Source organism: Struthio camelus, chromosome 1, assembly GCF_040807025.1.
Source record: "Struthio camelus isolate bStrCam1 chromosome 1, bStrCam1.hap1, whole genome shotgun sequence".
NCBI lineage: Eukaryota > Metazoa > Chordata > Aves > Struthioniformes > Struthionidae > Struthio > Struthio camelus.
Window position 1 is genome coordinate 58,567,897 of NC_090942.1, and position 136,116 is coordinate 58,704,012.

The 136,116-nt window shown below is 52.5% G+C and overlaps 10 protein-coding genes across 17 annotated transcripts; 3 read left to right on the top strand and 7 right to left on the bottom strand.

Moving 5' to 3' along the window:
- Positions 1-1,580: 1,580 nt before the first annotated feature.
- Positions 1,581-5,838, bottom strand: POLR2F (RNA polymerase II, I and III subunit F). Of its 3 annotated transcripts, none has more exons than XR_011141015.1 (6): positions 5,744-5,838; positions 5,519-5,588; positions 5,171-5,301; positions 3,476-3,547; positions 2,823-2,996; positions 1,581-1,765 (listed from the first exon to the last, which is right to left on the bottom strand). XR_011141015.1 is itself a non-coding variant. In XM_068942398.1 (6 exons), the coding sequence occupies exons 1-5, from the start codon at positions 5,761-5,763 to the stop codon at positions 2,842-2,844; spliced, it is 336 nt and encodes a 111-aa protein (XP_068798499.1). In that variant the 5' UTR covers positions 5,764-5,838; the 3' UTR covers positions 1,581-1,765; positions 2,823-2,841. The 3 variants fall into 3 exon arrangements, 2 of the variants coding, with proteins under 2 accessions (XP_068798499.1, XP_068798495.1); XM_068942398.1 differs by having other exon boundaries at positions 2,823-2,884; XM_068942394.1 differs by lacking the exon at positions 2,823-2,996.
- On the top strand, positions 5,819-10,490 carry C1H22orf23 (chromosome 1 C22orf23 homolog). Its single transcript, XM_068942385.1, has 7 exons — positions 5,819-6,069; positions 6,307-6,427; positions 6,831-6,893; positions 7,428-7,616; positions 8,089-8,223; positions 9,435-9,535; positions 9,848-10,490. The coding sequence occupies exons 2-7, from the start codon at positions 6,316-6,318 to the stop codon at positions 9,950-9,952; spliced, it is 705 nt and encodes a 234-aa protein (XP_068798486.1). The 5' UTR covers positions 5,819-6,069; positions 6,307-6,315; the 3' UTR covers positions 9,953-10,490.
- Positions 10,491-10,748: 258 nt separating this feature from the next.
- On the bottom strand, positions 10,749-33,585 carry MICALL1 (MICAL like 1). Of its 4 annotated transcripts, XM_068942375.1 has the most exons (17): positions 33,346-33,384; positions 26,500-26,548; positions 26,275-26,369; positions 24,476-24,617; positions 23,019-23,122; positions 22,104-22,240; positions 19,109-19,689; positions 18,506-18,569; positions 16,992-17,377; positions 16,164-16,642; positions 15,341-15,475; positions 14,835-14,961; positions 14,383-14,473; positions 13,904-13,977; positions 13,429-13,543; positions 13,055-13,101; positions 12,536-12,750 (listed from the first exon to the last, which is right to left on the bottom strand). In XM_068942375.1, exons 3-17 carry the CDS (start codon positions 26,296-26,298, stop codon positions 12,629-12,631), a joined length of 2,628 nt encoding a protein of 875 aa, XP_068798476.1. In that variant the 5' UTR covers positions 26,299-26,369; positions 26,500-26,548; positions 33,346-33,384; the 3' UTR covers positions 12,536-12,628. The 4 variants fall into 4 exon arrangements, with proteins under 4 accessions (XP_068798472.1, XP_068798476.1, XP_068798482.1 ...); XM_068942371.1 differs by lacking the exon at positions 26,275-26,369 and having other exon boundaries at positions 10,749-12,750; positions 33,346-33,585; XM_068942381.1 differs by lacking the exon at positions 26,275-26,369 and having other exon boundaries at positions 23,019-23,118; positions 33,346-33,540.
- A 4,566-nt stretch (positions 33,586-38,151) lies between these two features.
- EIF3L (eukaryotic translation initiation factor 3 subunit L) lies at positions 38,152-48,709 on the bottom strand. The gene is made up of 13 exons (XM_068942409.1): positions 48,302-48,709; positions 48,111-48,159; positions 47,704-47,914; positions 47,058-47,137; positions 46,709-46,770; positions 45,226-45,295; positions 44,484-44,557; positions 43,324-43,495; positions 42,912-43,066; positions 41,907-42,077; positions 40,421-40,918; positions 39,249-39,329; positions 38,152-38,405 (listed from the first exon to the last, which is right to left on the bottom strand). The coding sequence occupies exons 1-13, from the start codon at positions 48,332-48,334 to the stop codon at positions 38,367-38,369; spliced, it is 1,695 nt and encodes a 564-aa protein (XP_068798510.1). The 5' UTR covers positions 48,335-48,709; the 3' UTR covers positions 38,152-38,366.
- Positions 48,710-48,852: 143 nt separating this feature from the next.
- Positions 48,853-58,267, top strand: ANKRD54 (ankyrin repeat domain 54). The gene is made up of 8 exons (XM_068942429.1): positions 48,853-49,069; positions 49,495-49,542; positions 52,065-52,163; positions 52,695-52,766; positions 53,154-53,201; positions 53,326-53,450; positions 54,335-54,442; positions 56,498-58,267. Exons 1-8 carry the CDS (start codon positions 48,853-48,855, stop codon positions 56,570-56,572), a joined length of 792 nt encoding a protein of 263 aa, XP_068798530.1. The 3' UTR covers positions 56,573-58,267.
- Positions 58,268-73,503: 15,236 nt separating this feature from the next.
- Positions 73,504-79,747, bottom strand: GALR3 (galanin receptor 3). 2 transcript variants are annotated; one of them, XM_068942449.1, is made up of 4 exons: positions 79,518-79,747; positions 77,175-77,546; positions 75,610-76,537; positions 73,504-74,937 (listed from the first exon to the last, which is right to left on the bottom strand). In XM_068942449.1, exons 2-3 carry the CDS (start codon positions 77,522-77,524, stop codon positions 75,631-75,633), a joined length of 1,257 nt encoding a protein of 418 aa, XP_068798550.1. In that variant the 5' UTR covers positions 77,525-77,546; positions 79,518-79,747; the 3' UTR covers positions 73,504-74,937; positions 75,610-75,630. The 2 variants fall into 2 exon arrangements, with proteins under 2 accessions (XP_068798550.1, XP_009663620.2); XM_009665325.2 differs by lacking the exons at positions 73,504-74,937; positions 79,518-79,747 and having other exon boundaries at positions 75,309-76,537; positions 77,175-78,199.
- On the top strand, positions 79,742-82,532 carry LOC138067194 (noggin-like). Of its 2 annotated transcripts, none has more exons than XM_068942465.1 (2): positions 79,742-80,096; positions 80,702-82,532. In XM_068942465.1, the coding sequence occupies exon 2, from the start codon at positions 81,327-81,329 to the stop codon at positions 82,368-82,370; it is 1,044 nt and encodes a 347-aa protein (XP_068798566.1). In that variant the 5' UTR covers positions 79,742-80,096; positions 80,702-81,326; the 3' UTR covers positions 82,371-82,532. The 2 variants fall into 2 exon arrangements, with proteins under 2 accessions (XP_068798566.1, XP_068798577.1); XM_068942476.1 differs by having other exon boundaries at positions 80,056-80,096; positions 80,451-82,532.
- A 3,875-nt stretch (positions 82,533-86,407) lies between these two features.
- GCAT (glycine C-acetyltransferase) lies at positions 86,408-93,358 on the bottom strand. Its single transcript, XM_068942488.1, has 9 exons — positions 93,148-93,358; positions 92,872-93,002; positions 91,804-91,905; positions 90,692-90,838; positions 90,221-90,375; positions 88,315-88,397; positions 87,765-87,936; positions 87,174-87,295; positions 86,408-86,761 (listed from the first exon to the last, which is right to left on the bottom strand). Exons 1-9 carry the CDS (start codon positions 93,350-93,352, stop codon positions 86,610-86,612), a joined length of 1,269 nt encoding a protein of 422 aa, XP_068798589.1. The 5' UTR covers positions 93,353-93,358; the 3' UTR covers positions 86,408-86,609.
- A 3,961-nt stretch (positions 93,359-97,319) lies between these two features.
- On the bottom strand, positions 97,320-98,358 carry H1-0 (H1.0 linker histone). Its single transcript, XM_009665322.2, has one exon. It carries the CDS (start codon positions 98,079-98,081, stop codon positions 97,506-97,508), a length of 576 nt encoding a protein of 191 aa, XP_009663617.2. The 5' UTR covers positions 98,082-98,358; the 3' UTR covers positions 97,320-97,505.
- Positions 98,359-108,196: 9,838 nt separating this feature from the next.
- TRIOBP (TRIO and F-actin binding protein) lies at positions 108,197-135,328 on the bottom strand. Its single transcript, XM_009665207.2, has 23 exons — positions 135,132-135,328; positions 134,113-134,263; positions 132,619-132,752; positions 132,078-132,201; positions 131,449-131,650; positions 130,588-130,981; positions 129,416-129,548; positions 129,260-129,292; positions 127,975-129,018; positions 127,533-127,628; positions 120,848-120,904; positions 120,377-120,445; positions 119,719-119,808; positions 118,673-118,782; positions 117,288-117,846; positions 116,463-116,573; positions 113,944-114,091; positions 112,958-113,069; positions 112,245-112,404; positions 111,754-111,867; positions 111,279-111,365; positions 109,835-109,998; positions 108,197-109,015 (listed from the first exon to the last, which is right to left on the bottom strand). Exons 1-22 carry the CDS (start codon positions 135,143-135,145, stop codon positions 109,837-109,839), a joined length of 4,104 nt encoding a protein of 1,367 aa, XP_009663502.2. The 5' UTR covers positions 135,146-135,328; the 3' UTR covers positions 108,197-109,015; positions 109,835-109,836.
- Positions 135,329-136,116: the final 788 nt, after the last annotated feature.

Here is a 136,116-nt window from a genome sequence, read left to right on the forward strand (position 1 = left end):
CACAGTGCAGCAAATTAACCTTTTCTTGGTAAGGATGGCCTGGGCCAGGAAGCGCTCAAGGTCCTCAGAGCTGACCCCCTTCCCACACCTGCAAACAGCTCCACATTCCCTTTGACCTGTCATTTTGTCCAGGGACCCCTTCAGCTCTTGCAATCTTGCCTCCAAAACCAGCCCCTCCTGCGCACTTCATATTCCTGCACCTACCAACAGAGATGAACCAGTGCTTTTACAGGGAGCACTAAGAATGGCATACATGGCTGGTTATATCAGGTGAGTTCCCAGCAGGTGGATATAAATTCTCTTTGGGATGTGGATAATCATCAGGAGGGACTGAACACATGCACAGCATGGAGAACACAGGCTATCTAAACAAGCACAAGTTTTAACATGACCTAGTTGGAAAGATTCTTCCTGGACCAAAATAAAGAGACAGCAGCAGGAACCATAGGTGTGCTCTCCCTTTTTTTCCACTAGAAAAAAAGAAAACACAAATTACAAGGGCACTTATAAAAAGGTAATTGGTTCTAGAGACATACTCAATGCGCTCTGCCTAAGAGCTCAGGTCTTCCTCCTGCAGGGCAAGAATCTTGGAGTGCATAAAAGATTAAGAAATTAAAACCAGGTAGTGGCTGGCTAGAGGCTCCTGTAGATTTTAACACATACACCCAACTTTTCTCAATTGCAGCAAAAGTGTGTGTGTGTGGGGGGGGTGTCTAATTTATCCCCCTGCACATCAAAAATTGAGAGCGTAGATGCCTTAAGGGGACAAATCGCTCAACGTTTATTAAGCAGCAGATTAAGGAAAGAAAGTCTAGGGTTTAACTATTGTGCCATTATAAGATCCACTGGAGTACATGCAGCTGAGATGGTTTGAGAGCACTCACACACCGAGGACCATCAGTGCAACTGCATGCCAGAGAATGGCTACACATGGAGCAAGTGCAGCAACCAAACCTACAGCTGCCGAGCTGGTGGGGACTGCAACCGGCGACCACGTTTCCGGCTGGGGCAGTGCCACTGAAAGGGGATCCCCACCACTGATAAGCAGCAGGAGCAGGAAAACAATAGGTGACTTGATGAAAACTGCTCTAAGATACTCCTGAGAAGCCCCATAGCCAGCTCTGGCCAGAGAGGAAATTGGGGGTTTCCACAGCAACCTGCTCAGGCACAAAGGCCCAACTGTCTACAGGGAAGCAACAGAGGTGTCTCAGCACTCCAGCTCCTACCCATTTTAAGAAGGGATAGGGGTGGAGAGCTGGAGTCTCTGAAGCCAAAGTACCTGCAAGATCATTTTTGTACAACAGTAGTTTAATCGGCTACTGGTCCTATAAGTGGGGAGGGGCGGTGGTAGAAGAGGAAGTAGTTCCTGTAATCTTCAGTCTAGCTGAAAGGTATGGACTTCTCAGATGAAAAATTGCAAGAAAGGCCTGGCACTCTGCTCCCTAAGCTTATTAATATAGCCCATGTAGACTGACACAGAAGGAAAAATAGTAAACAAGCTGGTAGAGAGAAGTAAGAATTCTTGGGCGTGTAGGATTGAGATGAGAAAGAAGGGAAAAAAAAACACATTCAGCTCAAAATAGGGAAGTTTACAATTTATTTACACAAATATAAACAAAAATAGAAACATCTGCTGTGGAAGGAAGAACCAAAAGCAATGGCTTTCCAGGCTGATCAGTCTGTGATAATTAACTCATCCACCCCCCAGTCTTCATAGCTCCCGTCTGGCAGATATCGGCGGATGATTATGGGGATCTTGCGTGCTCTGAAGGGAGGACAGAGAAGTGAATGGAAATGCCAAAGCCACTGTACCATTTCCACAGGCAATAGCAATTGAGGTAGTCTCCTACAGGCTTCAGGAAGCTCATCAGATTTAACTGGAAAAACGTGTAGCACCAGTGTTTTGTATTATAAAGCAGGGGAAACCCCAACAACCCTCTCTTGTAGGTGCAAAGCACTGAGCACCCTTAAGGCCCAAAATAATCAAAGACCTGCAGAAGGCCAGCACTCTGCTGCTAATACAGAAATTGAGCCCGGTGATCTGAACCCACTATGAGCCAACACCAAACATTTAATGAGGGTACAGAGGAAAAAAAAAAAAAAAGAAGGGACTCCAGGTATAAATCTGCTATTTGCTTGATGAAAAACCCAGCAAAAACTATTTTCCCCACAAGCCACTACAGAAGCAGCAGAACTTTGAGAACATGCATGAAAAAAATGACATTTACAGTGTTTTACACTCTAGGCATCCAAAGTATCAATTACATTAAGAAGGATACATGAAATAGGTACTATTCAGCCACCAAAACGAGCTACAACTCAGGTGGAACACAACATCTGCTAATGGCATTTCTAATTAAAAACAAGAAAACACTGAACACGATTTCACTTACTGGAGGCAGATTTAAGTCAGCAGAATGTAATTAGGCAGTTTGGAATCTAACCAGGGCATCAGGTTTACAACCATATCAGTCTTGAAAAGTAATACAGCATCTTTAATGATCACAAACATTCAGGGCAATTGTTTCTCCCTTATGCCAAGTATTACGATTGAATTTTGGTACAGAACAGGATGCCCCCGTATTTCCTGCCATGCCCTGACTGCTTCCCAAAGCTCGCACTCAGACAGCTCAGACTGAGCTTGGAGATCTGACAGGAAACAGGACCTAAGGTGGTTTTGGCAAAGGGAGCTGTAATAAGGACGTAAAGTCTGCAAGAGCAACTGCAAGGCACTGAGAAATTGTGGGAGCAGAGGGACAATTCAATTCAAGAAAAGGGACTTAATCAGCAGAGGAGTCCAGCTGCTCTGCTTGAAAAAATACCTGCACATGATCTAGTAGGTCACTGACCATCTTGGTGAACTGTGGACCAGCAGGGAGCTTTGCTGTGGAAAGGTGGGCCTGTAAGTAGTCATCCAGAAGCTGCCTCTCAGAAAGGCTATGACTGTATTTCATCTCTATGCAACACATTCTGGTAACCAGATAAGATTCCCTAACCTGGAGGCAGGAAGCAGAGATGAGTCTTTTGCAATCACAGTAAGCCAAGCATGGAAGGGTGCAGGAGAAAAACATTCTTAACATGGCCTCCACATCACAAACCTGACCTTTATTTTATTTCTGCCAGCACTCGAACATAGGTTTGTTAGGAAGGCTGCTTTGCATCAGCTCCTTTCAGGGAATTAAACTGATTCCAGAAAGATGGAGACGTGGGTTCTCAAGGGAATAAAAACCACTTGGACTTCCAAGTAAAAGAAGTCAAAGTACTGCTAATAATCAGTACTTTGCAAGAGCTCCTAGCATGGGACACAGCAATACCCAAGCTACCTGCAGCTGGGGAGCGGTCCCAACAGGGGAGAGGGGACAGCGACTGTAATACTCACTGTTACAGAGTGAGTGCACAACCTGCATAGGATAAGCCGCTACATGCTAGGATGAGTAGGACTGCTTGACACCCACTGTCAAAATCTGAGACTTACTTGAGTTCTTTCATGGCAATCAGCAAGGGGTCTGTCTCTCCTTCCAACTCCACCATCACAGGGGCACACATCCTGAGTGGAAATAACAACAATCAAATAGAGAATACGCAGAGATGGAAGAGGGATAACTAAGCACGTTATCTATTATGTCTTTCACCCAAAGTTCAGCAAAGTAGGAGGGAGGAACAGCACCTTGGCAAATCCAAGGTTTGCACTTTTATCCACTTTGGGAAGAAATGTCCCCCACTCCAATCTTGTGGTGGCAGGACTGCTTTCACTAGATGCAAGTGGCTATGGACTGAGCTTTTACTTGAATGTTCTTCTTGACCCGTCCCTCAACTGCAGCTGGGGCTTCACAGCTGGTCAAAACCACATCCTCCTGGAGTCCCCCTGGACTGTACATAAATGTGAGGAAGGAAAGAGCAGTTCTAAAATTAATCCAATAAGGAGAGTGGAAACACTATAAAATGGGCATGCCATCTACAGTTCCACCACATTTCTTACTTCCTGACCTGATCTTATTTTCCAGGCTTTACCTGGGGTAAAGTAAGAGGCTGGTTTTATGACACACTATCTCCAGGAAAAAAATAAAGCACTTCGCAGGAAGTTTAACAGCACAGCCAACATGGCTGACTATTATCTGTCCCATTAAGCAACAGCAGCAAAGGAAGCTCACGTTATGTGTGGATAAGGCCACTGGGGGCTGCTGCTGGCCTAGATTCGGTGTTGAAGGCAGAGTAAGTAGCGAAGCCCAATCAGGCACTAGAGCATATGGATTAAAGGTCTGGCACAGACCCATCTCATCTCTCCCATTTTTCTGGCCTTCTACCAGTTGAAGGAATGTGCACAAAACAGCCTCACAGAGTGTTGACTGTGCAAAGAACAGCCTGGCAAAGTGATGACTAAGGAAAGATCTGATCACCACCTACGAGCTTCTAAGTGATATGAAGGAGAAGCATTATTTTGAGAGAGTGCACATAACTAGGATAAGACTCAGAGATGCCTTTTCAGACAAACTTTACCACAGCCTAACAACCTCTTTCCTTGCGGGGCAGTCTTCTGACATGCGTTATTCAAATAGATCCAGAAAGGTAAATGGAAGATGTCGAGAGCAGCCAGCTTCAACAGCACTTAAAATAAGATTTAAGTACAATTACAAATGAGGTCCCATTGATCCAAACGCTGTAGAAACATATAGCTGCAATACAACTGCAGTCTAAAAAGAAGTTGAGATCATTACTCTTAATCCCTACAGCCCTATGAGATCAACTGAAGACATTCTGGAACTTTACTCCCTCAAATCTTGGCTTTTGCTAGCAGATTCCGAGCTTTCCAGCACAGACTGGCTCATCTTATGAAAGGCAGAAATCAGGATCAGCCTATCACATCCCTGTTCTTTTACCTATCACATCGGAAGGTGCACTACAACTGCTGAACACCTCCCTTTCTAGACACAAGTACCATAACCTTAGCTAGGAAAAGATACAGAGATTTCACATGGGACTAAGCACTCAAAGGCTTTGTTTTTCAGTGTCGGCACAGATGGTGGTCCACTAGCTCAGAGATCACATGAGGAACTTCAACAGCTCCAGGATACTTCCAGGAAAGAGAAAAGCAACTTAAATACAGATGGGAGACCCTAGAAGCCCGCAGGCCAGCCACGGTAACAGCTGGGACACAGAGCAAAACACTTACGCTATCTGGAGGGCACGAGTGCCCAGGACTCGGGCTCGCTCATACTTGGTCATGTAGGGGGTGGTAATCCGCTTCTGGTTTGCCTGCTGACGCTCTCCAGACGGGAGGATTTCTACATTCTCCTGCCCTTCCTGGGAAAAACAGACCAGCACAGCAGCGTTACTGCATCCAAAGAGCAGCACAGCCAGGCTTTGGGAAAACACATGACGCCTTTAGGGCCTGAAAGACAGGCTAACCAAGGGTTTTCCACAGAGCACTGCCAGAAGACCTGCGAAGAAGCCCAGCAGCTCCAAGCTGGCTGCGCGGCCGGCAGCCCCGGGGAGCGGCTGCCGCCGCGCCTGCACTCACCTCCTCGGCGTTTTCCAGGTCCTCCAGCCCCTCGTCCTCCTCCACATCGTCGAAGTCGTCGCCATCAAAGCTGCGGGTGGACACGGACGTCGCACAGCGCCCTGGGCCGCCATCGCCTCCTCCTCTCTCTTCCCCCCCCCCCCGACGGGGCCCCCTGTGCCGCCCGGCCCGGCCCCCGCAGCCCCGCTCCGCCCCCAGACCCAGCGCCACCGGCCCCGCGCTCACTTATCCTCGTTGTCAGACATGCCGCCTCCTCCGCCTCCTGCCAGGAAGTAGCAGCCACTTCCGGCGGCCCGCCGTGACGTTACCGGAAGTGAACCGGCGGCCCCGTTGCCGTGGCGACGAACCGCCGCGCTCCCCCCCCCCGCCCTGCCCGTCCCCTCCTTCCCGCCCGCGCGTCGCCATGGAGACGGGAAGAGGGTTTTTTGTGGGTGTGGTTGTTGCTATTGTTTTTTGTTTTTTTGTTTTTAATTGGCTCGCTGGGCTTCTTCCCCTTGTGGCGTTAGAGTGCCGCGCTGTGACGTCAGGCTGGGTCGCGCCTCGGAGGGAAGGTGAGAGGGCCCGGCGGGGTACGGATGCCTCGCGGGCAGCGCCTGTGACGTCACCTGTCACCACGCAGTCCCTGGAAGGGCAGCGCCTGTGACGTCACTTGTCACCATGCTCCCTGGGACGCTGCCGGAGTCCCCGGGGGTGCAGAGGCTGCGCGACGGGACCCCGAACGGCCGGGCCCGGCGGCGAGGCGATGCCGTTGGGGACGTTCGGTGGCCTTGTCTCGCTGCTGTTCTCAGGGCTTCACGATGGCGTCCCGGGAGAGGAGGAGGTCAGCGCCAGCTGCGGCCAAAGGAGCTCACTTCTGGCACCCTCCTGGGACAGCTCAATACAGCCGGGAGACCCAGGAGCTGCTGAAAGGTAACGGCGGCGGGGGGGGGGGGCCTGAAGGAAGTGAAGAACCAGAGCGTTTGGATCCGGTTATTACTGCTTCTATATAGCAACTGTGTGGTCAGTTTAAAAAAGAAAGTCTTTCCTGAAATAAAACACTCCCCCTAATTCATCCCCTCGAGGGAGAGCTGAGAGAGAAACATACAGAGCAAGATGCTAGACCTGGCAGTGAACGTATCTATATATGAGCGTCCTGGTGTGATGTTTCTGAAATTGCAAAATAATTTGATCTTCCCCGCTTTGGATTTTGATTTGTAAGTAGAGATTTTCCCCAGGGCTGATTTACCAAGCCGTTTCACCTGTCCTAGCTGCCAAAGGTGAAGAGTGGAGCCTTCTCAGGCTGTAGTCTTCACAGATGCGCCATGTTTTTCAGCAATGATGGAGGAGTCCAAGCTTACAAGTTTCCAGAGGCGGCACCTGATGGACTGTGTGAAACGTGAGTAACATCCATCTTGCTCTCCACCCTGTGCTGCTGAGTTTGTGTTGCTCACCATGAGACGAAGAACGTTGGCCTGCAGACTAGGTGGATGGGCAAGAAACAAATGAATGGGCAGTACTTGGGAGGAAGTCATGTTCTTGTCAGCATCAGGTCCAGCCTAACTCTCCTGATCTCTGTTTTCATATGTTGTAGTGGAAACTGTTCTCATAGAGAAAACCGTCCAACCTTGGCCTGCCTCTTCCTTTCATTGTTGTACTTTTGCCTTTAAAATAGCAGTAGAGCTGCTGCTGACATTGTGCTGGGCGAGGTGTCCCCAAGGGTCAGTCCAGCGAAGAAAACGTAATGGTGGGACTTGAACCAGTCTCGCTCATGTCCGAATGAACCAATAACTGGGTAAGACATCTGTGGTACTTGGGATCTTTGCTCACTGTACTCCGGTGGATCACTAGGCAGACCTTCTGCTGGTCCAAGGCCATCAAGCCATAGGCTCCTCTGTGTCCGACTTACCAGTATTTTTCCTTTGACCTCCAGGAGGAGATACCCTGCCCCTCCAGTGCAACCCCACATCCAGCAAAGAGCCACAGCCTGCAGAGTCTGCCTTCTCTCCCCCAAAGCTTTGTCTGCCAGGCAGGCTTCCAGCTAAACCACATCTTCGACCTGCCAAGATCTGCCAGGCAGGAGATGCCTATACCAGAGAGAAATTCAAACCACAGGCAAGGCGTAAGTCAGCAAATGTCACTAATAAATAAATCCTGCTGCCCAGTCCCTTACATCCATGCGCTGTTTGCCATCTCAGTAACCTTAGGGGGGTTTCTTAGTTGCTCTTCATCCTCACGCTTTCTGTCTTCAAAGATGCATAAAAAGAGAGCTCTGAGGGAACATCTGTAAACGCTCGTTGCCAACGCCTGCTTGGTTAGGAAGATGATAGGTAATAGGAACTCATGTGATCCTTGCCTAAGAAGGGAATACTATATATATTTTCCAGTTTATAAATGTGAATCAGACCTTTGATGTCAGTTTGGTTGCCTCTTCACTGCAAGTACATCTGTGTAGGGCTGCGCAGTTCAGTCTGGAGATGGGCTGTCATTAACATAATGCTTCCTCTGCCATCATTTGGAGAGAAGCAATGCGGCCAGGCTCCTTCCCTGAGGAGACAGGCTGCTAATAGTTTTCTTTTCTTTGCAATTCACAGGAGATTTGGAAAGGGAGAAGCAAAGACTCCAAAATATCTTGGCGACAGGGAAGGATGTGGTGGAGCACAAAGTGAAGCCGACGCTGGTTCAGGCGAAGGAAGAGGAGACACCTGAGCTTGACCGCTTTGAAGAACGTATGTAAAGGATGCTAGAGTGAGGCACATGGGGAGGCCTGGGAACTCAGCTCCCTCTAAGAGCTGGAGTGGCAGGCCATGTAGCCAGCAATCTGAAGCCCACTGCGGAAGGAGGCACAAAGCCCAGTTTCCAAGAGAAAGGACTTTTTGCTGTGACACTGATCCAGCTTTCCTAGCAGAATTTATACTGCAAAGGTTTGCTGACAGAGTCACGCTCTCTGGATTGCCCATACAAAATCAACTCTGTTGGCACAGGACTACCTTAGCGGTTTGCAAGGGTAACCTCGGCAGAAAGCCCAGCTGCTGTGGATCCTTCTTCCAGCCGGTCTAACTCCATGTAGACTAGGACTTTTGCCAGCCTCAGTGTGGCTTGGGCTGCATTTTCTTTTGCTCCCAAATCAGTGCAGTTACACTAGCAAAGCTTAAATGTAGAGAAGAATTTTAGGTAGTGATGTACTTTGGCCTACAGAGTCTTCTGGGATGGCAAAACCCTGCCTTCTATAACTCTGTGTGCCTGAAACTGCAATGCATGCATGCACCCCAGCTAGCTCTTCCTTAACCAGGGCAGAAGAAAGAATGACAACACGCAGATAATGTGTTTGCAAGGGGTGGTTTGGTCCCTGATGCACGGAAACCAGCGTGGTTGGCTCCACGCGTGCTTTGGATCCTATAAAACTTGTCTCAAACTCACTGTTGTCCTTGACACATCTAAAGTACTCGTGTACTGTGCCGTGTCAGGTGTTGTTTCAGGAACTGGCTGCGGGTCTGTGCTGCAAAAAAGCAGCTGAAGTGCTTCTGTGCATGAGCTGGTCCTGCAACCAAATATGGTTGTGTGTGGTTACTTGGTGCTGCATGTGGACTAGTGAACCTCAACAGATTTAAGACGATTTCTATCTCCATCCACAGACTGGATAAAATGCCTGCAAGCAACAGTGTTGCCTGCACATAAAAAACTAGAAAGTTACTGTTCTGGCAAGGTAGAGAAAGGGGCTGGGGGCGTGGGGGAAGTACTCCTGTTACGTAAAAAACTGCTGAGATGTTTTGGTGACATGGTGAAGATAATTGTTAGAGTAGATATCATCCTTCCCCTGGTGGGACCTCCGTTCCAGTGGAGCTAGGAAGTTGGGGGTTCAGAGCTAAACAGAAAAGTGCTTGCTTGCCTTTTGGCTGCATTCTGTTTGCACGTTATTTTCTCTTCTCCTTGGGCTTAGTGGTGAATGAAGTTCAGGAGAGGAAGGAGTTCCTGGCAGATATGGAAGCTTTAGGACAGGGCAAGAAGTATCGAGGGATTGTCCTCACTGAAATCTCACAGGTACGTGAGGGCCCTGGGGGCATTGGTGCTACAGCATGTAGAGGGAATCCGTGGTGTTAGAAATCTGAGCCCTCTGATAACCAAGCGTGGTGCATGGGAAAGACTGGGAAGAGGCAGAGAAATGAGCGTTCTTTTTCATGGCACGGGGCAGGTGTGAATTTAGGGGACTGGGGGAGAGGGGTTTTCAGCTTTTCTTTCCATGTCTGCATGTAACTTAGTCTAGGGAAGAAGAACCTTTGTTCTTGGCTTTGGCAAAAAAAAGTAGGAGCTCCTGGCATGCTCACCACTCAGGCCTTTCTTTGCGCTTTGCAGAAACTGCGGGAGATGGAGATCATTGACAAGAAGAGAAGCAAGGAAATGAGAGAGATCGCAACAAAAGACTTTCCCATTGGGAACAAATCTGATGGCCATGACTAGGCCCAGAAAAAACACCGGAACAATTTAGTCCCAGGTCTTCTTCCCTTATCATCTGAGTCTTAAGGACTGGTCTGTGTCTGTCCGTCTCTCAAGGATCCCCTTGAAGAGGGGGCAGTAGCACCTGCTGCCTAAAGCCAGAAGGCAGGAATAATTTATGCACAGCCAGTAACAGAAGAAAGCTGTTGCAAAATCCTACGCACGCATCAGATCCCTTCTGCAAGGGGCAGTCTTGCTCAACAATATTAAGGAGAAGAAAACATAGAGGAAAAGCCTTTAAAAATATGACAAAGCAGAGCCTCCTTTTCGCTATGCAGTGCTGCAGAGCACAACAATTCACAGAGAAAAACGTCACTCCTTTTTTCCATACAACCCAAAGCCCGGCAGTTTCTATTGACGGTGAGACGCTAACACGAGTGTCACTGTCCACATCTATGACCTACTTCTGTCTGCATCGCTCTGGGAACGGCTATGCTGGCAGGTGGCAGGGAGGAAGATGCAGTGTGGCCTCATGCAAACATGAACTTCTAATATTACTGTAGTTCTGAGTGAGTGTGTGCATCAGCAGCAGTTAAAATAGGCAGGCACTCAGGAACACAGCTGTGCTGAGGAGGGAGAAGGGATTTCAACTCAGGGCTTTCTGCTCTTGCTGTGAGCAGGCTCGCTGTGTTTTTTTTTTTTTTTTTAGTTCTATCTGCTTTTTAGTAATACTCTTTAGTCAACCACTCCCCAAAGCCAGGCAGCACACCCTGTCCCTGGGACAGCGTGTGTGCAGAAAGGAATAAAACCTAAGCCATGATCGGTTTTTAACTCCAAGGTTTTATTTCTGCTCAGGTAAAGGGAAATCACAGAGTTAGTACAGTGTAATTTACAAATCAAAGGTCTGACCAGGAGCGGGGCCAAGGGGTGTCAGACTGCACGATCCCAATGCCCTTTGGCAACAGTGACATGACAGCAGGCTCTAAAGCAAATTTGCTTCTCGGAGAAGAGTTGTGCTTTGGGATCTCTCCTTCCCTACCACTGCTCCTGATCAGCCAGCTGGGGTATGGCAAGAGTGAGATGGTGTCACCAGCGTGGGACTGAGCTTTCCAGCTCCCACCTGTGGGGGGCTACGCTGGGACTGAGGTGAGGCTCAGGTCCCTCAGGTTTTGGGAAATGGGGATCCCCTTCTAGAATGCTACACCAGCCATGTTGCAAGGCACTGCTCTAAGGGAGAGTGTTTTGGATAAAGCCTGTTGGAATTTTTAGAACGCACTGCAGCAGTTTGCTCAGGGCTGGTATGTCTAATTTGCTAATAATGAGAAGGCATGAAAACAGCTGACCAGGCAAACAGCCATGAAACTCAGTGTCTAATTCAGACTGATCGAACAACTCAATAAATAGCTCCTCGCCTTGGAGGAGAAGGCAGGAAACAAAAAAAAAAAAAAAAAAGAGGAGGAGGGAAGAAGGGATGGCTGGAAGAATACCATTCCACCATTCCCTCCTCCAACATATACACACACACACACACACACACACACACACACACACACACACACAAACACGACAAATAAAATAAGGGTTTAAAAAGTTTTGGGTGGGTTTGAATTCATCTAGTAAAGGAGGTGTAGAAAATAACCAGCCAAACCCTTTTTGCACACTTTTAAAGTATATACAGACAAAGCTGGGGAACGGTCAGTGGTGACCTGCGCCCCTCTCCCCAGCTGCTCAAGGGTGGCACTGGTGAGCAGGGGCACAAGCTGCCCCTTGCCGGCACTGAGTAAATCTTGCGCTTTTCTGCCCTTGTCTGGAAAAGGAATGTTCCTCCCTCCCCATAAAGGCAGCAGAGTCAGTCTGTTTAGCAGCAGCGGCGGGGGGGTAAGATGTCCTGAGTAGGGCATATAGGCTGCATCCTAGCAGAAATACATTATCCTCTTGGGTCCTCTCAGCCTTGTAATGGAGCCTGCCCAGCCCTGGTGCTCGAGGGAGAAAAGTCTTCGGTGGGAGGGGAAATCTCAAAAAATAAATCTCAAAATAAATCTCAAAATAAATAGGGCACCATTTTTTTTTTTTTTTGGCTATGCCTCTAGGACCTTGTGCTGCAGGAGTGTTTTGTTAACATTTTAGTTCAGGCCAGTAAAACCCAAAGAATCCTGCTTTTAAGGCCAGAGTTTTCTCCTAAAGTTAAAATTGGGACAGGAAAGGGACAAGAGTGGGAGGGCAGGGAGGGACAGTCAGGCCCTGTTCCCTCCTGGTGGGGGTCAGAGGCACATGGAACTGTCACAGTTAGAGCAGGAGAAAGGGACTGGGGCAGTTAGTGCAAGTTTTCCCACAAACACCAAACTCCTCGGCTTACTTCTCAATAACAGAAACACACAACAGGGTAACATTTCCGAAAAGCTAATCCATCTTCTCCCCACCTCGTTAGCAAGGCTTCACAGAGGGGAAGGAGCACCGTCACTCTCCTCCGCTGGACCCCTCCACAGCCTCAGAAAGGGGAGCACTGTGGTCAGACTCTCCTGAGGGCTGGCGGCTCCCTGGGGAGGCATCAGCTCTGGTGCCTGGGGAGAGGCACAGCTTCTGGAAAGATGTGAGGAGAGTGGAGGGACACCAGTCCTTCCTGGCAGGCCTCCCAGCCAGCTGCAGGGAGCACAGGGCAGTTGGACAGCACATCCCTCCCGCTGCTGGCATTCCCCTGCTCTAGCTTTTCTCCTTGGGAGACTTGCTCTTGGAGTCATGCTTGTTGCCCAGCAGCTTAAGCACCTTCATGGGCTTGAATTTGCCTTTCTTCTTGCTCTCAGCCTCGGTCTCCTTGTGAAATTCTGGGGTTGCAAAATGGGGTTGTTAGTATGTGATGCTGATGGTTGTACACACACATACACGTGACAACAGGGGCAGAGGTGAAAGCAATGGTTCAAAGCCCTCCACTACATGCACACTTCTTTCTGTGACAACAGGATTGCACAGCACGGCTGTGCCCCAAACCTTAATGGCCCTACAGGAAAGGCTCCAGAGGCTGCACAGAACAATCTCTCCTTCCCCACACAATCTGATAAACGGTTAATGCTGCCCCTTGCTGCGGTCTGCAGCAAAATCATAACTAGAACCTTCCTGATCATTTCTTACCTTTCTTTTTAATCATGGCTTCTAGCATTTTATCCTCCTCCTCTTCCCTGAAAGAAACAGTGGGAAATAGGTCAGCAATTCTGCCCTGAAAACAGCTGCTGTATTGTTTAAGGCTAGAGAACCTCCTACTTATAAGCCACAGAGGGGTGGATCCACCACTGTCTCGCGAGCCTTTGCTACCGCGATCAATCCCACATGCTGTAAGTGCTGCCCTGTCTTTCCCACACAAGCCATTCAAAGAGACAAGGTCTGGGAAGCCTGGGAAAGACCTGTCAGCAACAGGGACATCTTGGGATATCCCCAGAGGCAGCAGGCGGCACAGGGTCAGAAAGGCCATCCCCTTCCCCTCTCCCCCAGCTCATCTCGCTCCTCACCTCTGCCGGTCCTCATCCAGGCAGTTCACGATGGCGTTCCTCTGCTCGATGATGGTCACCAGCTCCTGCATCAGCACCTTCTCTCTCACTCGGTCTTCATCGGTCCAGTCCTTCTCTACCCACCGGAGCCCCCAAAGAAGGGCAGGCGATTAAATGACTGAAGGAGCTCTGAATCTGGCACTGGCGCTTGAGCCAGTCACCTGCAAGAGCGATCCCCTTCTACTCTATCACGCTGCAGGGCCAGCTGGGCTATGGGTGCTGCGGAGGGGCATCCCAGCGCCCACCATGGTGCAAAGGGAACACCTCTCTGCCCAAGGCTGGGGCAGGTGATGAGATGGGGCAGTGTCTCCAAAGCCAGCTGAATGCACTGGCCTCCCTAAAGATCTGGCTCTCTTCTCCAGAGTCCTGCCACGATGGAGGGGAGATGAACGTCCAGGGAAAAATGGGGATAACTACACCTAGAATGGCACTTTACCTGGCTTGTTCAGGAGGCAACGCAGTTCGTACTCCACGTCTGACTGCCGCTGCTCCAGGTTCTGCTGCTTGAAGCTGCAAGGAAGGGGGACGCTGCTGGGAAACCATTGCAAGGCTCCAGAGGGGCAGAACATCATCCCGCAATACAGGGTGGGCTTGCAAAGAACCACCGAGATGCTGGTCTTATCCTGTAGAGCACAAGGACCAAGCACCCAGGGAGCCTAGCCCCACCACGTACCAATCCCACCTTCAAAGCCTTCCTGGAGGAGATGCTGCAGGGACTCTGGCCATCGGTGACTTGCAGCATGTCAGTTTTGTTTGGACACAGTGCAAAGCCTGCCTGCTTGCCTTCTTCCTCCCACTTCTCCAGGAAAGGAGGCCATGTCAGACCATCCATTGGAAGCATGACTTTGGGAAGGCTGAGACAGGGCTCCTAGCAGCAGGGTCAGCACCTCCCCCCTCACACACACCCACACTCACATGTAGATGAGCTCCGATTCGTGGCGCACCAGCATGTGCTTCTCATGGATGAGTTTGAACCAGTCCACCAGCAGGCTGTCCTCAGGGCTGTCTGCCAAGCAAAGGGAAAATTCAGAGCCGTTCCCAGCCCCGTATGATCCTGACGTCACGCAGCAGGCTAGGCTCTGCTGAGCCAGGGCAGCCGCCTAGAATCAACCCAGCCTCAGCTGGCTTCTGAGCCCAAAGAGACCTTCCCTCCTCCCCATCCTCCTTCTCACTTCCTCTTGTTTTAGGGACATCTCCATGTCAAGGGTATAGCTGTGAACTTTCCTGGAGCCCAGTGCAGCCACTTGTGGTCCCTCATCTTCAGCATCAACAGGGAGGAAGTCACTGCTGCTATCTACCCTGCTGGAGACAGGACAGCCCGAGGGTCCGTCCTGCCCCACAGCCAAAGGACAGCACAGTCCACATACCATTCTCGGCACTGCGAAGTTTCTCCTCCAAGGCCACGCCGCGGTGCTCCAGCTGGTCCAGCTGGTGCTCAATGGCATCCATCTCCCCATAGATATCTTCCTCGGGGATGTACTGATCTGTTTGCACCTGCCGAGCCACATAGCGGAGACCTCCTGTCACCACCAACCTCCAGTTTCTAGGGGTAACCCTAAGGCTGGTGGTCTATACTGAGCAGGGGACAAAGGACACTCCACCTAAGAGCTGACTGCAATCCCCACCCTACCCTGAAATAAAGGGAGACCAGGGTGCTGCCATCAATGTAATCTAGCCTTGACATCACCCTCCCCACCTATAGTCTCATGCTGTGGTCCCTACCTGCTGACACACCAGTAGGGCACCTATACATCTGCCCCTCAAGGCTGGCTGCATGCCAAGAGCGCATCTTAGGACTTAGCAACCACAGCTGCAGCTCTGGGGGATGGTACAGAGCTGGCTTTTGCCCCCCTGCTCCCGAGGGCCTTTTTACCTTGCGCTTGATCAGTGGGAAACCATGACCTGGTGCAGGAGGACGAGCTGGCTTGGAGCCCTTGGGAGGTTTCTTTGCCGAGGGAGAGGTGGCAGGCGATGGCTTCCGGTTGAAGGGGTTCTCTTTGCAGGAAGACTGGAGCAAGGGGACAAAGGGAGATATATGAGGCTCCAGGAAAGCAAAGGGATACAGTATCCCAAGAACTAGGACTGGGCAGACGGCCTCTAGGAGGAACACAGCATTGACCTCCACCAGCATCCTAGCCATGGGCCTGTGAGCTGCTGTCCTCCCAGTTTATTCACTGGACAGCAACAAAGGCAGCAGACCACAGCTGTCAGAGGGATGCACCTTCCCCAGGAAGTTCCTCTCTAAAGCAGGCATGGCTTTCCATCATCATCGTGCACCCCCAAGAAAAGATTTACAGCCCTGGCCACTGAAGCTTATCCCAAGTCACTAAAGATGCTTGTCCTTGTGCTTGCTATTGCTCCCTCTCTTTCCTAGCTGCATTAACCTCTCTGGCCTCAGTAATGTTAGCCGACAGCAAGTTCCCTGCCTCTCTCTAATCAGCGTGCTGAGTTGTTTTCCTTCATGGGTCCCTTCCTATTTGCTCCAATCCCACAGCATCCTGCCTCTTTAGTACATGGTGCAGGCAGGGTATGAGCCTGGCCACCATTTAACTAGCATACGCCTGTGCCTTTCTTTCAGGGGGTCACATATCAAACCAATGCAGAGCAAGCCCGGCCTTGTGCTCCCCACTGCGACCAAGTGATGGAGGGAGGTGAAAATGACCCGGATATGGATGGGAGGAAAGTCACCATCTCACCTTCAGCTGTGGCTTGGGTGAGGACGGTGGCTGAGGACTCGTGGCACCCCCATCTGAAGCCAACAGGATGGGCGTAGGGCTAGCCCCAGCAGGAGGTTTGGGAGGCAACCGGCTGGGGCTGGTCTTTAAATTGCCAGCAGAGACACTCCTGTTTGCGTGTGGGGCACTGGGCTGTGCCTCCCCGCTGAAGCTGGTCAGCTCGCTGGAGGAGGAGAAGGAGGAGGTGGTGGAGAGGCTGCCTGGAGCAGCAGGGCTTTCGCTGGAGGAGACACTGGCCAGCGGGGTGTCAGTGCTAGAGGTCTTGGCAGCTGTCGGCGTATGGACAGTGGGCTCGGAGGAGCTTTTGGGCACCGAGGCCTCATCAGCGTCACCCAGCACCTTGGCTGAACTCTCAGAGTTGATGCTCTCGAGGCTGAGGGCTGGAGATGGGGTGGAGGATGATGGCTCGGAGTGTGACAGCCCGGAGATGGGGTGGTGGGCTGCAAAGCAAACGGAGAGCTCAGGGAAGAAGGGGGCAGCTGGGAGAGAAGGAGAGGTATGTGTTGGGGGTGGGGAGGTGAGCACAAAGGAAACCAGCATCTGGCTTTTTCTTCAGAGAGGGTAGAAGGGGCCCTCCAGAGCAAAGGTCTTGCCTAAAAAACCCTCTGTGCTCCAGGGCGGGAGAGAGGACGTGTTTAGCACAAGGCCCAACACAACTGTCGCTGTTTAAATGCCTGGCCCGCCAGTGTGAGGCAGAGGCTTCTGGGAAGCAGGAGCTCAAAGGGGCTGCACCAGGGTTGAGGAGGTGGGGGCAAGCTCACCTAGTGAGGGTGAGGGGGAGAAGCTCACCTAGTGGGGAAGCACTGGGGGCTCGTGGAGCTGGCCGCTTCTTTGCCTTTGGGCTGCTGGTGGGGGTGATGCCATACCAGGGGTGGAGGGGCCTGGCAGCAGTCTCACTCTGTTCCTGCTCAGGAGCGCTCTTTTGGGTGGCAGCGTTCTCCTCTTCCTCGTCATCCTCCTCCTCAAAGGGATTGTACGGTTTGGACTCTGCAGCATCAGACCTGCTTTCCTCGCTCTTGGCTTTCCCCACCTCTTCTCCATCCTCCTCCTCTGAAGTCCTGCTTGGAGTCTCATGGCTGCTGCCAGGGGGAGGAGGGGGAGCTGGCTTCTTCTTGGGCTCCGCTTGCACTAGAGCCATCCATGGCGGGTCCTTGGCTCTCGCAGCAGCTCCAGTGCTGGGAGAACAACAGAGAGAGTGAGTGTCAGGGAGCAGAGAGAGGCAGGGAGGTCAAGACATGGGAGAAGCACATAGCCCTCAGAGGAAAGGATGGAGGTAGCAGGATATCTCCCGTATAGGAGCAGGTTTCTCATTTGAGGCTGGCCCTGGTCTTTTCCAGACACAAAGTGGCTTGTTCTCTGTGGCGGGCTGAGGACAAATCTAAGGGTTTGAGGGAAAGGCAGCCCATGTGACTTAGGCACTGAGCAGAGCACTTTGGTTTCTAAATATTAGTCTCCATCTGCTAAGCAGCAGTAAAGGCTGAGCTTTATGGGCACAGCTGTTCTCCCCTCCCCAACACAGCCTTCCCCAGCAGCAAGGTGACACCATTCGCAGCTCTGCTCTCCAGGCTGTGAATGGAGTGGGAGCCAAGATTAGATATCTGCCCTCTGCTGTCACATTCACTTCCTACGCTTCAAGGGGCCATTTATCACCTTTTTGTCCACATCTCCCAGGGACAGATCCCACTTTGCTAACTCCTGCGGCTGGAAGCACTGTCACTCCTTTGGGGGCACAACCCATGGCAAGCAACCCTGTCCCACGGCACAGTGGATCACCGCTCATCAGGAAAGCTGTGGTTACTCGCTGTGTACACCCACTCCTTGGTCATTGCATATGCAAGGTGCAGCGTGTTTGTGCAATCTCTGTCCCAAGAAGAGGCAAGAATGAGACCAACACCAATCCCTGCAGTTCCTGAGTAACAGCCAGGTAGGTGTAAAGGATCCTAATTGCAGCCAATACCCACAAAGTCCTTGCACTGGATGTTTCCCTTGACAAACCCTCCACAAGGCAGTTGAGTGTCCCCTTCTCAGCAGCCACTGACAGGGCCATTGCAGAAGGCACTTGGCAGTCTGTATGCACCCCAGAAACACATTTCCAAAAGCCCCCAAGCTCTTTACAAACCCTAAGGGACAAAGACCCTCAGACACATGGACAAACACAAGTCAGGGAAAAGATCTGATCATGGCCTACGTCCTCCCAAGAGGCAGGGGCTGATGGAGGTGGGAGAGGAGTCCACAGCTGAGCTGTCCCCACAGCCCTACCTCACTATGGAGTTTCCAAGTGACCTGCAAACAGAAGGACGTACCGATCAGAGGAGCAGGGTCTCCCTCGGGGTTTTGGGATGGGGGGACTGAGTTCAGGTACCCTACCTAGAAAGACACAGGGTCAGACTGTCACAACACTGAAAGGACATTAGGAAAGAGGTTAAATCAATGCAAGGTGCCTCTTACATATCTCCTTGCAGAAAGTGCTGGCTGTTCTCACTCCCTGAAAATCTGGTGGCATTTCTTCCATGGTCAGGGCAATCAGTCTCCTCCAACCCCCCTCCCCCCCCCTTGTCTTTTTCTCCCCACTCCACCCTTGGGACTGCACCTGGAAAACCGACATGCCCCTCTGCCCCCACTCCTGCAAACTGCTCGAGCGCTGCCACCTTCCCTCCACACTGGCAGCACCCTTTGGAAAGCTCCACAGAAATACAGGGGAGCAGGCAGGCATGAAACCTTATGCTGCTCCGTCCACTCCAAGGATGGCTGGCAGATGAGGGCTCAGTGACTGAGCCTGAGATTTAATTGGAGGCAGAAGGGCGTCAGGCTGCAGAAAAGGAAAGAAACTCATCCAACCTGCAGCTGATGGCCTCCGCCACTGTGGAAGCGGGCAATGCCCCTGTGCTGCCACCATGCTCTCTCACCGTTCACCATGCCAGGCCCACACTCGCTGGCCTCAGTCTGGATGGTAGATCTGGGCCGTGGGACAGGGTGAGAGGTCGGAGGGGAGAGGATCGATGCATCCGTGGCCCTCCTTGGGGCAGGGGTTGGCCGAGTGTCTTTGAGCCGTCCATCCAACGAGCTGGCTTTGTCCTGGCTGGGCACCAAGGGCTTGCTGGGAAGAGGAGGTCTCGGAGGAATTTGGGAGATGGGTGTCCCGCTTCCTGTGTGTGCAGGAGGCATCGGTGTCTCTGCTTTGCTGGGTGTGCTGCCCTTCTCCGCTGGGCCTGCCACCCCCTCTGCAGGCACTTGGGTCTCTGCCGTGTTCTCTGCGGAGTCACTGTTGTCCTTCCCCTCCTCCACTCCTACGGGGAGTGCATCCTCACCCACGCTGCCAGCCCCGGATTCAGTTCTTAGCTCTGGCGACTGCCGGTCTGGGCTGGGCCTTCCATCTGCCTTCCCACTCACTGCCAGTTTACCACGATGCTGCGTGCACACAAAAGTTCCTGCCTCCGGCCCGGGCTTGTACGACCCTGGGAGCAGCGTGCTGGAGCACTCCTTACACCTGCCAACGAGAAGTCAGAGCCCCGTGAGATGGGGGATGCCATCCTGCCTTAAGGGAAAATGACAGGGCTATGGAGAAATGCTTGGACTGGCATTTGGGCAATCCCTCTGGGGTGATGATGGTTAATTCCCACCTCTGCTACTAAATCTTAGCATAATCTTGGGAAAAAGTCAATCAGGAAAGGAGAGGAACAGAAAAACATCACTATGCCACTGTATGAGCCCATGGTGAGCTCATACACTCAAATACTGTGTGCGTGTGGGTCCCTCCCTCAGCTCAGAAAAGATATAGTAGACACGGAAGGGCAACAGTTATTGTCAGGGGTACGGAGTGGTTTCTGGACTGAGTAGAATGGGATTTGGCTGGCTGGAAAAGACACAGCCGGTGGAGGATACGAGAGCGCGCTACAAAATCACAGGCAGTCCTGAGAGCAGGGGGAGGGACTGACCGTTCACAGACAAGAACTAGGGAGTGCCAACCGAAATCAGGAAGCAGTTGTTTCAGAACTAGCACAGGGAGGTATTCCCCCTGCCAAGCACAGCAAGGCTACTGGGCTACTTGCTATGACCTTGTGGCCAAGGGTCCAGAAGGGTTCAAAGGACTTGCAGATGTATTTGGGGGAAAAAAAGCCCACCGAGGACTAAATAAAATTATACCATTTCTGACTCAGGAAATACCTCAGTTGGAGGCTTGAAGAGCAGTCAGGAGAAGTATTATACATACCTAGCTTGTTCTTATGCTCACCCTCACAGGTATTGATCACTGGCTCCTACCAAAGACAGGGCTTTAGGCTAGAAAGGCCCAGGAATGGTCCAGTATGGCCCTTGCACTCACTGTGCTTTGCCTATTGAAATGGGGTTAATAACTTTCCCTGTCCTTCATCCTCTGCCACATCTTTTGGATTATCCACTGTTTCCCCACCAAACCTTTGACTCTTCCCTAATGCAGCCTTCCAGATGCCACTGTAACACACAGCACTAGCAACCAAGTTAGCCCTTTTCCGCCTGGGAAGGGGAAAAGATAATGTACGTGCAGCAGAGCCAAGGGCAAGGGGCCAGTCAAGCACTCCCATGAAAACCAAGCTTGTTTCTTCTTGTCTGAATACCTGGCGCTCATAGCAGCTGGCTGCCCTACAGTGCAGTCAGATAATTTGGGTGAGGAATTCTGCTCTGAGTGTCCAGTTGACTGGTATTTTCTTTGAAATGTAGAGCAGTAATGTGACGACACAGTGCGGGTGAGGAGGGGTATGATGAAACAAAGAGGTAACAAGTCTGGACAAGGGGAAAGAGAGGTTTGTTTTGGTTTTATCTCAGTCAACCCACAGAACATGCTGCCACAGGACATTCCCAAGCAAACAATCCCCATGAATCAGCAGAAGAAAGACAAAGAAAGTACAAGGAGACAAAACATTCAGGATAAAATCACAGGGATCCAGCTGCTCAGTCTGAAGGGCCACGAGCTGTGCCATGAAACACACCATACTTCTCCTATTCCTGGCTCACGAGCGTTGCTACACCCACATCCCAAAGCTCCTGTTTTTGCCCCAGATGCAGATGGGAAGTGCGACAGGCTCCAGCTCCGCACCCATTTTTGATGCTGTGTTTCTATGACGCACCCCAGGTCAGCTTAGGCAGGAACTTTTTATACAGTTATGTGAAGCTTCCCATGTCTTTCCAGTGGCTCAGCATTTCTGCCCTCAGATGCCAGATGCCCACGTGTAGGCTCTTGCCCCATGGCCCACGGAAGAGATCTCACCCCTTCATCACCGGAGCAAGGAAAGCAAAGTGAAATGACTTTGTTAAGTGCTGCAGGTAAGAACCTGTGCCCAGGCAGTAACCACAGAGAAGAAGACATCTAATCTCTCGTTTCTCGGTTTGGTAACAGCTTGCAGCTCTCCATGTGCTTCCCTGAGAGCTCAGCATCACTCCAGGGAGTGCTGGAGCCTGTATATCCAGTTGAGGCCATGGCGCGTGGGAGGAAGGGGCTCTGTAGGTCTGAGGTCCTGGCTTGGACCTCATGGGAAGAGAAGGGTGCTTGGCAGGAAGGTAGAAGAGCAAAGAGGCAGAACATCCTGGTTATGAGGGTGGGAGAAGCACAAGGGGCTGGGAACCCAGCTCATTGAAGCGGGAAATAGAGCACAGGAGACAGGGAGCGTGGGAGAGGCAAGAAGCACATGGCTGGGCACGAGGGGCTAGTCAGACCCATGGGACAGGGTGCTGGGAGGATGCAGGCAGACAAACACACCCTCTTCAGTCTCATTTTGAGGACTGTCATTGAACCCCCCTCCCTTGATGCTCTGCATTGTCCAAGGCCAGGGACACACAAAGATGGGATCTGGCTGGCTGCGGGCCATGCCAATTTGCCTGGCAGTGCTGAGGAGAGCAGCCATCCCTCCAGGCCTGGCTGCAACATACCTGAAGCACTGGCGGTGGTAGAGCTTGCCCTCTGCCAGGTAGCGCTGGACCAGATGGACGTGCTGCTGGCAGGCCGTGCAGGTACTGCTGAGTGTGGTGCACTGAGACCACTCTGCTGGGTCCGAGGTGGCATCATCCTGAGACACAATGCAAGGGGAGCTCAGCACGAGGGCTGCGATCTGCTCCCCAGCTGCCTGCCACAGGGAGCCGTGGGCTCCTCAGGAGCAGCTGCTCTCCTGTGCAAGACCTGTCTCTGAGCACCTGTGGCACAGCTCAGGAACTGACCTTGGGGTCTAACAATGCCCAGTGCAGCTGCCCCCGAGTCCAGGCACAGGCAGGCTGCCTCTTCTCAAATTACAAGGGGGTCACTTTGATACCCTGCCTACCCCTTGAGAAGGTACCTTGCTCCTACCTAGAGGCAGGACTGAAGGGACACAGAAGGACTACACTAAACCCCAGGCAGCAGGGACCTGAGGGGGAACCCTCTCTCTCTTCTGAAGACAGACCACCCCAGATATCTGCAAAACCCTGAAATAAAGGGCTGAAGAGGAAAAAGGCATCTCTTCTGCTCATCTAATCCCACCGCCTGCATTCCTGCTCCCTCTTTCACCCATAGGGTTATCCTCCCTTAGGAATAGGTTGTTTGTGCCCTCTCTGTGCTCAAAGAACTTTCCAGTACCAATCCCCTCACTCTCTTGCCTGCCATGGACAAATTTCAATCCACAGACCCCTGGAAAGAAACTGCTCTCTCAGCTGGGTCCCCCAAGCCACTGATACTGTAAACACCCCTCCCACCTTAAAACACAGGGCCAGCCTCCTGCACGGAGCAATCCCACTGTGTCCCTCTCATCTCCTTACCCACAGCACGGAGAGGGTTGCTGCCTCAGGCTGCCTCTGAATCAAGAAATTAGTTACCTGGGGTGCTGGGGGACTCTCGACCGCAGCCACAGGCTTCTTGTGGGACAGCAGGGGAGGAGACGCGGCAGCAGCTGGGCACTTCATAGGCGGAGGGACTCTGGCTGGAGACAGAACGCAAGGAGGATCAGGCACCGACAAGAACGGTGACTCATGCAACCCATGTGGGGGAAGGGGAGGAAAAAAAAATCATCCAGCCTTGTGACACAGGACGGAACTTGCCGCTCCTGACACTTCAGTGCCTATTTTAGGGGGAAGAGACAAACACAATCTAATAACGGGTTGGCCACGAGGCTGACAGAGAGCCTGGCTCTGCTGTAGAACCCTGCTGAGGCCCAGGGACACCAGTCTGTCACTGTGATTTGATTTACTCCTCGAATGCCACTTGGCTTCCCCATAAACAACTCCCTAAAGAAACGCTTAAAGCCCAGAGTGCCCTGGCTGGCTGCTAATGTATCTGTCATTGATGCTCACTGGGCCCCAGGGCCCCTGTGGGCTGACAGCAGGTCTGAGATGCATCTCTTGCCCCTGTCAGGATTGGCACTCACACACACCAGTCCCCAAAGAGAGTCTTCAGCTGGGAGGCGAGCCTCCTTGGAGAAGTGCTTGTGTTTAAGTAAGTGGAAGAGGTTTATCTGATGCTGTGGTTGATGTGGTATATATAACTGGAGAGCAGAGCAGAGGAGAGATGTCCTGAAAGAACTGTCTTGGACTAGCACTCAGCTCAGGTTGCAGTTGCAAAGAGAGATGAGCTGATTGAAGACACCCCACCCTGGTTCCCCTCCCCTTGTCCTTCAGCCTTTTGAACTCACCAATGCGATAAAAACTACCGATAAAAACTACCTGCGGGAGGGGAGTCGCCTACCTAGCTTTCTCCCACTTTAGTGAGTTAAAGCAGATCACAAAGGGGTCTGATATGTTCCAGAGGTGACCCAACCCAAGCGGCAGGAATGCAGAATGGAGGGAGGAGAAATTCCTCTTTCAGCAGCACTAGCTGTTCAATCATTCCTCTTGTGAAACCTCATCTTACCCCATTGGCCATCTAGGCCCTCCCCACCAGCATCAGTGAGATCCAGGAGACAGCTGCTACCCACTGCTCTCCCCTCCCCCCAGACACAGGCAACTCCAGGGAGCACGGGCGCTCTCTCCGTTCAGGAACCGCAGGGCCACGAGCCTTTGGGCACTTGCCCTCCAAGCTGCTGGTAAACGCTGCTGAACTCCAAAACCTCAACACAGGGCTCCTTCCCAGATGCCAGCCCCTCCTCCCACAAAGCCTGATGTCTGAGCGCAGGGTACAGAAAAGGAAGCTTCTGGGTGGAAAAAGGAAACTCTGACAAATTCACTGCCCTGGGGATGGAGGGAATACGAAAGACTTCTATCGGCACATGGAGCTGTTGGCTTTCCCTTACAGACAAATGGGAGCAAGCTGGAAGCCAAAGGGGTGGAAGGACACTCACCTTGGCTGGGGTTGTTGAAATGGTTGTAATACTGAGACACATAAGTCATGATGCTGAGGCAGTCAGGGACTTTCATGGAGACCATGTCATTGGGATCTAGGAGGGCTGGGATGCCCAGCTCCCGCTCTGCCAGTTCAAAGGCCTGCAGGAACAACAGAGAGAAGCAGTAAGGATAGAAAACTGATGCCCTCTGAAAAATCACATAGAAATCAAGCCGTAAGGGCCCTAGGGAAGATTAAGAAGTGAACCTAGGGCTTCCCTGAGAGAGAGAGCCTCCCAGACATGCTGCCTGACTGGGAAGGAGGCATTAAAGCAAGAGAGCAAATTACTACATCTGCCCTTTCCTCAAAGTCATTTCAGCTGCCTGTGACCTGCATCTCCCACCTGTGTGATCTTGGCATTCAGTATGACAAGGGGGAGGGTCACTCTCAGCAGGTCTCACCACTGAAAAGGCAGCCTCTTTTCAACCTGTGAATGGGGGACAACACCAGCGCCCTCAAGCAACAACCTGGCAGAGCCTCGGCTGGCACTGTGAAGGGGCCAGGGCCGGCAGGTACTTCCAGGTGTTGGTATTCGACGTGCTCCAGCGGCATGGCCAAAACACAGCTTTGCTAAGCAGTGGCCTACCCCAAATGCTGAGCCCACAGGAACCCAGATCCTGATCGACCTTTCAGAGTCTGGGGTGCCAGCTCCTCCTCTCCTGCCGTTAACCAAGGGGATTCCAAGCATCTCTGCCAATAGCCAGCAGCTTGCCACACACAAGCCACTTTATGCTTCTTGTCGCAAGGCTACTGTCATTTCTGCTTGCTGAGACACAGGAGGGCAACACAAGTCCTGCAATTACATACACAACTACTTGGGAGGAAGGAGTTTGGGAAGGAAATAGCAGTTTAAGTGCTTCCTGTGTAACAGTGTATGTGGATAATTGGCAACACAAAAACACTGGCAACCATGTGGCTGTGCGGAGGGCAGCGTACCCAACCACCGTGATCTCTGAGGGAGGGGGACAGTGAGACTGTGGCAGGGACTGAGGAGAAAGTGAGGTAGGAGGGGACAGGAGTGGTATAAATGGCAGGATATCAGATGCAGGTCACTTTGGCAGTAGCTGAAGATCAAAGGTATGTGGCCTTCAGGGCACAGGACACTGTGCAGGGTGTGGGATGTAAAAAAAAGTGAATTTGGGGGATATGCAGTAATTGGGAGTGTAAAATGCCCACTGTGGACACCCAGCTGTGCCCAGCCTGGCTTTGAGTAGGTCCCCTGGACAAGCCTTGCTGGTCACAAGACTGCAAATGGCAAGGAGCAATCAATGACGCCAGCATAGGCAAGAAAAGATTGCGTGGCTCTCAAACAGGAAAATGCTAATGGTTGAAAGGGGCCAACTGGTCTAGGAAAGGACCCAGATGGAAAGCCCTAAACCTGAAAACCCAAACGACCTAGCTGAAGTTCCCCTGGGAAGTGGGCCTGCTGAAGATGACCTAAGTCTCTCCGCTGAGTGCCAGACAGAGGATGGGGCAATTAGGTCTTTCTTGCAGCAAAGACAGATGCAACTGCTGCTTTTTCCCTTTCCTAGCCCCTGGTGTTGGGCATCTTCCCAGTCTCTGTTGCCTGCTTCTGCTGTTGGCTCCAACTGCCCCAAGCAGCAGGGGAACATCGCAGACCAGCTGAGGGTCAGTACCACCTTCCTTTCTGCTTGGGCCTGGAGTCACATTAGCTTCCTGCTTCCACTGCCTGGCAAGTCTGGAACAGCTGAGGTCAAGAAGATGTTACACCATTTTAATCTTCCTTTGAGATGTCACCTTGGCAACTACCAGGATAACCATCTTATCTTCTCTTCAGTGCAGGCTGGAAGCTGATGTTTCAGATTCCTTCATGTTTCCAGGGAAGTTCCTGCCTGTTATTTATGAACACAGATTTTTTTCTCACTCCCTCCTCACTGTCAGGTCCTCCCACACCACATGACCTCCATCATTTCATTTCTGATGTCCCTTTTTCCTTCTCTGCATGGCAGAACAGGAACTTACCAAGCGGTTGTTCTCATAGACGTCATCCTTGGAGAGCGAATCAAAGTCTCTGGAAAGAGAAAGCACAGAGAGGCGACATAAGATGGGAAGGAAGAGTGCCCCAGTGCCAACACACACAGGGGTCTCAGGACAGCCAACCTTCCTGGGGCATGGCAACAACTCGATATGTAAGATCTTAGATAAGCAAAACCTTGGTAAAATAGATTCCACATTGCAAAGGGGCAAAGAAACCAAAGGGACATAATAATTAAAAAAAAAAAAGGGAGAAAGTCAGGCCCAAACAGGTGGTGGCCAGGAGATTAAAACATCATTCTCACCTCTCATAACCTACTTGCATTGCCCTCATGGTTAAAGGCTGCAAAAGTACCAGGGCCACACTGTGATTAGCACTACAAATTGCTGCACTAAAAGGCTTACAAATATCGCTAACATCACCCCAGACTTGGCCCTCTAAGGCCACTGGCACCATAAAGGGAGGAGGAAGGGGAACCAGAACCCCCATCTTGAGTGAAAAAGCTGACTGCACTAAATCTCTCCCTCCCGCAGGTGTCCTTGGACCTCTCCCCACTACCTCAAGGGATTTGATGTCATCCCCACGATGCAGGGGAAACCCAGGAACCTACTCCCCTACTCCCTGCTCTTTCCCCCTGCGTGATGGAGATCCTCCCTGCATGATCCCATCCATGAGCAAACTGGACCAATCCCTCTCACTTCAAAAATGTCCGGCCTGCGCTACCGCAAATGGCTATGCAGAAGAAGAGACCTTAAACTGCACTTCTGTCCTCACTTCCCTACCCCACAACACTCTCATTACCATCCTCTGCCACAAACTTTACAGTTAGATGGCTTGTTGAAAGCAAGCCACTCAGCTGTGGGGCACAGAGAGGAACCCGGACGCTTTTCAACCCTGACACGGTCTGGCATTTCAGCTGCCCCCTTAGATTCCTTCAGGGAATCGCTTCAGCCTAGCCATCAGCCCAGATCAACTATTTGCCTTTGTCAGAGGAGGCTGATTGTAGCAGGAGGCAGAGGGCTAAAATGCTCTGCAGGTTTTCAGTAATAGGGGGAAAAGTAGCCTGTTGCATGTGTGTGTTGGTATAATGTGTGAAGGCAGCACTGCATTGCACCAATTATAGCCCCTTCCTGTCAAGGATGTCAGCTTTGTTATGAAAAAAAAAAGTCATGCAGCAGCTTGGTGTGCCTGTGAGCTAGACTCACAGGTGAAGAGACAGCCCAGAGAGGTTCAGGGTCAAATGAAATGAATCCAGAGACAGGTATCAAAGCTTGAGAGGCTGACCCTTGAAAGAAACTGGGATCAAATTTGCCAAGTTAATATCACATCAAAGGGCTGAATGATGTGGTCTGTGTCTTCTTCCTTGTTTAGGAAAACTGGAGTTTCCCTCTGATTCATGAGGACATGGCTGAAGGGTCTGTGACCCCCCCCCCCCCCCCCAAGCCTCAATTTCAAGGGCTGTGATCTTCTCAGCTGTATCTACATCACACCCGCTTGACTGATACCTCCCACTGCTGTTAGCCCCATACTGGACTCCATAGGGATGCCTGGCACTGTCTTCTTTAGGGATTAGGCAATTCAGATTAGAGGGGACAGGTAGATACCTCGAAGACTGCAGTAACAGTTACGCACCCCCGTGCATGCAGGATTTGCAAGAGACGGCGAATCCTCAGTTACATTTCTGCTGAGAGCCACCCAAGGGCTCTGGGTCCCACCCTTCCTCCACCTCCGTTTGGATTTTATTGCATTTTCCTGCAACACCTACCAGACCTGTTCAGGCGCTGTGGCTCTGGGACTCTCTCTGCAATGCCAGGAGCTCCCCCAGCCTCCCTGGGGGCCTGCAGAGCAGAGCACTGGTGCTGCACCGCAAGGCAACTGGCCCCTTCTCAGAGTCATTCGTGCGACTTTCCCAAAGCTGCAGAGGAAGTCCGTGACTGAGCTCAAAAAGATTTTCCCAGCTGCCACTGACACCATAAAATTATACTTCCTCTCTTCAAAAGCAAGAGGTTGCTGGTGCTGTTTCCTCCGAGATAATGAAACAGAAAAGCCAGTTGCTGCTGCAAAAGCAAATGTAGCAGATATGCCAAAGACGGGCTAGACATGTAGCTTTATGTTAAGCACTACCACCTTTCCGAAAGCACATGCAAATATGAGCTCAGAACTAAGCCTACTTGAAATACTGCAACTTTTCCTTCTCTATATACTGGTGAGAAAAGGTTTCAGCTGCAGTCTTCACTTTGATGTAAACATTAGTGTCATTTTTGTATTTATAACTAGTTTCCACTGGGAGATGGTTTTTCCCCTATGCCTTTATTTTTTTTTTTGGCTTGGAGAACTCTCTTAACCTTGTTGTATTTATTTATTTATTTTTTTCTTTTAAAGAAAATAGCAGCTTGGGAACAAAGGAGAAGTGATGACAGTAATGTTATATATCAACTGCCCTCTAAAAAGTAATGACCTTCATTTTGAATGCTCTCGCTTTCAGGATATGGGAGTGGTTCAGATTTGTCTGAAGCTTGAAGACTTCTTGGTGGCCTAGGCTGGGATGGTATTTTTTGACAGACAAAAACCTATGTCCATTCCACTCTGTCCCAGCAAACCAGAGCCATTTTAGTGAACCAACTCAAATCTGCCTGCAAAAGTGGATGGCAGCTGCAGGGACAAGAATCTCAAGCTGTAACAGGAGGGCTCCTAAGCAGTGAGGGAATACAAGGATATTCTTTCCACTAAAGCAAGGTAGAAGACTCTCAGCTTTTATCCTAGCTATTAAATTCCATCGTTACAAGGCCTCTGGGGGGTCACAGTTCATTCAGTTCCTCTCTGCTGCCTTTTCCAGCTCTCTCCCTCTATGAATCAAACAGGGACCAGGCTTGATCTCCATCACCTCTGACACGAGCGCTCCCATTTGCTGCTCTGTTGAGCCACATCCCTACGGCTCTGGGCATGTTCCCCATGATGGTGAGTACCGAGGGGCAAGAAGTGCAGCCTCTCAGGCATGCAGAGAAAGTCGCCAGAAACATAACCCTTTCCTCTCCATACGCTGCCTCCTGTGCAAAAACGTCACGTGTGGCTGCATGTCACTTTATTTCCTTGCCCTGATCTCAGCAGCCTTTCATCCGATCCTGCTCAAGCTCATCTCCTGTCTTGACAAAACACCAGTTCAAAGGATCAGACTTAAGAATAGGAGAGACTCTGGATATCCCAGTTGAACAACTGTCTTGAGTCAGCAAACCCCAGCGCGGTAGCATATCCTGGAGTAATATTCCACGCAAATAGCATCCCAAGTGCTCAGCTAATTAGATACATACAGAGCCACTGAGCACTCTAGGGTTTAGGGCAGCTGCCAGCGAGCACAGAAGACTCAGGGGAGGGGGAAGGGTGTTCTGCACAGCTAAAACCAGAGCAAATTCCTAGATTCCTCAAATATAAATCATGAGCTCTTTAATGGCAACACCGCATAATGAGGCCTTCAGCTTTCCAGACCTTGTCAGGGAAATGCAGGCAGTACATGGGAGGGAATAAACCAGATTTGTGATCCTGCCTGTAACTGAACCCATGACTCCTGGGACACAAAACACCATTTCTAGTGCTTGGCCCTTGTCTCCTATTTTCTTCAAGTCTCCGACTCTCTCAGCACTCAAAAGGCATGTGCCATGCTGTCGTCTTCTCCTCGTTCCTGAATGCCAAGTACCTCCCCTAAGCTCTGGAAGGCTGCGTGGCTTAGGACGCTAGAAGATGCATTTTGCTTCACTAAGCTGCAACAAATGCCTCATAAACATTAATTTCATACTTGAGATTTCTAAAGCATTAAACAAACAAACTCATTAAGTCCCACAGTCTACTGCCAAGCTTAAGACACTTCCAGCTTAACTGACAAGGGAAAAGAAGAGATCTCACCGAGTCAGGGAGTAAATCCAGGTTTCCTGAGTTGTGCTCAAGGCAGCAAGTTTGCCAGAGAAGTGCCTTTATTGCTCTCATTCTACAGATAGATAGAGGGAGGCAGTGAGATCAAGTGAGGCACGTACAGTTGTGGAGCTAGAGTCATTATGGCCCAAATCCAGACTTTCAGTCTCATAGTCAAACATACAGGCCCCCAAAGCATGTACCCTGTCCTTCATGGCCAGTTCAAGATACCTTCAGCTGCATTCAGGAGATGCTGAGCACTTTCAGCTTTAGTTGCTTCTTTCAAAAAAAATCAATAATCCCAGTATTTTCAAGAGCCCTGTACAAGTTGCTCTGAAGCTCTCCAAAACAGCATCCTTCTGATGCCATCTGCCTCATTCTAAGGGGATTGTGTTCAAAATAGGAGTTACACCAAAACTACTCTCATCCTCACTTCTGGATGTTCACGTGGCCTCTCCTTCCTCTCACGACACCCTCTTCCTTGCTGTTTCACATACTAGCAGACACATCCAGAGAGTGGCTGCACAGCAGGCGGGGCACCCAGGCAGGTTCGGACAACCAGGATGGGCGCAAACAACCACCACAGCAGCAAAAGAAAGCCCTGTGATGCTGGGTGCCAGAGAAGCACTATCACATAGGCACACAAGGGAGCTCCGGTCCAGCTCAGCTCTTGCATGTGACAGAATGGAAAGCGAGCAAGGAAATGGGGAAGCAGCTGAATACAGATGAACTTCAGACCCTTGGGCTCAAGCCGCTGGGAGCAGTGTGGTTGACTCACAAGGGCTAGAAGAACCCATCACAAAAGAAGATCATGCAAGGTCACAAATGTATTTGCAGATCCCTGCCAAGTCCCATTACCGAGCTGACTGAAAGCACTTTAGAAGAGAAGGAGGGCCACTAGTTTTCCTCTGCCTTCAGGAGATTTACTGCCTCTGATCCGATCTTCCCACTTCCAAATCAGGACAGGCTGAAGAAGCTGGAATCAGATGAAATGATGCTACTCCTGACCATCCTCTGAAAATCCTTCCACAACATGCCATGTCCTTGTAAGGCCCTGGGTTTTGCCTTTACAATACAGCGCACGCAGAGTAACTGTGAAGCATTTAGTTAGGACATCTGCCAAGAATAGATTTAAGCCCACTGACAACTTAATAACAGCAGCTGCTGCTTAATGGGATGGTAAATATGGTTAATAGGAAACCGTCAGGTGGTTTTAGTGGAGCTTATTGGAAGTTTTTGCTGATCCTTCTTGTTTGATCCTTTGTTCTTTTTCAGTTGTCAGTTGCTGTGGCACTTGCAAAAAGTCAGAAACATAGGAGGTACTGGTGTTCCTGTCCTTTAACTTGCCTCTTCCTCTCAAGCAGCCTAGGCTGCGGCACACAGCAGGCTCGAGGCTGCCAGCGTTTTCAGAGGCTCTGTCCTACCTAGTCAGAACAAACTACACCGCATAGCAGTTGCCATGACACAAGACCACTCAGCTACCTCAGGACCCAGAAGGAAGCAAACGTGTTGGATGCCTTGGCTCTCAGTGGTTCCTAAATACCACACCGAGGATTTAGTGGTGACCGCCTGAAACACGTTAGATGGCAGGCTGATTTCCAGCCCACTTGTGCAGCTTCTGCCTTTAAGAATAAGGTTCTGCTTTGCCCTCTCATGGGCACCACAGCTGCACAGCAGCAGCAAGGGTAACCCTCATCTGGCTACAGATTGCCCATCTTTTTTACCTGTGATAAAAGGCCACCCAGGGGCCTTCTCAGAAAAGAGGATTTGGTCAATCCAGGCAACCTGGGACGATGGCAGGAAGAAGAACCAGTCAAGGAGCAGAACGTGACAGGGAACGCGATGCCGTTTACGGGATTTGAAGGCCTTGCTAACAGGTGAGGAGCATGTGTGCAGGCGGGGGGGGGGGGGGAACGGGAAGCGTGTGGCGAAGCCTAGCTGGATTGCTAGAGCTACCAAGGCTTAGAGCGGAGAGGAGGTGGATTTCCAGCAGTGTCAGGGCACGCAGGGTTACAGTGGCAGGTTGGAGCAGATTCCTTCCATCTGCTTAACCAGTTTCTCCAGGATGGCGGTATGCCTCCTAGCAATCCTAAACTCACCGGCCTCATTAAACTCCCATTCCTTCACGTCTAAGAGCCACCCTGCAAAAGGAAGGCAGACCGAGGAAACCGAACTCTAAGTCACTTCTTGGCAGAGGCCGGCAGGACTTTATATCCGTTCTGGTATTCCCTATTTCTCACTGGCGCTGCAGCATTCACAGAAAACAGCCCAGAAGCAACTGCAAGCAGCAGCCTGGTTCCTGGACCAGCAGCACCTTACGGCTTGGCCGGCAGAGACCACGCAGGTGGACTCTCACCAGCAGGGCTGACCTGGGGAAAGGTCCTCGGGAGCTTGGGAGCACCTCCCTCGCACCAGAAGCGTCGGCAGCACCCTCCGTCCCTCCTCTCTCAGGGGCGCCGCTGCCAGCGGCGTTCGCAGCCGCGCGGTACCACCTCTACCTGGGGACACGGCCTAGGACAAGGCTTCCCCAGGGGCTTCCCACCCTCCCCCTGCCTTCAACCTCACGGCGCCCCCACGTTCACGCCGGCCTCGGCCCTTCTCGGGGCTCCGATCGGAAAGTCACTGACTGAAACGTCGCCTCCTTCTTCCCGGCACGGAGCGACTTCGTCAAGGAGGGGCGGGGGGCAAAGGCAGCACGGCTGCCTGCGGGGAGCCCCACGGCCGACGCGCCCGCTCCTCCCTCCCTCCCGACGCCGGCGCTGCGCCCCCTCCCCGAGCCCCGCAGGGACATCGCGGCCCGGCCGCGGGCGGAGGCGCCTCCTGCCCCGCCGCCGCCGCCACCTCCGTGGCCCGCGGCGCCCCGCCCGGCGCGGCGGCCGAGGCGAGGCCGGTGCGTCGCGGCCTGCCCCGCCGCCGCCGCCGATACTCACAGCAGGTCGGGCCGGTGCCGGTGGAGGATGGCGCAGAAGGCCAGGCCGTCGCGGAAGGAGGAGCTGAGGTCGCGGATCTCCACGCCGCGGTAGCCCTCGCATTGCCGGCGGCACCAGGCTTGCAGGGCGCCCCGCGGACCCGACATGGAGGCGGCCGCCTCGCCAGCCGCCGCCGCCGCCCGCCGTTGCGCGCCTGCGGGCGGGACGGGCACGGCCGGGGCCGGGGCCAGGGGGGACGGCGGCAGCGGCGGCGGCGCCGGGGCGGTGGCAGCGGCAGCGGCGGGGCGGGCGGCCCCGCCTGCGGGGCGGGGAGCGGCCGGCGCTGCGGCGCCCCGGGCGGGGAGGAAGGAGCTGCGGCGGCGGCGGCGGGCCGGGCTCTCGGCTGGTTTCTTTGCCCCCTTCTCGAGCAGGTCTCAGAGGTGCGCTCTGAGAGATCCTGCGGCAGGATTAACTGCTCCTTGTCCAAGTTTGGGGCTTCCAGTGGTTTCCTGAGGGGACGGTTTGGTAACCTCCCACATCTCGCTCTTGGTAAACGCTTCCCGCTGTTCTCATCTGGCTTCGATACAGCTCTCATCCCTGTGGGATCTGAACGTCCTCCAGCAGGCCGCTAGGGAACATGACTAACATCTGGCACGCACGCGTCCCTCTTTCCTTTTTCCTCTCCCCAAAGCAGAGCGCTTTGCAGTGGAGCCTCACCATTGTTTGTCCGCTCTGTTTGCAGGAGTGGCGAAGGGCATCCTGTCCCCGGAGGGGATGAGAAGTCTGTGGCGCGGGGGTCCTGCGGGGTCGCGTGTGCTGGAACCAACCGCTCTTTGGTGTTTGGCAGCCTGGACGACATCCAGATCCCCAAGTTAGGTACTGGGATTTGTTTTAGAAATGCACCACAGAGAGTCAGGCACTGAGGGCAGGACCCAGCAGGCCCAATATACCATGCAAAGAGCTACGTAGTAGGAAACACGGGAGAGAAGGGGGCAGATCTGAGCGTCTCCACCTCCAACCAGGTGTGTAAGCCAGGGATATTTTGGAGAACAACGTAGGGAATCATTAAAGACCTGAGCAGGGCTCACGTTGCTGGATGCATCCCACAGTGCCGTCTCACCTATCTGCTGACGCTCAAAAGTATTTGACCAGAAAGCCTTCTCTTCCTGAAGCTCAATGGGATTCAAACTTGCCTTTCTCAGAAAAAGGTCAATCCCCTGCCTCGACCATATTTGAGGAGAGAAACTCATTTTCTCTCGTGCTGTAGGTGTGACACCACATTCAAGAGCAACAGATGCAATGGATGCAGCAGGTAGGATCCCACTGATGGGAGCCACAGCATCAATCCCTGCTCCTAAGATTATCTTTCATCCAATATAAGTACAAGAAAGCTCCTGGGAGCAGGACCAGACATGAGGACTTTCCAATTCCAGGTGAGTTCTGCAGCAGGCTGGAGAGATGAGCTTTTCCTCCTTCTCCAGCGCAGAGAAGGTTGAATTCTGAGACTACAGGGGCCTACTTTGAGGAAGTGGGGGACTGCCCTCAGTGAGGGCTGCTTCCTACCTGGTGGCCAGGGTACTGTGGTGTGAAAAAGCAGGTTTGCGCTCCCTCAGGCTTGGAGACAGCATTAAGATGCCAAACTATGGTTTAAAAGAAAATTGAAAACTATTGCTTTTTTGCTGCCCAGTCCTTGAAGGAGGGTGAGATCTAGGAGGGAATAATACAAGCAGGAACTGAAAACATTGTTCAGACTGAACTCAAGTTTAACTTCAACTAAAAAGGAAAGCGCAACCTAATTTCTGGATCCTGTTCAGGCTTAGATGTAGACTGCTCTAGACAGAAGTAGTTCTCAGCATTCCTAGAGGCATAAGCTGTGGCAGCAGAGGAGGTTAAAACATTAGACAGTGAAGTACGCATGGGACATAGGTGGCTCCAGGGGTAGGCAGCAGGCCAGCGAGGGCTTTGAAGATCAGGACATTTGGAACTACAGGCTGTACCTCACAGGAAGCCCTGGAAGAAGTGGAGGAAGAATGTGATATGATCTCAGGAACCCATGACATTGAGAAGATGGATTGTCACAAGAGCTGGCTTGAATGTTTAGTATGATGATTTTTACAAGAAAAAAAGTATACTACTAAAAATTACGCTATTTTGCTAAAGGTTTTTTCATTTCCACTTCGTGGAAATTCCTTTGCCTAAGGCACAGCAAACATTGAGCTTACTGCTGCAGATCCCAAATCAACAGGTATCCTCCTTTTCTCAACACTTTTTTTTGGGCTGTATATTTCCTTCTCCAACCAAATCTTATGCTTAGCACTCTCCCTTCTCTATTCCATCCTTGTTCGGTTTCTTCCTATTGCTCCCTGGCGCCAGAGTTGTAACAAGTGAAAAATATATTCCTCTTTGGGGTGTATACCACATCTGAATGGCTTGTGCAGCCTCCCCACCCAAGGGCCCAAAGTTGTGAAGTAAATCGCTAGAAAAGATACTACATAGAAAGGGAAGGAAGCATTGTGGAATCAGTCATGCTGTTGTAATGACAGTGCTGGCTGCTCAGCATCCCCAAACCTGCCCGACAGTCTTCCTGATGTGTCCTACGGGAGAACAGAATCAGGATTTTTCTTAACTGTCTTTTCCAGGGTCTATAATCACACCCACAGAAACTCTCCCTTCGCCACTACAGGTCAGGGACGCGAAGCCACAAAACGTGTACTGTGGTTCCTTCTGTTAAAGCTATTTTGACCAGAACTGCCTGAGGGAACTTCCCTGGTGAAGCACGTCTTTGTCCAAACCCTGCGCCAGCAGGCAAGGCCGGAGGTGCGACAAAGCCACCCCTCCTCCCTGCAGAATGCCGTTCGGGCAGCGGGGCGCTGCTGATGCTGCTGAACACCCTGCATTCCTCCAGCTTCAACCAGTGCCAGGCACCGAGTCTAGCTAAGCCCATCTTTCCGCCCCGTGAGAGAGCTGCGGCTCCTCCTGGCTTCGTTCCACAAGTGCCAGTCCCAGTCAGTTAACCTTCAGTGGGCCCTAACACGGCGCGGAGCCAGTCAGACCAGCTGCACTGGTAGCGGATGGTCCGTGTACCTCCTCAGGAAGCCACTCTGACAGACACAAACAGAAGCAGCATATTCACATATTTGGAATAGCATATAACTATTAGAGGGTTTAAGGTGCTACATATATGCACTGAAAGTCTATAATCCTAGCATGCCAATGACATTAAAAACAGACTAAATCCCTGTAACACATTGTGATTCATTTGCTATGCTATGAACTAGACTCTGATCACAGAGATACTGCCCTGCCGGTAGTTTTTCTGATGTATATCACATCTATCTTAGCCCATGTTCTGTGAAAGATTTAGGCTTTGGGTAATAAGAAAGCAATTGAAGGAGAGGTGCTGTTGACAACTATAATATGTGCTGCTGTTGATCCACATACTCAGACACAAAAAGGACCAAATTCTCAAAGGTAGGTCACACAGCTTCCATAGGTTACTGCAATGCAGTGGCATTTCACCCTTGAATTTCTTTAATGCTTTGGCCCCAAATCTCTACTGCTGCCTCAACCCCTTCAAAATTGGAAGTAGAGAGTTCTCTAGCATGCATAACAGTAACAGCAGCAGGCAGAAGGCCAACAGGAGTTGCCCATTTAATTTCACTGTGCCATCTGTACCCTGCCCGCTTGAGTTAATGGGACTTTGCGATGGGAAATGCAGTTTACTTTGGAACAGTATCTAGGACACTAGTAACTTGACCCTCATTCAAACAAGGCATATAATCTAACAAAGGCTAATTATTCCTGACTTCTAAACAGAATCACATACGAAGCAAAGCTGGACTGCCAAGACCCCTCTCTCAGTGGAAAGGAATGAAGGGGGGGGGGTACCAAGAGGCAGATGGTGTATGTGAAGCATGCTTTGTGTAGCTTTCCTATTACACACACAGGTTTCTCTTGCACCTGTTGCTTCCACTCAAACACTAAACTATTTAGACATTCTGCAAAAAGAGAGGGGAGAGAGGGTGTGGAGAGTAGATGAGATGTGGTTCATTCTTTACATTCTTCTCTCTCCCCCAATATCTACAAGTCCTTGATTCCCCTTTATAGGGCTAGTTTTCAGCTGCTTTTTCACTTCTAAGGCACTGCAAATCTTGCCTGGAAGAATCCAAGGTGGCTGGAAAGTTGGGAAAATTAGCATCTCAAGGCCCAAGCCATTTAAAGGGTTTTAACAAAGTAAAACACCCTCAGGAGACGTTTCTGGAGAAACTGTAAGCTCCATTAAGTAAAGGCATCACAAATGCTAAAATAAACCACAGCCTCCAGCAAGGAGGCCTGATCAGATGACCAAGCTTAATATGCATTGAATGTTTAAAAAAAGTCTTTCCCTTTCCTTTAAAAAAGGATCAATCCCCTTTGGAGCATTTCTCTCCAATAGCAGCAAAAAAAAAAAAAAAAAAAAAAAAAAGTGGTGATAGTAGTGGTAGGGGAGACAAAAATTCAACCTTCTAAGGTGGCAACTACAACTCAGGTTTAATTCAGGGTGGGGCAGTAGCTAAAAGAAAGCACGTTAATAACGTTGGCTTGCATCTCTCTCCAGATCCTGTGGAAATGTGGTGGAACTGCTCATATTCTGCCTGCTAATCAGTCCTGCAGTTTTCCCTGTTCATTGTGTGCAGGGCCTTACAGAACATGGAAACAGATCTGTTCCCCTGTTACCTGCAACAATATAGGTCAAAGAGAGCATAAACCAACAGCAGTTAGCTGCCCATGTCTCCAGATGCAATTATATTCTTCCACAAAGGAAAAAAAAAATGAATACATCAGATATTGAACGCTCACCAGGAAAACTTTACTCATTTATTAGATGTCTTGTCCTTTGTAGAATGGATTGAGCCAAATGAGTCTGCTTAGTTAAGTATAAAAACCTTCAGAGCCATAGGAGATTCCAGAAGCGCTGGAATCCTGAGCTCCCCTCCCTCACAGCAAAGGGAAGTGTCTCTCCTGCCACTTCTCTGCTCAGCCTGATCACTGCATCCGTAGTTTTAGGGTCTCTGGCCCATCTTCTTCAAGGTTCGATTCAGCTGTAATTAAATAAAGCAGCAGTCAGAAAAATACACAACAATTAACATACAGTACTGTTCCCCCCAAAGGCTTATTCCAATGCTTCTGCTTCTTCCTCTCTAACTCATTTACAAAAGGGCTCTCATGAAGGTGCAGACAGTGTGCAAGGTAGGAGGGGGACTAGTAAAACTCCCTCCTCCTCCGCAGGACAGCAGAGGAAGATCTGGGGAGAGGGAACCAACATTTCGCACAGGAAGAATAACAGGGTAGCCTTTAGCTAGGTACTGCTCACATCCCCACGCCTCAGGTTTTTTGCTGCAGAAGCTTCAGGCCTGCAGCAGCCTCTGCTGGGAGAGTAGAGCAGTGACAGCGTGTCGCTTCCTGGCTGAGCACCCTGAAACGGCCACTTTCTACAGCCTTAGTTATTAGGGTAGTAATGTGATTTCGATCACATTACTGATAGGAACACCACCCTTGTCTAGGGACAATGGAGCCACAGACCACAGCAGAAGGGTGTGGGAAGAGAACCTGACGCAGGACAACAGCCAGGGGGTGGTTAAAAGTTGCCTCCCTTTTCACCCACCAAGGGGCGGAGTCTTGCTCCCATTATCAGCACCCTCAGACAGTAAAACCCTTCTCCTTTTCCACCGTGGCTCTGCTGGATGAATGTCTCTCATGCAAGAACTTAGCATTCCTCAAAGGCCACCAGCTGCTACTTAGACCTCCCACCTTTGGTCAGTGCCCACACGAGGCACTGCACAGCTGACTGTCTTGCACCACCACTCCTTCTCCAGGCCCTGCAGAGCCCATAGCTTCCCCCACGTCTCCTACAGAGCTACACAGTTCTCCTGCCCAGGCCTCACCTCCTCAAACTTGTGGATCTGGCGGATGAAGAAGTCCCCATAGCGTCGAGCAACCTTTGTGTCTGCAATGTGGATCATGTCCTGTGGAGGGGACAGCATAAAGTCAGGAAGCAGACAGGGCTAGCAGGGAGACAGCAACCCCTGCCAAGCAGGAACAACCAAAGGGGCTTAACTCCAGCCCTGATTCAGCATCAAATACATGCCTGACCTGTGCTAGTCCCAGAGGAACCTCATTCAGTTCCCTTTGGATTGCCTTCCCTTTACCCTTGCCTGGGATGGGTCCCAAATTCACACTATATTCACCTCCCGTGTTCTTAGTCTCTCCACCTACGTTCAGCCCCCTTTGCAGCAGTCTGACAGTCCCTAGGCCAACCTCCATCAGCCTTGATTCACACTCTGCTTCCCTCTACTAACAGGTAAGAGCAGTGCTATCTACTAGGAGAGCTAGGCTGCAGTGCAAGTCAGTCAGTCGCAAGTCAGTTTTGTTCAGGAGAACAGGGAAGTCAAACCATGAATGAGGCCTTGCTGGAAGAGGTCTGCTCTATGGACCATGAGCCTGGAATAATTGCATCTCCTTGTCTAGCAGATAGCAAGGAACCTAATGGCTGCTGATATCCTCTTTGAAGAGCGAAAAACAACATTTTAAGTGATTTTCCTGCAGCCTTCTATACTGTCCCAAGCTCTAAGAGCAGACTGGTGACTGGACTGTATTTTGAGTTTACGTTCCTAGAAGAGCAGACAGGGCTAAATGCTGCTCCAGTGAAAAATGGAGCCGCAACATGGCCAGCTGAGATACCTCCTTTGTCAAACAAAGGAGAGATGTGGCGGAGACCTACAAGGCTGACAATCCCACCTGACACACTGTCAGCAAAACCTGTCACCCAACTATTATCTCCTGAGAGCAGTGAAAGACAAATGGCTCCCTCAGCCTTGGGGAAGATATATAGGACCACCTTCTTCCTGGGTGCAATGACTGTCATAGCTGCCTGCGCCACTGTCCATCCACTGATGCTCATATTAAACAGGGCTATAGCTTCATCATCACGAGCAGCCAAACCCTTCACGTGGCAAAGAAAGAAGGGATGTTTCCCATGGACTGCACCCAAACCTGGTGTTGCCACTTCCAGAGCTTCCTGGGTGGAGGCAGAGGCTGGTAAGGGGCAGATACTAACCTTGTCAATATAGAAGTCTACCTCAGAGGCAGACTGAAACTCCCCATCCAGGGCAGAGATGCCACTGGTCCACACCAGGTTCTTCATCTTGTGCTTGAAAACAAGCAGCTGGATGCGAAACTCCTGCTCCGTGAGATCCAAGAAGCCAGCCAGCTTGGCCACAGGCATGGTGGTGTAGAGTTTGAGGAAGCTGCGGATGGTGGAGAGCTGGGCCTGCTGCTGAACCTCATCAGCAAAGACCTTGAGCTGCTGCAGGAAGGGCTCCTTGTGGTAGTTGGGGTGCACGTTGTCATAGTTGGGCACCACAGGAGAGAGGAACTTGGGGCAAGCATAACTAAAGAGCTCTTCATAGACTTGTGCATCACCCTTCTGCATGCGCAGCATCTTATCCCCGTATTTCTCTCGCAGCTGCAGATGGATGCTTTCATCTATGCGCATGGGGTACATGGTGAGAGCGATGGCCAGGAGGGCATGCATCTGCTCGTTCTGCTTGTTAATCTGAGACAAAGAGGAGAACCTGTTAACTAGTCAATGTGCTCAAGCTTTATGGTGCAGGAAAGAGCTGGGAGCCGCATTTTTCAGAGACAGACCCTTTACCCAGAGCACTGACAGTCCCGATGCTCAAGGGAGACAACGTAAAGAAACAGCACTGGCCAAAGCAGATTAACTAGTATCAAGGCTATCGTCAGTGAAAAAGGCGGTGAGAGAAGAGGGAAGGACAGTGGAATGAATGAATCCAGAGCCATATAGAATCTGGAAGGGCAGAAGCAGGTTAGACTGCTTCAGTGCAAGAAACGGCAGAGGATTAGATGTAGGGAAGGCAGACAATTTAACAGCCACGTCCTAAACAGACTCGGCAAGGAACAGTTATCAGGGAGGCCACTGAGAAGACTAAGAGAATTTGAGTGCGGGATGAAACAGACAGCGGAATGGCTAAAACGGACATATGAAATTTTTGAAGTGTCATGGAATTAGGAACTGCAGGATTTGGCTATGCAAGGAGTTAGAAATGAATTATAAGGATGAAAAGGAGACAGCAGCAGCAGAGGGCAAACGGACATCAGAGACAGCTTAGGTAGAAAGAGAGGAGCTCTGTTTTAGTCACGCCGAGTTTAAGCAGTCTGTGAAGCATCTGACAATGGAATTAGGCTGAAATGCAGGACTGGACTTGGACCGAGTCTGAAGAAACGTTGACCAGATCACTGGCAGCTGATATTCATTAACAGAGTTGCCCCGAGTGAAAGCCCAGATGGAGCAGGAGCAAATGAGCATGTGTGTAACAACCAAAGGAACTAGTAAAACAGCCAGGAAAAGATATTGCCACCCATGGCAAAGGAGGTCATAGGACCCCAAGTCACCATCAGCAGCACAGTCCAGGAAGATAAGGGTGGACTATTAGATGTAGGTTATTAGGTCACAGAGGAGAGACAGGAAAGAAGGCAGCAGCCTTTCTTTCTGGGAGGCCTAAGCCTTTTCTAGCTCTTACCATCTCATACTTGTAGGTCGTCCTCTGAAACATGCTCTTGGTCCTCTGGATGTAAAGGAGGATGTTGGCAAAGACACGGATAGCATCCTGGTAACGCCGCATCATAAGGTATGCAAAACCCACGTAGTAGTAGGTGGTCACCTGGCACTCAGGCACCCGAGAGTACATGCTCTGAGAAGGACGGACGTTAACAACGCTATGTTAGAGGGGAGATGATCACTTTTGACCTGAACAACTCGTTACCCAGAAGCCAGCTGCCTCTGCATCCATTCCAGTCCCACATACAGAAAGGAGAGGATCACTGCAGAATATCTCACCTCCCACCCTTCCCTGCAACAGCTTCCTTACTGTGTAGTCAATCATCCCAATTCCTATGTTTTCCAGTTCTAGCTTCCTGCAAGCACGGGACTTCTGCACTGTGCCTAATATTGCTTTGCTCAGTCTTGCTCCCCTTTCCCTCTATTTCAGTTCGTGCCCTGTGCCAGACACCGCATAGGTAGATCTGTGCCAACCCGTGTTGCAGCTGGACTTTTGATAGCCACTATTAGCACAAGTCACCCAACTCTAGGGAGAACACTTTTAAAATGAGAGTGGACATAGTGAGAACAAAAGGGTCAAGAATAAAGCAAGGAGCCATTAACTAAGATGGGAACAATGTATCCAGCTGGTAGGGGGTTATCACTTACGGTTCAAATAATATCCCCCATAAGAAAGCTGCCTCCTGCAAACAAACCTCCTATAAGGTTAGCCATATGTGCTAGAAGAGCAACAGGCACTGCAACAAGCCATCATGTGGCTTGATTTTAAGCGTCAAAGCTCCAGCTGTGCTCAACATGCATGAGACTGGAACTAAACACTTCTTCCAGCTCCTCCTACAAACAAGTGCCTTACACCTACAACAACTAAAAACAGCTCATCAGTTGGAAGACTCAATCTTTCAGAAGCATATTTGAACAAAGGCACGAGAGAAACTGCAACGGAAGGTTTTATGACATGTCGTACTACCTTCTTGTTAAGCTCGATGTTCTCCAGAACCTTGATAGCTTGGTAGTAATCCCCCAGCAGAGAGTGCAGACGCAGCAGGCCAACCAGACTGAAATAACCCAACATCTTGTAGAGGGAGTGGCGACCATATTCTCCAGCCACACTTTCGGGATCACCTAGAAATAAAGAACCATGATGCTCTCCTCCGAAGGAACAAGCTCCCCTCCCAATACCACTGTGCTCACAGGCAAAGGGAGCAAGACCTCAAGGGTAATCACCAACATATCTCAAATAATAAAGCCAAGATAACCCTCTTCCCAACAACACATCCTCTAAGGGTTTGATCCAGCTCCCAGAGAAAGTCAGAGCTCAGTCAAATCAAAGCAAAGCAGAACGGACACCAGTCTGGCCTGGTATCACCCAGCTAGCTCACCTCCACTAGTATAGACCTCTAGCTGTCGGTTGATATTGGATTTGTCCACCAGAGAGTGCAGCACATTAAGGACACTGTGGACGTTCCAGATCTTGGGGTTGGAACGAAGGAAATCAATTTCTTCTTCAGACTTCTTAGCTGTCTTGCAGCGGTACTGGCTGAAGGACTGAAACTACGAGAAAAAGAAAAGGAGACATTTGCCGATGAGAAGCTAGCATGGAAACGTTCATCTAAGTGCACCAGGCTCATAAGTTGATCACGCAAATGCAGTACAACAAACTGCAGGTCACATCAAGGAGAGTTTTATTTGAGATCACCTGGCAATCAAGAAGGCAAATAGACCAGCACTAAAGTGGCTAGGGAAAAATTAATAAAGTGCAGAGACAACCTGAGGGAAAAGGCCAAGGAACAGAACCAAGATGTGAAAGATCTCTAGACAAGTAGGACACGCAACTAGGCATAAATTTGCTGTCTGAAGAGGCAGCAAAGACAGTCATCAAGTAAACATGATGCATCTGTATACGCACAGATCTCTTTCTACATAAGCTTGAGAAGACAGCGCTTGAGATACTGTGAGGAATTCCAGGCGCCTCTGCGATAAAAGTTATACAGAAGAACAGTAACATTTAAGATCTGAATTACTGCACTTGGAACAGTAAGTGGAAAAATGTTTCCTAACATCAAGATCTCAGACCGCAGATTATTTCAAAACAGGGCAGTAATCTCTCAGTGTAAGCATAAAGGCCCTAGCGACTAAGAAATATAAAGCTAGAGTAAAACCGTAGAACACAATACAACTAGTGTGAACCAGTATCTTAATAAGGTCTTTTTGATTATAGCAGATTTCAGTCAGGCTGCTTTGCAAAAATCATGCAGAAATGAAGGTGAGTTTAAAAAAAAATCCACTATACAAAAACTGAAATAAAAACGTCAATAGCGGCCCAGGGCTCCTCAAACAGCTCCCAGTAACTTAAAAAACTGCAAATCTACAACGACTTCAGCTACTTGGTGACCCACTAATAACAGTGCCCATCAAAAGTTTATCCACCTGCAATGATATCTTAGCTACAAGGATCACAGAGAGGGGGGAAAATGGAAAATTTAATAGCACTATCAGAGGCAAGACCACCCCAAAATGGCCTAGTCATACAGTCATATACCTGGTATATGAATTCATCAATGATATCCCAGAGCCACTGGTTGGGCAGTTCCAGAGGAGCTGGGCCGTCAGCATCTGTAGAAGATACATAAATAATAGATGAGAGGCCTAACACCCTGAGCAAGAATAACAGTGGCAGGCATCAGATGGATGAAGCCTCTGGCAGGGAGGTGATATGTAGCTCTGGCTACCTCAGCTGCCTTCATTTTTAAAGCATATGAGCGTAGGGGGAAAATCTCTGGAGTGGGACTACTCGGCAGCAGTGACTCTCAGAAGCTGCACACAGATTCTAAAGGGTTATCTTCACTCATTCATTCTCTGTGAGAAGAGCGGCAGGAAGCCAACAACATTTAAATCTGTCTCAAGGGGAGTCAGCAACGGTAAATAGCTGTGAAATACTGCAGCAGGTTTTTCCTGACTTACAGCCTCATTTTGTTTTTTAAAGATAAGTAAATCGTTTCCTTTTGCCAACCTTCATCAAGACAGGATGTTAAATAAGTTTATTTTTTAAAAGTATGCCAGAAAGTACTGGAAGTATTTGGATTTTTTTGTGATTTTAGAAGCACAGACGTTAAGTGGCCTTTCTTCAACAATCTCAAACATACAGAAAGCTCACAGACTTCTTCCGCCTGTACAATCTATAAATGAACATGTTCCAGTTGTTCTTTTTCAACCCCCCCCTCCATCCTATACACTCTTCCTCTCCAAAATTCACAAACTAGAAATGAATTGCAGCGACTCACTGAGGATGTAGTTGAAGAGATTGCAATAGTTGTAATAGGACTCAAATCTCTGCTCCAGAGTGGGCCCCCCCTGCAATGAGAAGTCAGTACAATCTGTCTAGTTTCAAACATAGCAGAAATGAATTCATGAGCAACAGCATATGAAGGACAGACAACAGTCACATCAGCAGAGGTTCTCCTCCAGTAACGTTAGGGCCAATACCTTGATATTCAACCAGGCCCACAAGCACCACCCAGAAAACCTGAGATTATATCGCTCTTGTCTCCAGTATAAAAGACCCGACTTCCCATGTGCAGGCAGCTCCTCCTAATACAACCAAGTATTCAAGCCTCCTATGAATGGGGATGCCTTGGCTTTTCTTGTCCTCCTTGCTGCTGTCCAGAATCAAGAACTTCATATTACCTTCCACAGTTTTCTGGAAGGTAACTCCTTCTCCCATCATGAGAGGCCTTAACAAATCTTGACAATTCTGCATCTAGACAATAGTTCTAAACACTGTGAAAGACAAATAAACTTGTTAAGGAATCGCTCTTTCCTGAGTCATCTTCCTTTTTTCACCTGGAAACACCCAAGGGCAGTCTGAGAACCACTAACAGCGCAGCTCCAGAATCCAGTCTCTCCTATAAAAGCCTCGCTTACGCTCAGGTTAATACAGCAGCCTTTAATTTAAAGTCCCCGCTTCTTCACCCTCTGGTCCACACCAAAACTGCAGTTATTACTCATCAAACCCATACATCACACACCTGTTCAGCTTCTTTCCTCAAACAACCATGAATTACTTTGATTTTCCCCTTGACTTCAAAATAGCTTAACAAAAATATTTTTTAAATTTGTTTTTTTTTTTTTAAAAAACATTAAATACCATTATTCTTCCTGTTTCTTTTAGGGTGCTCACGCTTCCTTCTCCAAAAGGCACACTGAACTCATGTGTTTTTTTACTCACAAATAACGTAACTACCTCTTGTGGCACCTCCTCTCACCCACCTGCTACTTTGGAGAACAAATAAAGAGCCACAAACCAACATACAAAATCTGATCTACAGGTCTTGCAACTACAGCTCTATTAAGAGGACAATCCACTTACCTTCCAATGCTTGTTTCTTCCCTGTCTCACTAACCACAACATTTGGTGTTAGCAACATAAAACTTTCATATAGTAGCCGCCTCAAAACACACACCAGCTTTTCTTATTCATGCAAGCTGCCATGGAAGACTTTACATGCTTTACAGCCAAGCTTGAGCAGACACATAACAAGCCTCAGAAAGACAGTTCTCTTGCTTTTCAATAATCAATGAATCCTTACTAAATTAACAAAAAGCTTCTCTACAAACAACTTGACAATATAGCTCATTAGCACATCCAATCTTGTTTTGCAAAAGCTATGGAACCACTGATGCTGCAGTAGCAGCAAGGTTTGGCAAGTTTTATGATGAAGAGAAGGCAGCATATAACCAAGAGGTAGACACAAGACAAACACTCACGCTGACTTTGGCGTAGATGTGTCTATAATACAGCTCCTTGTATAGGATCAGGAAAACAGCATCTGAAAAATATGACAGAAGTGGATGTTAGCAAAGGATAAGGCCTAGGCAACTGGATATCTCAAATACGCTAGTGGTATTCTTGTTGCCACAATAAGAAAAGGAGGCATGAAAGGACACTCCTTTCAGTTCTGACTTCTTGCCAGGCATCTTTTTAAGAAGTTGCCACAGTAACAAAGATGCCCGGCTCAGGAAGCAGCAACATTGTACGCTTGCTCTCTCATTTATCAAATGCATTTATGTTTCTCCTTCCTTCAAAAAGTACAAAGAAAGGAAAAGAAATATTTACCGTTTCCAACCTGTGGGGCAATGGCCTCTGCCTCTGGCCACGGGGTATTCTTAAAAAACCTTTCGGTCAGCTTTGTCCAGCTGCAAGACAGACACATGTGGTATTAGAAATCATTTCTCAGTGTCAGTGAGATGGAGATCACAACATGGAGGACTTGATGAAAGTAAAAGAACACCATCCCCTTTTAGTAAGGCCAGCGTTGAAGCAAAGAACGAGAACGACAAACTAAGCAGCTAAAGCCTTTAGTTTATCCCTGAAGCACAGAACTGTTACATACGTTACTCCCACGTACCCTTTATGGTAAGGTAACACAGACACAAGCAGGAGGGGCAGTAGGTGTAGAAAACAGATATAACAATGCCACTCCAAGGCTTCCTGAAAACTGGCTAATTAGTGCTACTGGGGTCACTTTCTGCAGCCTGCCCCTTAGGAAGAGGACTGATATTCTCTTTTAGACAGGTCACTACTCACCTAGATTTACGTTAGAGTAATGGCCTAGAAGCACCTACTCTTTCTCAGGATCAAATCAAAGCTCAGGCTGTATTTTGGTTGGGTCAAAACAACTTGTCAGCACTCCCTTGAAGAGCAAATTAACTCTTGTCACAATTTAAAGAGTAACCCTCCTGTGCGAAGGATGGCTTCGCACCTGTTCTCATAGATATCCTGGATCTCATACACCTTCTGGTCAATGACGTCGCTGGAAACGCGGCTGGCCTGGAGCTCGTACACCTTCTGGTCGATGAGATCCGACACAGTTTTGTGAAAATACTGAATGAAGTTCTTGATCACTTCGGGGATCACCTGGTAGGTCTGCTGCTCGTACTGGCGCTCGTAGGCCAAGTCCTGCTTCGGATCTCCTGAAGGGAGAAAAGAGCAGTGAGGTGGCAGCTGCCCGGCCCGGCCCAGCCCCTCGCCGCCGCCGGGCCCGCGGCCTCCCCTCGCAGCCAGGAGGCGCAGCCGGGGCCTGGGCGCGCTACGGAGCGCCAGCGGGCCCGGTGCCCCGCGGGGAAGCGCGGGCCGAGGCCCCACGCAGGCCACCGGGCCGGTCCTCACCCGTGTGCATGTCATAGTCGTTGGAGTAGGCGTAGGGATCGTAGGCGGCCTGTGGACAGACAGAGAGGGCAGCGAGTGAGCGCAGGGAGCCCGGTCGGTCGGTCGGTCGGCCGGCCCCCTCCTCCTCCTCCTCCTCCTCCTCCTCCCCCCGCCGCCGCCGCCGCCGCCGCCGGGCCGCGCCGGCCACCCACCTCGGTGTCGTAGTCCTCCCCGGGGTAGGCCATGGCGCGCAGCCGGCGGCGGTGCAGCACGGAAAGGACTCCGGGCAGCAACGCGGGCCCGGCCGGAAGTGATGGAGCGGGGCAATGGCTGACAAGCGGAAAGGGCGGGGGCGACTATGGCGGAAGGAGGGGGCGGAACGGCAGCGCCGAGCGCTGGGCGCTCCCGGGACTGGCTCCCGGCCGCCCGCCTCGGCCCCGCCCCCGCCTAGCGGCCGCACCGCTACGTCCTTCCATTGGCTGAAACAGCCGCCTAGCTGCGCGCGGTCTAAGGCCGGCCCCTTCTCTCTGATTGGAAGGAGTGCCTGCCCGTCAGCCCTTCCGCTGAACGGCCTACGCCTCCCTCCCCCCCACCTTCCTTCAACGCACCCCCTTCTCCCTTCCCATTGCCTGCGCCCTCCGGAGGGCAGCGCCTCCGATTGGCTGAGCGGCGCCGCCTGCGTGCCCCGCCCCGTTACTCTAGCGACGAGCCCCGCCCCCCGTTGGTCGCGGCCTAGCCTGGCCCGTCCTGGTCCGCGCGGGGGATGGAGGGCGGCGGCGGCGGCGGAGGCGCGGCGGAGGCCGGCGCGGGGCCGGCGGCGGGGGCCGGGCCGGCGCTGGGGGCGGCGCCCGGCGCCCCTCTCGGTTACTTGCACGTCCTGTGGCAGCGGGAGGAGCCCGCGGGCAAGATCCCGGCGCGCCGCCTGCGCAGGGCCGCCCGCCTCCACCGCAGGCTGGGGCCGACCGGCAAGGAGAGCCACGGTGGGTGAGCGGGGGCGGCGGGCAGCCCCCGCGCCCCGGTGGGCCCTCCCCCCCTTCCGCCCGGTCCCCGGGAAGGCCCCGCGCTAGGGACGGAGGGGCAGGGAGTCACCCTGGGTGAGGCCGTGCTGTCCCGCAGGCCTCGGCGGGGGTAACGAGAGCCGGTTGGCTCGGTTAGGGCCGGTAACCGGAGCCTCGGAGGCAGGGAGCCTGTGCGAAGCCGGTAAAGCTTCGGGTTGCCTGTGTGTGGCCTGTGGCAGGAGGTGGGCTCTGCATGCTGAGGGGCTTGGGAAGGCACCCCTGTAGCAAGGGGTCCTGTCAGGAGCGAGAAGCTCACGGCCAGCCTCAGGAGAAAACGGGGATGTTTCAGTAAGGAAGCGCTCCTTTTCCCTCTGCATTTCCCAGTAATTGCTTTCTTTTCTCCCTAGCTCTGAAAAGGCTGCGCGAAGCTGCCAATGGCAATGACTCGGACACAGGTGAGACTTCGGCCAATCGTACTCCACCTTTTGTGCTGGAAGAGGAATTTTGTCAAAGGTCTCTATTTTAGGAGAGGAGGAGAGAGGCACAGGTAGTTTTTAGAAATGGTACTTTGGATGCTGCAAATCTAGAAACAGCGTTTTTGGAGTCTTGTTTCATTCTCTGAGCAGAGTGAAGCTGATTGTAACATTCACTTTTTTGCTGTGTCTGGTTCATAGTGTTAGTTGTCTGATTGCCCTAAATTAGCACTCCACTTTAATTCTAGCTCTTTTGGTATATAACTTCTACCCTACTGTAAGCAGCAAAAAAGTATTATTTTTGGAAGAAGGGAAAGTTACGGTTTTACAAGCCATACCCAGTATGTTGAGATAGTGTGGCCCAGCAGATCATAACAAGAATCAGCACTAGCCTCTTTGTTTGCCTCTCACACTGGCTTCAGACAAGGCCTCTGTGAGACTTTTACATTATAGATCGTTAGATAGTTGGATTATGATACAAAGCATTCAGTGGCAGTATAATCTTATAGTGTCGGCCTCTTATGTTGTTCCTCCTGGGCTGTGCTGTTCCCTTAGTTATGCTGGCCTAACTGTTCCTGCTGTGAAACCAATCGGAAAATGATTTGACTTGTAGAAACTCCTATTATATCAGGACATTTGGGTTGTCTGGCATGCTTCACCCTCCAGCTCACCTTCCCTCTCTGTTTCTGCTGGGGTATTGAGGGGACAAAAACAGGCAAGAGGAGTGAGAACGCACAGAGCCAGCCATGCTGTCAAACACTTTGTTTTGTGAACTGACAGATCAGTCAGCTTTGAGCTCTGGTCGGTACAGGAAGTACATGATGACATGGCATCAGTCACTGAGTCAAGAGGAAGACTGAGAGAAATTTTTTGTTTCTATCATCTTAGATAGATCTGTGATATACAGATTCCCCTGCTAATAATCCAGCTGTGTTTTGTCTACTCAACAACTTGAAGAATTGTTTGATAATGAATTTATTATTCGTTGACAAGTAAAACTCTTTGTTCTTTTGTGTAGTGACACCAAATCTTCACTACTAAGTTGGTGAGGGTGGGAGAGGTCATGTCGTTTCCTGCTGATTTCAGGGAAAGACTGAGTAAAGCGTTCCCCATTAATGGTTCCCTCTGGTGGGACTGTCAGTCTCTATCCCTGTCTTCTGTCTAGGGTATCAAACTTCCCCTTTAAGCCACTTCCATCTTTTCAGATGTTACTTTCACTTCCATACGACATTTAAAGATGATCCTTGCTGTAGGCATAGAGGAAGAAATTCAAATGTGACCGTGATTCCAGCTCTGGAAACTAAGGAGAATGGTAACTTTCAGTTGTCTGAGCTATCTAGTATCTCTCTCTAACACTGGCCAGCTCTGACTGCTACTGGATATGCTATAAAGATCTCAAAATATAGCAAATCCGTCAGTATTTTTGACAGCTACAGGAAGAACTTTACTTTGCACACTGATTGCCATATCAGGATAATCTCAAAACATCAGGAACAATAGCCCTTACAGTTGCCCTTGCACATGTTGGTGTAGATGCTACTCTTAGTTATATGAAAGTCCCTGAGCTTTTCAGACCTTACTAGTCTCTTTGCCTCTGTAATATCCAATGCTAGAGAGCCACACTGGTTCCTCTGCCTTTGCACAAGCAGGTTTTTCCTTCTTATCTGAGAAAGAGAGGCAGCTCTGATTACAAGCATGGCTCATGGTGGCATTGAAGAAGCAGCTGGGTGGAAGATCGGGGGAACAAATGAGCGACAGTGATGCTAGAGGTTCTAGACAGGGCTAGTCGGGCTGTTCACTGGCTCACTTGAATAGCTCGTTCCCCTGGAAATGTTTGCACTGCTATTTGCAGGTCAGTATACTCACCTGCCTGCCTCCCACTCAGTAGTCACCATTATGGAAAAAAAAAACCCTTGGGGTTTCAGATGAAACCAGGAAGTGGCATATTCAAAACAGACAAGAGGAGGTGGTTTTTCTCACAGGATGGAGTTACACTGTACCTCCTCACCAGAGGTACGCATCGATGTAAAAAGTTTACACAGAAAAATACAAGGAGAAAAGCTGTTGAGGGCTGTTAAGTACAGAATTTTAATTCTGTCTTGGGAAGTGCCTGAGATGCAGATGACTAAAGGCTGTGAGAGATAGCCCCACATGCATGCACTCTTCTTATCCTCTTCTGTAGACGTTTGCTACTGATTGTTCTTGGAGCCTGAATGCTTGGTTAGATAGATCTTCAGCCTTAGCCGTTACAGCTGTTGGCTTGTGTTTTATTGTAGTGTGTGCAAGCTGATGAGAGCTGTAACAGGGTCCCACTGATGGTGGAGAGTAGTACGTTGTCCAGGCTGGTTTTGCTCAGGCAGGATGCCTGCAGGAGCTGGCTCAAGTTGAGTTGCTTGACAGCTGGCAGAGTATGTATATATGTGCAGATGAGCGGTAGCATCACCCCTTTCTAATTAGGTGCTCCTTCAACTTACATGCTTTCCTCTTTTCTTTGGTGCTGTCAGTGCAGCAACTCTTGGAGGATGGAACTGACCCCTGTGCTGCGGACGACAAAGGCCGGACGGCCCTGCACTTTGCCTCCTGCAATGGCAATGATCACATTGGTGAGTGGGGAGGGTGTGATCTGTGATACGACTTCTCCATGGCAGAGATTTCAGACAAAATGCTTTATTTTGATTCAGCATGTGACAGTGCTATATTCCTTGTCTTCTGTGATAAAGCTCCCAGCTGTGATGAGTCCCAGCTCTGGGACTCATCAAGTCCTGCTGCTGAGGTGGGAACAGCCTCAGCTTCCAGCTCTAGGGCTGTACTGGTGTAGAAGGAAGGATGTCCTCAGTACCAGTTCCTCCACTCAGGGAGCCCAGTGGCAATGGTACTTCCTAGATATGTCCTATTTTCTTCTGTATTTTCTGCCCAAACCTCTGTTCCTTGTCTGTGGGAGGAAGCTGTTAAGTTGAATAGAAGCATCCCTGGTGCAGCCTGCTGGCTGCTATGTGGACCTGTGGCACAGTTGTGCGCTGCCAAACAAGGCTTCTTACACCACTGAGGTGTGGGTATCAGGGACTGCAGCCTGTGGGCCCTGACCTGTTGGGCAAAGGGAAGGAACTGTCATGGCTCTGTGTCATTGTTTCCAGTGCAATTGCTTCTGGACCATGGGGCTGACCCAAATCAGAGAGATGGACTGGGAAACACTCCCTTACATTTGGGTAAGTGCCATGCAGGTGAGCTTTGCATGCACAAAGGCGAACACTGCCCTGCTGTTTCCTTCCTCTGCATCGTCCTTTCCTTCCATCGTCCACCCCCAGCTTTAAAGACTTAGGCGAGGCTCTTTGGATTTAATTAGCTTTACTCCTCGTGAAGGGTTAAGGGTCAGAGTTAGGGAAAATCCGTTTCCCTCCCTCTGCCAGCCCCAAGGAACAATAAACCTGTTCCAGAGAGAGTACCCAGGCTTGAGCCCACAGGGTTACCCTTAGCAGTTGAGCTGTTCCTCTTTCCCATGACAAAGAGCCCTTTGCGACTTCACATTGGAGCAGAAACTCCTTTGTTTTGGGCTAGCACCGCTCTGAGTTGTGTCTTGTGTTTTCCCTCCCCAGCTGCCTGCACGAACCATGTTCCTGTCATCACCACGCTGCTGCGCGGAGGTAACACTTCCTCTTTAACGATTATGGCCTGTCCCTTCCCGGCCCTGCCCCTGTTGGTATTCCCCAGGGACGCTAAGTCTTTTAGACAGACTTCTCTTTCTTTGCCTTGCTCATGCATTTTCAGGGGCCAGAGTTGATGCCTTGGATCGAGCTGGCAGAACCCCGCTGCACCTGGCTAAATCAAAGCTTAACATCCTGCAGGAAGGACTCTCCCACAGCCTGGAGGCTGTACGTCTTGAAGTGAAACAGGTAAAAGAAACACTCATGTTCTGCTAAGGTGGTGCAGCTGCTGGCAAACTCCTGCACCCTTTAGGTCAATTAGTGTTTAGCAGCTGTTTTAAATACCTGTCCCTAGGCTTTTAGCTGCCTTGGGGAAAGCTTGACTTTTTCCTTCTGTTTTCAGAGACCCTCTCTTTTTCCAACCACTACTTTGAATTTTTGCAGGACCTCTCTTGGCCACGGTAGGCCAAGGATGCATTGAATGTCTTTCTTCTCAGGCTGTTACGGACCACTGTTTCTTCAACCACCGTGTAAGACAGACTGCTTGTGACAGGAGAGGGACGGCAGCATGAAGTTGTAGTTATGTGTTCCAGTGGGGACACATGCTTCCTGGGGCATTCCCGGCTGCCCAATCCCAGGGCAGGCTGCCCTGTTCTTTCTAGTATGGGAGCAGGCTGTGGTGCTGCATCACAAATGCACAAGGTGTGGGCCTCACTCTAGGAGCCATCTGTCTGATTTCCATCCTTAGAGCAGAAGCAGATCCGGATGGAGCAGGAAATCCCTGCTACTGACAGTGAGAGAAGCTAGCTGGCCATGAAGAAAAGCCTGGTGCTTTCAAGGCAATCCTAAAACTTGTGCTTCACCAGCTAGGCTTGTCTCTCTTACCCGTTCTTGAACCAGACACAGGATCATGACCAGTCTGTTTGCGGCTGATCAGCTCTTCTGGTGACTCACTGGCTCTGCTGCCGCCAGTGGTGCTGGCCACTTGCTTTGCACACGTTCTTCTCTTGGGGTCATGTACTCAGCCACACCACCAGGCTGTGTTTGGCAGTAGTTTGGCTGCTGCTTTCGTAGAAACATCGCGCCCTGGTACAGCTGTCTGATGTTTGCCCTTTAATGCCTGTTTGTTCCAGATTATCCAGATGTTGAGGGAATACCTGGAGCGTCTGGGGAGGCATGAGCAAAAGGAACAGCTGGATGACCTCTGCTCCAAGTTACAGATGACCAGCACAAAGGAGCAGGTAGGCAGCACTGAGTTACTATGACTCCCCTACTTGTGTTGTGGCTTTTGTATTCAGGAGAATTCAACTGCTTGAGCAAGGTGACATTGAAGACAAACTTATGGATGTGTTCTTGCTCACATGGGCTAAAGCAGCCAAGTTATGTGATGACTTGTGGTACTCCTTTGGGCTGGAATTCAGAATGTGGAGAGCATCACTGTGGGTAGTATGCTCAGCGGAGAAGCTGGAGATCAAAGGGGAGGAGGCTCAGGCATTTCAAGGCCAGGAAGCAGCACAGCCCCAGGATTGCAGGGCCATTGGAATCTGGCCTGGTTTTTGCTACGCAAGGTTGGCCCTCAATAACAGGCTGAGAGGAAGCAGCCTTGATACCAGTGTTAAGTTCTGCGTAATGCAGCAGCATGTTTCTATTTTAAGGTCTGACTAGGTTGTGTAAGGTGGAGGTCAAGCACTGACATTCTGAGGAAGGGGGGGAAGCTTCCCTTGCCTTCAGATCAGGACCTGCTTGAGCAGGAGGACAGGAGCCCTCCTACGTGATTGTAGAATGAAGGGATCTTCACAGAATCGCAGAATGGTTGAGATTGGAAGGGACCTCTGGAGCTCATCTAGTCCAACCCCCCTGCTCAAGGATGGTCGCCTAGAGCACGTTGCCCAGGATTATGTGCAGACAGCTTTTGAATATCTCCAGGGAAGGAGACTCCACAACCTCTCTGGGCAACCTGTTCCAGTGCTCAGTCACCCTCCCAGGAAAGAAGTCTTTCCGGATGTTCAGGCGGCACTTCCTGTGTTTTGCTTTGTGCCCATTGCCTCTCGTCCTGTCGTTGGGCACCATTAAGAAGAGTCTGGCCCCATCCTCTTGACAGCCTCCCTTCAGATACTTGTACACATTGATCAGATCCCCCCTGAGCCTTCTCTTCTCCAGGCTACACAGCCCCAGCTCTCTCAACCTTTCTTCAGAGGAGAGATGCTCCAGCCCCCTCATCATCTTTGTAGCCCTTTGCTGGACTCTCTCTAGCAGTGCCATGTCTCTCTTGCACTGGGGAGCCCAAAACTGGACACAGTGCTCCAGATGAGGCCTCACCAGGACTGAGTAGAGGGGGAGGATCACCTCCCTCGACCTGCTGGCAATGCTCTTCCCAATGCAGCCCAGGCCTTCTTGGCCACAAGGGCACGTTGCTGGCTCATGGTCAACTTGTTGTCCACCAGGACTCCCAGGTCCTTCTCGGCAGAGCTGCTTTCCAGCAGGTCAACCCCTAACTTATACTGGTGCATGGGGTTATTCCTCCCAAGGTACAGGACTTTGCACTTGCCTTTATTGAACTTCAGGAGGTTCCTCTCCGCCCATCTCTCCAGCCTGTCGAGATCCTTCTGAATAGCAGCCCAGCCCTCTGGTGTATCAGCCACTCCTCCCAGTTTTGTATCCTCAGAAAACTTGCTGAGGAGGCACTCTGTCCCTTCATCCAAGTCATTGACCCCTGGGGGACACCACTAGCTACAGGCCTCCAACTAGACTCCGCACCACTGACCACAACCCTCTGAACTCTGCCATCTAGCCAGTTCTCAATCCACCTCACCGTCCACTCATCCAACCCACACTTCCTCAGCTTGCCTATGAGGATGTGATGGGAGACAGTGTCAAAAGCGTTGCTGAAGTCCAGGTAGACAACATCCACTGCTCTCCCCTCATCTATCCAGCCAGTTGTCCTATCATAGAAGGCAATCAGGTTGGTCAAGCATGATTTCCCTTTGGTGAATCCATGCTGACTACTCCTGATCCCCTTCTTGTCCTCCAAATGCTTAGAGATGGCCTCCAGGATGAGCTGTTGCATCACCTTTCCAGGGACTGAGGTGAGGCTGACTGGCTCTGTAGTTCCTGGGTCCTCCTTCTTGCCCTTTTTGAAGACTGGGGTGATTGGGGTGATCTTGTCCTAGCGTAAGCTCATTGTGAGCACTGTCAGTAATCCTGCTGGCTCTGCTATATGGGGGTTGAGGCTCTGGTGGTGGACAGCTGCACAACTACTTTCCCCTGCCTAATGGCCAACTTCGTTTTTCTGGCAGGTGGATGAGGTTACAGACCTCCTGGCCAGCTTCACGTCGCTCAGCCTGCAGATGCAGAAGATGGAGAAGAGGTAACAGGCTTCCAAACCATCATCTTGATCCAAAAGGAGAAGCCTTAGAGAGAAAAAGAGGAAGCTGAAGCTTGCTTCCTAGATTGCTGAATGAACATTGCAGCCACTGGCCATTCCTGCCAGATCCACTCTCTGGGTGGTGTGCAGACTCTCCATGCAGGTGCTGCCACAGCTGCCTCATGGGCTGGCAGTGGGCTTTGGACAATAGAGTGCTGCAGCTGAGACTTTTGGAAAAAAAGAGCTGCTCCTCTTTTTATCAGATGGCGCTGGGTAGGATGCCCCTTCTCCTAAGCTCTTCGGCTCAATGTAGGTGGTGGCTGGAGCCATGTGTGGTCACCCATCCTGACTAGTGCCCTCAGCAGCTGGCCAGGATTACAGATCTGCTTGGAATAGGCTTCTTTTGCCATCGTCGTAAGTACTAAGTTGCACAGGGTGGGGAGTGGAAGCCTTGGACAATAGAAGGTTTGTGCTATGGGAATAACACACTCGTAATGCTGCGCTCTAGCAGCTGAGCAAACATACTGCCTTTAGAAACAAGGGCAGAGGCTTAATCCTAACCTTCCCCAGAGCCTACGGTCAGAGGGGAGACAATTTGTCTGGTTACGAATGGAGTACAAAGCTTTTAATCACTAGACTAACAGCTTCCACTGATCCCACTTTTTAAATCACTGCTGCAAGTTAGTGCTTAAATGCTGCAGTGAAATACTTGTGCGAAGTACCCCGGTAGACAGTTAGCAGATAATAGCTGCCCTGATGCAAGGATGTGGTTTTTGGGGTGGTTTAATCCTAGTGCGGATTTAGGCAGACGTCTACATCTGGCAAGGAACCCCACCATAACTGACTTTTCTGTTTCCCATTACTGGTGGTTTCAGGTCAGAGGTCCAGTGGGAACAGAAGATGTTGTGTACTCAGCCATATTAGTGGGCTGAGATGGAGGAGAATGTATGGCCTTTTATGCCTTAGCAGCACCAAACCCAGAGCTGACACCTGTGCAGTGTTTCTTGCTTGTCAGGAGATGTGCTGTACCAGGCTCTGAAGTTCAGCTTGGGGAACGAGCTCTGACCTCTGCTGGAAGCCTGAAGTGATGCCGCTGTGAAGGATGAGAGAATTGCCTTTGCTACTCTCTTGCTTCTGCTCCTCTGAGATCAGTAACGAAGACGTAGGCAGCTTAGTTTTGGAGCAGGGATCTCGTAGGCAGGGCATAACCGACAGCAGGATGACGAGAATATGCCTAGTAGCAATCTGAGTTCCCATCTGTGTACCACACTCAAATGACTTGGTGTGCTGATAGTGATACCCATCCCACAGTCTGGGAATTGCAGGTTTGGAGTGCCCATTCTTAGGATTCAGCTTAAGCTTTCAAGAGCCACGGTTCAGAGCATTCTTCAGAGACCATCAGGTCGGTTAGCCTCATGTTGTCTAGAGACTGATCCTTGTCCAGGAAAAGACTTAACTTGGCCTCCAAGCTCAAAGCTGAGATATCAGAAACATGCAAGGCTTTAAATGGGCTGGTTCTCGGGGTGTTGGGAGGCCATGGTTGGGACTAACAGTATTGTGGTTTGGCTGGAGCTGTCGCTGTGAATACTGATATTTCATTATGATATGCTGGATGGGAAGAATACTGAGCAGGTGGGAGACAATCTGACCTTTTTGTATTTCGACCTTCAATAAAATCCTATCAGCTTTTTTGAACTCCTTAGCTCATTTCAGAGCAGCTCATTCTTCCTCCTTTACGTACGTTCCAGGCCCCAGGTGCAGCACCAGACTTGGTAGCTGCTACTCTCAAACCTGGTACTGAAATTAGAAGTGACAATATCAAGCTGTTTGAATTCAAACAGCAATCTGTTTGCAAGTTGAGGTACTTAGCTGCTGACTCACCTTCTGACCTTGACTTCCACAGCCAAGAAATCCAAACTTGAACTCTAGTTAGTTGCTGTGAAACCGTAAAAATAGAGGGAAGAGAATCTCAGCAGGGTTACTTCAAGCTGGCAGAAGACATGTTTTGCAAAGAGGAGAGCACAGCCTTCCCAGTCTGTGCTCCAGCATAAGTGCGGAGCTGGTAGGGAGAAGGCAGCTAATTCTTGTACCTTGCCCATTGCCAAATAAAATTGTTATGCTTTGAAGAGGCAGCAGGGGAATGAGGTGCTGGAGAAGGACATCCCCTGGGCAGGAGAGAGACTTTGCAGGGTGGTCTCTATCTGAGTAGGTGAACTCTGTGTCCAGCCTTTACTTATCTTGCTTCTTTCCATCTTCACAGCCTAGCATTGGTGTCCATCTACACCCAGCTGTCACTGCTTCTGCACTCAACGGCTTTGTTGCTGAGGAGACCATTAAGGTACCTAAAGAGGAGGCTGCTGAGCTTCTCTTTATAGCTGCAGTTACCTTTGTTGCAGATGTTGTCTGCAAACTCGATGCAGCTTGGAGGCTTTCCTCAAAATCAGGACTACGCTTTAACTGGGTTCAGAGCTAAGATTTTAGTCTGAGCGCGCATGAAGTTGCCCACAGCTCTCAGGCTCCTAGTTTGTCTGTTGGAGTTTTTTGTAACTGCTACTGTGTGCATGCTGGGAGTGGAAAGGTAAGGGTGCTGCAGCCAGCTGCAAGCACCTGCTTTGCCTCTTTTGCACCGCTGCTGCCTCCACGGGTGTCGGAGACAACGGGAGACAAGCACATCCTATGATGATCACAAGCCTCAGTTTATTTGCGCACTCTTATGACTTATATAACAGAGTTAATTAGCTCATACATATTGCAACAGCCAGGCTCCTTATAGGTTTGATACAATTTAGTGCTTATCTTGCAAAACAGTTACCCTCGTGTTAACGTACATGAGCCCTTCTTAACCGCAGTCAGTTATTTACAGCTTCGTTTGTGTTGATTTAGTATTTGACCCTCGTTTCACATCCGCTTCTTCAAGCACTTCCTCAGACACGAATTTCGCGTGCTTCTTATTGCCCTCTGGCATGTAGCCATCTTGCAGTGAGACTTCCCACATTTCCCCCTTCTTCTCTTAGTAGGACATAGTTAATCTGCATTTTATTCAGCAATCGAATAAGCATTTTTTGGAGGCAAGCGAATACACAAGGTAATATCGACAGGAGTAGCAGCAGCATAAGTCCTATGTTTATGCCATACATGATTATGGTTTTAAACCACGGACCAATGCCAAAGGATGATAGCCAAATATCGAGTGGGTTAGTGGAGACTTTAATGTCTTTGGTATGATCCTTAAGCCATTGCAGTTGTTTGTGAATTGATTCTGAATTGGAGGAAAGATTAAAGCAGCACATACTTTCGAAATCCTTACAATTATGCCCGTGGGCTAATAGCAAAAAATCAATGGCAGCCCTATTCTGAAGGATCTGATGTCGCAGATTTTCCATATCCTGTGTTAGTTCACTAAGTATTTGAGTCGTTACATTGGATTGTTTTACCATCCAGCAAGCAAGCTTACTTATAGTTTGAAGCGCGTGAGCGGCACCCGCTCCGGGAACAATAGACGCAAAAAGATTAGCTGTGGGTTCCCAGAGTTCTACTTGATCGCTACAATCAGGTGTGAGGGTTGCTATAGCTCGCTTATCGCGGCGTGTCTTATTTAAAAGGAATTGTGACATTACAGTAACATTTGGTATAAAAAGAGTCAATTTTCCCAGATAACATGGACCACCGTGAGCATACCTAGGTATTCCTTGCCAGGCTCGATCACCGCAAATCAAATAGGTATTGCTAGGCAATGCCTTCGCGCTGTCATTAACCCAAATCTTTATGTCGTTTCTTCCCCAACCATAGGTCCTATAAGCACCACACATATACGTTTTGTTCCAGAAGGGGTAACTCCTGGGTGTAAGCCAAAATGTGGGATCATTTACGTTTTGTCTGTAATCACCTAGCTCAACACATCCTGACTCATTTGCTGAGCTATTTAGCATTCTGCTACCTAAAAGCCTGATTTCTTGAGGATCCCAAGGTAATGTTTTGTTTAATGCAGCTAATAATTTGGCTGTACATTTACTGTTATCAGACTGTCCTCCACAAGTGGCGGTGGACAATTTCGTGAAGTCGGATGCATTATATCCGGGTAACCCGACTAAGCATGTCTGGAAGGGATCAGTGGCGGAGGCCAAGGCCAGGCAGAAGGAAGTGGTATGTGTCTTAGTGGCCCACGTTACCCATAAATTCGGGGGGGAGTTAAGGTATAGAGCAAAGCTGATAGCGTGCAGCAGTAATATACAATAGCACTGGAACCACATTGGTACTATTCGATTAACCAGCGCCTCTCGTCTCCGGAGTGTCAGCCGGGCTATTCGCAGGAGTGGGGTGGTTAAACGCAGGTTTTGTCCACTTCGCGGGTACCCAAAGTGGTCCTGTAGGAGCAGAAACACAAAGATAACCCCTCCCCCAAAATAAGACTTTTGCTGGTGTTTGCCACATTCCTGTCTTAGGATCCTTATACCGTACCCATATGGTACTAGTATCTTGACATTCCGATGAAGCGTTAGTATGAACAACTACGGGTGGATACTTTGCATCTCCAAAAACACACAAATGGTTAATTACGAATAAGGTTTTCAACAATCTTGAATGCGGATCCGCAATTTCCGCATGGTGTGCCAAATGCTGTTTTAGGGTATTATGTGCCCGTTCCACTATAGCTTGTCCTGTAGGGGAGTGAGGAATTCCCGTAACATGTCTCACTCCCCACATTTTCAAAAATTTACCCATCCTGTGACTAGTATAAGCGGGACCATTGTCCGTCTTTAATTGCTTCGGTACTCCCATGACAGCAAAACAACTAAGCAAATGTCTTTCGACGTGTAATACTTTCTCCCCAACTTGTGCTGTTGCCCAAATGAGTTTACTATATGTATCAATAGCTACATGCACATATTTTAAACGTCCAAAAGAAGAGACATAAGTAACATCCATCTGCCAAAGGTCGTTTGAGACAAACCCTCTGGGATTAACTCCCACTCCTAATGCACAACCTCCATTATGATTACTACAGATTGGGCAAGCTCGAACAATACTACATGCCTCCACCATGGAGATCCCAAATTCCACGTGCAGACCTTTAGCGTTTTGATGGAAGACCGAATGGGCCTCTCTGGCTAACACAGTTTTTGCAATGGGAACAGCAGGGAGAACAGAGACTAGCCTATCCGCCCTATAGTTACCCACTCCAAGCCCAATATCCCATTTATGACTTCGTATATGGATTATGGAATAGGAATTTTCTCTGAGCTTCACTGCCTTTCTGAGTTGGATAAAAAGCTCATGTAACCACTTATTTTGGACTTCTTTGATGAATGCATCCTCGATTCGCTCAACAATGCCGGTTACATAGAGTGAGTCAGTTACAATATTTAGAGGTCCTGTCAAGTTCATCATGGCCCAAATGACAGCAGTCAATTCCATGGTTTGTAGAGTATCCTCCTGTCCTGCGTATAACAATTCCTGTTTCCATGAGCCGTTGTCTTGCCATGTAATGGCAGCCCGTCACGATTTACGCCCTGCATCAGTATATGCTGTTACCGCGTCCTTTATAGGGTTCTTTTCTCTCTTCGGGCATGTCATCCAGTTCCATTGTCCGATCCATCGTAATAATGGAGACTTAAAACTATTAGTTTCAATCACAGAACCGGCACCAAGCAGCGCCTCTTGCAAATGTTCACTATTCTGTAAATACCATTGTAAAGAGTCCTTCTTTTGCATGGGTAAACATATCGTGGAAGGCTCACAGCCTTGAACTTGTAAAATTCTTTCTCGTCCTCGTTTTATCAAATCCGCCAAAATTTCCACTTGTTGTACCAAGGTTTTAGCCTGCTGTAAGGCGGGGGATACCCATTCAAGAATACCCAATTCCCCGGTTTTCTTTAATTGCATGAGAGCTCCAATCAGGTATCGGTGTCCTAACCACACAGCAAGATTGATCGGAACAGTAGCATCGAGTCGATGTACATGTCCTGTAACAGCGCGTTCCACAATCTGCTGTATAAGATCTTTCTGGTAAGGGGTAATTCTAAGCTTTGACGTAGGGTTCGTGCCCTTCAATAACGGGCGAAGTCCTTCTAACAGTTCATTTGGTATACCCACTATAGGCCGTAGCCACTGCAAGTCCCCTAAAAATCTTTGTGCATCATTAAGAGTCCGTAGTCGCGATTGTAACTGCAATTTCTGAGGGGATACAGTTTTATCAGTAAGTACCCAGCCTAGATACTTCCATGGTGACGACTGTTGAACCTTATCTGAGGAAATTACCAGATTAGAACATTGCAACACCTGTTGGACATGTCCAATCTGCCTGTCAGAAAAGGGGGTAGCTTGGGCAAAGAATATGTCATCCATGTAATGATAAATTACAACATGTCTCCATTGTTCCCGTAGGGGCTGCAATGCCGCAGCTACATACAGCTGACATAACGTAGGGCTGTTACGCATGCCCTGTGGCAACACTGTCCATTCAAACCGTTGATCCGGACCCTCTCTGTTAAGGGAGGGCAAAGTGAACGCAAATCGCTTCCGATCCTGAGGGTGCAGGTCGATGGTAAAGAAACAGTCCTTCAAATCAATGATTAGTAGGGACCGATGCTTAGGAATCATGGCTGGATTAGGCAGCCCTGGTTGTAAGGCACTCATCGGTTCCATCTGATTATTAATCTTTCTCAGATCATGTAACAATCGATATTTACCCGATTTCTTCTTTATAACAAATATTGGAGAGTTTTATGGACTAGTGGACAAACGTAAATGACTTTGTTGAAATTGCTCCTTGACCAATTGATGAGCATGAAACAGACTTTCCCGTTTTAGTGGCCATTGCTTAACCCATACCTGTGTGTTGGTAGTCCAGGTAATGGGAATTGGGAAAGTCCAAGCAATGGCTAAAAGGCTAAAGGGTGCTCATTCGTAAGTACAATCCCCAGCTGCGAAAGTATATCTCTGCTGATTAGGCACTGCACCGTTGGTGGTAGTTGTACCACAGAAAACACAGCAGAAACTTGACGACCCTCCAGTTTTACTTTCAACGTAGGTGTTCTTTGAGCAAATGTCATACCCCCAACTCCAGTAACCGTAGTACCTGATGGAAACAGGGGCCATCCTTAGGGCCACTGTGATGGAGTAATTATACTAGAATCTGCCCCAGTATCCAAAAGGGCCATAAGGGTCACTTGTTGATCGTCGTAGCCAAGTTCAACCTTATGTCTAGGTCGATCATTTAATGTCAAGGTTAAAAGAGTCAGTCCCCCTGAAGAGTTGAATCCTTCTTCCTCGATCCTTGTCGGTTAACGAAGGTATTTTCTTTGTAAGTTGTTCTAATGGGATCAATTGAGTGATATGTTGTCCATTGGTTATCCGTATGGGAGGAAAAGGGGTATATAACATTATCATTATTTCTCCGGTGTAGTTAGTGTCAATAATGCCAGGTAAAACAAAGAGTCCCAGCATTGATGCCGATGACCTGCCGAGCAATAATGCCCCCACAGACTTGTTTTGAATCACAACAGGACCATACACTCCAGTGGGAATTCGATGTGGCTGAGTGGTCAGGAGACTAATGTCTACAGCGGATGCCAGGTCAAGTCCGAGACTCCCTCTTGTTGCTGGTCTGAGGCGGGAGACGCTACCTGCTGTGCAGCAGCTACTTGTGTCTGCGCGCGGCTGCTCCGATTCGCGCTCCCAACGGAGTTTCCCGAACGGCGATGACAGGCTCCCGTGTTATGATTATTCGAACGACACTTGACACACCACACACTGGAGGCAGTACACTCTTTGCGAACGTGGCCCAAAAGGCCACACTGAAAGCACCTTGCTCGGCCAGTCCCCGGGGACGTCTTCTGTCGAGTAACGACCGACACTTGGAGAGGTGCAAGAGCTGCTAACACTTGAGTCTGAGATGCCTTAGCCTGTTCTTGTAACTCAACTCCCAATTGTTTTATAGTCTCTACTACTAAAGCTTGAGGTCCAGTGGGCACCTGAGCTATCCTTTCTAATGTTTCCTCTATTGTTCAATTGGCACCAAGAGTACTTAAAATATTATGAGTAGTATTATTACTATTTTGTAGGGCACACTGTTTTAATAAGGCTTCTCGCATATATTCAGGAACCCCAGCTCTCTCTATAGCTGCAGTAGCTTTGTCTATGAATGCTTCAAACGTTTCGTTCTTACCTTGTCTTATACCCATATAAACTGGAATGCCCCCCGGTTCTTTCACTCGATCAATAGTTTTCCTTACTAGTTGCATTGCTTCTTTCAATTTATCTGGACCTATCATTGCTTGTGTTTTAGTGCGTAAAAACGGTCCAAGTCCCATAAGTTCCTCTACGGTCACTCCATGCAACGGATCCCCAGGCTGTCTCTGAATTGCAATTGATTCATGCGCTAAACTCTGCCAATGGGCATTAAACAACAATTGCTGATGCTGGGTAAATATCAATCGAATTATCTTTCGGCAGTCAGCAGGTAATAGAATTTGTGTACTCCAGATATAACCTAACATTTGTTTCGTTGGCTCGCTATGAACTCCAAATTGACTGACCGTGGCACGCAATTGAGACAATAATTTCCAATCCAAGGCTAAAATTGTTGCTTGCACACCGCCTCCCGGAATTGCTGGAATGTGACAGGACAGGCTAGCTGTTCAGCCATTTGCAATACCTCTCCATCCCCCCGCTCCAGCCCTTCCCGAGCTAGCGCAGCCCAAGCTTCTCTACGTTTCTTTGCCATAGCCTCAGCCAGGTTCGCTTCCGCCTCTGGAGTTGGTTCCGACAGAAACGGATTAGTAGGGCTGCTTGATGTATCTTTGGGAGCAGACTCGTTCTCGGGGGCTGAGGGTACAGAAGGAGGAGGTTTAAATCCATCAGTAAAGGGTGGAGGCCATGGAGGCAAGTATACGGTAGACACACTTGGGGGTAAGGGGGCACCTTGCGGCCAGTCAATCCCATACGTCTTATTCGTTTCACGAGCGGCAGATGCCTGTTTAGCCGCCCTCTGTTCTGCCTGATATCGTAGTAACTCATTATGTACAGCCCTCCATGGTTTTCCAAATTTCTTGGCTAACTTATCCCCATCAATTACAGCCTCCCATAACCTATCACCTAATTTACGCCATTCAGATAATTCGTGAACAGTATGCGGGTTCTGAAAACAGCCCTGGGAGTGCCCATAAGCTAACAACCCAGGAAGATCCTTTTGTAAATCGATCTCCCTAATTTGTCTCTTTTGTAAGAGACATGTAAATAAATCATATGCTGCTTGCCTCTCCATACCTGTATATCATCAGAGCGCTCTGTTGCAGCTCTCCAAGGCTTTGGCAGCACGTTTCAGCTGGGTACGCCTATGCGAACGCCCGGGGCTCGACACAGTTTTCTTCGCTGTGTTTTAGCCGTCCTCGCTGCAAAGGACCTGACCACTCGTTGCTCCGTCGTGGATCACGTCGGGGTCACCATTTGTCGGAGACAACGGGAGACAAGCACATCCTATGATGATCACAAGCCTCAGTTTATTTGCGCACTCTTATGACTTATATAACAGAGTTAATTAGCTCATACATATTGCAACAGCCAAGCTCCTTATAGGTTTGATACAATTTATAGTGCTTATCTTGCAAAACAGTTACCCTCGTGTTAACATACATGAGCCCTTCTTAACCGCAGTCAGTTATTTACAGCTTCGTTTGTGTTGATTTAGTATTTGACCCTCGTTTCACATCCGCTTCTTCAAGCACTTCCTCAGACACAAATTTCGCGTGCTTCTTATTGCCCTCTGGCATGTAGCCATCTTGCAGTGAGACTTCCCACACACAGGTGGTGAGCCAGAGCTGGGAGTCGCTTGAAGACTGGCACAAGGAACTGAGGCAAGCAAAGAGCAGGGCCGTAGGAAGCTTTGCTGCTTTAGTCATAGCACAAGATAAGACAGAGAATATGGGATCCGATTTTCACTAGGGGAAAAAATGCATCATGTAGGAAACACTGTAGTCAGTTCTGCTATTCTGCTGTCAGGGTTGGAGCACTGTGCCATGGAGAGCAACGCCACTTGTTGGACACTGTCCTGAGAAAAGGGGTCTCTGTCAGCTGGTCATGCTTGGACCACCCTGCCATGCTCAGCAGCTCTGTCCCAAAAAGGGTTGGGTGCTAGGAAAGGAAAGGTTACAAAGAGAGAAGGAGAACATGGCTTCACACTGTGCTGGAAGCTGTTCACTGGCACCATCTGGTGCAGCACATCTAAATGCACTCAGTTTTCCCCACCTCCTCCAGAGCAGGACTCTGCAGTGAGGCACTGAATCTCCTGTCACTGAACGCAACAGCAACCTCACTGGCCCTGCAGCCCCAGCATAAGGGACTTGGGCTGTAAGATACCACAACCTAAACCAGCCAGGTTGAGGACCTGGCTCACCAAGCAAGCAAAGGCTCAAAACCTGCTTGCGTTTCACTGAGGATGCACAGCAGAAGCAACAACCCTGTACAAAGCCTCACAATAAGGTTACGTAGGTGCTACTAAGCAAAAAGCCTTTCTCTGAAGCAGCTGCTCACCCATACAAGTGAATCCAAAATGTAAGCAGCAGTATGCATGAACATCAAGAATCTATTGCCTTTCCCTCTTCAGCAGTTAAAATAATTAAACTCCAGGGTATCAAGCCAACGACCTTTTGAGACAGCACAACTCCATTAGTTCTTCCCCCTTTGCCTTTCCAGCAAACTGCACATCTCTCACTGTAATTATACTCTGTGCTGCTACATAAGCCTCATGATGCATCTCCAGCAACCCTCCCACCCTTTTATCTATCATCTACTTCATCTGCTCATTCAGTGAGCAAGTCAGATTTCATCTCCTTCCTCATGGAAAGGTACTGGCAGAAAAAAATGCCTGCCTTCTGCACTGCACTCAGCCAGAGCGGGAGAGCAGCCCTGGGCTGCTCAGAGCCCACTGGGTGACTAGATGGAAGAGCTGGGAGATTTGATCAGGAAGCCGATAGAGGAGATATGGCAGATAGAGTTTGACTGAGTTTTTGTGAAAGCTTTGTGAAGGGAAGAGAGAGGTTTTAGCACAGGGTCATTAGAAGAATTAAAATAATCAGTTGGCAACCTGCTACATCCAGTCATGCATTAGGAACCAGAAGACAGAAAGCTTTAACCAAAAGCATTTAACCAGTTTTCTCTATAGCTAATTGTGCTGCATGCTCAAATCATCCCTGTCGCATCATTACTGCTCTGCCTGTGAGCTGGCAAGGTTGTCGTGACATAAGTGACGTGTTTGCAGTACAGACTTGGCTGTCTGCAGAGTGTCTGTACAAAATCCTGTTTCCATGAGCGCAAGAGAAAACCAGGCAACGCTGAAGCCTGTTGCTCCGGCAGGCTCTGTGCCTGGGAATCGGTGCCTCAGTCGTCCTTGTAACGACTTCCCTGGCTTTCTGCCTCCCATCCCTGCGTATCTGCAGACAGGGAATCCCCTCACCAGTGCTGCCAGATTTGTACTTAGGATTTCCTGAACAAAATGCAAGTGGAAGAAGTCTGATGCGCCAGGGAAGCAGGTGCATGCGCGTGATGATCTAACATATAGGTCTGACACCTCCCGGCGGCATCAGGCTCACTGTGCATATGCAGGGGAGATGCCTGTGTTTCCTATATGTCCAGCACCAGAGTGGGACTTAGCACAACTGCCCTGGCTGGGGTGGCCAACATCTGGGCTCCTCAGATGCTCGCAGCCTTCAAAGCATGCTGAGCAAAGTTTCCAAATGGCAACGAGACAACAGAGAAGAGAGCTGAAGCCCTGAGGGGTCTCCTGGCACAGCATGAGTATCTTACTCCCCTAAGGCTAAACTCAAAGCATTAAGCAAATTAAAACTGCTCATATCCCAGGCATTTCTCTCCTTTTGGAAGAAAGCATGTGGGGGCCCAGGGGACCCTGCGCCCGACCTTGGAGAGACAAGGCTGGGAAATGCAGGGGTCTAACTCCCCTTCTCAGCAGCCTTTGCCCATCCACCTGGACTCTGACACGGGAAGGGTGCTGACCGCTGCTGCTGCTTTACCCTAGGGACTATTTAACCACCCTTTCCCTGCTTTCACGGCAAAGGTGGTGAGGAAGAAATAGGCACCCGTGGGCAGAGGAACGTGGCAGAAGGTGCCAGAGCAGAGGCTGTGAGTGGCGGGGGCTGCATCGCCGCCAGCGTCTTCCTCTGAGATGGCACAAAACTTTGCTCACAGCAAGCAGGAAAGTCAGAAGACCTTGGCCTGGATGGAGGGGGAAAGATTTAATTTAGCCTGGTTAAAGCTTTAATTTAACCTGGCTCGGGTGCTGGAACACTGGTAGAGTTTGGAGATGGGGGAACGCATCCTGCGTGGAGCAGGAGGCCAAGAGAGGGTAGGAGACAGCGCCAGGAGGTCCAAGCTGCCTGTGGGCAGGGAGGGAGAGGGAGCATCTTGAGACCTCTAGATTTTCGGGTGCCTTTGGGGTATGCCTCAGTGGTGGAGATGTTGGGATGCTCCTAGCCCAGCCAGCACCTGGAGCCACAGTCCCAGTGCAGGGCAGAGGTGGCCCCAGCCAGGGAGGGAGGGAGTCTGCTGAGCGTAGCCCTGCTAAAGCAGCCCTGCCCGCCACGACATGACCACCACATCTTCCTTTGCTACAAGTCCCATCATTGCTACCATTACGTGGCCGAAGGCATCCATACGTGATCCTAAAACAGCCAGAAACCACGTACCTCCCAGCCCCGGAGCAATGCTGCGCTCAGCCACTTGCCAGGTGTGGCAAACTGGCCTCTGCAGGGTTAAAGCAAAGCTCATCAGCCTGAGTGAGGACAAGTATAGGCAAGTAATCATTGAATAAAGCAAAACGTTGGGAGCAGAGACTTCAGCATGCTAATCAGTCTGGAGAGGGGTCTGCGTTTACAGGAACCGTTGGAAAGCAGCAATCGAGCTCATTCAGCTTTAATTAAAAAGTCAGATCCATATCAAGGACGTGACACCTTTTCTTTGCTTCTACCTTTGAGCTATTAAACCAGTTGGAGCTTGTATGCTGTTACTGGACATACAGGAATTCCCGCCTGGCTCCGGCTGGCTCTGAGGCCACCTGCACCGTGCCCCCTCCCCCCCCCCAGCCCCAAGCCAGGCGCATCGTCTGCCCTTCCTGCTGATGTGCTCCGCAAATTAGGGATTTTTAGTACTAGGCAGAGGCAAAGGATGGGAGCTGGGGCTTGCAGACACCTGCCCTGCTAAATCCACCTTCCACCACAGCTTTTCAACCTGCCCTTCCACCCTGGTTCAGGCTTAGCCCGGACATGCAGCAGTCAGTCTTGACCTGATCGTCGACATGGCTCCCCTCTGCCCCCCAAGCCCAGCGTGCCGGGGCTGGATGTTCAGCCGGGGAGGAACAGGATCAAGGCTGAGACACAGCCCTGCCTCGCGCGGGCAAGAACGGGCAGTGTCAGGCTGTGCCACATCACCGCTCGGGCCTCGATTCCCTTCTCCTTCTGAGGGTTTGAGCTCTGATGCGGGGCTTCACCCAGAGAAACTGCCGCATTACCTTGAGGATGCTCGCGGCTGCTTGGGCTGGCCCCCAAACACAGAGTCACATGCAAAGGGTGACTGCAGCGAGCTGCGGGCTTAGCGATCCTGGAGAAGGTGGGCAGAGCCCACTGGAGGTGTTTCCAGAGGGAATCGGCTTCAGAGGAGCTGCAGGGACCCACGGAGGGAGGAGCTACTGTGGCAAGGGAGCCAGAGAAATCAGAAACGGATAGGAGGCAAAGGAGGCGCAAGGCGCGGAGAGCAACATCAAACACTCAAGTGGAAAAAAACCCAACAATGCCCAGCGCAACAAATCGACTGGCCTCAGTGCGGGGAAAGAGGTGTCCTTGCTGCTGAGCTCTAGTGGGCTCTGCAACAGCTTCAGCGGGGGTTAGAAATGCCACGTTGCCTGGGAATTTTGAAAGCAGGCGGGACAAAGCAGTAAGGGAAGATTTATGCAAGCAGAGGCAGGGGATGGGAAGAGAAGAGAAATGGCAGGGGGGGGCTTGTGGCCCTACGGCATTGCCCAGGGCAGCTAGCACGCATGGGAGCTTTGCAAGCCCCGTAGCTCCTCTTGCTATCTGATTTCCCTCATCCCAGCCACCCAGTGTCCATAACCTCATCTTCAGCTTGATGGGGGAGTCTCTGGGCTGAGATAGCTGTAGCAGGTCATTAATTCTTCCCTTCCAGGAGGGATCTGCAGATGGTTGCAATTGCTAAGGACCAGCCAGCAAACTGTCTGCTTCACTGTTGGGGAAGCCAGAAGCTTCCAGGAGTGGGAAGACGCCTCGGGGAGTTCTCTTCTCTCAGCAAGGCCAGGGCTGGGCACATAAAGCAGCAACTACTAGCTTCCCTGCAGCCTAAAAGTGTCGAAGGACAAGGATGGGGTGTTTCCAACAGGGTCAGGCAGGATAGGAGCGTCATAGCCCTGCTGCTAGGGAGCTGGAACGGAGTGCAGCCAGGAGCCACAGAGACAGCTTCAGTCCTCTCCCTCCCAGAGATGCCAAAAATCTTAATTTTTTGACCACAGCTGCTGGCTGCCTCTCTGAGGTCCCACTGTGCACCGGGGGAAGCAGGGGCACCGGTGGTTTCCTGAGCCTGTACAGGGCTCAGGACACCACCGACGAGGGCTGTGCTGCATCCGAGGATTCTGCATTTGCTACAGGCTCACAGTGGCAATCAGCTCCTGACAATCAGCAGCAGGCTGGCATCAAATTACTTATGTCTGCCACAGCATCCGGTCCTTCTCTCTCTACTTGGAAAGTCAGCCTGTAGGCCTTTGCAGGGAAGAGTAGCTCCATGCACACACCAGCTGTGGGCAGCTGTGGAGGGGAGGGGGAAGCCTACCGATCTGAAAGGAGAGGTGATGGGCAAGCATGTTCACTCTGAAACCTACTGCTGCCACAAAGAGCTGTAACCATTTCGCAGCTGAGCTCTTCAGCATGGCTGTCTGGAGTGTCCCACAATGTCACTGCTGTCACTAAACACTTTCTGCCAAGCTTCCTCTTTTTCACCTGATATTAGGGCATTATTGGTGCAGAAGTCTGCATCATGTTAAAAGCTGCACATTCAAGACCTGCACAGCACTATTTAAATGGCATAGATAATTAAGGAAAAGAAGGGCCACTGCGATCATATGAAATTTAAAGTAAATGTTGACTGGGGACAGTGTCAGTTTACCACTTTGCAGCTGAAGCATGCTACAGTATCCTGGACTGGCTGCAGGATTTTGGAGGAGGCTGCAGAGGAGCTTTCAGGGGCTTGAGCTCAGCGCAACAGGTTTGAACAAGGGAGCTCATCTTTTATGGGAGCTCTGCCAACACAAAGCCATCTTGGTGAGGATAAACTGTGGGCCTAACAATTTCTGCCACTCCTGGAGTAAAGCAAAGCCCCTGAGAATGTCTCCAGGAAGTGTGATGCTAAGGGAGGTTTCTTCCTCATCTCTCACCACAGAGGTCCTTCCACGGCAGGTCCCCTTCCCTTCCTCAGGGCTTGCAAGGCCAGGCAAAAGCAGTCCCTTTTCTCCTTTGTCGTCACTTAGGTCACCTGGCTGTATCTTTCCTGAGACTTCTTCCCAGGCTTGTCCCACAGCATCACTAAAAGCCGGGTGAGCCATGAGGGGACAGCATGTGGGCCTTACCCTGCTCCTGGAGTGACTGCTGGTACAGAAGTCGCCAGAGTGTTTATGACCCTGCCCTGGGTGCCCTATTCCCATCTCCCTAGAAGCAGAGGGCAGATTTGGGGGTGCTGGAGAGGCAGAAGGAAGTTGCCATCACGGTACGTGCAGCACATGGACTCTTCACCGTGGGAAAGCAAAGTGCCCCTGCTTGGTCCCCTTCCCCACTCCACTCATGTCACGACTACATCTGGCCTGAAACATGCAACGCGTCTGCCTCCCTCTGCAAGTTCTGCCAGCAGTATCTTGTTTCAGGTGCGGAGGAGTGAAATGAGGAGGGAAGATTACTTTTATTTTCCCACGGCACTTGTCTCCTGACTCTCCTGCAAGTGTTTGCAATAAGGGCCTCCTCTCTGCCTCCTGGTTGCCCACCTGGCCTGGACAGAAGGGAACAGCCCTTCCCCTCTATCCTCACTTCGTTGCCAGTATGGTAGTTCCCTTTTCCCTAGGAACATTTTATTTTCTGTTGGCTGCAGCATTCTTCTCTTTCTGCCCCATGCCTGTGGGTTCCTCAGCAGCCTACCCCTGTGCAGAAGGAGTTGGTTTTCAGCCCAGATGGAGCCACATCGTCAGCTGTGTGCTCGGGGCTCTGGTCTGCCAGGTACCATGGAAATGAAGTTATTGCAGCGATGCAAGTGCCACCAGCTCCCTTCCTCGGTGTGCCTTTGTGACACAGCCTGGAGGCAGGGAGTTGTCTGGAGGAGAGGATGCTTGCTGCACAGCTTGTTGCCTTCAATCCTACACTGATCAAAGGCCCTGCTTGAAGGATGTTTTTCTGGGCTTCTCTGGCAAGCTGGTGATGCAGAGAAATGCTGTCAAAAGCCGCCGTGGGGCTGAGGCCCCATGAGGCTGAATGATGCTCACCCCAGTTCTGGAGCAGCGTGATACTTCTGGGCACGTGTGTGGGGGAGAAGGCTCCTACCAAAACGTGGGTGCTTCTCCAGCACACTGCTTCCCACCTCACCCATGCCTTCTTTTCTACCCTCTGCTTCTTCCCCCTCACTTTATCCTGCCTTCTTTTCACTACTGTTTTCTGCTGTTTTCTGTTCTAGGGAATATCTCCTGCCTTCTAATCTCCTTTTTGCCCAGCCCATACATTTATTATTTATATTGCTCCCCTCCCATTTGTTCTCTCACCATCCCTCCTTTTTCCTCTCTCTATTTCTATGTCTCTCTCCATCTCTTATGACTATATATTGAACACGAGTGGTGCTTCAGTATCCTTCTTCAAACCCTCAGCTTTGCTCTTCCGTACACTTCTGCACTGTCTGCAAAGTCAAATAAAACAAATGATACCCTGCTTGTGACTTGGGAGCATCAGAGTGGTCAGACAGCTCATGCAGTCTCCATCGCCTACAGCTCAAATAGGAGAGCTGCACGCCAGGCAGAGAGTGCAGCCAGGATACAGTAAATGCAACAGGCAGAGGAAAGTATAGGTGTTTATTCAGGTCAAGCAGGGGAGAAATTCCAGCACTTCCTGATGAATGTGATCTCTTGTTCCCCCTGTCCCTGCAGCTCTTCCCGTCCTTCCCACAGTCATGCCAGAGAGACGCTCGGCCCCGGTGTGAGGGTGTTGTTCAACTGCTGTCACAACCAAATGCTCCTCCTCAGCTTCTCAGGGCGTAGTGGGAGAGAAGGTGACAGTGGCCAAAGCAAGGGGAAGTTTTGCCATGGCCGAAGGGGCCTCATGTGAGGAAGCACTCCCTCCCAGGTGGACACGGGTCTCATGGTAACCCCACAAAAGTGGCCAACTGGGAGATGTCCCAAGCCTCTGAGCGGTATTGGCTTCACGCTCTCCTGGAAACCCTCTCCCCCAGGTAAAAAGGGCCACTGAAGAGATAAGATGAAATTACATGTACATGGGTGTGATGGGGCTATTTCTTCTCCATGGGTATGAATCAAGACTATCTCACACCTTCCCCCTTGTCTCATTGCAACTGTCACCTGGCTCCCTAGCTCATTTAGCAGCTTGGTTTTGTTGGGTACTTTCTCTTGCTTGGTGACAGCCATCAATTCAATCACAATTGTCGTTACATAGAAGAAAAAATCTGGCCAAGCCAGTAAGCCGAAGATGCGGGGCTAATACCGTCAGATAACATCACAGGTCCTTCAACAACAAGGCCTTCAGCCTTCAACAGATGCCACTCCAGCGATGACAAGAGAAACTCTGCCATGGCTGGCTGTAGGGAAGGGAAATATCTGCTGACCCTGGAGCTCTTTGAGAGATCTGAAAACCAGGTAGCAACGAGTCAGATGTGGTTCAGAGAAGGGCTGGCTAGAGAGAGGATTGCTAGGCACAGAAGGAAAGGATGACGCTCCACATATAGTTTACAAAGATCAAAACGGGAGGCAGCTATCCTTCAGAAATTTGAAATAAGTAAATAGAAAGTAAGCAGAGTGATGAATCAGATAACATGGCAGAAGGAGGAGTTATGGGGTTTGTTTAGAATCAAGGATGACTATCAGGAAATAACTCTGAATGACAAGAGGCACCAGGAAATGGGACCGTGTCCTGCAGGATGTGCTTGAAGAGTTAAAGCCAGATGGAACAGAGCTCTAGGAAGTGTCTCCTGCTCGGGCAAGGTGGAAGGAAGAGACTGGACTGATGATCCTTTCCACCTTGAACATCAGAGCATCCACAGGTGCTGGGGGAGGGCACGTAGAGGTGTCAGCACACGAGCCTTTCCATTCTTCATCTGTTGTGACATAAATCATTTGAATATGACTAGTGACTGCAGCAGAATCAGTACAATCAAGCTACTGATACAAACGGCTGACTTTCTTGCACGTGGGGTTGTACTGCAGACAAGGCCCTCTCTGATCTGGATGCAGGGGCTAGGGGAGGGGGGAAGGTAAATTAGACCTGCCCCTGGATCATGGGAAAAGAAAGGCACAGGGGCCAGGCATTTCACTGCTTGGGGCGAGGCACAGCACCCCAACCCTGGTAGGGAGAGAGGCTGCCAGCTACTGTATTCACACAGAGGTCCATATACACTCTTCCCACCCTCCCTACCCATGCTCTGAAGTGCCTTCTATAGCTTGGATTTCCTACCAGGATGTTTTCATTTTGGTTGCTTCCCTCCCGGAGTTTCAAGGTGCTACACAAAATTAGCAAGTTAGGAAGCTGGGAAGCGGAAGCCTTAAAACATATTGGCAAGAATCCCACCTAGGTCACTTGGTAGCACATTAGTGTGTTCTTCTGTTCTGCATTTGTATGGGTGGATTGTGCTAATCCCAGATGAATGGTGCGGGCAAGGGAGTGTGGACAACATGTTAACCATTGCCGTAGGAGCTTTTGGGGGCTTTGCTGTGTCGATTCCCTACTGCCTCACATTTCTCTGTCCATTTGGAAATGGAGCAGTACTTACATGCCGGTTTCTTCACTTTGCTCATCTATAGTGAACAGTCACGAACTCTGGAGTTCTCCTTGGAGGGATCACAGCAAGGGGGTGGCCAGCTGTTGCCAAGCTTTCCTCCTCCAGCAATCCCTTCTGAACAGAGATCATAGCATCTTGCAGCTGGTCAGTCCACGCTCTGGTGTGACTGGCACCTTCAGGGTCCCTCTTCAGCGGGCTGGGGCAGGACCTGGTATTCTCCTCTGCAGCTTGGGTCACCTCAGTGTTGCCTCTGTAGAAACCTCTGGTGCTGTTGTTGAAACCTTTGCCCACGTTGACCACATGGACTTTATTTCCAACTTTCTTCTTCTTCTTTTTCCTGTTCTTGTTCTGGAAGAAGAGGCAGGTGAAGACCTGCTTGAAACGCTTACGGAAATGCTTGGAGATGAGGGCGTAGACGATGGGGTTGAGACAGGAATTGGCATATGACAGGCAGTGGGAAGCCAGGCGACAGGCATAAGTGGCTCGGTTGAAGGGGAAGTGGCCAAACCAGAAGCAGAGGATGACCAAGTGGTGGGGCAGCCAGCAGAGGCAGAACAGGATGGCCACTGCCACAATCATCTTGGTGACCTTACGCTTAGCCTTCCGGGCCTCTGAGATCCTCTCAAGGGGGTCTACAGAGGTCCACAGGAACTTGATGGTCCTGGCATATGCCAGGCTCACCACAGTCACAGGCAGGAGGTACCCAAAGATAAACGTGAGAATGTCCAAAATCTTTCGGCGCTGGTCCTCCCAGATGGGGACGCAGATGGGCATCCCATGGTAATGGACAATCTGGTAGTAACTGAGGTAAGGCCCTGCAAAGAGCAGCGACAGTGACCAGATCACTATAATGGCCGCTCCCGCGTTTCGGGAGGTGCGGAGATCCCGGGACTTCAGTGGATAGCAAATAGCCAGGTACCTGGTGGGAAGGAGAAGGAGAGACCAAACAAAATGGGTGAGTAAGTTACCTTTCTGTCTTCCTGCCCCATGGAGCTGCCTTCTGCTCACCCCTTACCATACAGCCGCCCACCTCTACCCTTCTCCACTGCTTAGGAGGGAAGATTATGTTGATTTCAGATAGCGATGAGGGTCACCCCGACACCAGGGGCAGGATCTCCCTCACCCTCTCTGCTGTTCTAGCTTGGGCAGCACAAGCAGCGTGCCTCCTGAATCAGGAAAGGGGACAGGAGCAGGACCCGGACAGTGGCTTGTTTCTCCTCTGGCACACTGCTGCCCTGAGCCTTTGGTGCTCTCAGCTCTACTCAGCAGACACCAAGCCCCAGTATGTGCCTGCACCCCTCCTATCAAAGTGAGGCAGGGAAAGGGCTGAGTAACCAGACCGTGAGCTTGACTAGGTGCTGAGAGAGGGCATGGGGAGATGGGGAGTAAAAGACGAAGGCTGGCTCCACAGGCCCTGCTTCTGGGGACAGACACCCTGCCTGCTTCTTATAGGACACTGGATGGGGTAAGGACTGGCCTATCTCTTACCCCTTAGTCAGGGGGTGACAAACACGTTGTCCTCAAGCTGAGGGCTTCATAGGTGAGGGGACACTTGCCTGTCAACAGAGACCGCAGCCAGGGTGAAGCTGCTGGCGTACATGGTGAGGTAGATAAGGAAATGCACAGCCTTGCAGGCAAAGGGCCCAAAGAGCCACCCATCCAGAGTGTAAATGGTGGCCTGGAAGGGGACACAGCAGATGATGAAGCACAGGTCGGCCATGGCCAGGTTAAGGATGAAGAGGTTGGTGGTGTTGTACTTCACTTGGCCATTACGCAGCAGCACAGCCAGAACCAGCCCATTCCCCACGGTGCCCAGAAGAAAGATGAGGGAGAAGATCACGGGCACAACAATCCCTGCGGCTCGCAGCTCCAGGCTGTCAGAGGAGGCGTTCCAGCCCTCCGGCATCTCCCCATCAGACAGTGCCAGCCTACGCAGGGAGAAAGAGAGAAATAGCACCTCTCCCAGGTCCAGGCTGTGCATTGCTGTGGATGCACAGATGCCATGCAGTGCTGCCCACAGTCCACACTTGGCCCAGCATTAATCTGTCCTCCAGAGCTCTGATGCTAACCCCAGGGCCTGATCCCTGGGTGCCTGTGTATCCTGTGCCTTCTGACAGCAGTTGGAGGCTCTGCCTGCTCCCCCCTTGGGATGTGGTGTTGGGAATATACGCAGAGAGGGAACACGATCCAAGATCCATAGAGATTCACACAAAACCCAATTTGGTCATGGCAAACCCACAGATGGAGGGAGCCAGGAAGTGACCGACTCAGAGAGGTTTGGGAGATTAAGAGGATTGCAGAGGGGTGGCATTGAGCAGGTCTCAAACCCTGCTCCACCAAGAGCAAGTGGCAGAGTGAGGCCTTTGATGCCCACATTTCTCCCCAAGACATCATCCTCCAACGAGCTGATTAAATGATGATATCCTCGTGACATCACTGGCAAGAATGCTCTTGGGATCAGTCAGCCCACATTTGCGTAGCTTGAGTGAGTTGAGACAAAACACCTTTTTCCTGCCTGGAATCATGTCCACACCATGGCATATCCTCTGCTCCCAGCCTCTGAAGGACCCTCTGCCACACCACCTGACCTTCTCTACCCTCCTCGTAAAATCCCAAAGCTGCTAAACCTCTTGGGATTTCTCATTTTGGCAAGTTTTAATCCCAGCTTGTGTTCAACAGGACTCAGCGGGGGCTGCAAAGACATAGGAAAGGTGGCTCCTGTGGGCTGCAAGCAGTCCTGGTCCCCTAACCCTCCACCGTATCAGCCGCTGGGGTTGTGCCGCCTCTGGCAGCAGGACATGATGCCTACCACACAGGACAGCACAACTGAACAACAGCACCTTGGCACACTCCTGCCCCAGGGGGACTCTATGCCTCTTTCAGCTGGGACCACATCCGCCTGGCTACCCCTTACTCTGTTTGCATAGTAATATTCAATGCATTAGATGCGACTAAGAAAAGCTCTTCCTGATGCTGAGAAGAGGCAGCGGGCTGGGATGGTGGAGGCTAAACCAGTGTGTGAGCAGCTGGGAGAAGCGATTCACGCTTTATACTTGTATCACCTTTATCCTGTTTTCAATTCTGAGTTCAAAGGGCCCCAAGAAATGCAGACAGTTGGCAATGGAGCATGGTCTGAAGGTTTGGGGGATCACTGACCCAGTAGATATGGCACGGGGAAGGGGAATCAGCTGCTGGGTCCTATCCTGCCCTTGGGACCTGGCCTGACTTGTTCACACTGCTGCTGTTTGGTCTCTCCTCTGCCCTTTGCGCAGCTTTGTGCTGCCAAGCGTCTCTCCCTGTGCTATAGGTGAGGATGGGGGGTGGGGGGAGATCCCAAAGGAATATGAAGCACAATGACAATCATTGCAAAGGAGCATTAGTTTCTCCTAAAGCTCCAGGAAAGGGGTATTGTGATCTGCTGCAAAACTTCCTCCAATGCTGAGTAATGTGGCTCTCAGGCAGGGAGCGCAAACACCCTCTCTCCTAACAAGCCTTTGCCTTACTGTTCTATCATTAGAACAAATTGTCCTTCACTGAGCAGCAATGAAGAGGGTAAGACACCGTTATCTAGCAACTGTTGAGATGCAATTAACTCTTTTTTGGATAGTGCAAGCTCTTTCACCCCACGCTTCCCCATCTCTCAGTTCACACCGCTTCTCCTTCCCAGCAGCCTTTCTGTATCGTACCAAAAGGCTGTCCCTGTCTCTCTGGCTCTGCAGTCTCTTCTGTCCCACTAATAACTATCTCCTCCATCCTGGCCCCATGGGGTCTTCCCACTCTGGCAGAGGCCAGTGCGCTCACACACCTTGCACGTAAGCTACAGTGCATCTCTGGGCATTGGCTTCCTCCCTGCTAATGGAGCCCAAGGCTGCCCCTCCACTTGGGAAGTTGGCACTCACCTTTGGGAAGAAGGGCCTGCCGCTTCGCAACTCTCAGGAGAGATCTTCAGCCCAGGCAGCGGCAGCAAGGAGGAGGCAGCCCTGCTGCCCCGCAGGATGCAGGCCACGGAGAGTTGGCCTGGGAAGTGCCGTTGCCCCTGCCCGTGCTCTGCTACCCAGCTCCGTTTTCCTGGTGTCTCTCTGCTAGCCGCCAGCTCCGCTCTCTTTGCTTCTCGCTCCCACACTCTGCTCTCTCTTTCTTGAGCTCCTCTCTCTCTCTCTCCCTCTGTCTCCCCCTTTTCCCTCCCTCTGCTCTTGCTGCTGATCCATTGATCTCTCTTTTTTTTTTTCCCCTCTCCCTGAGGTTGGATTTGGAGTTAACTCCTCTCTGCCCAGCCTTCCTGTGGGTTCAGCTGCTTCCCCTTTCCAGCGAGGCAGGGACTCTGGAGAAAAATTGTGCTGTTCTTCCATGGGAGAAGAAGGATGGAGATGGGCAGAGATTCCTACAGACCCTGGCAAGCCCTGCAGAGGCTCTTTTTCCTCTGGGTCTTCAGGAAGTGTTTCCAAACACCTCCAGGAAATATGTACATCCCATCACAGGTATCCTGATCCCTTCCTGCCCCGTCCTTGGGATATGGATCTGAACGCTCTGGAGAATGAGAAATTAATTATTATCATTAGCTGTTACGAATTAATTGTTAGTAGAACAGCAATAAGTGCCTTAGCACAAATTAGATTCTTCCTCAGTCTCTCCCATAATGGCGGACCCCCATGAAGAAGGGGGAAGCGGGCTTTTGATTTCTGCTGTGATGTGGGGAAGGAACTGTACAGAGAGGGCTTTTTCAGGGGCTGTACTCTGTTAGCACTGCCTGGTATGGCACATGCTCCGGATGACGTGAGGAGAGGCAACCCTGACCTATGCAGCCCTCTTTTCTCTTTCCATCCGCTTTGCAGCTGCATTCACCTCTGTGATGGGACATGTGCCCTGCAGGCCTTCAATTGCACAGGCTGGGGCCAAGTGTAGCTCATCGTTGAGGGGGAACATGTGAATTCGGAAGAGATGTAAGTCAGGAGTAGCTTAGTGGTCTTTTCCTGGAAAGACCCAAAAGCCACCAGAGACGGAGGAGGGGATTGAGGAGATGTGAGGCAAAAAGATCATGATCTCTGAGGTGACCTGGGCCTCTGACAATATCTCCCCTCCCCAGAAGGCCTGCATTGCCACCTGAGTCCAACTGCAGTTCACCCTTCCACAGAGCAAGGGGAAAGAAACAGCCAGCGTGGCCAGCATCAGAGAGCGGGGATGCGTACATCTCAGCGGATCCCACATCTCCATGGGAACAGGCCTGTTTGCTGGCAAGTGGCCTTGTCAGGCCACCGAGCAAGTGGGGAGCGTCTGCTGCCTCTTCACTCCGCTCTGGGGTTTGTTGGGAAGGGCCTGGACATCTCTTCGAATCACAGTGGCTCGCCAGCCCACTCTGGAAGGCAAAACGGACAGGCTGGATGCGAGGGAGGAGGACATGCCAGTCCCTTCCTCTCCACTTCAGCCCCTTCTCCCTGGGGCAGGGCTGGTGGAGGTAGCTTCTCTGGTACAGTTTTGCACGGAGGTGCTCTGCCGTCCCCGAGGTCCTCGACCCCATGGCGTTTTCCCCATGGGGGCTGCCAGCTCGTGCACCACCCTGGTGGAAGATCTCCCTGCCCTGTATCCCCAGCACCCTCTAACATGGCACCTCTCCTCCCCCAAGCCCTGTGGACCGAGCTTGCATCCTCCCTACGACCCCCAGGGGGATTTTTCCTCAATCTCCCCCGGCAGCGGCACCCCTCGACTTTGCAATGCCCATGACCCCCCTCTGGGCAGCACAGCTTCCTCCCCCCTCTCCTTCTTCTGCGTCCCAGAGGGGTATCTCCGAGTGGCTGGTTGTGTCTCCGTGGGCGGCCGCGGTATCAGGCGCTGTAACTAGGGAAAAGGGGAAGGCTTTCTCCCCGCCGGAGGGCTGCGGTGATAACCCGGCGGGAAGGGACGGGACGGCGTGCCCAGCCGGCAGCCCGCCACAGTGCCAGGGGCGGCTGGCGGGAGCCGTGCTCGTCATGGAGGGCCTCCGCTGCCTCCTCCTCCTCCTCGCCTGCCTGCTACCGCTGCTGCCGGGTGCCCCGGACCCCGCGAGTTGCCTCATCGCGCCAGAGGACCTGCCGCCCTTCGACCGGGACCTGCCCCCACCGCTGCTGCCCGGCACCGCCGACCCCACCGTCCGCCTGCTGCGGGCCCGGCTCTCGGCCCCCGTGCGACCCTACAGCCTGTCCCTCTCCCCGGACGACTACCACTACTCCCCCAAGCCCAAGCACCTGCGGCCCGGGCGGCTCCGCAAGCTCCTGGGCTCGTCCTACGACCCCTTCTGGATGTCGCCGGAGGACCCGCGGGGCCGCAACACCAGCGCCGAGGACCTGGAGGCCCTCAGCCAGGACCTGGCCGAGGGCGCCGGCCGCTACCGGCGCAAGCTGTGGCGGGAGGCCGAAGGCTTGGAGTTGCCCGCCCTGCTGCCCCCGGGTCAGGGGCTGCCCGACAACCTGAGCGGCACCGTGGCTCGGCGCCTCCGTCAGTGGCTGGTGGAGCGGGCCGCGTGCCGCCTGACCTCCACCTGGGTGGACCTGGGGCCCGTCTTCTGGCCCCGCTGGGTGCGCCACACGGCCTGCGACACCGGCCCCGCCTGCTGCTCCTGGCCCCCTGGCATGGCCTGCCGCCCGGCCCAGCTCACCCACATCAAGCTCTTGGCTTGGCACTGCTGGGCCGGCCGATCGCCGGCTCCAGGCCCCCAGCAGTGCGCCTGGCGGCAGATCCCCTACCCCGTCGTGGCCGCCTGCAAGTGCTCCTGCCGGTAATGGGCACCTGGGATGGCAGGGCCCGGGATGGGGGGACGGGCGGACGGACAGACATGCAGCCGGCACCCCCATGGGGAGAGCGGGGCATCCCGCAACGCAGCGCCATCTCCGGGCCTGCTGCCGGCAGCACGGGGGAAAGCGGCGACCGGCGCAAGAAGCAGGGGGACAGCGGGCCCTGGCGGGGGGGGCCAAAGCGGGAAGCGGAGGGAAGGGGTTGCTTGGGGCAGCGAGCGGGTCCCTGCCCGGATGCCTGTTCCTGCAGCAAAGCCGCCCGGAGATGCCTGGAGATGGGAATGGCCGGGTGGTTTCGGCCCCGCAGGGCCCGGGCGCCATGGAAACGCTGGAGGGCAGCGGGCCGCAGGGCTCGCCGAGCTCCTTCACGTGGAGAAATAAAAGTGCCAGCAAAAGAAAGTGGGGCGCGCCGGTAGCCGTTGCTGTTTCACAAGGCCCCCCTCAGCTGGGGTGACGGCAGCTCTGGGGGCTGGCTGCCTCCTTCGGCATGGAGGAGGGGGCCGTGCTGCGCCGTCTGCTGGCCCCACGTTGGGGGGTCCCTGCCAACATCGTGGGGACACAGCTGTGTAAAAGCAGAGCTGGGTCCCGGAGCCGTGCTGCTCTCTTACCCCCTCACCTGCGAGCGCAGGGAGTTGTTTACGCCGGGAGTCCTTGTGCGTGCCCGGCATTCCCAGGCGTTTATCTCCGGCGAAGGACTTGGGACGGGGTCGGCCAGGCTTCGCAGCACAGCCCAAACAAGCTCAGTCAAAGCAGCCTGCGGCGGGCTCCGCTTTGCTGCCGGCCAGATCCTGCTTCTCTGGCTCACCAGGAAAACGTGCTCATGTGTGCACGCACAGCTCAGCGCTTCTCCAAGCAAAGAGGATGAAGGAAATTTTGGAGCCATAGGCACAATTGTAGCTTTGAGTCCCATTAATGCAATCAGCCCCACTGGGCTTGGCCCGAGCCAGGGCGTGAGCCTGCTGCTAGCCGCAGCGTGCTTGTCTGTCCGTGCACGGCAGCGGGCAAGGAGCAAGGGCGGAGGGACACAAGCGACCTGGGCATGGTGAGACCAGAGGCCACGTTGCAGCAAAGCGATGGGGAAGAGGCAGAGAGAGGTGGGTCGCATCTCAAGATGGAAATGGTACGGCGTGGAGAGGGGCCAGCGCGTGTTAGCACAAATGGGGACCAACTTCAGGACTGAGACGCAGTGGCAGAGCGAGGGTTATTTGGTAGTAAGACAGAGAAGGGAAACGGAGGAGGAAGGAACGCAGGACTGGAAGTGTACGTGTGTGCATGTGGAAATGGGATGGGACAGGACAATCTTTTTCCTCAGCGTACAATGGCAGAAACATGGGGAACTGCAAAGCACACCACTGCATCGCATACAGCTTGGCAGCTCAGCACTGGGATGGATCGATAAAGAGGCGTACAGGGTCTGGGATGGGTCAGACCAGCCGCAGGTGGGAACTGCAATCAGAAAAGGTGGCGTTTGCATCTTGGTTCCCCGGAGGAGCAAAAGTCCTTTGATTTCTGGGCTAAAAGCTGTAAAGAGTTGCAGAGATGATATATGTCAGGAAACCTTGAAAAAACAGGAAACTCAAGAGTTTGGCTGGGAATGAAATATTACCACACCTCCTACAGTCAATAGGCACGGCATTATTCATTTCCAGCATGTGATCATCTGACCCCCCTGCCTTCCCAGAGCGCTGTGGCTCTTGGTGCTGTGGAAACTGCAATTTGCTGCAGAGCTTGGCCTTGAAGCAGCCAGAAGAAGCAGCTGGAGTGCAAGGGGTCAGCTGCCAAGAGGTTTGGGAGAGACAGAGGGGAGAGATCAGGGCATTTGGAGATGAGAGGAGGAAGAAAAGAAGGCAGAGCGCACGTGCGCATTGAAGAGTAAATGTGTGTTGTAGCAGAGGGAGGCTGGTACTTCTCCTGCTAAGGAAAGGCTCACAGCTGGGCAGCCAGACATCTGTAAGGCTGCTCTCACATTGCGGGGGTGGGTCTTGAAAGTGGGAGCACGGTTAAACTGCTCAGGCCATACTGCCCCAAGCAGAGCAGAGAGAAGGCATTGGCAGGGCTGGGTGCATCAGCTCAGGGGAGAGAAGGATGCCAAGGCCTGAGAACAAAAGGACTGAAGAAGGAGAGAGCATGGTCGAGGTATGCAGTGGAGGTGGGCAAGGAGAGGAGAACAGAGGGGTACAAAGGCATCAGGCTAGAAACAGCAGTGCTTTGGGTTAGGGACTCACACCCCTTATTCCACAGACCCTCAGGCTAAAGCTTTGCCTCTTCCAGGTTGCAAACGGAGGCCTGAGTGCAACTCCCCGCCCCTTCCTGCAGAGATCAAACTGTCCTGCAGTGGCTGCAAGTGAGCGCAGCCACCCCTGCCTTCCGTCTGCATGTGGCACAAACCTTTTCCTCCAAGGCCACCACTGGGGCTGCCCCATCAAGCTCAGGGGCGTTGCTGGGCACATTCTCAGAGAGCAGTTAACAGGGCAAATATTCTCTTGAGCTTTTAGCATCATCACATTTTAAACCAGGAGCTCATTATCCCACTTTCCCATGACCACGTAGCCTAACCTGATAGAGTCTGTCCTGCAGATGGACTCTGGTCTCCATGCCAGGCATGGGCTGGCCCTAAGAGCAGCAACAGGAATCAGCGGTCAGGAGAGTGTAACGGGGAAGCAAAGCCTGGAGGCATGACCCCAGCCATCACAGCCCCCAGCTGCTACTGCCCCGCCATAGGCACAAACTGGGTAGACACCACATCTGCACAGTCATAGTTCCTTTTTGCAAGGGACTGTTCACCATATACATGCCCCATTACCAAAATACTGCCCTTTGACAATGGGGGAGAGTCTGTGCAGCGCTCCCAGGGCCTGGAGTCACACAAAAGGAGCGAGTAAGTCTGTCAGTAGCCTGAGCTCAGGTCCCTGCAGAGAGAAGGAAGAAACAGGCACATAGTTAAACTATCAGCTGCTCTAACATGAGCCTGCATCAGCCTCATGGAAAATGCATTTCTCACCTGCCTCAACCCTTCCTGTGCTTTACTTTACTGTAAACCACTGCAACCCTGGATTAATTTCCCTGGATTAATTGACAGTGTACTCTTTGCTGTCAATCTCTGGCTGCCTACAGCAGGTAGCGTTTTAGGAGCAGGTCTTTGCTGATGTGATACAATACTTCGGCACCCAAACATTAGACACTTGTCCCAAGGATGACATCTTGGCTGGAGTCTGTCCTGAGCTGCAGGTAGGTGGTAATCAGTTCAGCATGGGGTTAGACAGACAGTGAGGCGCGCGGTTTCTCATTTAAAGCAAAGAAAATGCAAACAAAACAATCTGGGAGATGCTGGGACCCACTTGTGCTTGCTTGAGTGTTAAATCACTACCCCAGGGCAGCTTGGAAGAACAAATTCAGAGATCTCAGACTGCTGTGTGTTCTCTGCTGTGCTAAAATTGCAGTCAATGGAGCAAAATTACAGCTTTCTGTCACCTGCTCTACTCCGGCCCTCAGCCCCAGACAGGTATAGGCTCTCCTGCCAATGCAGCTGGCTGCGCTGCTGGCCTGCTAGGCATGCAGCGAGGGCAGCAACAGGCAAAGCCTTAGAGCTGGCACTGGAGAGCAAGCGAGCGTCACACTCAGCACCGGAGACTGGGAAAAGGAGAAAGGAGCGCTGAAGCTTTAGCCAGCCCGTGCACTCTTTCCCAAACCAGTTGCCAGTGGCATGCATGGCCTGAGGGAGAGAGTGCAGGGCTGATACACAGCTCAGGAAATCTTCCTACCTTGGTGGGGAATTACAATGAGCAGATCTGCTGGGCTTATGCTGCTAGACCTACAGGAGAGCATGGAGGAACCAAGTGACCTCAGTCATATCAGCAAGTCTAACTTTGCATCAGCAGAAGAGCCCGGGTGCTGTAGTGTTTCACTACCCATACTGAGGCTAAAGACACAACCAACTGATGCCAAGTGTCTCGACCGCAGCAAGAGGAGGATGGAGATGGGCTCCAGCTCCTGGATAGGAAAGCAAGAGCTGAGCAAACATCAGCTGCACTGCAGGGAACCTTTAATGACACAAGAACCGTTGCAAATGCCACCGCCAGCACACTACACCAGCCAGAGCCACCACAGACTACAATCCCTTGGGGACCGCTGCTTTCAGCAATGTGCTGCTCAAACATTTTCCCCCAGCACAGGCACTTGTCTTGGTCCTGGGCAGAAAGGTCACCGGAGGAGGTGTTAGCTGGCTCCTCAAGGCAGCGCTCCATGTTTCCGTCCCACCTCAGTGAAGGCTTCCACGCACCGGTCAATGTCTTCGTCACTGTGCACAGCAGAGATCTGGACCCGGATGCGGGCCTTTCCCTTGGGGACCACGGGGTAGCTGAAGCCAATGACATAAATGCCTGCAGAGGAGAAATGCATGGAGAGCTGGAGCTATGCGTGAGGGAAGGAGGCTGATGTGGTAGTGGGTGACAGAAAGCTCCCTCTCTTCCCTCCCCCCCCCCAAAAAGCTTCCCCCTCAGTAAACATTACCAGGCCTGTGAGTGTTTAAAGCGAATGGCTTATGCTCCCAAGCAGAAACGATGGTTAGGGCCAGTGATGAGGACAGAGTTCAGCATGGCAGGGCAAAAGGACTAATGTAAACCCCCCCCCCCCCCCCAAAAAGGGAGAGAACGTGAAGCATGGAATGGACAGATTTCCACCCAGAAGGGTCAGCCAAAACATCCTCTGGGGGAGGAATGGTGGTGGTGACACTGCTAGACATCCCTTCAATCAAAGCATGTGTCTGCATCCAGAGCTCCCTCCCCAGTTTACCTCTACTCAGCATGTCGTCAGCCATCACTGCAGCCAGCCGAGCATCCCCGAGCATGACAGGACAAATGGGGTGGTCTTGCCCTGAGATGGTGAAGCCAGCTGCAGTCATCTTGCTTCTGAACCTGGAGAGGAGAACGAGAGGAAGAAGAAAACGTCATCATCTCTGTCCTTGGGGACCCTTCCCTTGTTCCACTGCAGGAGCTCTGGCCACCGAGGCCACTGACAACTGGACCCTGCACTGTGCATTTTATGTGCAGGATAGGGATCTTCTTCTTTTTTCGTGTGACCTTCTGCCATTTCCTGCTCAGCTCTATGTGGCTGCAGCTGCTTGAGGGGCAGACCTGTCTGAGCTAATAGAGCATCCAAATGTGATACACCTGTCTGCACATCTGTCTGGCATGTACATGCACATTCTGCAGTTTCCCCCGAGACTCCCAGCCATGAATTGCAAACTGCCTCCACGGCCATCAGCAGAGGGTGAATAAACATACGGGGACAGAGCATTTCTAAGGAATCTCTTCCCCATGCTCCCACCCCAGCTGGGCAAGAGGACTGAAAAGCAGGAACCAAGCAGAGATGCGGCCCCCTCACCGTTGGGTCTTGGCAGCCATAGACTGTGCAATGGCATTGCTCTCCATGAGCAGGTCCAGGGCCTTGGATGCACAGCCCACCACGGCAGGGGGCAGGCTGTTGGAGAAGAGGTATGGGCGGGAGCGCTGGCGGAGCAAATCGATGAGGGGTTTGGGGCCAGTCGTGTACCCGCCTGGGAACGGAGGAAAGAGAAATGGAGAAGGCATACCCAGAGTGAGCTACTAAGAGTGGGGCCCCTCCATAAAGCCACCCCATTACATTACAGCAGGAAGCCTGGAATTTCAGTACATATCAGGCCTATAACATCACAGCTGATGCCTTTTAGCAAGGATTTCCACCTTGACCTCAAGGGTAACTTCATGGGAAAGATGACAGGAGAAGGAGCACATGACCCTGTGGCAGAGTCCCAGACTGAGCCTCATATGCCACCCATAGAAAAAGGAGAACATGCATTTCTTGTCCTTTTCATTAGACAGAGGAAGGAAACATCAATGGGATGTTGTGGAGCTCTTTAGGGCATGGAGGACCTTGGACTGGGAAATGACTTCACCTGCAGCTCCTCCAAGTGCTTTCCCCAGGGTGGAATTGATGATGGTGACTTTGTCCATCACCCCCAGGAGCTCATCAGTACCACTGTAGAAAGAGAGGAACATCCCATTATTGGCCAGGCCTTCATGCACCAGGGAGGCTGCTCCACCCCTGATACCACACGGGAAACAAAGCAGCACCAGCTCTCTGGTGTTCCCCCTTCTGATAAAGGAGGAACACTCCCCCTCCTAGTGCTAGTTCAACCCAAGTGTTGGGCCTCCCAGCTCCTGCAGAAAGGTTAAGCTGGGATGCCCCAAGGTAAGAGCATGGGTTCTTCACCTCTTCCAGATGTGGGGGTGCTCAAATTTCCTACACAGATGTTTAATAGCCCAAACCAGAAGGCTAGCCATTGATGCAGGTCTTCAACACACCTTCAAAATAACAATTCTAGGCCCATATACAATAAGAAAAAACAGTTCCTTGCCCAGAGTAGTCACTGTCCTTTGAGGTGGGCTGTGCACATTACTGATGTGCTGCTACCCTAAACGAACACAGGCCTAAAACACTCATGCTAAGGCCTACACTAGTGGAACCAGCAGGACGTGGCAAACTACAACCAAAAAAAGCAGGATGGAGCATGGCTGCCCAGCCTTCCTGCTGGTCCTCTTGAAACACAGTATTGTAGAAAATGGTATCGGGACCGTGAGGATGGAGGGACAGTGAAACTAATTTAATTCTGGAAGCACTAAATAACCATTCTCTCTTTCTCAAGCAAGTGTGCATTTACACATCTCAATGCAGCCAGGTCTCAAACAACTGCTTTTGCAGCTGGTGGGACTACAGAGTCCACTGCGACAAGGACAAGGCCTACCTCACCACACAGGACAGCTACCATCCTCCAAGGAAGGAAGATTACAGAATAGACAGATCAGCCCAAGCCGTCTTCCCTATGAAGGCCTGAATTTAAGGAAGCTCAATACAAATACAGCCTCTGGAAGCTCTAAAAGCTCAGCGCAACCATCTCTTCTGTTAGTGATGAAGGGCCACCAGGAGTGGAATCCCTTCTCTCCTTGTACCATCATTTTGACCCAGCCTGAGGGATTTGCCATGGCTTTGGTGAGGAAACGAGGCAAGTTTTCTTGCTTCGGTTCCCCCTTCTCACAGGTTTCACAGCTTGATCTGGACTTGCTTGCTTTCTACATGCAAACTTTCTAGTGAGGACAGAGCTGGAAGAGAGCTCTTTATAGAGCAACTTTTGGCTTTTTCAGATGTAGCTTTCCCCTCTTGTCAACTCCTGCACTATCCCTCCATCTGAAGAAGGACCTATTGTTCATTCCTACATATGTTCCCTCACAAGGATCTCATGGGTCTTCATCTTCCAGTAGAGAGCAGGAAGGACCATGCAACAGAGCACTTGGCACTCCCATGCCTGATAAAACAAGCCCCTGAGGTGTCTGTTCTCAGCAAAGACCTGCAGCAAGTGCACTGCTCGGCACCTGGAGAACTCAAGGAAATTAATCAAACTGTGCAAGCTAACTCCACAAAACCCCCATACCCCAAACATATGAAAGTGATAGCTGCTGAGGCAAAGGACTCCAAAATCAGGAGCTCCAACTGTGCTCTGGGTCAGTGCTTGCATGGAGAGGGAGATAAGGTGGCCACACCATTCCTTATACACAGAGAAGCAGCTGTTCTCTTGGGATGGGTCAACGCTAAAGGCTCTGCCTTAAATACACTCAGTGTGCCCAAGCAGGAGAAAGGGATGTATTACCAGGAGGGGAAAGCCAAGGCAGAGATGGGGTATGAAGCTGTCAAGAAATGGTGGCTTCAGGAGTCCCCATACAAAAACCCGTCAGTCATCACCACCTTTTGCCTTGCCTCAGCTAGCCAGGGTCAGGGGGAGAAACAGGAGTGAAACAGCCACTTACCGGCCATTGGGCCCAAGGAAGCCTGTGGCATGACATTCGTCAATGAAAACAAGGGCCTCATACTTCTCAGCTAGCCGACAGATCTCCTTCAGGGGTGCAATGTCGCCATCCATGGAGAATGCACCATCAGTGGCCACCAGTCGCAGGCGATGTTTCTGTTGGAGGGAGAGGGGCGTGCCGCAAGGGTGAAGAGGTCACCCTGTGCCAAAGGCTGGCAAAGGAGACTGGAATGCAGCCCTTGGCCCACCTACTGCTAGAAGTGGATATTTCTAAAGGAGATGAGGGTTTGCATTGCAACCAGCTGCTTCCACACCTTGAGAGTGGTTCTGCTCAGCGTCTATCAGTGTTGATCAGGGAAAAGGGGGCCTATTTCATGGGAAAAGGCAAAGCTCATCCTTTGGGGCTGGTTACTGCACTGGTAGCATGGCCAAGGGTGCACACTCATGTTGGGGTGGGAGTACACCTCTGTACCTGTGCGTCCTGCAGCTTGGCCTCCAGGTCCTGCATATCCATATGCTTGTAGCGGTACTTGTTAGCCTTGCACAGGCGGATCCCGTCGATGATGGAGGCATGGTTCAGCTCATCCGACAGCACTGCATCCTCTGGGGTCAGCAGCGCCTACCCAGGCCAAACAGAAAGGTTCATCCTTTGCTTGAGGGCACAACCTCACTGAAATCCCATAGCCTCTCTCACTGCTGAGGGCCAGACTGCATTTGATTCCAGCTGCCCTACCTCTCCCAGCATCACTAAATTTTCCACTTTCCTTCCCAGCCACCTTCTCCCCTGACTTTCTTAGGCCAGGCTCCTTCCTGTGGCTTCTGAGCTCAAAAATTCACTCCTCTTCCCTAGCAAGCCTAGGATTACCCTGCACCCCCTCCTCCTGCCCAATGCTTAGAGGGGAAGCATGGACATGTAAGACCCAAAGATATTATTCCATCCCCATTTTTTAAGTTATTATTCCAATCCCATTTGCCCAGGGGTTTGGCAGTCCCTCCCATATGCAGGCTCTCCTCTTCTGCACCAGAAGCAGAATCTTACCCATTTTGACCTCTCTCACAACACATCCTTGGATGCCCCCTCTTTTTGCCCAGAAATCTCATCGGAGTGGAAACCTAAGGGTTCTTTGCTTTCACATCGCTGTAGGCATTGCACAAGCTGCAGAAGGCTGACACATTGCACAGTTTGAGAGCGGGCAGCCTGATGCTTCCCAGAGGCATAACGTTTCTCACACATGTGCTGTGCTGCACAGACACATGCCCTGGCCTGGAAATCCCACAGAGCCACAGACAACATAGACTTCCCAGGAAATGGGAACACTGCTGCCCTAGCCCTCTCTGAAAGCAAACAGCTGGGGAAGGGGCTCAAGGGGGGAAGGCGGAGGCAAAGGTTGACTAAACAGCTCCCCGTGGCCTGTGGACTCTACCAGTCTAAGGGCACTGCACCAGGCACCAAGTCAGGGTTCTCCACCCCCAGTCATGGGCCATCTTCTCTGTGCTACAGGGCTTGCAACAGAGCCTTTGGAAGACTGGGCAAAGATGTTGCTGTCCCTTCCCTCCACCACACACAACTAAAGTGCTATGAACCTCAAAGATACCAGCGTTGGCATCGAAGCAGCTAGCATAGAGAATGGCATCTTCCCTCTGGTGGAAACATGAGATCTTCTCCTCCAGATCCTTGTGAATGCTCTAAAGAGAAGGAGAGAGCGTCACTGGCTGGGCAGCAAAACTTCTTGCTTGCCTGGAGCTGTTAAATGTTTTCTGCAAAGGAGGAAATAGCCATATTTTATCCAGAAAAGGTGTGTGTGGGAGAAGTTAGTTGCGTTAAGAAAACGTTCACAAATGTGGCCTCTAAAATGTAGTTATCAGTTTGGATGTCAGAAACACAGCAGGGGGACTCCAAGCTCCCCACTCACGGGGGAGCAGCTATGAGTTTTCTCTGCACTTAACTAACTGGGGCTATCAAAGAAGTTGCCAGGCCTCCAGCAGGGATAAACTGAGATAGGTTTGAGAGAGCTGTTTCAAGTCAGACCAGCTGCAATTTTGACCCTTAAAAAGGGGGAAATGACATTCATTTTGTAGACTCAGAGCGCTGTTTTGTTTGTTTTTCCACTCTGGGCTTGTAATGGTTTAAGTTGACTTATTTTCAGATCTTTGATAATACAGGGCTTAGCAGGCTTTTTCTGTGTGGCCATGTGCACCCTAGCACCGTAAATGTGCCATGCGCATATATGTGAGTGCTGAGAGGCACAGAGAGAGGGGAGCCTGAGTGGGGCCTCTGAGAAAGGAGATTTGTAAGGAGCGGAGATGCGGAGTCTGGCCACCTTTGCTGTGAAAGCCTAAGGGCTTGTTTCGGAGAAGCAAGACCAACTCCACTGGGAACAGGGTGGGGAAGCCGCAGAGCAGAGGGGTGCGTGGCTGCAAACCACACGTAGCGTGGGAACATCGCACGCCCGCGAAGGGGACTGAGGCGTGCGACTGGCCTTGGCAGACCTACGTGAGGGTTACGAGGGAGGCAGGGGGGAAGGCGGCTTTTTTGGGCACGCCGGAAGGTTGCTTGGGAATTAGAGGGTGCCTGCATGGCGGGCGGGTGGGAAGCGAAGGTGGGAGCAGCCGGAGGGCACGGGCAGGCAGGGCTGCCCGGCTAGCCCGTACCTGCGTCCCGCAGATGAAGCGGACGGAGCTGAGGCCGGCGCCGAACTGCTCGAGGGTCTCCACGCCGGCACGGATGACCTCCGGGTGGCTGGAGAGCCCCAGGTAGTTATTGGCACAGAAATTAAGGATCCCTGCCGAGAGAGGGCACGGAGGCTGCGCTCAAGCCCCGGCTGCCCCGAAGCCACGGGCGGACCCGAGGCCGGGACCGAGCCGAGGGGACCAAGCCGAGGGCGCCGCCGCCGCCGCCGCGCTCCCCTTCCCCGCCGCCCCACGCACCGGCGCCGCCGCCCGCCAGGCGGAGGTGGGGGCCCTGCCGGGAGGCGATGACCCGCTCGCTCTTCCACGTGCCGGCGCCGCGGATGCCCTCCAGCTCGCCCTCCAGGCGGCGCCGGAGCTGGGCCGCCGCGGCCCCGGAGGCGCCTCGGGAGCCGCCGCCGGCCCCGCCGCGCCGCGTTGCCCGCACCAGCCGTCCCCGCCACATCCCGCCGCCGCCGCCGCCCGCCTGCGCCGCGCCACCGGCGGGGGCGCCCGAGTGCCGGGGGCGTGTCCGCGCCGGCCAATGGGGACGCCCGCAGGGCTTAAAGGGCCAGGCGCCGCGATTGGCCGGGAAGGGGGGGACACGTGGGTGGGGACCTGCCGCGGCGGGTGCTGGCAGGGGGCAGGAAAGGCCGGCCCCCCCCCCCCCCCCCAACAAGCTATGGCCCGACCTCACCCCTGCTGGGTTGGCGCTCTGTGTCTGAGCCCCACGACGGGCACGTGGGGAGATCGAGGAGCGAGGGGGGCAGTTGCCACCTCCGGGGTGCAGGGAGCCCCTTTTCCACCTCCCGCACAGGCTGTGGCTCTTCCCTGCTGCGGGCGCCCTGTCGAGCAGGGGCTGCCTCACCCTCCGAATCCAAGTGCATCACTCTCAAGGGCGGCCAAAGGGCTTCGAGCCCAGCCAGGTGACAACAAACGGTAGTCACCTGCAGCTCCCAAAACTGCAGTCATCAACTGCAGGCTCCCCAAGGGACTCCGGCGCCTCCAGTCCTGGTGATTTGCGGTCCTGAAGGCGGGTGGGGTTGGGAGCCCCCAGCTCAAGGGGGTGGAACACCTCATTCCCAAGGGATTTCAGTTCTCAGCATGTGTGACTAGGATCCTGGAGATCAAGGTGCCTCCAGCTGAAGAGGCTTGGACACCTCCTTTGGAAGGTGGCCAGGTGATTTTGGCCGGGGTGATATGGGGTGGGGGGTGCCTCTGGCCCAAGGTGCTCCAGCATGGGTGATTTGGGATCCCTGCAGCATAAGGGATTTGGGTGAATCCAGTCTGCACGACTTAGACACTGAAGGGGTTTAGGAATGACTAGCCCAAGGAATTAGGCTCTAGGGCCCGAGGGATTTTTGAATGACAGGGCAAAGGAACAGAGGCTTAACCAGCCCAGGAGCACGAGGTGCCCCCTTTAAGGAATTTGAGGTCCTCAGCCCAGCTGGTCTGCAGTTTTCAGGTCCAAGTGGTTTCGGGGTGTCTATCACTAGGGGGTTATGAAACAAAGGCCTGTAGGATTTATGCACCGTGAACCTGATGGGTTTGGGTTCATCCAACACAGGTGTTTGGGGATCACTGAGTCTGAGGGGTTTATGACCTATCAGCCAAAGGAGATAAGGTGTCTGAGCCCAAGGGATTTGAACGCCTTTAGCTGAAGGAATTTGAGACCCGCAGGCCCAATGGGTTTAGACACAAAGAGCCCAACTGGACCAGGCACCTCTGTCCAAAGGAAGTTGGCACCTCCAGAGTAACAGATTAGAGATCTTATGGCCAGAGTGGTTTAGGCACCTTTGTGCTCAGGAGGATTAGACATCTGGCTCTTGAAAGGGCTTTAGACTCTCCTGCCTAGGTGATTTGGGGGCCTTTGGTCCAAAGGTCTTTTGAACAAGATCCCAAGGGATTAGGTGCCTCAATATCAAGGATTTGAGCACCCTGAATTATGTGATTTGGGATCCTTGATGCCTAAGAGGCTTGAGCACCTTCTGTCTGAGTGATTTAGGATCACTGGGCTGATGGGACCTGGGAACTACCAGACCAGCAGGGTTTGGACATGACAAGCCCTCAGGGTTTTGGCACAGCAAGCCTAACAAAATTGGGCACCAATGCCACTCTGGATTTAGATGCTGCAGGCCCAGGTGTTTGGGGATCCTGATGTCTAAGGGGTTTAGATATCTCCAGCCAACAGGGATTAATCCCCCTCCCCCTTCCCACCAGCCCATGGGATTTACAACCATGAGACCCAATAGATTTAGGGATGATGGGTCCTAAGGGTTTAGAAACCAAAGGTTGATGGGATTTGGGCATACATAGCCCAGTGGCTTTAGGCACTTCCAGCCAAGAGGGGATTAAGCACCTCCTGTTCAAGGCTGTCAGAAGCCGCTGGGCAGCAGCTAGCCAGCAGGCTCCCTCCAGCTCCAGCCCTCAGGGTGGCCCAGGCTGGCCCCAGAGCCATGGTGACCCTGGCTAGGGAACTGAGCAGGGTCCTGAGGCAGTGGCAGGGCCATGCCTGGGAGCTGTGCCTTGCCCTACCCCAGCCACCCACCCCAGCCAGCCTGGGGGCTGCCCACTGTGATGCCCTAGCCCTACAACCCTTTTCATCCACAGTGAGGAAACATACCCCAAAGCCATGTTTGGCCTTTTTTCCCCTGGGGTCAATCTCTTCCTGCTTGCCTTTGAAAAGAACAAACTTCAAGCAAGAGCAGTGTGCAGCTCCAGCTCTTAAGAAGCAAATGTGGATTTAGCCTGAGTGGTGCCACTCTGTGTCCTTCTCTCCTTCCCCATCTGAAGAGTCCCTGCTGTGGTATGAGTGCTCTGTTATCGCCCCACAGGCAGACAGGCAGCCTGCCCCAGTGCCAAACTGGATGGGGGAGTTGGCCCCCCAGCCAACCTCACCCCCACTAGGTCGGCACCCCATGTCTTGACCCCCACGTTGGGGACCTGGGGAGATCAAGGAGTGAGGATGGTGTTTCCCAACTGTGGGGTGCAGAGGGCCCCTTTGCTTCGTCCCGGAAAGTCTGTGGCTCTCTTAGCTGTGCTTTCCTACTTCAGGCACCCTATCACAGAATCTCAGAATGGTTGAGATTGGAAGGGACCTCTGGAGCTCATCTAGTCCAACCCCCCTGCTCAAGGATGGTCGCCTAGAGCACGTTGCCCAGGATTATGTGCAGACAGCTTTTGAATATCTCCAGGGAAGGAGACTCCACAACCTCTCTGGGCAACCTGTTCCAGTGCTCAGTCACCCTCCCAGGAAAGAAGTCTTTCCGGATGTTCAGGCGGCACTTCCTGTGTTTTGCTTTGTGCCCATTGCCTCTCGTCCTGTCATTGGGCACCACAGAGAAGAGTCTGGCCCCATCCTCTTGACAGCCTCCCTTCAGATACTTGTACACATTGATCAGATCCCCCCTGAGCCTTCTCTTCTCCAGGCTACACAGCCCCAGCTCTCTCAATCTTTCTTCAGAGGAGAGATGCTCCAGTTCCCTCATCATCTTTGTAGCCCTTTGCTGGACTCTCTCTAGTAGTGCCATGTCTCTCTTGCACTGGGGAGCCCAAAACTGGACACAGTGCTCCAGATGAGGCCTCACCAGGACTGAGTAGAGGGGGAGGATCACCTCCCTCGACCTGCTAGCAACGCTCTTCTTAATGCACCCCCCCCAGGATAGCATTGGCCTTCTTGGCCACAAGGGTGCATTGCTGGCTCATGGTTAACTTGTCCACCAGGACTCCCAGGTCCTTTTCTGCAGAGCTGCTTTCCAGCAGGTCAACCCCTAACCTATACTGGTGCATGGGGTTATTCCTCCCCAGGTGCAGGACTTTGCACTTGCCTTTATTGAACTTCAGGAGGTTCCTCTCTGCCCATAGTGGAGGACCGCCATTCCCTGGTGGTTCCTATCCACCAGGATTGCCTCATACTTTCCAAATCCCCAGAGAAAAATCTCCCTTGATCCCAGCCCAAAGCTGCTTGTTTGATGGCAACTCTCCTGGTGTCCCTGAAAGAGCAAACTCTCTGGCAGAGAGATCCCACCTCTTGCCCATGCCTCTACACGGAAAGATCAAAGAAATCGCCATCCTGGCCACTCCTCCTTGGCTCTAGTAATAACATATTGCGGCACTGCTGGAATGAGGTTAAACAAATTATCTTGCGCCCAGCACAGCCAGCTCAGGGGGCACCAAACTCCCACCAAGGTGACTTTTTTCATCCCTCTCCCTGCAGGCTTTCCTGTTCCCACCCTCTGATATGGGCAGAGTCTTTACCCAGCCCAACTAATACACAACCCTCTAACAGATGGGGCAGGATCAGGAATTCAGATCCTTTATGGCCTTAGTATGCACATGGATTCACCTTCATTCCCAACACAAAGTTTAAAAAAAAAAAAACACACACAAGAAATCTCTGAGACAACAACAAAATAAAAACCCAAGCCAGTAACTCTTAAAAAATAGGAACCCTCCATACCCAAGAGATTCCTTTTTTCTTTCAGTAATTGCATTATTTTAGCTATTTCCAGGCAGGAATAGATGAATTATTTATAAATTGCAATAGAAAGAGGTAAAAATAAAGCCAAAAACTATTTACAGAAATAGAGGAGGAGAGTCCAGAGATGAGCCTCCAGACTTCATTTCTTGGGTGATTTCTTGGCGCTGGACTTTGCTTTGAGTTTCGACCGCCTTGCCTTTTTGGGCTTTGATGGCTTCAGTGACTTGGTTTTAACAGTCTTTGGCTTCTTGGCTTTCTTTGGAGTCGCCCTCCGCTTTTTTCCAGCCTTCCTGGTGGCAGCTTTGGGCTTCTTTCCTGGCGACTTGGCTTTCTTGGGTCTGGCTGCTCTCCTGGGTGTTCCGGCTTTCCTGACGGTCTTCTTGCTCTTCCGGGCTGTTTTTTTCTTGGGTTTGTCGCCTTTGGCCAGGCGGAAGGAGCCGGAGGCGCCGACCCCTTTGGTTTGCTTGAGGACGCCAGTGGCGAGGAGCCGCTTGATGGAGAGCTTGACCTGGGCGTCAGCATGCTCGCCCACCTTGTAGTGGCTCTTCACGTACTTCTGGATGGACTGGCGGGAGGAGCCGCCGCGGCTCTTCTCGGCCCGGATGGCGGCCGCGATCATGTCCGAGTACTTGGGGTGGGCTGCCGGGCGCCTCGCCGCCTTGGCCCGCTTGGGCTTGGTGGCCGGGGCTGGGGCCGGCGTTGGACTCTCCGTCATGGTGGGCTCAGTTCTTCAGCGCCTGCGCTCGCCCTTCTCTGCTAGAAACTGTCCTCACCTGTTGGGCTGGGGACCACCACCCCTGGGGGGTTGGGGCCGGAGACGGCTCCAAACAGGGCTAACGGATGAGGGCAGTAACCGCCGTGTGGGGCCGCTGCCGCCGCCTCAGTGCGCCACTGCCGCCACCGCTGCCGCTGCCGCCCCCATTTAAGGGCACGGGGCGGACCGCGGCGGGGACTGGGCCACCGCGCGCCACCCGCCGCCCGCGCCACGCCATGGTGGCGCCGCCCGGGCCTCCCCCCCGCCCCCGCCGCCCACCCGGCCCCTGGCCCCAGCTTGAGGTGGGGTGGTGTGGGGAACCGGGAACTGGAGTAGATACCGGGAGCTTGCTGGGAAAACAAGGAGGGACCCTAGACAGGACACTGCGGGGGAGAAGGAGGGTCACTGGGGTGGACACTGAGTGGAGTCCAGGAGGGTCACTGGGGGGCTATGGAGAGACACAGGAGGACACTGAGTGAGGACAAGGAGGGACACTTGACTGAGTGGAGACAGAGACATTGGGGGGGCATGGAGGGACACTGGGTGGGGAGAAGGAGGGTTATGGGCACACTGGGGAAAAGGAGGGATACTTGGGGACACTGGATGGCAACAGTGGACACTTGGGGACTTAGTGGAGACAAGGAGGGACACGGGCACAGAGTGACACTTAGGGACACTGGATGGGGACAAGGAGAGGCACTGAGGGTGGACACTGGGTTTGGACAAGGAGGGACACTGGGGGATACCAGGGGGATAAGAAAGGACCTGGGCTGATACTGAGGGGGAGACACTGGGAGGGGACACTGGGGGGAGAAGGAGTGACGCTGGGGGTGTACACCAGCAGGACACTGGAGGAGGGATGCCAGGGGACAAGGAGGGACAGTGGTGGGGCAAGGCGGGGGGACAAAGGAACATCCGGAGAGGCACTGGGGTGGGGACAAGGAGGGACACAAGGGGCACATAAGGGGTCCTTTCCTTTCCCTTTGACCCGAGCTGCTGAAGTTTCTCCTTGGGTCTGTGCGAGTGGTTCCCCACTACACCTATCCACTGTCCTGGGCTCTGCAGGTGCCTAAGCACACGAGAGTGTTTTTCTGCTTTTCTGCCCAAAATAACCCCCCAAAGGCTCAAAACAGCCTCTGCAGTGGTACTCCATGGCCAAATGTCTCTGCCCTGTTTGCTCCCCACTGAGCACTTTGGGGACAGGCTTGGCTCGTTCCTCTTGCATATGTGGTGGTGGCCACAAATAAAAGGTTGTCCCCTTTTTTTGGCAGTAGGGAGGACACAACTCTGTGAGGGGCTGGGGAGGGTGTACAACAAGGATAACGAGCCGTTATTTCCAAGGCTGGGTAGGTGTTTAATTGCTCCTGGGAGATTAAATGTAGGTGCTATCATCATCTTACTGGTAGGATTTAGATAATGTTTTCTCTCTTCTGTCTTAAAAATATCTAGGTGTACACAGATCGTGCATAGAGACATAGCATGTGGAGCTCGAGCTGCAACCTGACAGCTTGAAATATCTCGGTGCTTCAGGAGGGTGTTAAAATACACACAGAGCACCCTTTCATAACCTTAACATGCCCTGGAATCGCAATGACACAAAAGCCACCACCAAGATACACATATATGGTTCTATATGTGTGTGTGTGTGTATACATATGTAGGAGAGGCACTGTAGCAGAGTCCAAACCACACACACACACACACACACACACACACACACACACACACAAGTATTTACATACACACATATACACACATATATGTATATTTGTATGTCTTCCCCCCCTACATGTATGTATGTATGTGTATGTGTATCTGGACCCCAAGAGCTGCCCGCGCCAGCCCAGTTTGTGTTACACATGCTACGTGAGGGTGATGCAGGACACTGTCCTACAAGGGGATACTTGTCCCCTTGATGCTTTTTTACTGGTAGAAGAGTTGCAGGACTGAAATCATGCCGTATGTGTCCAGACCTCCCCCTTCTGCCTTTACATTCCCATGCTGCTTTTCCCCCATGCAGCCAGGGCTGTTTTATTTGGGGAGCGGAAAAGGAAAAGGAGACACGAGTCTGGGAAAGGCTCATGTCCAAAGCACAGAAAGAGGTTAGCGTTCCCTTGTGTGCTGCCCGCAAGGACCAAAGTCACATTGAGAGATTGGGCAGAAGCAGGGTGCTGGGGTGAGTGGGGAAGGAGGGCCTTTTGCCCCCTGGAGATGCTCTCCCCTGCTGAGCAGGGCTGTTATGGGTTAACCTAGGGATATAGCTGCTGCATCGGGAAGGAGGCTATGGCAAGGGTTGATATTTACCCCCGGAAACAGCCTTTTCAACGTGCTCAAATCAAAAAACATTTCTCTCTTTCTCCTCTTCCCTGAGACTCGCACCTTGGTCTGGTGTGAATCCAGAGCCAGGAGAGCAGGCTGGGGCAAGCACATGGGGACTGAATGCCTAAGGCGGGGAGAGAGAATTGGGACTTGACAAGTCCAGAGACCCCACTACAAACATTTTTTAAGGGGCAGAAAGAAAGAATCAGAAGAGCCTTGCAAGCCAGTGAAAGAAAGAAACCTGGCTTGCTAAAAAACAGGCAAACTTCTGGGTGGGGAGAGCATCTTGCACTCTTATATCTCCCCAGGTGTCTGAATGTGTATTGCTTCCCAGCTGTGCTAGAATGGGCAGAGGATTGCAATGGCAAAGCCATCTGAGCCTATTTTGGGATGGTAGATACTAGCAGTGAGAAAGACCAGTTTTCAGCTCCGTTCTTGGAAGCAACGCAGTGCACCGGTTCTCTGCATTTAGTTTGAATTACCAGTGCCCTCAGTAACCTCTCAGCGGCCTGTGCAGCAGGTGAGCAGAGCCACTCTGAAGCATTTTGTCCCGATTAAAAGGCTGAGCAGATCATGGGGTTTAACCCCATGATCATGGGGCAGGACACTGTAGGCTGCTGTGCCTACAGTGCCTTCTCCCTGTGGGAGGAGTAGTCTTGCACGCGCTTGACTACTTGTAGTGTGGACAAACTAGAAAGGCGCTGGGGGACGCTGCTGGGGATGGCCTTTGCAAGAGGGGCAAGAATGTATGAACTGAAGATCTGCTGTGCTTTATTGATAGCGCTCTTCCCCGTGTCCTCATGGACCAGGTGCAAAGGTAGTGTCCCACCAGCAGGGCTGCCTGGCAATACTTTCCTGACCAAACTGCTTTACGTGCGGCAGGGACAGCTACGGGCCTGCTCTGCGTTGTTCCAGTGATGGCTGGAGAAATGAACCTTTCTCTGCCTCTGCTGGAGCAGGCGCTTGCTGCCAAGTCACCTGGGCTACTACCCCAAGCATGTTAACCGAGCTGAACCTTCTCCTGATGCAGCTTGCCAACGCAGAAAAGAGTAGAGCCTAGAAAAGTCGTTCTTTTGGCTTTTGTTTGTTTTATTCCTATTCCTGACTAGGAGAATGGCTGCTTCTTTCGGCTGCCAGCCTCCCTTCTTTGCTCGATGCCCTTTTCTCCTCCAAATTGGATCATTGCTTTTAGGCCCGATAGGGAAATCAGCCCAGACTGCACCAACCTACCTACAAAACTGTAGGTAGGTTTTTTTTTTTTGGAAGCCCGTGGCCCAGATGACCTGCGGTCTCCCATGCCTGCCTGCTGCTGCCCAGCCCCACTGGATTTCACCACCAGAGCTGTATTTTGTTGGGCCGCAGCTGCTCCAAGGCTGTCTCATGCCGCACCGTTAAAATAACGCATTCTCCCACGGAGCAGCTGAGCGGGTTTTGCCTCCCCTTAGGGGAAAGGAGGGCTGGCAGGGGCAGGCTGCAAACATGAGAGTTCGGCTCCAGAAAAGCCCTCCTTTCTTGGGTCAAGTTCCTCTGGCTTTGCTGATCCTCAGAGCATCCCCTGTGCCGGCTGCTGCTAAAAGCTGCTCTGAGAGCATGCGAACGGAGGTGAGCTGCAGTGCCTGCAAAACATCTGGTTTCATTAATGGCAAAGAGGTCATAACTGTGGCAAAGACTAGCCACCCTCGCACCACCCCTAGGTTTTTGTTTGCCTAAAATCTAATAACTACATCTGTTTTCATCATATGCTGAGTCGTACACCGCTCTCTGCTCCAGCCTCCCTACTCCCTTTGGACTCCCTTTGGAGATACAATTCAGGGCCACACAGCGACGAGCAGCTTCCTGCTCCTGCAAGGGGAGGCAGGCAGCAGTGCTCACGACGGCCTTCGTTGGGCTCTGTGTAACACTTTGACCAAAGGAAGCATGCTTTATTTTCCTAGCCTGGAATAAAACACTGTTAGCGGCAGCCTGCACGTAGGCAAACCGGGCATAGGCAGATAAGGCACCATCTGGTTTTATTTTTGTTTAAATTTTTAACCGTCAGAAGCATGAAGGAGATTGTCTGTAAACCAGGATCTGAGTGTACAGCGGTGAGTCACAAACAAGAGCACCCTACCCTGCTCTTTCGCTGATCGCTATGGTGGCTCGGGGCCGCGGGCTAACCGCAAAGCCTCCAGCATTAAAGAAGGCAGCAATTATCAAGGCAATACACTGCCCAGGGAAGGGGGGAGTCACTTGACCTAACTTTAGCTGTCTGAAAATTAGCTGTCCTATCTAAACCAATCACCTGGGCACCTTCTGCAGCCGATGGGGACAGCTCAGCCCTTCCAGGGCTGCAGCCTCCTACAGCAGGTACACAAACACCCTCTCCCCTCCATACGTGGGGACCCAGTCCCTGCATCTGGATGAGGTTTCTGATTTTTAGCTGTCAAAATAGGGGAAACATTGCTCGCTCCCAAGTGTCACAGCTGAGGACAGGCCTTATGGATGATCAAGGCTCCTTGGACTGCTGCTGGTCTTGCCAACAGGGGATCCTGCGCAAGGAGCCTGGGCAACACCTAAACCCCCCACTTAACCCTCGATACTGGAAAGCATCCCTCTAGCCCTGGGGAGCTGCACTGCTGCACTGACGCATCTTTAACACATGAGGGCCAGAATCAGGCTCAGTTCTCCAGCCCCGGGCTGGCTGGCCGGCGCAGCTGGGAGGTGCAATGTAAGCAAGCGCTGTGGGGGAACGCAAGCCCCGCTGTTCCCCAAGAGTGAGGTCCAGCACAGCCCGGCTCTGCCTACACACCCCCTGGATTCGGTACAGGGGGCATTTTGCATGTGCTCCTTAACCCCTCTGGAAGGAAAAAAATATTTTTGTGGGCTGTCTGCTTCCCCTTCCACCCCTGTCAGGGACTTAGGCTTGTGCCTGTATTTTTGGCCACAGGAACTGCTTTTGCTCTTATCCGCCGCCCAGTCCTGTCTAGCCGCTTCCCCCTGGCAGTAGCCAGCCCTTGTCACTCCCCGTCCCCCTGGCTGTGCCTGATAGCCCTGGGTGCGTGGAGGCAGCTGGGTCGGGCAGGGCAGGAGCACGATAAAGATAGGAGGTTTGGCTGAGCTACGTCAGGGCAAGTTCTCTTGCAACGGCTGAACCCATGGTCCCCATGGTAGAGCAGGGAGGAAAGAGCGCAAGGGCTGAGGGGACAAAATGCACCACCAAAAGGGCATGTCCCTGAGGCTGCAGAGGATGGGGGGGCAAGTGCTGGAGCAGGAGGTTGTGCCAGAGTCTCCGGCCGTCCCTGCTGGACACGTCAGCTCCCACCATGCCCTGCCTGGGAGATGCCACCTTTTCCACCTGTGACAACTCCACCTCTTTTGCAGGCTCCTGCTCCTTTCCTGTCCCCAGACCTCCACCAAGCTCTCCATGTGCTAGTGCCGGCCCTGCCTACCTGGCCCTTTCTAGTGACTGTTTTGCCATATTTGGCAGGAGACTTTGGCCAGTGATCCCTTTCCGTAGTGCACTGTGCTCAGGGAAAGCAGGCTGCTAGGTCCTGAGTGATTGCACTGCTGCTGAGACATGCTCTTATGATCACTCAAGTATCTTGACCTCAAAGGCAATCTGCCGCAATGCTCCGAGGATGGTTACCCCTTGGATTCCCCTTTTCCCTTGAGTTCACCACAAGGAAATCTGCCCTCTCTCTCCAACTCTCCTGGCCCAATTTATCCGTAGGGTTGGATTGTGCAGGGCTAGAGAAGTAATGGCTCTTAGCTAGTGACCCCTCACAGGGTCTATGGCAAAATAAATACCTTGCTATCTTCCCTGCAGACAGGGCCATTTCCAAGGCCTTTGCTAACATCGTTTAGCAGGAGCCTGGTGGAGCAGGTGACAAGAAGGAGGAGATCAGAGCATTGCGGCGAGCCCCTGGCCCCTGAGGAGGGGGAACGTGAACCCAACCAGCCCTCTGTGGCCAGGCTGCTTCCAAACCGTTCTGACGTTAATCGGCAGAGATTGAGAAATACCATTTATTTGATAAACTTCAGAGGAAACAGTCTGGCAAAGGAATCTGCTAAGTAAGCCAAATGACTTTATTTGCATTCTTCTCCCTCCCCGCACCTAATTTGACCAGACTGTCAGGATTTATGCGCTTCCAGCCAAGGACTTCATCTTCTTAAATGGTCAAACCACATACATCGTGGATGTGCTGCAAGTTCTATGGCTAATGACTCATGCCTTTTAGGGGCAAGAAGGTTGTTTATTAGCATCCAAGCGCATTGGGCGGAGGAAACAGCAGTCCTGGTGATTGATGCCAGTGATTCTACGGCGACAAAATTTTGTTTTACCTGGTTTCCAGTTTCAGAGAGACTACCTTCCCCAAATACCCAGACTTCCAGTTGAAGTGGTGGGATGCAGCACCTTCAGTGCTCAGATTCAAGTGCTTCAATGCCTTGTTACAAGCAAAACAAGGAAATTAGCTGATTTTCCAGCTGCATTCTTCTTCAGGACTTCTGTGCAACACCGGAGCCCTGAGGCCCCCGTGAGGGGAGGAACGCGGTCAGCCACAGTGCTGGTGAGCGCAGAACAGCTTGGCCCCGCTGCCACGAAGAGCAGCGCAGTCTTTAATGATGGCAATAAACTATAAAGAGGTATTTCCATGTTCAAGCAGCTCTCTGTGGCGTTTGGTGGAGACGACGAAACCAAATAGGGAAGCAATTCTCCCTGGGTTTATCATTTTAATAATGATGGGGGTCTTCTAAAACAAACAGAGGTTTCTAAACAGGGACCAGAAACCTCTCTAACAGGTGGCCTCAGGGTGATGGAGCGGTTACAACAGAGTGTTTTAAAAGATTTACTAGGTGGTTTTTAAAGCAGGTAGCTCCTTAAACTACATGGACCATTCACTTTTACATGACCAGGGTGCCCCACAGTTGTGGCTTCTCCCCTTGCTTAAGGCTGGGACATTTCTATCAGCCATGATCCTGCAGTTCAGTCGCAAGCGATTGGAGTCGGTACAGGCATCGCTTAGGGAAGTTTGATGGGCTACGTGAGGTGCAATGAAGAGAGGGCCTCCCTCTGGCTGTTATTTCCTTCACCTATGACATTTTCAGTTAACTTTTCTCCCCACCACTCCCTTCCTCCAATCCCTCTGGACCCAGAAGATAGCAACGCCGAAAAGACAGAAATGACAGTATCGCCCTATCACACGCTGACAGCGGAGCCACTTGATTAACATACTCCTGGTTTTAGAAGTGGCATACCAGAGCTTGGAGACATGTCACCCCAAGATGATTAGCTGGTCTGTCTCGAGGGACAGCTGATCTGCTGCCGCGCAGCCCCGAGGAGGAGCGTCTAGACCTCATGTCAAACACTGACACATTTTGGCTGCACTTATTTGACATGTTTATCTGGGCCAGCAGCCTCCAGGCAGGAAGAGGGAAAAAAAACACATGTTCGAGATCCTATATTCCTTGAGGAAGGGGCTGGTGAACAGCAAGCCATGTACCCACTGCTGCTTTCACTAACAGTCCTCATTTTTTCTGTTTATAGCCATCTTCTTGCACCCAGCACCCCACTTACAGAGGTTCCCATCCCCAGGGGCAGGATATGACCATGCATGTTAGTAATTCGGCACCCAATGCAGCAGAAGCAGGGCTGGGGGTGTGGAGGAGGGGGCTAATCTCCTGCAGGCTGGCACCCAGACGGGTGGGCAAGTGTGCCGGTGGCAGGCTCTGCCTGTGGGTCGCTCTCATGTCTTCCATTTCCTGGGGGGACAGATAAGCCCATTTTTCTAAAAAAAACATAGGCACATCCCCTCCACCTGCAACACCTAAACCCCATTTCTTCTTCCTAACTTGATGACGACTCGTCCCTAACAGCAAGACTAATGTCTATCTTCTGGAAGTAGTTGTCTTCAGTGGATCTGTCAGCTCTTTTCTTTCCATCCTAGGCCAACAGCGTGCTAAACACTCATCCCGTGTTAAACCTTATGGCACCAGAGATGACCTGCCGGGAGGTGGAGGGAAAAGTCGGGACCTTGGGCACTGCCAGGACAGGAGGGCTCTCAGTGCGGGAAACCCTGACAACTGCGCTGCTCTCCCCACGAAGGAGAGCCTGAAACTCTCTTTAGCCAACAGAGGGAAGCAGACTACCGCCGAGGCGAATGGAAACGGTCACCTTCAGGAAACTGCTGATGCCAGGAGTAGGCCTCCGAGGTTTGCCTCCTAGACCCCAGTGGTTGCCAAACCATTTGATCAGCAAGACCAAATCACGCATTAGCATGGACACAATGGAGAGCAGAACCAGGCCTGGCCTAGCTCCCCGCAAAAAGGCCAGGAGCTGAGCTCAGCTCGTTGCCTCTTGCACCATTCACTGCGTTGCCCAACTGCCTTTCCAGGATGATAAAAGCCTTGGACCCAGTTTTACTGGAATTTGTGAGCTACTGAGTGGCTTGTCTTACCGAAGCAAAGCAGTCAGCAAGGCAGGAGCCTTTTCTGACCAAATCCATTTGGATGCACACGTCCGTGCCTGCAAAAGGTGGCTCGCACATGCAGCAGCCCTGCCCAGCAGCCTTGCAGCCTACTTGCAGAGGAGCGATGCTGTATTTGCCTTGTGCCATCCCCCCTCTTCTTTATTCCCAGCAATAAAGTTGCCTCAGAGATTAGGTTATCACCTAGTTATACCACAAGTGGGTTGTCATACGCTCAGTGAATACTCACGGACATAACCCATCTCTTAGCAGTTAACACTGTCCTTAAGCCCCATTCCTGTTCTTGCATTGAAACCTCCTCACCCCCGTTTATCGCAGTCTTTAGCATCCCAGCTGACACATCCATCATCTTGTAGGCCCACTCATTCCAAGAGCCCTCCTTGACCTCTTTGCCTTCCCCTCTTCAAATGGTGCCTCCAGCCCACTGCACAAGCCGGCAACATTTCCAGTTTGCTCTTTCATAATTGCCAGAAGCCTCTTCGCAGAGCGGAAGTTTATGTTTACATTGCAGCTCAACCAGGATCAGACTGCGCAAGGAGCAGTTACTGGTAGGTCCTGCATCCTCCTGTACCAGATCGACTAGAGCCCCCCGACCCCATGACCAATACATTTTCACCTACAAACAGGTGAGGGAAAGTGTTTTAGACTCCTCTTATCTTCCTCCTTCCCTGAGACCGTCTAACCTGCCCCCTCATATGCGCTCTTTATTCTTCCAGTAACTTGCAATAGGATTTCTGTCACCCACTAAAGAGACATCAAACAAGACGTGGCAACATTTGATTCAGTAGCACAGCTCAGGCTCACCTCTTCCTTTGTGGGGCTGAGGGTTTACACGGGACTTCTGAACGGCTGTCATAAAACAGATTACTTCCTCCCTCAAAGCCAAAGATGGGAGGAGCAGATAGCTAGAAGCTACATTGCATCACTTCTCTCTGTCTCCGTCCACGGGCTGCTCTCTCTTCACGAGGCCAGTGTTAGAGGAAGGGATGTGGCATTCCTGCGTCAGCATTCCTGCGCAGATTTGCAGCGCAGGAGAAAGCCTGAGCAGACAGAACCGCCTGCCCACACAAGCCATGCCGAAGCTATCGCGCTAGGGCCCGAGATACACAGGTCAGCACTATGAATTGGGAAGACGCAAACTCTGCATTTAACAGTAGCTGCAGAACTGGCTCGGAGTGTGCCTGCCCCATGTTGATGCAGGAAACTGGCACTAAAGGCAGGAGGAAAAGTTACCCCCACCCAACAAGGTTAGGAGGCCCTGGCAAGCCTTCCCATTTCACTGAGGAAAACACATTCATTGTACAGAAGATTTTATTAAGTTAAAAGTTGAACTGCACAGCAGAGCAGCAGCTGCCACCCTCAAGAGCTGGCTCCGGCCGGGGCAGTAGCAACCTCACAGCTCCTCTTCCCTGGAGAGGAGAGGATCTCCCTGGTCCTGAGGAGGGGCAGCCCCCACGATTCGAGGTTCCTGCCTATTCAGTTCTTGAAGGAGCCAAAGGACAGTCACCGAGAGCTTCATCATGCAGCCTTTTGCCAAGGTCTCCTCTTTTGAAGCACATCCATGGCAGACCGCCCCTTAGCTCCCTCCTATGGCTTTTGTCTGTGTTGTCTGCAGGTCCCTGGGGGTGGCGTGGGGAGAGCACTGTCCTTGCAGTATGTCCCAGCGGGACCTCAGAGACATTTGGAAGGAAGGAAATAGGACCTGCCAAAGGTGGCTATGTGGCTAAGAGGAATGTGGCTGGGGAGGAGGGAAAACAGCTTCTCTTTTTCAGGTTAGAAGATGCTGGAGATGTAAGAAGCTTTTCCCCTCCTGTGCCCCCTCTTCCCAGGGGGAAAAAAAAACCCCAAACTTCTATAAAATATAATTTTTCACATATAAAATCCTGAAGAAGGTGCATGTAAAGAGCCATTCCAAACAATGTGCTCAGATACGCGGGCGAAAGGGATTTGGAAGGGCTTCATTGAAAGCTTTGGGAGAGGAGTGAGGAGGTTGCGTGGGGAGGGGGGATTTCTTGCCAAGGTGATAACAAATGGGATTCAACCTCTCCCTCCCCATAAGTGAGGAACGGAGCAAATAAAAAACAAGAACAGATAAACAAATGAAGAGTAGACCTATGGAGGAAACACAGACCAAAAAAGAAATCATTTAGAGGGATTCCACTGAGTGCCGAAATGCTGCCCCTTCTGCTAGCCCCAGGCATGGCCCGTCAGCAGCCTGCTACAGACCCACTCATCTTAGCCCTGCCCAACCCCAACCCTGATGGCTGTAGCACCCAGGCAAGAAGCAGAATTGCTCTGGACAACAGGGCAGAGCACTTGTTCACTTCATAGCACTCTGCCACCCTGCTTCCTTCCCCACAAGTGGTCACCAGTGTCAGGGACACCCCGAGAGCGAGCGTGGGAAGAGGGCTGGGTCTAGTCGGGGCTGCTTTGGTGCAGACCCAAGATGTCCATGCTGCGGTATCTAAGCCACTGCAAATGTGAATGCAGCAGAAACTACCTATGTGGGGAGCTGATTACCATGTAATTGTCCCCACACAGGCTGTCACCCAAACTTAAAGGTAAAGAAGGCTGGCATGTGGCCAGCTCCTACCCCCCAGCCTAGTTCAGCAGCGCGCTCAGTGCCAGCCACAGGAATGCAGTCAAGCATCAAGGGCAGCATGGGCGAAGGGAGCCAGGGACATCGGGGGAATGTCAGGGACAAGAGGAGGGCCAGGGCCACGGGAGTGAGACAGGGGGATACAAGAAGCAGAGAAGGAAGGGTTAAAGCCAGGGGCAAAGCTCCTTTCAGGGCAGTCAGCCCTACAACACTGAGTAGGGCCAGGGGGAACTGGCCCTGCCTCTGTCCCTCCAACTACCTCCCGTCACAGTGAGGCAGAGGGTCCCAGTTGCCAGCCTTCAGGCAGGGCGGCACAATCCCTTGGCGCTCACCGTTACTCGCTGATGCTGTTGCACAGCGACTCCTTCTCTTGCAGGGCCGCCATGGCCAGGCGCAGATGCTCCTTCAGCTGTTCAATCTCCCGCTCTGAGCGCGCCTTAATGTGATTCAGCTCTGCATAGACGTCCTGGTATTTCCCTGAGGCGAATCTCTTATCCTGCCAGCGGAGGGAGAAGAGTCAGCAATCCTGAAGCCAGTATTTGCACTGGTATTTGCTCCGGGGAAGGGCTGGCAAGGAGAGACTAGTGGGAGAAAGGCCAGTGGGTGGAAGGAGAGCCAGTCTGAGATTTGAAGCCCAGCTCAAGCTGCCTCTCCCTCCTTGCAGGCTAGGGGAGGCTGGGCAAGAGGCTCAGCTGGGACTCCCACCATGGGCAAAACTGAGCCATTCAGAAACCATTCGGAAAAAAGGGTTGAGGTACCACTTCCCAAACCACAGGGCGCACACACCCTGAACTGGGGAGGAAGGCACAGTTGCTAGTCCCACAACAATGTGGACCTGAAGGCATCAAACTGAGCAGGAGATCTGGGCTCTAACACTGCTCACGTGTGTCCATGGCAGCCACACAGAAAAAAAAAAATGACTGGAGATGCAGGCCACTGAAGATTGAAACGGCTGGTACCAGCCGCTTAAATGGTCAAAAGCTTAAGCTGGTAAGCTATAAACTTTGGAGGTCATCATCAACTCTCATGGCTTCTTTCAGATTCCTTGCTGTGGCAGGACTCTTTCCACTGAAAATCCTCTGAAGGAGCTGCCACCAGTGCCCGGCCCACCGACTGCGGCCTCAGACCGGCAGCAATTTGCAGAGCACAGTCTGGGACCAGGCAGCTGGAGTGGAGTGGTGAAAGCCACTACGCTCAGAGGCATTTTTTAGCTAGGAGGCCACTGGAGAAGCAGAGCGATCAGCACGCCTAACAACTGTGCCCAAGGAAACATGCCAACGCAGTGAGCGGGCAAGCCCTAGGGAAAAACTTGGACAGGAAATAGAAGGTGGTTGGGGAATCAAAGCACTGAGCAGGCTTCACCAGGGTTTCTCACTTGGGAAAGGGCTCCTGGCCTGTCTCCTCTTATACATACGTACCATATTTGCTCACACAGCAGCTACAAAGGTCCCCACCTATTTTGAGGTATTTCCCCTCAAAATCTAGGCTGAGGATGCAGTACTTCACAATGCAAATCTACACTGTCCTGTACCATTCAGAGACCACAGCCGTTCCATGCTCGCAGCTGTTTCATGAGGAGGCAGGGACAGGGAGCACAGATTACAAGAGCATTTGGCCTGAGAGTCCAATTGATGCCAGGCCAAACCTGCTGCTACATAGTCGCGACGCTCCCTTCCCCCACCTCGCTCTTCTGCTGCTTTCTCATCTCTTTCAGAGCGAGGAAATCAGCACCCTGCCCTGGGAAGCAGGCTGGAACAGCTCCTGGAAGACACATACCTTTTGCATCATCTGAAGCTCCTCACGGAGACACTGAATCTCTTTCTTTAGGTACTGAAGCTCGTTCTCCTTCACTCGCAGCAGTACCTGGGCCGAGGAGGTTGGGGGGCAAGAGATCAGAGATGACTCAAGGCGAGGAAGCTGAGAGCCATTGCCTTGGAAACGGTCATGGGCACTTGGCCTCCGTGTGCGTGTAGCCTTGGAATAGGAAGGAAGGGCCAGGAGGGCCAGGGCAGGAAAGGAAGTGATGTGAGGTGCCCCGGGAGAGCCGCAGAGGGGAAGCTTGCGTACCTCCTTCCTGCACCAGCCCCGGTGCTTCGTTCAGCTCCCTGCCCCCACCCGCAGGACCCCATCGCCCCTCTCCTCCCACCCACTCCCTTGCACGGGACGGCTCCGAGGATGAAATCGTGGCGAGGACAAGGCACCCCACGCTGGAGGGGGGAAGCAGCGGGGCGGTCTAGTGGCACCTCCCTACCTCCAGCTCACAGGAGCTCCGTTCGTTGTTGTGCGGAGACCGGTCTCCGGAGCTCCGGGATGAAATAAAGCTTCGCAACTTCCCGATCTCCTCTGAGAGGCGGGCCTGCAGCTCCTGGGGGCAAGAGCAAAATATGTTAGGGTAGCCACCACACAAGTCTCTCAGCTGCCCTGGCCCCTGCCAGAGGGCCTGGGTCTTCATACCAACCCTTTTCCCAGCTTAGAGACCTTTCTGTAACTGTGTCTGCCCATACACATAACAGCTGCATCCTCCTCCAGCAGAAAAGAATACATTCACCATAGGATAGGCCCATCTACAGCCTCCATCCCCCCCTCCCCTTTTTTTCCCCTTCTTGATGATAAAATCTTGGAGAGGAGAAACATGAACAAATAGGGGAATTTTAACAGATCGGGCGTGCTGCGCAAGAGACAGCCCCCCGTGGGAGGAATGTGCTCTGTGGTCTCTGCTGGCAGGGAAAGCCCCTCTCTCGCCTGGTTCTGCCGGAGGAGCTCCTTCCCTTCTTGCTGACAGCGCTGCAGTGTCTGCTCCCGCTCCTCTGCCTTCTCTGTGAGCTCCCCAATTTCCAGGCACTTCTGGGAGTACTGCTCTGAAAGCACCTGCAGCTCCCGCTTCAGGGAATCCACGTCCAACCTGCCAAAGAGGCGGCAGGACGTCACTGCCCTGCAACCCTCATTGTCCTCCCCTCCCAGTGGTCTCCTGGGCACTGGCACTGCTTTCCCATGGCGTGGACATGCTCTTCCCAAAGCCTCCAACAGCCACTGTTACAAAAAATTGTTCCTCGGGGATCAAGGCTTTAATCCATCTCCATCACCACCCCCGAAAGGAGCACAGTGCTTTTGGGAGCTTCAGGTAATGCAGGAGAAATGGAGCAGCTTTGCAGAAAGAAAATAGAGAGAGCAAGCTGAAGGAAAATGGAGGGGGAGAATACCACAACCTCCGCTAGTGCTGGAGGGCTGTTTGTTCTTCTGTGGGCACATCCTGCTTTACTGGTGCCAAGCAGAGAACGAACCTCCCCTGCCTTACACTCCAGCAACCCTGGCAATTACTGCTGGGCAGTGGAAAAGGAACTGGGCAGCAGCAGGGACAGCTAGAGGCTATGCGCTGGGATGGGGTGTGATGGGACCAAAGGGCCTGGCTAGGGCAGCATGCATTGGGCAAGGCAGAGGGAGGAGAGATTTCTTACTGGTGCTGCTTCTGGAGGGCGTCTGAGCCTGCGCCACCCTGCTGAAAGCTGCGTGTCCTGCCCAGCTCCTTATTCATCTCCTCCCGATGGGCTTTCTTCAGTGCTTCGATGGCTGCAGAAGAAGGAAACAGGAGATGTGGGATTAGTCAGGGAACTCACCAAGCTCTTGCTCCCACGGACTCAGAGACCTTTCTTTGCAGGTCCCTTCTCCCCCACCTGGGGAATTCCCTGCCTTCTCTGCTTCCCCGAATCATTCTGGCACACCAAATGCTGCCTAGAAGTAGCCACAAAGGGCACTGCTGGGAGCTCCCTGTCACAGCGTTGCAGCAGAGCCTTCCTACCTGCCCATTCCCAGTGCCATCACCTGGCGCAGGCCAGATCTCATATGAATGAGGAATCTAAGGGCTCAGTTTGTAAAATGCTAGCATGTTATCAGACCATGGGAAGGGGTGCAAGGCCATAGGGAGATGTCTGACCTCTGCCTTGGGGGATGCCACCTTTAGCCAGTCCTGCCTACCTACAAGACGACACTGGCCCGCTCACATCCATGCACAGAGAGGTAAGGCCCCATTTCCCACAGTGTCTTTACCGCTCCATCCCCCATCCTGACCAGGTCTCTCAGCACAGACCTGAGGAGTGCCAAGCTCCATTTGAGACCGAGCATCACCATCACACCAGTAAGGCCTGCAGTGCGGCTCCAAGGAGGAAGGACCACAGTCCCCCCATCAACCATACCGCAACGCCTCATGGCCTTCCTGTGGTGCGACTGAAGAGCTACCATCCTTAAGATGTTGACACCTAGGAAGTAGGGTCCTCAGTGCCCTTAACAATCATACCCAAGGTCCCCAGTCTTGAGGTTCTGGGGATCCAGCACTTAGGGTGAAGGAGGGCGGGGGCATAAACGGTTTCTGGAACAAGTGAGAGGCCTTTGGGAGAGGAGGGAGGAATCCATCTGAGTGGGGGCATGTCTTGGTTTCCAGCGCTACCTGCTGCTGTCGCTGCAGCCTCCTCTGCAAGGAGCCGCTCCTTCTCCTGCCGCAGCCGCTCCAGCTCCCGCTGATGGTGCCTCTGGAGCTCCTCCATCACTTGCCTGTGGGATGACTCCATCTCAGCCAAGCTGCGTTCACAGGCCTCCTGCCACACCAGGGAAAGGACAACAGGCAGAGGAGTGAGGGACTTGCAGGGCAGACACACAGGAAGGAGGAAGGGTCCGAGCTAGGCCTGACACCTGGCCAGGCTGATGTTTAATTTCGCAAACCTTACTCGAGGCCAGGGCCATTTTGAGAGAAATCAGACCATCTCCCAGGATGGGGTTTTCCATCTGAAACTGAAGTACTTCTTTTATCGCTGAACACAAGTGTTCAATGGGACCATGCATCTTGCAGCTCCAAGTGCTTCGCAGAGAAAGAAATAATCCTCTTGTGCTTCTTAAAACTGAGTCACCAAGATACGAAGGTCTCTCTGACCAAGGACAGAGCTGGGAATAATACTCCCGGCACCAAGGCCCAGGCCCTTCTACAAGGCTGTACTGACACAAGGAGATTAATGGCTGGAACCACATCTCAGTCAGTATTTGCCTTTTAAATGAAGCAGCACTCCCCAGAATCAATGAAAACTGAGCCGCCTCTTCAGAAAAGTGACACCTTTCATTCCCCTCCAACTTGGTCAGATGCTATTAAAGAGCCCTCTCCAAAACCTAACTATTAGAGGTCTTCCTCACACAGCTCATCCCTTTTTGATGGGTCTGAGCTGAAGACAAACCATATCGTTCTTTCAATGCCTGAGTGCTGGAGTTAACCAGTATTACAGCAAACTGAATGATTCCCATCTCAGAGCTATGTGCCCAGGCTCTCTGTAGATGACAGTAGCACTGCTCCCAGCCCCTCGGGAAGGATTTATTTGCCACCAAACTGTTCCAGGGCCTCTAAGACCTCAGCAGAGCACCAGGAAGCCATCGTATCCTCCGAGAGCCCCTTGCTGTCCCATTCCTTCCTCCAGTGCTAAGGCAAACGCTGAGATTTAGGGTACGGCTTTTACTGGGACGTGCTGAAGGAATTTAAGTCCTTGCTGCTCCTCCATACTGAGATGAGGGAAGCTGGCAACTGCTCCACAGCTCAAACAAAGGAGAAAAGGGGAGGGATCAGTTCTGTGGTTTGTCCACAGACTGGTTGTGAACACTGGCAAATTAAGACAGAAAGAGCCCTTTTGGGAAAGGGGCTGTTTGTACTCAGATATTAGACACTTTGAGACAATGTAACTAGGAAGGCCAGATGCCCTTTCTGCCCCCTCCTTTTTCTTTCATTTAACCATAAGGAGGCCTTAATTAAAGTTGTTAATAGTAGTCAAGATCACAGAGTGACAGCTAACTGGCTGGGCTAGGTGCCACGTGACTTGTGGTTTTCTTTATCTGAGCTAGGTACAGCCAACCTCCTGCAATAGGCTGGTTACGAGCCAGTTTCCTTCCCCTAGAATCTCTTCCAACACGTGACAAGTCCTCAAATCCCATTAGCTGGGTCAAACTACAGCCTCCTCCCACAGAGGGTCACTTTGCTGTCCCCCTCTCCAGCAAAGGTGCTGAACACCCTGCTGAATTTGATCCTGCTTGCTTTTCCTCCCCCATTGGCTGAGTCTAAGGGAAAAAAATAAGTAAATCAACAAGCTGAAGTGTGAGCAAACTCTGATTCGCAGGGTTTCCCACGTGCTGTCCCAGCAAACGAATGGGCTGCGCTGTTGAAGTGACCTTCAGCGCTCTGCAGTGCTCAGTTGGCCCTGGCAGGGAAGGGACCTAAGTCCCCAGGGCCTAACAGACTGCTTTTGATGAGTGATTCCTGTCGTGAAGGGAGTCTGCTCCTCCACCAGGCCCCTATTAGAGACAGACACGTGAGCATGCTGCAAAATCACTGCTGAACACACAAGGGGGCTGAGGAGAAAGCTGCTATCTCTGTTCCAAAACCCTGCAATGGATATGCACCATTCTGGCAGGACCCGGCTGCAGCACAGCTTACCTTTGGCAGGGCCAAAGAACGGTTTCATCACTCAGAGCCCCACGCAACACAGGATTAAAGCTGCAAGTCCATAGCTTGCAGCACTTAAACAGGTGTGCGTCCTGAACTGTGGGATGTTTAACACATCCGGGGAGGGAACAGGAACCTTGGCGTGTGGCACAGTCTCTCTCACCTCTTGGTGCTGAAATCCATTCAAGAGAGGAGACGGCTCACTCCAGCCAGCGCAAGCAGGCACTGCACTGGTCCCAAGCACAAAACAGGACACAGATCCTACCCTAACTCTCCTCCTCTTCTGCACCATTTATACTCGGGCCCCTTTAAGGTTAGGCAACTCACACTGGCCTTTATGTAATTAACATCGATTACAACTGGGCCTAGTTAGGGTCACCATAGCAACCCAATGATTAGCAATACCTGCTTGGCAATGAGAGCAGTCGGGGCTCTGGCATTTCCTGGTTCAGGGCAGAGTGATCCTAGGCCCTGGCCCCTGCCCCGCTCACCTGCGAGATGTACCCCCGGGGCACGTGGCTGTCTCCCTGGGATTTCACTGCATCCCGAAGGCTCTCGTTTCGGGCCCGGCAGGACTCCAGCTGTGCCCGCAGGGACTGGACCTGTGCCAGAGAGGGGTGAGAGCAGCTCAGCCATGGGTGGAAAGGTGCTGAGGCCAGACTAACACGCTGTATCTGCCAGCCAGCCAGGCTCCAAGTTTAGGGACAGGGAGGAATATACACAGCCAAAGGAGATGTGTGCTTCCCATGGGAATAGCGGCCTGCAAGGGGACCAAACCAGTGAAGCCAGCCCCAGCACAGTAAGCACCAGCAAGGAAGGGAGGAGACTTCATCTTAAGACACACTCTCTTGTGGACGTGGATCCATCCTCATGGAAAACATCAATGCACCTTTAGATATAATGATAGATGAGCACATAGCTCCTTTCAGAGATAGGGAGGGGAAGCATTTGCACACTTGGGAACAGCCAGAGGAAAGAGGCTGCAAATGCATTCCCGGGAAACAAACTCTGCACAAGTAATGCCACCAAATAACTTATCCTGGGCCAAAACAGGGCTTAGGGAATCTCTCAAGGCACGCGAGAACGAGTCTCTGGCCTCGTGTTACCCAATTGGGCACGCTCCCATGGGCTTGAGAGGTGGCAAATGGAGCTAGAGCTGCCTATACAGAACAGGCAGCAGGGCCAGAATGAGTGTCCCCTCTGCACCTCTGCCTTGCTCTCTTACAGAGCTTCCTGCTGCCAGGGAGGCAAAGGTCCCGGGGTAGTGCAATAAGGGCCCATCAGAAACCAGGTTTCAGAGAGAAGAATGCTCCTACCTCTTTCTTCAGTGCCTCATTGACATCTCCGTGGCTCCCCTTGCTCTGGTTCAGCAGTGCTGTCAAGGGCACACGCCGTGAGTCCTTCAGAGGCAGACGTTCTAGCTCCAGCCACTTCTTCTCTATCTCCTCGCTCAGTCGAATCCGCTGCTCCTCTGAAAGTGGGGGAGTGGGGACATCCTGCTCCCCCACCTTGCGGGAGGAGTCCCCCATTGGGCCATCACTGTGCGGAAGCCCGACATCAGGGGTTTCAAACCACTTCCGCCTCTCCTCTGAACGGATGGCCTGATCCCTCTCCAGATCCTCATGCTTGGGAGTTCGGTCAGAGACCCTCAAACTCCCTCTTGTCCTCTGTGGGGACCCCTGATTCACAGGGCCCTGCTGCAAGGGGGACAGTTCCACATAGTCAAAAGCATGGCGCTGCCCATCTGCCTTCCAGTGACTGCCCTTGGAGATCACCTCGGAGCCCGAGCCTGGCCGCTGCTGCTCCTCTGTCCTGAGCGAGCTCTTCTGAGGGACGTAGTTTCGGAATGAGTTTTCCTTATTGCAGCCAGAGAGCCTGAAAGCAGAGCAGCAGCACATGAAGCAGAGGCACAGTGCGGGAAAGGACGCCAGCAGACGCGGTGTGAATGGCCCCATGCGCTGCAGGCCTAACCCAAGGCTAAGCCTTTGCTCAATCCAGCCTTATAAAAAACCACATGAGAGCAGAGCTGGGCTTGTTACATCATGTCACTTGGCAGCTCTGCATGCGTGTGTGAGGAAACACGCTTTCCTGAGGGGTGAGGAGGTGGAGAGAATTAGGCCCAAGTTCCAGTTGCACCAACACAAACTAAATTAATGGTGCGAGGCAAAAAGTGGGTTTAAGAGCAGGCTTCTGTGGGCAGTGTGATCAGCAGGCTGTCAACCTATGCTGCTGGCTAAGGCTGGAGATCAGTATCTCCAGCCATGCTGAGAAAGAGCAGAGGGTGGGAGAACAGCTGGTTGGACAGGCCTGAAACACCTTCCGGGCCTACCCGTGCCTGATTCCCAAAAGCTCACAGACGCGCACGGGAACCCGCCAAAGGCTTGTGCCTCTGGAGAGCATCACCTCCAGCTAGAGCTAAGTGTGTGCTTGGGTGCTGACAGTGGACAAGCTGGTCTCAGGAATAAAAATAAACTTCTGCTCAAAGAATCCAGATGTGCTCACATGCTGATCACTGCTGGGCCCTAGGCTGGAAACAATCTCCTGCATGCCCTTTGCTCTTCTCACTCCCCGCTCAGATGTGGGGAGACAGGGAGCTACTAGCCTTTACAGATCCCTGATGAGCCTTCTCAGTCTCTGCTTTTAAGGGAAGAGACAGAGGAATTCTGTGGGAGAGAAAAGCACGATGCTACGCAGGTCTTACTTGGTGACGTCCGGAGCGCTGACTGGGCGCACGTTCTTCCTCAGTGCCTCAATCCAGTTCCGCCGGATGCCTGAGGTCATCGCAGACAGAGTGAAAGTGGCATCCTTTGTCTGAAAGGGAGATATGACAGAAGCTCCACCATCATCAGGCAAAGGCATGGGCAGCTCCTGCTGGCTTTTCAAGACTGCTGGGCACCCAGTTACACAGGTGGCAGACTGTAAACTCACCAAGAGCTTTTTACAAAACCCTACAGTCCCTCTTTGTGTTCCCCTGTCATACCAGCTAGAGATACCACCCTCCATCAAAGACCTGCTCACTCCCATGCTCTTAGTATCATGCGGAGTGCTAGGAGTAGAGATGTGCTCTTTGTGGAGAAGCCTGCTACATGTCCCCCATGAGAGCATTTCTAAGCAAAGACTAAAGAAACGTTGCCAGCATATTTGACCAAACATTAGCCAACATGCTCCAACCTTTTCGATGCTTGGAGCTGAGCACCAATGTTGGGATACAGCTGCATGCCACAAGGACACCAAAACGTGAAGTGCCCAACTGTGCATGTGCACGTGCACAGAAAGACATACTGTGTTTTGTGCTGCTTTAACAGCTTACTCACAAAGTAACAGGAGACAGAATTGTACTGGGGCCAAATCCAGGGTACAGGTTGTTATTCACAGCACTGTGAACTGGACTACGCCAAGATCTGCTCTGCTTACTGCTCCCTCCCACTCAGCTCTAGAGAAGCTGCATCGGCCAGTGGGTCAAGTAAATATTCCTGGTGTTCAACTTTACTCCTGGGAAGCCTCTAGCCCCGGTCCAGCCCAGTAAAACCTCCTCCTCCTTTTGCACGTGCACAGGACCTCACGTCTCTGAATGCTGTGGACATAGGTCACCAGCTAGTCTTGCTGAAGCGCCATTGTGGCACAAGGTTTGTGCTGCTTGAGCCTCCACATCAGAGAGATGGAGAAGGAGAGAGCACGCATTCCCACCCGGCATCCCTCAGCGCGGCCTCTGCTCAGCACCAGGTCTGTGTGGTACCAGGCACTCACGTGTATCTGGAAGCCATAGTTGCGTTGTACTGCAAATTCTGTCACGTCCGTGCAGGAACGGAGGTCGATTTCACCATCAAGGTCATCAGCCTGAAAGCACAGCCACCCTCTAGGACAGGTACAAAACCCTGCTCCGAAAAAGCCCCTTCTCTGGAAGGTGGAGTCCCACCACAGCTGTCTTAGTGGGCTCACTACACTCCTTGGCATCAAATCCACCTGGACTATATGTGGGAGGCCAAACACTCTACAGCCCAGTCCTTTAGCAGATACCCCAGTCTCAACTCCTCTTCTACACAGCGTGGACTCTTTCAACCCAAGTGGCAACCAGCAGCATGAGTGGAGAGGACCAGTGCAGCCCAGTCTTGGGCCTCTTGGTGGTTAGGCCTTCTCTTCACCTCCCACCGTTAACAGACACCCAATAGACTTTGCTACCCCTGCTGGTTGGGGCACTTTAGATACCCCATCCTCCTCAGGACTTGTTTGCAAACTGTATCGAAGAGAGACTTGCCACGTTTGGCTCCCCTGATTGGGACAGAGTATTCCCCCTTCTGGGAGCAAGTTGGTCATGCCAGCAGTCGCTTTTCTCTCCCCTCTCCCCCTCCTCACCACACGCGGCCAGGAAAGAACGCAGGGCTCGAAAAACACTGCCCGTGCTTACCTCCTCAGCATTAGAGTCCCTGTAATACCTCAGGCTTGAGTCAGTCAGCACGAACCAATGTTTCTTCCACTGCAAGCAGATCAGTTAGGGGAAGGGAGGGGAAGGGAGGGGAAAAGACAAGAGGGAAACGGATAGACAGTTACTGAGGAAGGCATAGGAACAGGGAGGGACATTCTGTTCCTTGACCTTTCAGCCCTCTTGCGTGCAAGGCTTCTTCCCCTGCTCCAGATCCCTTCCAACTCCCCCATCACGTCCCTCAGCTAAGAGAGGGGCAGCAACAGGAGCTCAGTGAAATGCTGTGCCTGCATATCAAGTGGGGCACCTAACTCAAAGGTTCCCCTCAGCAGGGAGTCAGCTGGGTCTTTCTCAGCAGGAGAAACCACAACAAGGAGGGAAGGAAAACCACCGCTCACGTGGGGAACACCAACAACGGATGCTGGGGAAGGAGGTAGTCCTCCACATCAGGCTTACCTCTCCTGGCTCATCCAGGATGGACATCCATCCCTTCTTGAAATTGAGGAGATCTGGCTGGAGGGAAAAGGACAAAACAGAGGGTTACTGCGTGCTGGGTCTGGAACAACCCACAAAAGGTCTTTTCACACCAGCGGGTGGAAGCTGAGTGTATAATAAGTGAAAATAGCCTAGCATTGCTTTTAGGAAACTCATGGGGGTTTAGGACCCAGTGGCACAGAGGACTGCATTTAGCTCTCAGCAACAGGCAATCATTCCTGTAAGAGGAAAGAGGAGATAAGGAAAGGATTAAAAAAAAAAAAAAAAAAAAAAAAGAAAATATGCAGCAGTGAGGTTTCCACAAGGTGCCTTGGAATTATTTATTCAGATAGGGGAGGGGGAAGCAGGGGCAAGGAGAACGTGCAGAAGGGAATGCTGTACTGCCACTGAACGGGCTTGGCTTGGAAAGGAGGCAAAGTCAAAGAACTAGACACCCCTCATCCAAATCCTGGGCATCTGTGCCCCAGAGGTATGTCCCTCCAGTAACTTCACCACTGGTCACTTATTAAAGACATGAGCAGCTCTCTATGAAACAGCCCTTACCGCAACTGTACAGGAGGCAATTTAACAGCTGTGAAAACACATCACGTTTAAATGATCTGCTTGAGACTAGAGATCAAATCAGAGTCGCAACCAGAGCTTGAGAACAAATCCTCTCTGAGGCATTTGGGGCTTCTCTCTTGCTACCTTGCTCCTTCTGTTCTCTCTCGCTGCAGGACCTGTTGTCTGCCTGGCCTTGGGCCATAAATGCTGAAGAGGAGCATGATCAGATTTTCATCTAGATCATCCCTTGCAAGAAAAAAAGTTTTCCCTCCTCCCTCCTTTGCTCCACCTCATGCTATGAGTACAGCATCCCAACCAGTTTATCTCCTTCCAAAGGTGGAAAGCCAGAGAGCTGACTCAGGGTACTGCTCTCCCTCGCTTTACCCTCAACCCAACAGGCTAGAGCTGGTCCTCCTCCCAGCTCTGCTGGCTTCGGAAAAGTTGCACTAGCAAATAACGCAATGCAATGCCTCTTCTTTCAAAGACAGAGTGTGCAAATCTGTCACGTTTCCCCTAGCCAAACCACATTGGGACAGCAACGGAAAAGGAGACGATGCCAAAGCTGTACCTCCGAGCGGTCGGCACCTGATCTGCCAGCTCCAGGGGAGCTGCCAGCACTCCCCATGTGCCACATCCTCCACCCAAGACCAAGCTGGTGAGAACGGGTGGCTCGGCAAAGCTGATGGCTCTTCTGTGCCCTCCCATGACCCCAGCGAACAGCCGCGGGGGGGCCAGCTGACTGCCTCACAAGCCCAGCTCTCTCGCTGCCCAGCTGGGCAAAACTTTCCCCTGCTTTCATCTCCCTAAGTTGCAGCTCTTGGGTTACACCCAAGGTTACCGGGAGGCGAGAATAAGCACCGGCCCACCCCAACTCTACCGAGCTTATTGGTTAGAGCAGGGAGCGGGGAGGCCCGGAGAAGGGGAGGGCCAGCTGTCACTACAGCTGCAGGCCTGGCCGCAAGTGTCCGATTGCAGCCCCCAGCGCCCGGGGAAGGGAGGCGGGCAGCAAAACCGAGCGAAACGGCACCAGCTCCCATGCCTCACCTCCCGCAGCAGTGACGAATGCTGCCGGGGGCTGAGAAATGAGGAAGGTGCATGCATCCCCTCGGCCTCTCACTTGCCAGCCCTGCTCTCACAGACCTAGACGTCACGCCAGCCCCGCTGCCGTTCTGAAAAAAACACTCTGAAAATTAATTCCTTCCCCGTTGCAGCAGCTCCACCCTTTTCGCTGTTATCCCTTCCAATCCAGTGACTTCAGCTCTGGCCCCGAGTTGGGAGTGGTGGGGTGGAGGGGGGAAGGAAAGGAAGCAAGATGTTAGGAACAACCTCCCGTCCTGGGACACACGTGCGTGCGTTAGGCAGAAGAGAGACAGGCATGTTCTCTTCCCCCAGGGTCATTAGCACGAGCGCTATGTTTTCTCTTCAAGCCCACCCATCGTCCCCAGAGGTCGTCCAGCTTTTTCTCCACTCTACCAGATGTCCATGCGCTTGCTTCCCAGGAACGTTGTGATGAGTAATAGATATCCCCGGGCATTACAGAATAATGCAACCACCAGCAAGACGGAAAACAACGGGGGGCTGCTCTCCCCTCCTTTTCAGGACGCTTCAAAACAAAGCTAAAGCCGCAACATTAAGCGGGCTACGAGACAGAGGAAATGCAACTTCCTAGAGGCATTTGGCTTTTAGGAAAGTGTCTTCACAAAAACTAAACTGCAGGCTCCAGGCTAAGAGTCCTGCAGGCAAGAACACAGCTGAGATCACAGAGGCAAAAGAACAATCCAGCAAGAGAGGGAGTGAAAGGATTTCTGGCTGGGGTTATTGTACAGACCAACGAGGTCTCATGCTATTGAAGATTTACACTGCCAAAGCATTAATCGCTGAAATAACAGACATGAACAGTGCGTACTCCACTGGGAAAAAACTCCAACAAAATCCTAGCGTTAGACAAGTCCCACCAGAACCACTGCCACCACATCCCAGCCTTATTTCTGCCCTGTATGCAGTACCAGGGCAAGAAAACGCCTCCCGGAGGGCTTTTCCCAAACACGTGAGTTGCACAGGGCAGAAATAGTCTCTTTTCCCCTGCAGCCCTTAGATGTGGAGCCACAGCTACGGAAGCAACTTTGAAAGTATTCTTGTTGTAGGGGGACCGGTACCCCAGCACCAGACATCAGTAGATGTGTCCAAGGCCCCCTTTCTCCCCCTCTCCACAACCAAATCTAGTTTCATCATCCAGGGAAAAAAAAAAAAAAACTCAGGATACAGGCAGAGAACAGAGACTGAATCTTGTATCTGAGGAAGAGACCCAGAGACAGGAGGAGGAAACGATCAGGAAAGCAGCAACCCTGAGAGATCCGGGTACCGGCAAACAACAACGGAGATGCAAGGATGCAACCGGATGCACCCCCAGCAAAACACAAAGCCGCTGTCCCTGAAGTGCTGCTCAAGGCTGCAGAAGGAGAGGTTCTGGGGTGAGAGGCAGAAGCACTTTTGCCTGGTTGTGACCCCACCTACAACAGTTATATTCAGCTCTGCCCACTGCATGGCTGGCCAGGTGGAGGCACGGGAGAGAGTCCAGCACAGAGCAGCTGGGAACGTAGGTGAGGTCTGGAAGGACTGGCTTACAACCCCAGGTTATAGAGAGCTAGCTGGCTGCCTGGTCGGGCTGAAGAGCGGCTACAAGGGACGTGATAACAGTCTGCAAACATTTGAAGAATGTAAACACCAAAGAAGGAAAGGGAATGGGGTGGGGGTGAAAAAATTACTCCTGGGAGGTACAAAGGAGGCAGAGAGCCCTGAACGAAGGAAAACAGGAGAAGGCACTGGAACAAGTCGGAAAAGCTCCAAGTCAAAAGAACGGCCTCCAAAGGGGAGGGATGGGAGCACCTCGCCTTGGCTTGCTGGAGCCAGGCTAGACAGAAAGCCTGGGTGGCGTTGCAGGCTCCAGAGCCAGGGGAAGGGGATGGGATGGTCAGGTAGACTCCTTCCGTTTCCAGCTGCTGCCGTCACTGTGCCTCCCCTTCTTCCTGATCCCAAAAGCTCCTCAGGGTTGCAGGCCTGGGAACCCCGCTTTCTCTCACCTCTTTTCACCACAGAAAGATTGGACAAGGGGTTTTCAGCTTCCCAGAAAGCACATGTTTTCTCCGCTCCAAAAAGGGAACTTGCTCCACAAGGAAAGGGCCCAAGGCCAAAAGACAAAGCAAACTGCTCCGACTCGGTTTAGTGGAAGCAAAACTGCTCTCAGGCTTGAGAGCACACACAGCTCCCAAAGCTACATGTGCTGCAAAAACAAGTAGGGGACGTGCTCTCCCTTTCCCACCACCTGCCCCCTCTCCGTGAGAAACGCCTGCGGGCACGGCCCGGTCTGTCACCTCCATTATTCCACTAGGCTCAACAACCTTCCTCTCGCGGCCGGCAAATATCCACGCAGAGGAACGCTCGCCTTCCTCCCTCCGCAGACCGGACGCTCCTTGCTCCTAAACCACAGCTCTTTCCCACACAGAGCAGTAGCTTCTCACCCCCGGGGGTGATGTGGATTTCAAATCTGCCTCAAATCATTAGCGTGGCGAGTTCAGCAGGTCTCAGCCGAACCCCTGTTTACACAAAGCATGGATTTACCACTGCTGAACAACCTCGGGGGGGGGGGGTATCTATGCGCGCGGGGCCTGTCGATAAAAGAATCGACTGCATTAAGTATCCGCCAAGAGCCTCGCGGCCCCGCGGACCAGGAGCGGAGCGGCTCAGCAGATCAGAAGATGGTGGCAAGAGAGAGACCTAGCGCCAGCCGCGGCACTTGGCACACGGGAGGGCAAGAGGCCAGGCGACAGCAGGCCTCCCACCGCCCCTGCAGGTGGGGGCGGCCACGCTGGACCCAGCGGGCCGGGGCAGGGTGGGGGTGAGCCGGCGGCGGGGAGACACGCCGTGCCCCCCACGTCCCCACGGCGGCGGCTGGGGTGGGGGTGCAAGAAGAGGAGCAAGGAGGGGAGAAAAGGCAGCAGGATGCTGTAGGGGGGCAGGGCCTCGGGCCCCGCTGGAGGGGCAACAGGTCGCCGAGGTGGGGTGGGGGGGGGGGTCCAGCCCCAACGGGGGACACGGACCGGGGTCGGGAAAGGAAGGAGAGGAGCAGCCACGTAGGGAATAACAGTTTGGGGGTGTTTTTTGGAGTTTTCGTGGGGTTTTTTTTGTTTGAGTGCGGTTGGCGCTCCGCTCCCCAGCGACCCCCCTCATCCCCCGCCCCCCCACACCGGTGGGGGTCGGTCCCCAGCACTCACCGTCATGGCGGGGGCGCAGCGGGCGGCGGCGGCGGGGCCGGGGGCTGGCAGCCAGGGCGGCTTCAGCGGCCGGGCGGCTACGGCCCCACCATACCCGAGCCGCGCTCTGCCGCCCGCCCCTAAACTTTTTTTTTTAAAAAAAAAAAAAAAAAAGAACTTTTCTTTCCTTCCTTTCCCCCCTCCAAACTTCCTGGGAGGGCCCGGCGGGGCCAATGGGAGCCTGTCGCCGCGGCCCAAAGCGCCCCGCCGCCGCCCGCTGGCAGCCAATGGAGCGGCCGGGGAGGGCAGGAGAGCGGCCCATGCAGGGGGAAAAAGGGGGAGATTTGGGCCCTTGCGGGGAGGGAGGCAGCGGGTGCCGCAGCCCGGCCCGCCCCGGCTGCGCGACCCGCCGGTGCCGGAGAGGGGGGAAGCGATGCATCCGCCCCCGCCACCCCCGTCCCTCTCCCCCTGCGCTTGGGGCAAGGGAAGAAATCAAAACCCTAAGGAGGAAAGGGCTGAGGCTCTGCTTTCCAAGGAGGAGGCAGCCGGGCGTCCCCTCGCCCGGCCGTACGGGGCGTTTTGGCAGCCCCAGTGGCGGAGGTGACCCTGGGCGCACGTGTGCGCAGCGGGGCCCTCACCTTTGCTCCCCTACAACTGAGGCCCTTGGGTTCCCCCCCCCCCCAAATGAAGTAGGACCCTAAAGCAGCGGTTTGTGATCCGTTCTCTTCGCAAAGGCAGCAGCGGGTGCAGAGGCGACCAGCAGTTATTTCTAGAGGCCTGCAAAAGGTGCCTACCGAAAGGCAGCTGGTGTGAGCAACGGGAATTGCTGGAGGGGGTCTGAACCCACGATGGAAAACAGTCAGGGGGGCTCAGGAAGGCTGGGACGCGCTGACCAGTTACACTGGGGCAACACCTCTTGCCACCCGCCGCCAGACTGAAGGCGGCGTTGCTAATGCACCTGAGCCAGGGCTCAGCAATGTGGGAACCTGGAATAAGTTGGTTGGAAGGGCGGGCAGGACTTGAACTCGCAGCTCTGCCAGCTCAGGGCTCCACACTGACCTGGGGCAGGGAGGAGAGGGAGGGGAGGGGAGGGGGGAAGTCACCAGTTTCAAGTTTCAGAGGCTTTTGCCAGGCCTTCCCGCCTGGCTGCAGTTTGTCCCTGTATAAAATGAATAAGCCAGGCCCTAGCAAATGTATGCTCCTTTCATAGACTTCCCTCCTACTTCCTGGGGGACAACCTGGCCAAGACGACTGATGCACACGGACAGGGAAAGAGACAGGGAACTGGGCGCAGGCTCCCAGGGCACTTTCTGCAGCCCTCCAAAACCACTTTCCTGCTATTTTTGGTTTCCAAGGAAAGCCAACACAACTGATCATATTTTCTGTCATGCCAGTAATGCCAGTTTCATCCCCTTCTTCATCCCCGTAAAACACGTGGTTCCATTTTGTCACTAGATAATAGTAAGAAAGGGAAGGAACTTGACTAAGCTGAGATTTTAGCCCCAGGTCTGCCACTCGCCCTTCCCTGGCCTTGTAAAAGGCTAGAAAGTCTCAGCCTTCCAATCTGAGAAGTGGGGGACAAAGGAGACGTATTTCCCTGGGACGCAGGGGTGCGTTAGCGAGCTCAGTACCCAACAAGCTGCGGGGGAAGGAGGCATGCAGGCACCTGCAGCTCTTGGCAAAGGTACACCTAGCTGAGCCCGCTCAGACTCAGCGTCAAGGACCCGAGTGCAGCCTGCAGCTAAGTGCTGACCTGCTGGGAGGGCTGATTACTTTTTGTCACAGAGAAAGGCTCTGCCAGCTTGCTTCAAACCAGATCCCTCCCCATCCCCTTCTCAGGGACTGTCTCCTACCTTGTTGTGTTTCTCGCTGGCATTCAGGTATGGGTGTTGGCTTCCCGGGGAGCTGGCACTGCTTTGTGGTGGGAGGCTGCCTCCACCCAGCTGGGTCTGCAGGGAGAGAAAGCAAGAGCTAAGCCCCAGGAGTTTAGTCCTTTCCTCAGTTTCCCAGACACCGCCTCCCAGTGCGGCTCATAGGGGAATGACCTCCTCCCAGTTCTGGGCAGGCAGTGTGGCTCCTTCAGGCTCAGGAGGAGAGGGGATGCCAGGGGAACAGGAAGGCTGCACGTGTGCATGTGCACAAGTGCACGTGTACAATCTGCTTCTGCTCCCGGCCAGCATGGGACCCTCCTGCTCTGTGCAGCTAGGAAAGCTGCTTCACACCTGGTGGAAGGGCAGGTGGGGTCCCCATTAATTCTGGCTTCTGCCCACATTTTCACACCTCTGCTGTACTCACATGATAAATGAAATTCTTCTTGTTCGCCCAGTCACTTTCCAATGGCTTTTCTGGGTTGTTTGAGGCTCGGGCTGGCTCTGGACCCTTCCGGTCATCTTCCAACCGCTGCGCTGGACTCTCAGGCCTTTTCCAGTTGTTGTCTGGCCGTGGCCCTGCATCTAGACATCTAGCGGGACTCATCCAGTCCCTTTCCAGCTGGTGCATCAAGTCCACATGGCACATGGGCTTCTCTTGGCGCTTCCAGTCCTTCTCCATCTTCTGAGCGTGGCGGACATCTCCCTGACTCTTCCAGTCCTGCTCCAGTGGTCGCGTTGGACTCACGGGGCGCAGGGGCTTGCCTCGGCCTTTCCGGTCACTGTCTGTGCCCTTCCCTGGGCTGGAAGGCTGCAATTTTTCCCTGAGGCTCTGCCAGCCACACTCTGGGCGCTTCCCGGAGCCCCCAGCATGCAGCGGCTCTCTCGATTTCATCCATTTCCCCTCTGCACTCCGCACTGGGCCGGCAGGGGCAATCTGCTTTTGGCTTTTCCACGTGCTCTCTGCCTGTCTCCTGGGACTCACCAATCGCAGAGGCCCTGTTCGGCTGAGGCTGCTGTTATCCGAACTCCTCCCGAGGCTCACGGGGTGCAGGGAATCCCCTCGGCTCTTCCTGTCCATGTGCTTCCCTGTACTCCCAGTCTGCCAGGCTGCTCGGTCTCTCTCTGCGTGCTTCTCCAAACTTGTGGGGCGAAGGGACTCCACTCGGCTCCTCCAGTCTTTCTCTGGATGCTGAGGAGGGCTCGTGGCCTCCCCTATTCTCCTCTCCGATCTGCGAGCTGGGCTTGTGGAACGCAGGCTTTTGCTGTCCCTCTCCAGCTGCCGAACAGGGCTCACAGACTCTCTTGGTTTCCGCCAGTCTCTCTCTGCCCGTGGAGTTGGGCTCATGGGGTGCAGGGGGTCCCCAAGGCTCTTGCTGTTCCTCTCCAGATGCCGAGCTGGGCTCGGGGAGCGCAGGGACCCCTTGAGGTCTCTGCTGTGCTGCTCGAGGTGCCGGGAGAGCCGCTGGCCCTAAGGACACAGGGGAGAGAGAGCAGAGTGTCCTCTGAAAAAAGAACGCTGAGATCTCCCAGGTGAAAAGGAGTAAGAAAAGGTGGGATTAGGACTGGGAGACAGTTTAGTTGCATACCTCTGCAGACAAAAAGCATCACAGCAATTGCATGCATGTGTGTAGAGCCAACATGCACCTAAGAGAAGCCTCTTATACCTGAACAGTGAAGGGGCAGCTGCCATTCAAGAGCAGAGTCCTCACCTGTGACAGGCAGAGTGGGCTGCAAGGAAGGAGCTGGGAATAGAGGGAAAGAAAGGGAGAAGTAGAGGAAAACGAGGCAGGAAAAAGCAGCCCAGCTTGGGGCTGCGCTCTGTAAGCTTTAGAGAGGGTTAGGGTCCCACCATCTGGCCAGCTCACCTCTTTGGCTAGGGTGGGGCTGGACTGCCTCCGAGCTACTCGACCTTTGCTGGGTGGCATGGGGGTCTTCCCATCGAGCCGGTCCACACGGCCCTCCTCCAGGGCCTGGAAGGCCTCCAGGGTCTCCGATTTCCTGCTGGCACACACAGTCCATCCCAGATGCTGCTCCAACTTGGCTTCTAGGGCCCCAGCCAGAGGCCCGCAGCCCTAAGGCTCAGAGGCTACATCTGGCAGAGATCTCATGAGCAGTTTGTGACCATGGTCACTACTCCATCTGAGCTTGACCGTGCAGATCTCTGTAAGGAGAGGCCCTGTAGCCTCCCCCTTGCCCCATCTCCATCACTTTAACCACCCTTGCTTATGTGCCTCACTTTCTTACCCGTATCTTCTTTCCATTATTGCTTGAGGGAAAACTCAGCTTCCCTCCATCCTGTCCTTTAATCCCACATCCCATCCTCTCTCCCCAGGATATTCAGCTGCCTGGTCACCATTTACTTCCTCTTCTCCCCTTATCCCCTGTGCCACCAGCTGGCAGTCAGTGCTACAGCCACTTGCGCCTCTCAAGCCAAAGCCATGCTGTGCACCTGCAAGCAAGAACTAACTGGCACTGGGGATTGCTGGGCAACCCCAATCCCCACCCAAGTGGCAAGCAAGGCTGCAGCTGAGCCTGAAATTGCAGTCTCATCCCGTGACCCAGCAGTTTTCTGAAAGCTACAGCGGAACTTGGATCCCTGGGGAGCCACGGACACTGTGGGAGGGGGAACCATCTCTGGAGTTCACCCCTTGCACAGCTATCCCAACCCCACAGCATGCCTTGCAGCTTCTGGGACATGGCTGGGAGGATGAGGAAGGTGGGCTGCTGCCTCTGCTTCCACCAGCTCAGCTTGGCTGCCCCTTTCCAAGGGCCTCACCTGCCTGCATGCCACAGGTAGGGCCCTCCAGCCTGGGAGCTCCTCGGAGGGCCCTCATGAAGGCAGGGAGGTGCTGGACGTGGACCCAGCCCTACCTTTAAAGAAAATGTAAGCACAGCTGAAGTACCAATGTGGGCTGGGCTTCCACGTCTAGCCCTGCTGTCCCCCTAGCATGAAGACTTGGAGGTCTTAGCACAATCTGAGGGCATTCCCATGCCTCTAACCAACCAGATCAGCATGGGGACCCATCCTACTTCTCACCTGCGCTCGCAGCCAAATATCCGCTCCACCTCCACCCGGCCAGGGCTGAGTGTGCGGGAGCTGTTGCGATCGAAAGCCTCCCTGTGGCTGAGGCGTTTGGGCTTGGGCAGGTCAGCCAGCGCCGTGTACGCCTGCCTCTCCAGCCCATGCCGCCCATCTGTGCCTCCACTGCTGGGGCGCCCACTGGGCTCCCGAGTTGGGGAGCCAGAGGAGAAAACAAGGTGCCCACCAGTGCCCGGTGGGTCACTGCGGGCAGGTGAGGGGCTGCGGCTGGCACGCGGTGGGGAGGAAGCCCAAGGAGGGTCAGATTTCCGGTGCTCCAGGGAGGAATAGCTGTTCTCCTTGCGACGCTTTTCCCAGCTCTCCTCAGGCTTCTGGCCTGTTGGACCATACTCTGGGATGGGGAGAAAGCCATTACTGTGGGAGGCGTGAGCAATGCAGGAGAGAGCCACTGCATCTACTGCAAAGCAGGTCTTCAGGGGAGAGCTAGAAATGATTCCTGAAGGCACAGACAAAACCCAGACCCTCCAGGCAGGGTGGGAGCCCCTGGGACAGGACACTGTGAACCAAGGGCACACCAAGCCATGCAGACAGAGGACACCCAGGAGACGCACATTTCGAGGTCAACACGCAAGAGATGCGGTCTCACAGACCCTGAGCCTTATCCTTTCACACGGTTCCCACAGCGGTTTCTAAGACCTCTGAGACCAGAACTAGGCCCTGGATAAAGAGATGCTAAGAGAGCCCAGGCACCTTCAATTTAAACACAGTTCTGCTGTGAAATTCTGAGAACCCCATAAAGGTCCCCAGGTGAAAAGCAAGCCAGAACTAGGATCTAGCATGGGAGCAAACCAAATGTACCTGCTTTCAGAGGGCAGATTTCTTTCCTAAAGCTCTGGGACTCTGTTCTCGCCCAGGGTGCAGAGGGAACGGGCTGACCCCACCTGGCTCTGTCTGCCTGCAGGGCTCGCGTCCGCACCTCTTCCTTGTGGCCCGTGTAGTTCATCATGTCTCGCTTGCCCGATCCCAAAACACTGTCCCACAGCCTGGTCATTTCCCTGTCCTGAAAGGGAAGATAAGGCAGATCTCTGCAATGGGGTCAGAAAGCTGCCACTGGAAGCCTTTGCAGGCTAGATGGAGGCAGAAGCATAGGTGAGGAGTTACAGCCCATTCAGTCCAAAGCTGCTGGTGAAAAGGGACCAGGAGAGGAGCAGGGGGAGCATAAGTTGATCCCAGCCCGACATCAGCTGGCATGCCAAGGAATAACATAGGAAAGCCTGCATGAGGGAATCCAGGAGTAAATCTGCTGATGTACTAAGGGGAGAGCCTGCTTTGCAGGGACTAAAGGCCTTCAACAATCCCCCCTTGTGTTTCAGGAGTTTCTGAAAACACCCAGCAGAAGTGGAACTGAAGGGCTGGGGCAAGGGGGTAGGGGAGAGTGAAATAGCCCAAACCAAGAGACACCCCCCCTTTGCTACTCCCCATCTTACCCTGGTGAGCGTGGAGATGGTGTCGGCACAGGTCCTGGGGTCAGTGCCAGGGTTGGTGCCGGTTTCTCTGTGCTCGCCCTCCGCTCTGGGGCTGAGCGGGGGATATGTCCAGCCCTCGTCCCAGCTGTGGATTAGGGACACAGGAGAGCCGGTGGTCAGCACAGGCCGAGGGGCTCAGGGGTAGACAGCAGCACCACGCCGCCAGCTCGAGACACGAGGTCTCTTACTCCGCAGAAGGGGCGTCGTGTGGCAGAGCCTGTCCTGGGACCCCCTCATAAACCCCACCAGCCTCTAGAGGCAACGAGGAAAAACAAAACTCTCTGTGGCCCCTCGAGGCCTCCGGGGTTGGCTAAGAGAAATCCAGTTAGAGGACACGGCGGCGGTGGCTTGCTCAGCCCTCGGTCGCAAGCTGGGGCACACAGAGCGTCAGTGGTAACGCATCTGCCCCCGTTGTGGCCACGGCCTGGCTTCCCTCGCAGCCTGCCCCGTTACTCGCACTAAGGGGGTTTGCTCAAGCGCCGCTGCTCCGGTCTGCACTCACCGCTCGCTCTCGTCTGCGGGGCCCACGCTCACGTATACCTCGCACTGAGGTGCTACGATGCAGATGGTGTCCCAGGGCCCGCCTGGGTCCGTACTGCTGCCAGCCTCGTGCCCCCGGGCCTCCACGGCATGCTCCTGTGAGGAAGAGGAGGGAAGGCAGTGATGCCGCCACTGTGTCAAGGATAAGGAGGAAGGCTCCCTTTTGGAAACTCCCTCTACCTCCTCCGAGAGCACCCCCGGCACTGGGGCTCTCACTGCCTCTCTCAGCCCATTTCTCCTCACTGACAAGGTTTTTCTCCTACTTTGGGATGCCAGAGGGGCCTGGTGAGGTCCTGTTTGACGAGGAACATCTCCCCTGCTGCAGCCACTACGGAAAAAGAGCACGCGGAAAAGGGCTCCCTCGCAGCCCTCACCCGTGGAGAGGGTGACGGAGCAAGCCAAGAGGAGGGGAGGGCAATTTTTGCAAGGAAGGTCGCGGCCCCAGCCTCTCTCTGCTGGGCCTTGGAGGCACGTTGGTGTTTCCCCAGGGCTTGGCTGCTCCTCCCCAGCCCCGTTACCTTCACGGCTTACAAGCAAGGGGGGGAAGGCTCCTGGGAGCCGGCTGTCCGCACCGCTTTCCCTCCAGCGTCTCGCCCGCGCCAGGATTCGCTCAGAGGAGATGGCTCTGAGCTGATCGCAGGCAAAGGGCTGAGGTAACTCTAGAGGGCCCGGGGCCAGGGGAGGAGAGGGCGAGAAGGAGAGAGGGAAGCTCATTACTATTTCATAATCCCAGGCCAGTCGCTCCTGGAGGACAGTGAACAACACGAAACCCTCCGTGAACATGAAACCGGCTGAGGCCAAGCCAGAGGCAGCCTGCCGCAGCCCCCACTCCTGCGCCTGCCCTCATGCTGAGCCCAAATTCCCCCGTGATTTCTCCCCTTCCTGCCTGCCTTCCCCTGCAGGGACATCTCACTGCAGCCACCAGGCGAAGGACTCGGCCCCAGGCCTGAGCCGTCAGCCAGGGCTTCAGGGACACCTGCCGGGACAGAGCATTAGGGGAGGTGGGCTATGAATGCCAGCAGGTGGATTCAGCAAGGATTAAATCCAGACCAAGGTCGGTGCCTGCTTTGCCTGTCCCCCCCCCTTCCCTGCCTGTCACTATTTATCCACACAGGTTGGCATCTGGAGCAACCCTACTTTCCATTTCAGAATGTATCAAGCTTCTCGTCCCCCCGCCGTGTCCAGCCTTTCCCCACTAAGGCAGCTCTGGGGTCTGGTCTGGACACCAGCCAGCGGGGGTCTGGACACCAGCCAGCGGGCACTGTTAAATAATGGATTCCCCCTGCCTGGGAAGGCTCTCCTCCACTCAGCCTTCCCCCAGAGACATCTAGAAAGCCTGGCTGAGTCTTTGTGTTGGAGATTTCCACATCTACAAAGGCACACAAGAGTCCCAAGCCCAAACAAAGGGGCCCTTAATGAAGTATTCATAGCCTCCAGGTGGGATGGTGGAGCTCACCTGGCCAGCGTGCTGGTGAGCCCCCGCCGCTCGGAAGCAGTGCTGGCACAGGCTCTTTGCAAACGTGTTGGCTTCAAAGCTCTCACAGGGCACATCATCTAACAAACCCGACATAGTCCATACCAGGGACAAAGATGCTTTGGCTGATGTGCTACAGGCAAGGAAGGAAAAGAAGTAAGGAACAGAAGCAGAAAACCAGAGCTTTCAATCCCCTGAGCTCAAGCTCCTTCAGAAGGAGAAACGTTATTCCCAGACTGAAGTTTGCTGCTCTTAGCTGGCCATACTGGAATCAAAGGGTACCAGGATTCAAGGTCATCAGAATGACCCATATAACACATTCTAGAAGGGGACACTGCACTCCATGCTCAAATGTCTGCTGGCGCATCCCGATTTGGGAGTCCCTGAGAACTAAGAGAATGATATCCTGATAGCCTGCTTGAAGGAAGTTTCATTACCTCAAGCTCTGTTAGAAGGCACAAAAGGGAAACCCTTCTTCATGGCTATGTTACTTGTAAAGGGATATCTATAGACAACTTAGGAAATTTAGAAATCCACTGAGACTTTTCCTAAACTTGTTGATCCCACTAAAATATCTGAGATGTGGGGGATAATTGCTTGCAACAGTGCCAAGTACAAGCGTTGCTAGCACAAGGACTGGACTCTGCACTTATGTCCTGACTTTCCCTAGAGCATCCTGGCCATTATCACCTCCCCTGCCCCACTGCATCAAAGCTGTGCCCCAAAGGCAGCCAGTCCATCACTGATGTGAACACACCACCACTCCTCTAAACATAGAGGCTTGAGTAAGAGCAGCTGACCAAGACTATGGCTGCTCCCCAAAACACCCAACGATAACTGTCAACACCAAAACCAAGCCATAATTTTGGTTTGTTAGTGCATCCATTTTGCAATATTGCAACTTGCACCAATGCCAACCTTGCAGCCTCCCTCCTTGCACTGGGCCATGCGTTCTCAGCTCAGTTACCATGCCAAACCCTGGACACGAGCGTGGCACTCACCTGCCGGGGGACATGGTACGAAAAACTCCAACATCGCTTCCCACGGACCGTCACTCGCGTCCGGAGCCCACGGCACCCACCATCTGATGGGCAAAGCACTGCTCCCCGCTTCCCACAAGATGCTTGAGGCTCTCTGCCGGGAAGGCGCTCCTCTGGGCCGCAGGCAGGCAGCCGTGCCCCGTACCTCCCAGTGCCCCCAGTACCTCCACCTGCCAGCAACTCCTAGCACCTCGCCGCCCGCCGAGCTCCCCGGTGAATCAAGCTCGCCGTGGGAACCGCGGGGCGCGAGGCCACGCCCCCGCCTCCCTCATTGGCTGCCCCCGAGCAGCGATTTGAATATCGCCCTCTTGAGTGGCTGCCGGCGGCGCCCATGTGTGCGAGCACCCACGTGTCGGTGGCAGCGGGCGGCCGATCGACCGGGAGCGGCCCCGGCCCGGCGAGAGGGTACCGGGCTGCAGCCCCACGCCCCGGCCCCTTCCCTCCCGCCCTCCCCTTCGGCTGGACCCCCTCCAAACGCTGCCAGGCCCCCGGCAGCTCCTGCGGCCACCACACTCACACCTCGGCTCCATCGCAGTAAGGTCATCGCTACCCAAAACGCGCCCCGGAGGGGTGCGTCTAATGTGGGCTTCACCCTGCTAAGCACAAGTCCTGCCTGGACCTCAGCAGTCCTAGGGAAAGGTTAACAGCTGTGCTCAGCTGCTCCTGCTACAACTCAATTTACTCCTCTTCCTGGTTCTGGTGAGCATTCAAAAGAAAAAGCTGTTGGTGCTTACCAAGTGAAGGTGGTTCACAGTCCACTCTTCAGCCCTGTCTCTCCCAAACCACCCCAGTTATTCTGTTAGTCTCCAACAGCTCTTGCAACTCTCCCATTAACTTACTCCCTCACGTCCTTCCTGAAATGCAAAGCTGGAAACAGTAGCAGGACTGTACTGGGTATAGCCTCGATTACTGCATAGCTCATGCTTTTGCTGCTACTATATCTAGT

Coding starts and splice junctions, on each gene's coding strand:
- POLR2F (XM_068942394.1), bottom strand. CDS start 5,763: ATGTCTGACAACGAGGATAA. Junction 3,548..5,170: donor ACTCGTGCCCTCCAGATAGC/GTAAGTGTTTTG, acceptor ATTTCCACTCAG/GATGTGTGCCCCTGTGATGG. Junction 1,766..3,475: donor ATTGCCATGAAAGAACTCAA/GTAAGTCTCAGA, acceptor TCCTCCCTTCAG/AGCACGCAAGATCCCCATAA.
- C1H22orf23 (XM_068942385.1), top strand. CDS start 6,316: ATGGCGTCCCGGGAGAGGAGGAGGTCAGCGCCAGCTGCGGCCAAAGGA. Junction 6,428..6,830: donor GACCCAGGAGCTGCTGAAAG/GTAACGGCGGCG, acceptor CATGTTTTTCAG/CAATGATGGAGGAGTCCAAG. Junction 7,617..8,088: donor ATTCAAACCACAGGCAAGGC/GTAAGTCAGCAA, acceptor TGCAATTCACAG/GAGATTTGGAAAGGGAGAAG.
- MICALL1 (XM_068942371.1), bottom strand. CDS start 33,491: ATGTCGGGTCCGCGGGGCGCCCTGCAAGCCTGGTGCCGCCGGCAATGC. Junction 24,618..26,499: donor TCTATGAGAACAACCGCTTG/GTAAGTTCCTGT, acceptor TTGTTCCTGCAG/GCCTTTGAACTGGCAGAGCG. Junction 13,978..14,382: donor GAATCGGAGCTCATCTACAT/GTGAGTGTGGGT, acceptor CCTTCCTTGCAG/CTTCAAGCAGCAGAACCTGG.
- EIF3L (XM_068942409.1), bottom strand. CDS start 48,334: ATGGCCTACCCCGGGGAGGACTACGACACCGAG. Junction 48,160..48,301: donor GGGAGGACTACGACACCGAG/GTGGGTGGCCGG, acceptor GTCTGTCCACAG/GCCGCCTACGATCCCTACGC. Junction 47,915..48,110: donor CGACTATGACATGCACACGG/GTGAGGACCGGC, acceptor TTCTCCCTTCAG/GAGATCCGAAGCAGGACTTG.
- ANKRD54 (XM_068942429.1), top strand. CDS start 48,853: ATGGAGGGCGGCGGCGGCGGCGGAGGCGCGGCGGAGGCCGGCGCGGGG. Junction 49,070..49,494: donor GACCGGCAAGGAGAGCCACG/GTGGGTGAGCGG, acceptor TTTTCTCCCTAG/CTCTGAAAAGGCTGCGCGAA. Junction 54,443..56,497: donor TGACCAGCACAAAGGAGCAG/GTAGGCAGCACT, acceptor TTTTTCTGGCAG/GTGGATGAGGTTACAGACCT.
- GALR3 (XM_009665325.2), bottom strand. CDS start 77,599: ATGCACAGCCTGGACCTGGGAGAGGTGCTATTTCTCTCTTTCTCCCTG. Junction 76,538..77,174: donor GCTGCGGTCTCTGTTGACAG/GCAAGTGTCCCC, acceptor CCTTCCCACCAG/GTACCTGGCTATTTGCTATC.
- LOC138067194 (XM_068942465.1), top strand. CDS start 81,327: ATGCCCATGACCCCCCTCTGGGCAGCACAGCTTCCTCCCCCCTCTCCT.
- GCAT (XM_068942488.1), bottom strand. CDS start 93,352: ATGTGGCGGGGACGGCTGGTGCGGGCAACGCGGCGCGGCGGGGCCGGC. Junction 93,003..93,147: donor CCTGGCGGGCGGCGGCGCCG/GTGCGTGGGGCG, acceptor CTCTCTCGGCAG/GGATCCTTAATTTCTGTGCC. Junction 91,906..92,871: donor GCTTCATCTGCGGGACGCAG/GTACGGGCTAGC, acceptor CCTTCTCTTTAG/AGCATTCACAAGGATCTGGA.
- H1-0 (XM_009665322.2), bottom strand. CDS start 98,081: ATGACGGAGAGTCCAACGCCGGCCCCAGCCCCGGCCACCAAGCCCAAG.
- TRIOBP (XM_009665207.2), bottom strand. Junction 129,549..130,587: donor ATATTTGGCTGCGAGCGCAG/GTGAGAAGTAGG, acceptor GTGTGCCAGCAG/GAAATCGGAGACCCTGGAGG. Junction 120,446..120,847: donor TCCTGGATGAGCCAGGAGAG/GTAAGCCTGATG, acceptor ATCTGCTTGCAG/TGGAAGAAACATTGGTTCGT.